The 136223-nt window shown below is 34.3% G+C and overlaps 5 protein-coding genes across 9 annotated transcripts in view; all 5 read left to right on the top strand.

Annotated features, from left to right (window-relative positions):
- The window catches only part of LOC120599679 (caspase-13-like), a 12642-nt gene extending 3574 nt beyond the window's left edge, over positions 1-9068 (top strand). Inside the window, 6 exon segments of the mRNA XM_039858773.1 lie at positions 955-1189; positions 2311-2394; positions 2771-2830; positions 4496-4549; positions 4552-4601; positions 8970-9068. Of these exon segments, the coding sequence (XP_039714707.1) occupies positions 955-1189; positions 2311-2394; positions 2771-2830; positions 4496-4549; positions 4552-4601; positions 8970-9068 (582 nt within the window).
- Positions 9069-17727: 8659 nt separating this feature from the next.
- Positions 17728-18615, top strand: LOC120599678 (caspase recruitment domain-containing protein 18-like). The gene is given in 2 exon segments (XM_039858772.1): positions 17728-17782; positions 18425-18615. Coding segments are annotated over 2 exon segments (246 nt in total).
- Positions 18616-31829: 13214 nt separating this feature from the next.
- Positions 31830-43875, top strand: LOC120599661 (caspase-1-like). Its single transcript, XM_039858746.1, has 10 exons — positions 31830-31873; positions 32494-32760; positions 35133-35198; positions 38146-38261; positions 38901-39074; positions 39480-39714; positions 40135-40278; positions 42673-42782; positions 43251-43354; positions 43774-43875. The coding sequence occupies exons 1-9, from the start codon at positions 31867-31869 to the stop codon at positions 43347-43349; spliced, it is 1218 nt and encodes a 405-aa protein (XP_039714680.1). The 5' UTR covers positions 31830-31866; the 3' UTR covers positions 43350-43354; positions 43774-43875.
- Positions 43876-45074: 1199 nt separating this feature from the next.
- LOC120599660 (caspase-13-like) lies at positions 45075-68700 on the top strand. Of its 5 annotated transcripts, XR_005651963.1 has the most exons (10): positions 45075-45233; positions 48844-49098; positions 52702-52811; positions 53645-53818; positions 55005-55239; positions 56082-56225; positions 57188-57297; positions 58858-58961; positions 61330-61492; positions 68685-68700. XR_005651963.1 is itself a non-coding variant. In XM_039858743.1 (9 exons), exons 1-8 carry the CDS (start codon positions 45128-45130, stop codon positions 58954-58956), a joined length of 1233 nt encoding a protein of 410 aa, XP_039714677.1. In that variant the 5' UTR covers positions 45075-45127; the 3' UTR covers positions 58957-58961; positions 61330-61610. The 5 variants fall into 5 exon arrangements, 4 of the variants coding, with proteins under 4 accessions (XP_039714677.1, XP_039714676.1, XP_039714678.1 ...); XM_039858743.1 differs by lacking the exon at positions 68685-68700 and having other exon boundaries at positions 61330-61610; XM_039858742.1 differs by lacking the exons at positions 61330-61492; positions 68685-68700 and adding an exon at positions 60719-61203.
- On the top strand, positions 64296-76057 carry LOC120599677 (caspase-12-like). The gene is given in 10 exon segments (XM_039858771.1): positions 64296-64350; positions 66751-66876; positions 68685-68933; positions 70201-70263; positions 70431-70511; positions 70713-70790; positions 73367-73461; positions 73859-74032; positions 74810-75044; positions 75455-76057. Coding segments are annotated over 10 exon segments (1311 nt in total). The 3' UTR covers positions 75610-76057.
- Positions 76058-136223: the final 60166 nt, after the last annotated feature.

The raw sequence follows: 136223 nt of genomic DNA, 5'->3' as shown, positions 1-136223 counted from the left end.
TCAGAATTCTAACAGCCATTTTTTTTTTCACAGAAATAGAAAAGCCAATTCTCAAATTCATATAGAATTGTGAGGGGCCCCAAATATGCAAAGCAATCTTGAAAAAGAATAAAGTTGGAGGACTCATACCTCTCTACTTTAAAGTGTACTACAAAGCTTATAGGAATTAATATAGTACTGATATAAGGACAGACATGTAGACCAATGGAATATAATAGAGCATCCAGAAATAAACCATCATATGATATGTATGGTTAATTGATTTTTAACAAAGGTGCCACAACTATTGGAAGGGGAAAGGACAGTCTTTCAACAAATGGCTCTGGGAAAACTGGATATACACATGCAAAAGAATAAGTTGAATCCTAACCTTACACCATATATAAAATTAACTCAAAATAGATAAAAAAATCTAAACTTAAGAGCTCAAACTATAAAACTCTTAGCAGAAAACATTGGAAAATATCTTCATGACATCAGATTTAAAAACAACTTCATGAAATGTCACCAAAATAGAAGAAAATAGAAGAAAAAGAAAATAGAAGAGAAGTTACCAGGGATTGGGAGATGGGGATAAGGGGGAGTTATTGTTTAATAGGTGCAGAGATATTGTTGCAAATGATGAAAGAGTTTTGTGTATAGATAGTGGTGATGCTTTTAGAACACTGTAATTATATTTAATACCACTGAATTGTATACTTATGAATGGTTAAAATTATAAATATTATAGTATGTATATTGTAAAATATTTGCCAGAATTATTCTAGGAACTGTGACATTAACAGTAACAACAACGAAATAACATAACAACGGCCACTTCTGAGTACCTTCTTCTATATATCAGTCACTGGAAAGTGCCAGGCAGTTGTCATTTATTCTTTCTATTCCTCAAAGCATGAGTGGTACAAAGGGTAGGCATTATGATCTGATATTTAAAAGTTTACTCTCTTTTAGGCCATGGAGTTAGTGCTAAAGACATTTGCTGCCTGCCCAGAGCACAGGTCCTCGGATAGCACATTCTTGGTGTTCATGTTTCATGGCATTCTGGATAGAATCTGTGGAACTATGCATAATGATGGAAAGTCAGATGTGCTATCTTATGACACCATATTCCAGATTTTCAACAATCGAAACTGCTGCCATCTTAGGGATAAACCCAAGGTCATCATCATCCAGGCCTGCAGAGGTGGTGAGTTCTGGTGGGGTCCAGAGGACAGGGAGGTGTGTGTCACGCAGGGTCATACTGGGTGTTTTATATCTAGTAAAAACCCTGTGCCTCACTTTACCGTAATTATACCAAATATATTTCTTCGGCAAGACTACTTAGTGGCAACAATAAAGAAATTGGTATATAAATAAATATAAATGCCATCCACTCTTTGTGAACCATAGCAAGTGATGATGATATTGATGTTAACTCTAAATTATCTTTATGTAAAATTATTAATATCTGGCTTGAAATGGCTTTAATTTCAATATTTGCTAATCAAAATTTTATGATCTCTGACCTGAGAATTATCTCACATGATAGTAAGAGATCAAAATTTAATACAATGCTAAATAAGTGAAAGAAGCCAGCCTCCAAAGTCTATATAGTATATAATTCTATTTATATGGCATAAGAAAAAGGCAAAATCAGGTCAGTGACTGTCAGAGGCAGAGTACGAAAGGGTTATTCTATATCTTGATTGCAGTGGTAGTTACATGACTGTATATGTTTATCAAAAATAGTTAAATGCACACTTAGAGTGAATTTTACTATAATTTATATCTTTATAAACCCAACCAATTAATTATGACATTGCTTTCTATCATAAATATTTTATTTCAAGCTTTAATATAACTATATCACTTGAGGAATGGCTTAGAAGAAAAAAAACAGCAATGGGGAAGGAAAGGGAAGAATTGTTTTAGAATCTTATATTTGTTGTTGAATAAAGCAGATATTCCTTTTCTTGACTTTGCACTGTTATTTATTATTATTAAATCAAAAACTGGTTACTTTACTTAAGAATAGTCAATAATAGTTTTTGGCACGATTACTATCCCTGAACAACAGGCATGTCGAGGTCTAGATGGTGGTCGCTATTCATTGACAGCCTGTTAAATGTGAATAGAGATAATGTTGTGTTAGGCTTATACTATGTGTGTGAGTCTGTGTGTGTGTGCATGTGCCTGTGTGTGTGTGTGTGTGTGTGTGTGTGTATAGCATTAGAACACCTTAACTGAGGGCTTCCTATTTATTTAGTCATTAAAAGATTACTAAAATGGGTTTAGAGTGAATAACATAACAGGATGGTGTCCCCTCAGCAAACAGTGGAGAGGTCTGGGTCAGCGACTCTCCAGTGCCCTCAGCAGACAGCTCTGAAGGACCAGAGGACCTGAAGGATGATGGTGTTCATAAGATGTCGGAAGCCAGCCGACCAAGTCAAACCGGATACCTGAATGGGGGAGCGGGGACTGAGAAAAAAGAGAAGACAGACAGGGTGCAGGAGGGAGAACAGATCTCACAACTGTCTCTCCGAGTTTATTTCTTATCCTTCTTTTTATACATAATCTGTTCCTTTTGGTCTCCCAAGATAACATAATTAAAGTAACATCCTGAAGATCAAGGTACAATCGACACTTCCTTTGACACTCCCTTTGACACTCCCTTTATCTATACTTAAGCTTCTTCTTCCTGGAATTCCACAGAACCAGCCTTTTCCTTTTTATGCAAGCAGGCCTCCCGAGATAAACCATGCACTCTTTTGAATTTGGGGAGCTTTAGCTCCCTACAATAAGACCCATGTAGAGAAAGATTTTGTTGCTTTCTGCTCCTCAACCCCACGTATGTGTCTTTCATTTGTATGCAAGGATTTGTGGGGATAAGACCCGCCTGTCTACATGATTTGGCCCAATATCCCAGAAAAGAAGATAGGCTAAAAATCTTCACAGGCACTTATAAATAAATGAAGAGCCTATCCAAGTTACTGCAGCCTTCTTTTATAGCTTCGTTCATGATTGTCCAGTCTCCTTCTGGTTCTACGACCACCCAGATACCAGTCTTATATATCCTCTAAGTGATCAGTCAGTAGGCACACAGGAGTATTGGTTTAGTGAGTCTATTATGTGTAATAGCATTGCTTTCACTGCTGAGAAAATTTTTCAGAGAAAAAGAGAATGTGAGCTCTCTTGTGGAAAGTATACTTTCTAGTTTTTAAAATGAGAAATCTAAGTATAAAATATATTGTTAAAAGATCATCGAATAACTTGTAGCATCTGATAAAGTGAGATTACAACCTAAAGGTAGGAAAGAGTTTTAGAGATTCAATTCCCAAAACTATCATATTTAAGGTGATATAAATTGAAGAAGATAGTATAGTAGAGAACAGAATTCCCAGCACTGGACAGAGGCAGATAGAATTTCTAAAATGCTCAAGCAAAAGTTTATTCTCACTTAATATATATTATTAATATATGTTATTTGTTATATGTAATAAATTATTATATTATATTATTTACAATTATAATCATATTTATTACAATAATCATATATATAACAATTACAATATAAATATGCAATATAATTATGTAATTATATATAATATGATAATTTATTATATATAACAAATTAAATAATATATTACTATGTAATGAATATATATGAAATATAATCTCTTTCCACAGATAAGCAATAGATATCATATAATATATCATATAACATATACATATAGTATATAATATATATGAGAAAAAATATATACATAATCTCATTCCACAGATAAGGAAACTAAAGCTTACAAAAATCATATAAATTGACTGGATAAACACTGGTAGTATTCAGATATGAATTCAAGTCAGTTTGACTATGAAGTTCAGGCTATTTTAGCTAAACCAATAAAGCAATAGAGAAGTTATACTATTGAGGTCTTCAGAAGATTCCAAAGTCAGAAACATGTACACTTTTGTGCTCAGGAATGGGCTACTGAAAAACCAGAACACAGCGGTCTTAGCAAAAGCAGTCTCTGTTCATGACTGATCTAGGAATTGGACCAACTATTGTTATCTAGGAGGGAGCAATCCCAGCGTTACCTGATGGCCAGCCTCTTTTCTGAAGAGGGCATCAATGATGTAGTATTGAAGCATATTCTGAGCCACATGTTGGTTCAATAACTGCTCCATCAATTTTTAGCCATTTGCCCTTGAAAAATTTTCAAAATTAAGTGAGAAAATATTTACTAGAAAATATGACTTACAGTATCAATTTAAACATGTCGCTTATATTTTGAACCCTAGAACTATGGTTCTAGAACTCTATTTCCTCATCTGAGGTTCTATAACTTTTATCTTTCATGGTTCAATCTAAGTCCACCATGTTGGTATATAAAGCCAAGTACAGAAATCAATCTTTATTTTTCCTACATGCTTAAATCTGTCTAGAGATATTTTCAATCTATGACTTTTCTTTAAAGGCTGAAGACTGCAACTTAAAATTTATTTCCTTTATGCACAGATAATGTTTCTCGGAGAAGAACGAGTGGTTCTCTCTTCATCGCACTACTCATAAGTCATGTTCAAAATATTCTTGGTGTTTTCACCTGACAGAAATATTTATGATGGTAAGTACCATGTTACCTGTTACACTATTTATTTATTCATCTAAGCCAAAACCAATGTATATGATAATCCATCTACATAAATTATACATAAATTATAGGATATCATTCAAACTATGGCTCATCTTCCATTTTGATCATTTCCAAAGTACTAAGATTTAATAGGCAAAGAGCGTTAATACATGCTAAACTTCTGCATTCAAAAGATTAAAAATTTGAGAGACAAAGGAGAGAAATATTAAATACAAAATATTATAGAGAAAATTATGGCCTATAAAGATAACATATGATATGGAATAATATTTACTTAAATATTCAGATTATGGAAAAATTTTGCTATAAAATGTATTTTTGATAAATATTTATTGGTTTTCTTTATAAATAGGACCTAGGCCAGCCCGATGCTGATAAAACAATAAAACAATAAAAACAAACAAACAAACAAACAAAGACACCGTCCCTACTTTCATAGCTAATATTCTAATAGAGGAGTCCTCAAAGGCCCGGGCACACACTGGTACCAGTTTGTGGCCTGTTAGGAACCAGGCTGCACAGCAGGAGGTGAGTGGTGGATGAATGAGGTGTTATTTGCAGTTGCTCCCCAGCACTAGCATCATCACCTCAGCTCTACTTCAAATCATCAGGCATTAGATTCTCATTGGTAAATCTACTCTTGGTGCCCAAAAGATTGCAGATCACTGTTTTAATAGGAGATATAATAGTAAAATAACATATTATTCAAATACATAACTTCAAATTTCTAGGGAAAAGGGTAACAGGGTTCTGTGAGAGAGAATAGGAGAAAAGTTCTAGGTTAGATATAGTCATCTTATCTGTAAAGTGAAAGTTTGGTGTCATAGGGCAATTTGTGGTGTTTTTGACTGGCATAAAAAGTATTTACTGGTCAATGGAAGAGAGATGGCAGGGAGTGGAATATAAGTAAAAAAGAATCTGAGTTAAGAATCTGAGTAATTCTTGTCATAAGGGACAAGAATTTGGGATGGTTGCTTACATATCTTGGCTGTTATAAATAATGCTAGGTATCCATTGAAAGATAAATGGATAAAGTAGATGTGGTACAGCCATAAAAAATAATGAAATTTTGTCATTTGAGACAACACAGATAAACCTGTGTTGATGGTACTATACTGAGCGAAATAAGTGAAATAAGTCAAACAGAGAAAGACAAATATGTATAATTTCATTTATATGTGGAATCTAAAAATCAAAATAAACAAACAAAACAAAAAGAACAAACTCATAGATGCAGAGAACAAACTAATGGTTGCCAGATGGGAGGGAGGTGGAGTATGGGCAAAAAAGGTGAACGGAATAAAGAAGTACAAACTGCTAGTTATAAAATTAGCCAGAGGGATATAAAGTACAACAACTGTAATACCAGGAAGGTCTCTAGAAAATTCCCAAATATTTAAAATTAAATAATTCACTTCAAAACAACATATGGATCAAAGGAGAAATTGAAATAGAATGACTATTTCAATAGACACAGAACAACCATTTGACAAAATCCAACATCCCTTCCTTATAAAAGATTATTGGCAACTTAAGAGGAGAACATTCTTACAGTAATGAAGAATATCTATGAAAATTCTACAACAAATACCATATTTAATGGCAATAGATTGAATGTTTATACCCTAAGATCAGGAATGACACATCTCTATGCCTGTCTCTTCAGTAAAAATGGGAAATATAGTAACACCTGTCTGGGAGGGTTGAAGTATGGATTTAATGAGATGTTCCACACAAATCCCCTGGCATAGGTCCTAGCACATAGAAAATCTTCAAGAAATGAAGGCTATACAACTATTGGGGGTGGGAATAAAGGGTGAGGCACACAGAAAAAACTTGGAGAAAGAAATAAAGAAAATATAGAAAAATGTAAACGATCAAAGGTGAACATACTGTTGTTCACTGTAATATTCCCCCCTCCCCAACTTTTCTGTACCATTGACAAAAAAAAATAAAAAATAATTAAAAATTTTGGAAAAAAATTTTGAGTACAGAAATAGACTCAAACATACATGGAAAACTGATTTTTGGCAAAATTATTAAAGCAATTCAGTAGAAAATAGAATATTTTCAACAATTGGCACAAGGACAATAGGATATCCATATGTAAAAATAGTGAACTATTCACACTAGAACCATATAAAATATCAACCCCAAAAGCACTTGAGACCTAAATATAAAACCTATAATTATAAATCCTCTAGAAAAAAATTAGAAGAGAATTTTCTGTGATATTGATTATGCAATTATTAGACATGACATCAAAAGCACAATCCACTAAAATAATATATTTGACAATAATAAAGTTATGTTCTTTTCTATAGACATATTTAGGAGATTGAAGAGACAATTATAGATTGGAAAAAATATCTAATTTTTTCATAATATAAAAGAACTTTTATCCATAAGATATAAAGTTTTATGACATGTAAAGCTCTTATTCATAATATACAATAAAAAGAACTCTCAATACTCAAATATGAAAAAAATAAAACTGAAACGACTAAAAAAATTTTTTTACAACTAAAATATTGAGCAGACACTTTACGCACAAAAAAATTCATAGCAAATTAGTGTGCATAAAGGTGTTCATAAGTCATTAGAAAAAAGCAAATTAAAACTAAAATGATTAGTAATGAATACCTTTTTAATGGATAAAATTAAAAAGACTGAGCTCACTGAATGTTGTAGTGTTTGTGTGGGAACTGAAACTTGCATGCACTGCTGGTGACAATGTAAAATGGCACATTCACTTTGGAAAATATTTGAAAAGGCTTTTAAATGGCTAATCATACACCTTCCACATGACCCAACCATTTCTGTTCTATGTATTTACCCAAGAGAAATGAAAGTATATGGTCTTACAAATACTTGAACATGAATATTCTTAACAGCTATATTTGCGATAGCTCAAAACTGAAAACAAATATTCATTAACAGTTTAAAGGACAAATAATGAATGTTGTATTCATACAGTTGAATACTACTCAGCAATAAAATGAATAAATTATTAATGCATATAACTTCATTGATGAAACTAAAAATAATTATGCTGAGTAAAAACAGTAAAATATAAAAATTATACCTCTTGTATAATTTTATTTATGTAAAATTCTAAAAAATACAAGCTAATCTATATTAACAGAAAGCATATTATTACTTGCTGGGAAATGGAGGTGAAGCAGTTCGGAGAAGACGCTATTACAAAAGGTCATGAGATTTCACTTATATGTAGAATCTAAGAAACAAAAAGAACAAACTAATCAAGAACAGACTCAAAAATATAGTGGACAATTTAGTGACGGACAGAGGGGAGGGGTTTTGGAGACTGGGAGAATGGGGTGAAGGGTCAAAGGAGTACAAATTAGTAGTTGATTGTTGGTCACAGGGATGGGGAGCACGGCAGAGGGAATGCAGTTAGCATTAATATATTGGCTAGGTGGAGGGCCAGGGGAGGGAAGGTGCAATTGGGGGGATCATTCTATAAACTATATAGATGTCTAATCAATGTACTGTATACTCGAAACTAATTAAAATAAATAAATACTTTTTTAAAAAAAGGTCATGAGAAAACTTTTGAAGGTTTTAGATATGTTTATTATATTAATCGTGGTGATGATTTACCAGTATACAAATTGTTCAGTTTAATATGTGCAGTTTATTGTACATCAATTCTCCTTCAATAATGCTCTTTTATTTATTTATTTTCCAATTCTGGGAATGGGCAAGAAAGTTAATTGGATAATTGAGGCTGATGAATATATTAATTTACTAGGGCTGCCATAACAAACTGCCACAAATTGGGTGGCTTAAACAACAGAAATATATTTCTTGCAGTTCTGGAGGCTAGAAGTCCAAGATCAAGGTGTTGAGAGGGTTGGTTTCTTCTGAAGCCTCTCTCCTTGGCTCACAGATTGCCTCCGTTTTTCTGTATCCTTATATGACTTTTTCTCTGTTCGCCCACATTCCTGATGTCTCTTCTTGTGTCCACATTTCCTCTTCACATATTCTGAGTTACTAGGGATTAAGGCTTAACCATATGGACTTTGGGAAAACACAATGCAGCCCCATAACACTGGGGCCTTGGATTTAGTGGGAATTTATTCAAAGGTAAAGATTAAGCTCTGACTTAGAGTATCAAGTCAGGGGTGTCAATGAGGAATTGTCAGCATTATTAAGGGCTTGATTCCTTTTGGGGATTGTGATAGATTTTCTTCCCTGACATCTCTATAAATATCCTCAATCATAACCATCATCGTATTGGCCCATGGTACAGTGGGTTCTCTGTTTCCACACAAGATGCAGGACCCAAAGCTTGCTTTTTTTTTTAATTTTCAGGTTCAACAATCATTTGAAGAACCAGGTGTTAAAACCCAGATGCCCTCACTTGAAAGACAAACTATGACCAGACATTTTTACTTCTTTCCAGGCAATTAAAATTAGTAAGTACCCATAGCTGATGTTAACGAATCAGGAACTTGACTAAAGTAGGAAACAGAGTGGTGACAGGTTATGCAAAATAAGCTATACAGTATTTTGTAATTATTTTTTTATTCTTGCATTTTAATATCTATAAAAAATAAAATATTGTCCTTCGATCATGGACCAGTAACTGGTATTAGTGTTGTCTTTCTGCCATAAATAATTAAAAAACTAGGAAAAATATTTGAAATAGCTGTTTTCAGATATTGGACAATGGGAAGTACAGAACTGCTTTTGCTAAGAGAAAGGAAACAAATAAGGTAAATCATAAAATTTTGCTTACACCAAGCACAGTTTTGGGCTAGGATAAAATTTCAGTTATACAGTAAAAGAAGAAATAACAAGTGAAATATGATAGTATCAATGAGCTGAGAAGGCCTCAATCAGATTTCAAGTATGTTGAGGCAGCTGAAATGTGAAAAATTCCAGAAGTGAGCTCCCTTAACAGCTATATTTATAAAGACCTCCAAATAGCTACAGAGTAGTCCTCTTGAGCCTGTGAATGAATATCAACATCCATTTTTATAGGATGACTAGGAGCCCAGGAATAGGACCACTATTTGGGACGTCAATACTTGACACAGTTTACACAGCATTGGTAGATGTTTGAATTTTAACCATGCCAAATGGGCAGAGTAAATGAACATGAGTAGAGACACCAGAGGGGTTATGACTTTGTAGTTGGACTAAAAAAAATCCTGGACTAAAACTACTCTACATCTTCCCTAGCAACACTTTAAAAACAAATCTTGAAATAATAAAAATGATCCATGAATAAACTTAAGATCTCTCCAAAACAAAAGTCAATACTCTTTAAATAAAATTATTTAAAATGAAACATATGAATATGTAATATTTCAATGTCTACCTGGCAGCATATAAAAAATTACTGCAAGTTCAAAGAATTGTCAAAATGTTACTTAACACTAGAAAAAAAGTTATTAAATATAAATTGACCAAAAAAAATAATGAAATTAGCAGACAAAGACTTTAAAAGAATATTAAAAATCAGCTTAGTAATATTAAAAAAACCATGACCTTAAAGAGAGAAAGTGAAATATGGCAAAAAATCCCAAACTGAATTTGAGGAGCTTAAAAGGATAATATATGAAGCGAAACATTCATTGAATGTAGTTAACTGCATATTAAAAACTGTAGGAAAAAAATTGAACTTGAAGTCTTACCAATTGAAACTATTCAAATCAAAGCATAGAGAAAAAAATAAATAAACACAGAGCCTCAGTAATCTGTGGGATAATAACAAATATTCATGTAATTGGGTCCCTAGAAGTAGAAGTAAGGGGTACAACAAATATTCTCAGAAATAATGACCAGCATATTTCCAAAATCAATGAAAATTATGAACTCACAGAACCAAGAAACTCAATGAGTTCTAATACAAATAGCCAATAATTTTTTTTTTTTAAGCCACAGGAAAAGGACAAATTACGTATAGGGGAACAAAAATAAAAATAATTGCAAACTTATTGTCAGAAATATTACAACGTAGAATATAATGAAATGACAATTTTTAAAATGCTGAAAGAAAAACGAAATTACAGCCTAGACTACTATTTCCAGCTAAGATACCATTTAAAAATAAATAAGAAGTAAACTTACAAAGCCAAGCAAAAGAAGAGAGCTAATAAACCACAACTACAGTGAATAATTAAATTAAATTAAAATGAAATCAAAGGAGATTCTTCAAGACAAAAAAAAAAAAAAAGAATGGCACCAGAAAATGTAAATCCGAAGAATCAAAAGTCCCATACTTTTTAAAGGCTCTTTAGTTTCATTTAAAAAATGTATTTGAAGATAATTGTTTAAAGTAAAAATATAATGTATTGCAAGATTTATAATTTATTAAGAATTTAAATATATGACAGCAATAACACAAGATTTGGGGAAGTATATTATTACAGCTAATCACATCATATGTAAGTAAGAATACTATTTGAAGGTAGAATGTAGTAAAGTAAAGGTATAGTAAAATCTATAACAACGTCTAAAAAATAATGGTATAGCTAATAACAGATAAAATAAATACTAAAAAGTAATACTCAACTAGCCAAAAGAAAACAGGAAAAAAGAATAGATGAGACATAGGAAAAAAAAAACAGCAAGATGTCAGGTTTAATCTGAACTGTATTATTAAATATCATTTAAATTTATAATTTAAATATAATTACTTATAATTTATCTATGGACTCTGAATAAAAGACACAGACTGTTAGAACAAATTAAAAAAGTAAAACACAATTCTATGCTGTCTAAAATGAATGTACTTTAAATGTAAAGTATATGTCTGATAAATTCAAAAGACAGAAAAAGAGACAAAATTCAAACCCATAGTAAAGAACCTAAAAATCACAGACCACATAAGGAAAAAAAGATAAATCGGGCTTTGTAAAATTAAAAATTTTTAGTCCTCAAGATACCATTCATAAAATTAAAAAGCAAACAATAGGTTGGAAGAAAATATTCATTATACATATATCTGACAAAATCTTGTATCTGAATATTTAAATACAGCTCAATAAGAAAACAAACTGCTCAATAAAAAAGTCGACAAAGCTTTGAACACTATAAGAAAAAAGATACACAAATGGTCAAGAAGTACATGAAGTAATGTTCAACCACTTTAATCATCAGGAAAATGTAAATCGAAGCCAAAGCAATATATTACTATGGTAATAACCTACAAGTCACCCAAATATCTGCCGTGTGAATGGGTAAATAAATTGTTATATATATATATATATATATATATGTATATATATGTGTGTGTGTATATATATATATGTATATATATGTATATGTATATATGTATATGTATATATGTATATGTATATATATATGTATATATATATATATATATATGAACTGGCAAACTAATTCATGGTAATAGAAATCAGATCAGTGGTTGCCTTGAGCTTGGAGCTGGTGCAACTGACTGAAATTTGACTTGGTAAGACAATGGAAATTTCTGTAAGTAGACTTTTCAAATCACACTGAACTTTACACCTAAAATGGGTAAATGTTATTCTGTGCAAATTACACCAAAATAACAGTAATTAAAAATAAACAAAGGCAAGCAAGTCAAAGGATATTTTCTATAACACAAGAGGCAAGGTTTAAATACGGATTACATACCAACTTATTCATGCACACTAACTCAAGAAAACACATGAATAAGGTATCCATCACAGGGATGACCCTAATTTAGAAGATAGAATTAGCCATAGTGAAACCAGTTGTTTGATTGACTGAGTATATAGATATTAATAAGTAGGATCGATCTGCTACTAGCATGAAGCACAATAGCATATAATCTTTACTTATGTTGATAGTGCTTTCACATTCAAACATTTATCACAGAATGCAGCTCATAGGCAATTAAATTTCATGCACAGAATTTTGGATGAGTCATTCTTTCAAGTATGTAAGCTAATACGCTAAATTTTCTCTAGTCAAAACCCTTCCAAATATGTGCCATAAGTGTAGACACTTTTTTTTACATCAATAAGTAATTTTGTTATATTGAGTAATAGAGATATTTTAGTTTGTTTAAATGTAACAATGCACTTCAAATTTTTAGTCTAAAGAAGTTTCAATGATTACATCTATTAATTACCCACCCAAATTATTTCCCCTTATACTTATTTAATTAGTTATCTTAACATAAATTTGATCAGTCAAGCAGAATGAAACTTCACTCTTCCTATCGAGATGTGTAGACCTCCCGAGTTCAGAGTCATGTAAGTGCAAGCTTGGGGTCGGAAACCACTACAAACACCTCCTTGCATTCTTTATTTTCTTGGACTGATATATATGTATTAAGGACTAATACAGACATATTTGAGACATAATAATGTTGAAACTACTCATTATTGCAAGAATTATCCCTGAGCAGCTACTGCCATACCTACTCACTCTCATTTCTCTCTCTCTTTTACAGGAAATCACAGGAGTCCAGTCCTTGTAAATCTGCTTCCTAAAGGAAATTTGTCAGTTCAATACAATTTTTAAAATCATTTTGTATTTCAATAAAAAGAGAAAAAATAATGGGGTACCTATTGTGTTCCTTATTGTGAAAATCAGTTTCCCATTAGAAGCAAGATAGAGTAGTCTGGAGAGTAGAGAGGAGGAGTTGCTGAATGAATTGAATTGAATAAACTGTATTTCCACTAATACCACTATAGTGTTTCATACGGTCCAAAGTTAGTGTTTCTGGAGTTCTTTTAAGACATATTAGCATAGAAATCATTCCTTTCCTTCCCCAAACTTTAAACTTCCATTGGTTGCTTTCTTATTGTTTTAATCTCATGGTGCCTTGGAGAGAAATCATGGCAAGAATCTTCTACTGGGAATCCTAATCTAGCAACCACACCACATTCCCAACACTGATAACCTAGAACAGCTCCAGTTTTTAAGAATAAATTGAAGATTATCATAATCCAGATCAGATGATGGAATAAAAAGTTTAGTCTGAGTCCTATCTTACCTGCTCCTGTTCTCCACATTTCCTATCACAGTGCAAGGATGGGGAGCAAGCAACACATCGCACAGAGCTCAGGACTGAGTTAGGCGGCCTTATGCGAGGCAAGTCTCTGTACCACTGATACTTAATATCTTCTTTATGAAACAGAGATCTATTTTGTGTTAACATAGAGAGATATTTTAAAAAGAGAATAAAATAAGGATATGAAGAACTGAGAAGTACTTTATGAAGAAATGTAAGGTATGAGGATACCTTCAATATTGTTGCTAATATAACTATCACTTTCATTTATGACTGGTCAACAACTTTATACAAAATATACTAAATTTCCAAAACAAATCTAGATAATGAAAATAACAAAGATGAGATAATTGTACAGATAAGAAACTGAGGTTTAAGTTAACTGACTCATTCACCATTATACAACGAAAAAGTATACTTGAATCAAGGATTATTTGACTCCAAAGATGAGAATAGGAACAAATTTCTGGAAAAGGAAAAAAACCTTATATTTGATTACTGTTCTCATTAAGATATATTCATTAGATCTATTCTAATATAAGAATATATAGAGGAATTATAGATGAAAGATTGGATTTCTTAAGTTATAAATGACACAAGTGGAGTTTGCCATTAGGGACCTTCTTCCTCCTATGTTACAGCTACTCTCTACACTCACACCATTACCATCAACACAAATCTAAATTGTCAGTGGCAAACAAAGTTCCAGAAATCGAACATGGGTCTGATTTAAATTTTCAATTCCTTACTTGCCATTTAAAACATTACTTATCAGTCAATCATTCGTTTATTTTATAACCATTATATCTTAATCAAAATTATATTCTGAATCCAAGACTCTATCCAGATAGAGTGGTGAATAGATCCAATTTTAGTTATTATAGGAGCCTCATCCTCTTCTTGGAGTCTTACCAGATTTATGTATTCTTGAGTGGTCTTTAGTAAAATGAGGAAAAAAATCCTATCTTTTCCATTCAAATGATATTTTCATTTATAAAGCCAGCAATGGACTCTCATATCTAATAGCTCTCTCCTGGGCTTCCAGAATACTTAGGATAAAGGGTGAGTTTGGGAATCTTGGTATCTAGAGTTTTGCTTCTTAGAGGTATGATTTGGCTGTTGATTGTGGTCAGGACACTACCTCAGGGAGGTACCACAAAGTAGCATGCTATTCTGGCTGACTGGGAAACTCAAACTCCTCTACCTCTTCTCCCAGTCCATGAGAAGAAAACTCCCTTATTTTGAGGACAGTTTTCTCTGTTTTCCATGGCAACATTCCCATTCTTTTTGTGCCTTGTCTTTCTCTTTCTCCAGATCCCGGTGTCTTTCTGGTCATTTCTAATTTCTGCCTTGCCAAAATTATTCCCTATGGCAATAGGAAATAGGGTCTACTACAAGCTTGATTGGAGAAATAGGAAGAGAAAGTAAAAAATATTTTAAGAAAACCATAAATTAAAATATACAAAATTTTGTACTACACATTGCAAAGACTAAGTGTTCTATTCCCAAGAAAATAAATGCAATGCTTTACCAAGAACACAGAAGACAAATATGTGGCCTGCAGATCAAATGTGAACCACAGGTAAGCTTTCTTTAATCTGCACAGTGTTATAAAGCAATAGTAAATCAGCAGAATAAAAAATTTTAATGAGAGGTATAGTACAAACAAATGTAAATTAGAGTAAACTGCATCTTTGTTCTCTTGGGTAAAATCAGTTGGGTCTGAGGAGCCCTAGTCCTTCAAAGAAGACTAGCTTCATTAGGTGGGCAGACCTTTCTCCACTCCAACCTGCCTCACTCATTTGGGACATTTCTTGGCTCGTGGTCACTTAAACAGTGGCAACTAGCCCAGATTCTAATATACTCAAATTATGTCAAACATATAAGTTATTAGCAAAAAATGTGATACCTCAAGTCTTCTGAGAACTTTTCTCTTTTAATCACTGAAACATTGATAAGTATTGAGGACTAATATCTGCATTTTATGTCTAGATTTTACTCGAGTTTTAGACAAATGTGTTGGTTAACCAGTTAGCCACGTGGAGTTTACTTCTGAGATATATAAATATGTGTTAAAAGAACAGTAAATTTCTCATTGCAGTCTTCTATGAACCCTCAATCTATAATTCAATGCCCCCAAAGATTTTGTCACCCATTTTTATTTTCTTCTCTTTGCATGTATTACTCTTGAAACAAAGTATTTTGTATGCATTTAATGAGTATTTGTGTCTCTTTCATTATAAAATAAATTCTATTAGGGCAGGGATTTTTGTCTGTTTTGGTCATTATTATATCCTCAGCATCTATAATGGTGTCTGGTATGTAGAATTGGTCCTTAGTAAATATTTATGTTGAATATTTGTGTTGAATTAATTATTAAGATGAAGAGGATTTGTTGTACGGAAACACACAATGATATTTATTGAGTGCTTTCTCTATGCCAGATACTATTTTAATAACTTGGTAAATATTCATTAAAGAGATAGAATAATACTACAATGCAAGATAACCATGGAACCCATTTGGCAGGTGGGGAAACAAAGGCATAGTTAAATTCCTTGCCTAAGATCAGCAATTAAAATGTTAGTTCGACCATTCTTGATTCAGAATCTGCATTCTCTGTCTCTACCATGCAGCATTCCTTAAAAGAAAGCCATCTGAAGAAGAAGAGCCTTAGATTAAAACAAAACAAAACAAAAGTTTCATTCTAAAAGAAAAACTGCTTCACAGGGACACAAACCATTCCTGTAGCTGGAGATGGCCCAGATTGGGTAAAGCGTAATGGAAAAGAGTCAAGATGTTTCAGTCCACCTTACACACATTAGGATGGGTACCATCGAAATGAACAACAACAACAACAAAAAAAAAACACAGAAAATAACAGTCATTGATGGAATGTGAAGAAATTGGAACCATTGTGCACTGTTGGTGGGAATGTAAAATCGTGCAGCAGCTATAGAAAACAGTGTAACCAGTTCCTCAAAAAATTAAAAGCAGAATTACCCTATAATCTGGCAATTCCACTTCAGGGTACATACATCCACAAAATTAAAACAGAGTCTTGAAGAGATATTTGTATATCCACGTTCACGCAGCATTTTTCACAGTAGCCGAAAGGTAGAACAATCCAAGTGCCCATTAATAAATGAATAAATAAACAAAATGGGTGTGTATGTGTACTTACAGCAATACCATTCAGCCTTAAAAAGGAAAAGAATTGTGACACATTCTACAACATGGACAGACCTTGAAGACATCATATTGAGTGAAATGTTAGTCACAAAGAGACAAATACTGTATGATTTCATTTTATAAACTAGCTAACATAGTCAATTCATAGAGACAGAAAGCAAAATGGTGGATGCAAGGGGCTGGTAGAAGAGGAAATGAGGAGTTATTATCTAATGGGTATAATTTCAGTTTCAGATGAAAAGGGTCTGGAGATGTATGGTGGTGATGTAAATATACATAATACCATTGAACTGGCCACTTAAAAATTGTTAAGATGGTAAATTTTGTGTTATGTGCATTTCACCACAATTGAAAAAAAAAGTCTTAGTATTTGATTTAGGCAGCAAACATCCTATACTGTGGTTTACCTTTCTTTTTAAACCTCAGTAAATTGAAGGTCATTTATTGCATTTATTTATTTACTTACTTACCTATCTACTTATTTTTTTATTTACTTGCTATTAACTTTATTGGGGGTACATTGTTTAATAAAATTATATAGGTTTTTAGTGTATAATGCAACAATAAATTATATGTATATTGCATCGTGTGTTCACTACCCAAAGTCAATTCTCCTTCTGTCACTATAGATTTGGCCCCCTTTATCTACCTCCTCCAGCCCTCCTTTTCTTTATTTCACATATTTAACTCTGTATGTGCTTTCTAATTTCTTTTACACTCCCACTTCTCACTCCCCAAAGAATAGTGAAGCAAATATTTTATGGGAACAATTCCTTCTACAACCGAAGGTTCAATGTCTTGAAAACATCTTGGGAAATAGAAATAATTAAAAGCTTATTAGGAAGTAATAATTATAAACACACATAGGTAGCTGTAATTATTATTTTGCAATCTCTGCACATGCCCTACATAAAAAGACAGCCAATTTACTTGCTTTTTCAACTGCCCATCAAAGGTGAGTGTGAGGAGCTATGGCTGCTGAGTCTTTCCCAGCCTAAGAGGAGAGATAGTTTGAGAAAGGGCTGTCTTTCTTATTAAGCTTGGTGAAGTTTAAGTGAACAGCCTTGAGGTAGAGGGGGAATGGGAGGAGAAAGGCAAGAGCTCAGCCATCTTACTACAGCATTTTTGGAATAAAAAGTAAAGGCCAGGAAGAATCTGGGACTCTATTGGTATCCTGCTATTATTTTGCTAGTCTTATCTGAATTTCAAGCCATGAATCACCCAAGGATGAGAATGGGAACAGGATGGATATTAGAAGCTGTTTCTCCCAAAGGAAACAGCTTGTCAAACCTCTTCAGAGTTTAAGAAAAATTGGAGTGTGTCATAGCAGAATGACCTTTGCTTTTCAGGAAAAAAATCATGAAATCAAGTCTCCAAGTTCACTCAGTGACTATATGAGGATAATATTAGAATCAAAAAGAATTATATGGAGTAGATGTCTCAAGGTTCAAAGGTATTAGATCATTCCTCAAACTACTTAACCTCATGTAAAGAAAAGTTTGGTTGAGAAAGATCAAAATGATAGCTTTCTTGTTGATGAATTGAGAGGAAAATTGGGCTGTGTCCATTACTTAAGAAATCATTGTGCTTCCAATAGACAAAGTCTTGATTCAGAAGAGAAGGCTGTTTATCCATTCGGTGAGTGAAGGTACAATGAATGGCTTGCTGGATGACCTATTAGAGAACAGAGTGATTACCCAGTAGATGAACAAAGTGACAGATTAAAATGACACAGTCATGGATAAGGCTCGAATCTTGATTGACCTTGTTATTAGGAATGGATGCTAGGCCTGCCAGAAATGTATTATGCATCTCCATGGAAAAGACCTCAAACACGCATGGAAATTGAGGTTGCTCTAAGGTAAGATCCAATAATTCAACCTAAAGTCCAAGTAGTCCCCGTATCTTGAGCCCAGTATCTGTTATCTTCATTTGTTTAGTCAGTTTAGAATAAGCTTCCTATCATTCAGCCTCAGACCCCATTCTAATACGTGAGGCCTTAGTGCATGTTCTCTTGTTTCTATGCCTGTGTGTTTTTTCTTAGTTCCCTCTGCTGATTATAGCTCATCTCCAGTCCTATGTAGGTAACAGTTCATTTGTTGGAGTTCATTCAAACAGTCTAGATGTCTTCAATCTGAATCCTTTGAGCACATGTACAATTCATTCCTCCTGGAGCCCTAGAAACCCATGTACGTATTGAAAAACAAGACATAAGCTCTTTTTCTACCTACCTCCCAGCTAGTCCCTCATCTTTCTATGAATGTTCTTTCCAGGATATACAGTGATGGTGGAATTGTCAGGGAGCAAACTGAGTAAAAAATTAAGTGTGCATGAATTAATTGCATTTGCATCAAATTACACATTCTGAATTCTTTTTTTATAATCAATTCCTTTGCTTCTTATCTTGTGTAACATTGTTCACTTAAATGCGCTAGTCTGTGACTGCTCTCTAAGGGCTATCCTCTCAATCACCAGTCCTCTTAAGGACACAGATCTAGGTTCTAGTATCTGAACTGGTCCTTTCTTATTACCCTTTGCTCCTTCCACAGAGTGAAGATGGCTTTCTGGTAGATTACAATTATTAGAATACCAGCACTTCCCAAAGCCACTTCAGTAAGGCAAGTTGTTAATTATTGCGGGAGAAAAAGAGACTGCTTCTGTCAAAGCCAATCAATGTCTCCAGTGGTCATCTATTTTTAACAAATCTCTCATTCTGTTACAATGTTTATTTCTTATTCTCCCCCTCCCCATTCCAACCAATGATAATCCATCAATAACATCAAAGGCCATGGATGAATGTAATTTAATCAGATATGTCTCTCCTTCTCCCTTTGCTTTTTCTTCAGTTCCCTTGCAATCCTGTAACAGCCCACTTTGGTGCTTTCAATCCCTATGTTCTGCTATGTTGGGAAACAAATGAGGCTCTCAGTCAGAGTCTTAAATAGTATTGCCTCTTTGTAATGAACTCCTCTTTTTGCTAGTTTTTGAGAGCCAGATCTATAATAATTACCCGAGGTAATAAACAAACATTCCTTGCTGGGAGAACACTAGAGAAAATCCATGGTCAGATATTCCATTGCCAGAAACCAAGCTTCCTCAAAAAATGTTCATGAAAGTCCTGATAGTAAATATAGTCTTTCAAGTCCAAATGCGAAGGGTGGGACAAGATGTGGCTTGCTGCCTAAGGAATGATGGTTTGTGAAGTAACCATAGCATGATGGTACATCATGGCTCTGCAACCTTCAGAGCAGGGAAATAGCCATTCATTTTGCCTAGGCTGTGTTTTCCTAGTGTATATAGTAATAAATAACAAAGTATTACCTTTGAGAAGTCTTGAGAGTGTTTATAATTTGCCATTTCATGCTAATTTCTAAAATTTTTAGCATAGGTTGTAGCAAGGGCTTGGGTGCCAGGAACTAAAACCAAAATATTTACTGGATTTTTCAGGTTTGGGCATTTTTGATGAGCTTTTCATAAAGTTAAAATAAAACTTAATGTGGTTCTTTTCCTATTGAATTTGTCAATCATAAGTTGTTGTAAAAAAATCATTGTGGATTGATACCAAATACAGTAAGTAACAGTTTTTAATGCTTTTCTCCATTGAAGAGGTATATGCCACTGACAGAGTTTGTATTTATCTATAAGATACAGGAGATTGGGATCAGGGCTCCATTTCCATATGTAAACAGTTTCTTTGAAAAAACACAATGTCTTAGAAAAACCACATTTTGAGGATGATCTAGCAGTGTGCTCAGTAATCAAGAGCACAAGTATAAGGTCAAGACAGGTCTGTTATAAGCTCTAGGGTCATTTTGAAAAATCCTTAACCTTTCTCCAGCTCAGTTTCCTCATTTATAAAATGAGATTAATAGCACCATCCACACGGAGAACCTGAGAGAACTCAGTGAACTTGGAAAGGACTAAGCCCAGTGCTTGCCACTGAGTAAATAAATAATAAATTTTGCATGTAAACATAATAATTTTATTACTTTTGTTCACAGAGACACAGAATCATGATATTGAGTAAAAAATAGACTGTACAGGTAATAAGAATTATAAACCACATTGTAGATACCACAAATAATTTTTCTTAACTCTATGTACAATATAAACTTATAAATAACCAAATCAAGATGCTAAAAACCTGTCCAGTCATGTAATTTATGAGAAGATTACCATAGCTTGAATATCCCACTTTGGTGAAAACTTTAGAGCCATCTAGGGGCTGTAGGGCTTTGCAATTCCTGTTGGACAGCAACAGCCATTATTTCTTCAAATAAACTCTTTGCCCTTTCTTTCTCTTCTCTTGGGACTCCCATAATGTGCATATTGATATGTTTGATGTTTTCCCATCAGTTTCTTAGGCTTTCTTCATTTTTCTTCATTCTTTTTTCTATTTGCTCCTGTGACTCGATGATTTGAAAAAAACTTAACTTTGAATTTTCTGATTTTGTCTTGTTTCATCAAAACTAATGTCGAACCCTTCTAGTATTTTTTTTTCAATTCAGTTATTATATTCTTCAATTGCAGAATTTCTGTTTCATTCTTTTCTGCAAGTTAGGTGTTTTCTTTCAATCATTACAAGCTGTGGCAGCTTGGGGGAAAGACTATCACAGATGAAATGCAACGGCTTTCCTTAACCGTTTCAGTGCAGCTATTCTCGGTTTTGCATTTCCCTAGGGTATTATGGCTTCTTAACTGGTTTCTGGAGATATCGTAAAGACTTTATGGTATCATAATAGATGTTGTTGACAACTTACATAAATGACTATAGTAGAAGATGCAATTCATGGTAAGTTGGGTCTTAATGGACCACCAATATGGTGATGAGCGCATTTAATGCTGATTTTTTCTCTTATGTTCTCTTGATAGTAGTTCAAAAAAAAACTAAAGCAAGGATATTTTCTGTAATGAAAAGGGCAATATTTGCAAATAGTTATTTATTCATACATACTCATGTGACAAAATCACACAACACTGTTTATCAGATGCTGACTGAGAGAGAGAGAAAAAGAGAGAGAGAGAAAGTAGTAGAAACAGTAGAAAGATAATAATGGGAAAAAAGAATACTATGATCAATTAAGAAAATAGAAAATTGATTACATCATAATTTTCTTGGTTCTTTTCAGTGGCCAGGCAGCAATAAAAACAATCTGCTCCGTGAAAAAGCATGTGTGAATGAAGAAATCACTAGAATATCTGATATTATTTCTTTATGGGGCCCAGATGATTCAATTAGCAAAACCCAAGGTGAAAATTGTTATTGTTGTTGCTCTCTTTCCTTTAATCTCAGTGAAGTAGTTTTCTAGACAGGTTTTATGAATTGATATCACCAATATCAAGACTTCAGTAAATTCCCAAATGAAAGGAACAAGGGGCCATGCAATATGCAGACCTCTAAGAAGCTTATATAGCTGAAATGAGTGTCATAGTTTCTACAGTGATTTTTGCATATTATTTTATGTATTTCTCTCTGTGTTATTTTAGATTCTGATTATTCATAGAAAATAAGCCTACATATCCCTGCCATAGGCAGTTTACTTGTCATTTAATGATCTATTCCAGGAGTAATAGAAGAATCGCAGAGAAATATGGAGAGATCCCTCAGACAAAAACAAAACTCAAAAAAACAAAAAGCTTATATTCTGACTATTCAGACAAGACAACTACTTTAGGGATTATTTAGCAGCTTGTTTTGCCTCAAGTTAGTTAATGAATATTGTGAAGAACAGTGGGGGAATAAGTCTGATAAGACATATTAGGAACATAGATTTAGACTTTAAAAAGTAAGGTAGGAAGGTTGTACTAAAATGCATGTTATTAAAAATAAAGGAATCTAGTATTCTGTTTAAAAATGGACTTTGGGAATTAAACTAACCTAGATATGTTTTCAGATCTACCTTTGCCTTATCCTTGTTATTATGTGTGTAATTATATGTGTAATTAATCTTAGCTATAGATTTTAATCTGTGAAGAGAGTTAATACTACTTATAGCGTAGTAAGCATTACATGAGGTAATATATATAGGAAATTAATAGCACTTTCCACAAAGAAAGTGCTCAATAAAGATGATAATGATTTTGACAATGATGGTGATGATGATCTCAATTGTCTCAATTTAGACGCTCCTGAAAACAGAGACAGTTAGGGGACTTGATGCAGGTAGCTTATTTGGAAGAGGTTCCCAGGAAGCCGTAGTAAGGGAGTGGGAAAGGAAGATGAAAGGGAGAAAATCACACCCAAAAATTGCTTTAATAAATTCATTACTGTTCTTAGCAACCAAATTTTAATCTTCCTGGAAGATCCTCTGAAATCATGTAGAATCTACCTTACTAGAAGATGAGTAATTGGCAGGGAGGGGAGGGTATTTATCAACTGACTACTTACTGCCTTCCATTGGTTGAAGCTTGCTCCCGGAGGAGGACCCCTACCTGCATCCAAATTCCTGGTTATACATGCTCACAACTGAGCAGCCCTCAGTAATTTGGTGAACATCTCAAGGCAGTAAAGCAGAAAGAACCCAAGGGACAGTGGCTTGGTGTGGGACATTGGCCACATGCAAGAAACTACCACCATAGTATTACTTAAATCAGGTGGGCTATAGGACCGTGGCATGTGATAATAACGATTCCTCAGATTCATAGTACAAATTAACATCACACACTACATTGCTTATTAAACTTATTTATGCCTTAAATTTCATTTCTTTTTTAATCAATATAATCTGCATGTCACTCCACTCTCCCTCTACTCTTGAAATGGATGTAATTTTTACTATTAGACTCCTTGAAAAAATATGCTGTTTTTCTCTTATAAAAATGATTCTTTTATGGTACTTCTCATATTCTACTAGTGTCACAGTAACTTGATGAATTATATTAAGGTAATTAACATTACTGGATGTCCACTTTTCAATAGGTTATATTGGTTTTCAAGTATTAAATTAAATCTAAAAACTTCTCCAATACAGGTGGTTTAAAGGTAGGGAAATTGACTTTTGAGTTGGATACCTATCACATCAATAATTATACCAGTGTAAAGTGTTGATATTATTAAGAATGTTTGAGTCCAAAGGCTGGCCTTTAATCTCCCCAGCGGAGGTGACAATGTAAACACACTCTATAGACTTGGCAAGAAAAATAAGTTAATCAGGTTATGTGGGGACAGGGAAAATGGGAGAACAAGTGAATGCAGGAATGTAGCATTATGGACTGTTTCAGATAACTGTTATATGGAAATTCAGGCAAAAGATTATAACCCATAATTTCATTTGAAATCTCATAATTTTTACTTCTGATAAACAATCAATGCCAAAAGAAAATTATAGCTGAGGGTCAAAGAAAACACATCTTTACTAATGTTGGAGACTGCAGGTCACCAATTTTTGACTTCTGCTCTAATCCATATGGTTTCTGTCCTACTATAAGATTATAAATCTGTGAGGCTGAGATTGCTCTTCACTCACTTGACCAAGTAGTTCATTTCTCTGAGACTGTTTTCTAATCTGAAAATAAAACCAACAACGCCTACATTCCTTTTCCAAGGTTGCTGTAATAAAATATCACAAACTGGGAGGCTTAAAACAGAAATGTATTCTATTGTAGTTCTGGAGTTTAGAAGTTTGAAATCCAGATGTCAGCAGAGCCATACTCTTTCTGCCAGCTTCTGGCTGCTCCTGGCAATCTATGACATTCTTGGGTTTACAGTTGTGTAACTCCATTCTCCACTTTCATCATCATATTGCTGCCTTCCTTCTGTGTGGCTTTCATCTCTCCTCAAGGATTTGGCCCCAATGTTTTCATGTTATTCTCTGTCTCTATTCCACAGTCTCTTTTATTTTTATAAGAACAGTGGTTATAATGGAAAAGAGACCACTCTACTCCAATACAACCTCATCTTAACTAATTGCATTTGCAAGGGCCTTTTTTTCTAAATAAGGGTACATATTGAGTTACGGTGGGTTAGGACTTAAACGTGTATTTTTTGTGTGTGTGGATCACAATTCATTTCATAACAATGCCTCACTCACAGGGCTGCTATAAAGCAGTTATTCTTTGGATTTATCTTCTTTGAGTTTCATTGTGTTTCCTAATTCAGTGAACTCATATTTTTCCCAGCTCTGGAAAATTTTCTGTAATATTGTTCTCTCTTTCATTTTCTCAATTATGTCTTTCTAGAATTTTAGTCAGGTATATCTTATAACTTCTCATTCCATTCTTCATATCTCTGAATCCCTCTTTCAAATTTACCAGCTAATCATCTCTATTTATTGCATTCTAGATAAATTGTTTGAAAATATTCTCCAGATCACTTATGCTATCACAAACTTTACGTTTTCCTTTTAACCTAGCCACTATTAATTGCAACTGACATACTCCCTTTATTAAATTGCTCTGATTATTCCTTATTATAAAATAATTGCCTTTTGCTTCCTTTATTCGAACTCTTCACACACTGCCATTCTATATTCTATATTTGTTTAGTCCAACATTTGCTTATCCTTGAGAACATCTAGTTGTAGTTTCTTGTTTCTGCTGATATATTCTTATGTTTTTAGTGTGTTTATAAACTTCCTCTGTGGTATAGTTCCTATTTTGAGTAGAAGACGTTGGGGGCTATACTTGGAGAATTCCTTCTACTTCCGCTGGTAGATGACACACTGGATTCAAGAGCTTTTCATCCCTCTTCAAAGATTTGGTCCCAATATGATCAGTTTTCCACCTTGTATAGATTCCATAGGTCAGTATTTTCATAATTCCGTTGGTATATAAATCTGATGCATGAAGACTACACACTTCCTGGCTGCCTGCTAGTCTAGACAAGCTCTTTGCTACTCCTCTCCAGCTTACAACCACTGCAGCTTCTTTTCCCAGCCAACCTTAACTCCTAGGTCCTCCTATCTTATCTCTTGGTCTCGATACCTAGGCCACTCATGGCCTAGGTTCTGGTTCATATGGGACCAAAAATACCTCAAGGAGCACGTCCTAATAAATTGACAATATTATGGTACGTGGAGATCTCAGAGAGATAATAGATTAGGACGTTCAACAGTGATATTCAATATAAGACATACATCAAAAATACCTAGGTTTATTTTTATGTGTGCATTCCCCCTTGGACATTCTGATTCAATAATCTGGAGTAAGCCTGAATATCAATATTTTCAAAAGTTTTCACTTATAGAACCAATGTAGATCAAGTACTTATCCCAGGGTCTAGTTATCGATAAACTCTCAATACAAAATAGCTACTTTAGGGGCATATTCAGATGACTCTCTTACTCAAGAAGCTACACTGGCACCCTATTGCCTGCCTCATCAGTTTAAATTCCTTACTGAGCTGACTGTTGTAAATTATCATATGCTTAACCCAATCTATCACTCAAAACTTACTTCCTGCTGATCCCAACCAAACACCCTTTGATATGAGCAAAAAAATATTTTTTGAAAATTTTTTTTTTTTCTAATTACACTGTATATTCATGGGCTCTGCTACTGAGAAAGATACCCACTCTGTGCTTCAATTTCTGATCTTTAAAATTGGGCCACTAGTAACAATTTTCCAAGATTGTTAAGTGGGTGAAAGGACCTATCTCAGTACCTAGAACACAAAAATGTCTCAACAAGTTAGCTACCTTCTCTCCTTTAGTACCAACCCCAAAAAGATTTCTCTTGCAGCTACAAAGTGTGTCTTGCCAGCCTATACCGCCTTCCATGATTGCTCCAGGTTATATTAGACTGTCTTCTGTTATCATACAGCACTTTTATCTATGCCCTCATTTATTCTCACTATAATTCTCTTCAATGTTTGTATTTTACCTCCCTAAATTACCTTCAGTTCCATAAAAATGAGTGCATAGTCCTCTTCTCTGCTTTTATACTACATATTTCCCAAAGCAGTACCAGGGTGGGGAGTAGAACATCATATGGAACAGGTATAGTCATGCTTCACTGAAGGATGAGATATGTTCTGAGAAATGCATTGTTGGGTGATTTTGTCATTGTTTGAACATCATAGAGTGTACTTACATGAATCTACATGGTACAGCCTACTACAGACCTAAGCTACATGGTAGAGCCTATTACTCTTGGTCTACAAACCTGTGTATCATGTTACTGTACTGAGTACTTTAGGGAAATGTAACACAATGGTAAGTATGTGTATTTAATCATATCTAAAGATAGAAAAGGTATTAAAAATATTTTAAAAATGGTACACCTGTATAGAGCACTTACCATGAATGAAATTTGCTGGACTGGACGTTACTCTGGTTGAGTCAGTGAGTGAGTGGAGAGCGAATGTGAAGTCCTGGAACAACTGTACATTGCTATAGACTTTATAAACACTATCTCACAAGGCTTCCCCCTCCTTCTTTCCAGAAGAGTCAGGAATAGAACAATGCTGCTCCATGCACATTGAAAATATTGAGAGAAATCGGCTGAGTGAGGCATAGAAAACCATAATAGTAACTGTCAGGAGAGAGTGAAAGCTGGCCTGAGGATCAGTAGGAATAAGAAGTCAAGATGAAGAGATAAACATATGGGGGATTGTCATGGCAATGTGCTTTTGGCTATTGCATGTTAGAGCAGTGGTCAGATTGAGGAACTTTGTGGCATTCATAAAAAAAAAAAAGAGAGAACATTTAATATGGTCAGGGTGTAGAACTGAGGACTCAATATTTTGACTTTATAAATTAGTTTTTGTTTTATTGACCCTATCTGGCACAAAGGGCTCTCTCTGACACTGACCTGATGGAAGAAATAAAACATATAATGCTTTACATCATTACCAGCTGAAAATACTTCCAAAGTTCAGGGATGGGCTGGCTCCACACTAACACAGAAATATTTTACTGAAGTGGCAGTGGCACTTCACGTTTGTTAAGGTTGCTCTTGTAGACCTGTGTCTGTGTGCGGGACCTTAGATCGTCGACAAATAATTTATGGCAATTGTACACTGAAAACCATAATGTTAGATCTGGGAGGCCTGTAGCACTCTCTGAATATGTAGTGCTGAAGGAACAGGCCCCTCTGTGTTGAAACAGGTCAGTGACTAACTGATTGAGATGTAATCTGTGCACCCAAAATTCAGGTGCTGTGTGTAAAAGCAAATCCATTGACAAGCCCCTCAGATGTGGCTACTGTCAGAGAAAAAAAAAAAATTCCCCCTGAATCACATAGCCTTCCATTTCTTACAGGAAATTCAGCTCCATTATAATTTTAAGAGACCACTGCCATCTATGTGATCTATCGTTCACCAAAACATCATTATGTGGCACATGACTGTATTGAATGAGGGTGGAAGCTGGCTTCTCACCCAAGATATGCAACATGTATTTGCCAAGTCTCTGAACCAACTGTTTATCCTGTCTTCTTACTCATAAAATGGAATCAATGTTTATTTAACCTGTTTAACTTGTACACTTGTCATGACAGGCCATAAAATAAAGCATAAGAAAATTTCAGAAGCACTTTATGAAGAAGTATATTTTGGCATTACCTTGCTTATGGTATACAGCTTATGGTGGAAAGCACTGTGGCATGGTCTTTACCCATATCCTTCCATCCTAGAAAGTAAGACCGATTATAAGTGCCCCCCACTCCTGCACACAAACATGTAGATTGAGAAAAGAGAAGCAGAGACACGTTAAATAAATTGTCCAAGACCTACAGATAATGAATGGAATTTGATCTCAGGGCTATTGGACCTCAAAGTCCATGCTGATAAGCTGTACAAAAGAGAAGATTTTAGACAAAGGAAAAATAAAATAACATGCTATAGTCAGTTAGTGCTGTCACTAAGATGTATTAATCACCATGTCCTAACAGCCCTAACATTATAAAGAATAATAGATAAATAAACTGAGAAAGAAAGTGGCTTTCTCATGATTGAAAATGGCACAACCAGAACATAAGCACAGGAATCTTCTGCCTTCTATGTAAGAGCTTTTCATATTACCCACTGTTGTTTTAAATGATATTGTTGCACAGACAAGCTATCACAGTTAGTTCTTATGTGAAGGTTTTTAAATCAATATGCCTCCTTTGAAACACTACTTTGGACGGCTCCATTAATTTATTTTATGATGATTTTATCTTTGTAATAGACTATTTACATAATTCTATTTTCTAGGTATATATCTTAGTTGGCAAACTGATCATTTCTATAATTTATTTCCATTCTACTTATAAGTCCCCACCCAACTGTAGGTAATTCCATTTCATCACTGTGGGAAGCTCTTTCTCAATTGATTTGTTGAGGCTTGAGTATGTCAGAAAAACAAAAGAAGAAAATCCTTTCCATTCCAGTCTATCATTGCAACCGCTGATTTTAGTTTTTGAAATTTAATGCTATTGTGGTATAGTTTACATAACATAAAATGCATACATTTTAAGGATTCAATTGGATTATTCTTGACAAACGAATGATGTAGAATAACACGATCAAAATGCGAAACACTACCGTCACCCCAGAAAGTCCGTTCATGCCCTTTTCTCTCCACCTCCTCCTCAAGCAATTAGTAATCTGATTTCTATCACAATACATTAGTTTTTCCTATTCTAGAACTTCATACAATTGGAATCATAGGATATGTGTTCTATTGTATATGGCTTCTTTCACTCATAATACAAGTGTATGTTTTCATCAAGGTTATTACATATATCAGTAATTGCTCCTGAGTGCAATTATATGCATATAGTATGCATATAGTATAATTTGTTTACTCATGCATGTGTCTATAATGGACATTTCGAATGTTTCCGGTTTTTAGCATCTTCATTTTTAAGGACAGCAGGCCCTTACTATTTAGTGGTTCTCTGCTTAGCTTTCCAGAACCAATACTTATAGTTCTACGTCCCCAGGCATACTGCCTCGCCATCCTTCTGTGGCTTAAATGCCACCTCAGCATGCTTCTACTCAGTGGTGTGCAGCCCTAGCTGGTGGAGAAACCCTCACATAAAATCATAAAAGCACTTCAGAAATAAATGAATGTAAATATATAAGGGAAGTGATGTACATGCAATTTTTGCTTTCTTCCCTGCAACAAGTCTCCCTATGGCAGGGAGCACAAGATTGTGGTGCAAATTGGATTGGTTAAGTAGCAAAGTAAAGGTAAAAGCACCCTGAGAAAACTCTTAGATTAAAATCTACACATGATTTTATTCTAATTAAAAAATAAATTTAACATTTAGCCTGGAGCACAAGGAGCAAACTAATGGCCTGTATGTCAAAATACAAGTTTTTTTTTTAATTATATAGAGTTTCAAAACAATAGTGACACAGCTATCAATATGTAATTTAGATATTTCATGTATGTATACATACACACACACTCAGAATGTTTTAGTAACTCTAGGTCCTTATTCTCTTAAGAAACTAAGGTAATAAGCCCAAGAACAGTTTCAGTAAATAAACTGATAACTTTGAAGGACTAATAGGAATTTTGGTATTAGTCCATCTCCTATTAACTGTATCTATAAAATAAATTGGTTATGTTGAGTTTATTTCTGAGACAAGCAATTGAACATGTGCCTATAAAACACAATGAACTCTTTAGCCCTCCTGGGTTCCTCTGTCTTCAGTTTTAATGTTTCCCAATATTTCGTAACCCACTTCCCTAATTAATTTTTTCTTAGCTCTTATCACTCTCTAACATTCGTGTTTGTCTTCTCTTTTTGAATGTGAGGTTATGAGGACAAGGGACCGTTGTCTGTTTTGACTGAAACTCTGACTGACATCTAGAAAAGTCTCTGACCTGGAGCAAGTCATCCATAAATATTTGCTGAGTGAATAAATGAATGAGATACATGAGGACTTACACACACAAAAAATAAATTTAACTAGATAATCTTCAAATAATTAGCCTTGGCTATTTTTCTAGTGTGAAATATTTGTATTAAAATAATAATAATAACAAATAATAACATCGTGTGCTTATGATGTGCCAGGCAATGTTTTATGCAGTTTCTATATTTCCACTCACTTAATGCTCAAAGATGTGTAGGTGTGTACTATTAGTGAAATTATTTTACAAATAAAGTAACCAATGCATGGGAAAGTTCAATACCTTGCCCAAGAATGAAAAGTTAAAATGTTAAGTCAGACATTCTGAATCTAGTGCCTGAGCTATTAATCTCTATAGTGTCCCTCATAACAAAGTCATCTGAAGAGAAAGAGTATTAGATTAGGAAATATTTGATTCTGGTGAAAATGTTTCCATTCCTAATAGCAGAACTGCTTCACAGGGATACATAGTTCCTAGGACACAGCCCAGAGCTGTGGGATGTGGGCATGGATTTCAGTGGTTCAACTTCTCCAAATGCTATAGATTGAATGTTTGTCCCTCCAAAATTCATATGATTAAAGCCTAATGCCCAAAATGACAGTATTAGGAGGTGGGGCCTTTGGGAGTTGAATTGATCATGAGGGTAGAACCCTCATGAATGAGACTGGTGCCCTTAAAACAGAAACCCCAGAGAGATATCTCACTCTTTCCACCATGAGAGGACATGGTAAGAAGCTGGCAGTCTGCAATCCTGAAAACAACCTTCACGGCAACCCAACCACACCGGCATCCTAACCACACCGGCATCCTATCTTGGACTTCCAGCCTGCAGAACTGTGAGAAATAAATTCTTCTTGTTTATAAGCCACCCAGTCTGAGGTATTTTGTTACATCACCCTGAACGGACTAAGACAACAAAGGATGGGTTACTTTTCCGGATCACATTTCCTAATGAATGGGAGATTCATTATTGTGTGAGTTTAATTGTGAATATACTTTCTTATTCCTTTCTTATTCTCTAAGGCCTACTCCTTCCTACCTTGACCTGATCCAAGTGTTGCTGAAGGAAATTAACAACTCCTTTATGTACTCCAAAGTTAAGCAATCTGATTATTTCTTTGGGAAAAAAAAATAAAGGCATGCAAATTCATGAGCAGTAGGTATTTCTCAATATATGTACACACCCTGTTAACAGGAAGGTAGAACACGCTTTCAGTTTCATATCACATATCAAGGCTAAGAGAGAAAAGCCATGGCTGGTGAGTTTTGATTGTTTGTGTTTGTTTGTCCAAAAGAACATATCTTGGGGAAGAAATTTTGGAAGGGGCTGCCTTTTTCAGAAGCTGTAATTAGGTTCTGTGAATGTTTAGGTGAACAGAACTGAAGGAGTGGGAAGAAGAGGAGGTGGGAGGGCAAAAGGAAGGAGGGAAGGGGCCCAGAAGACTTTCACAGGGGGCTTTACTGGTGTTCTGCAGTCATTTTGCAATTGTAACTGAATTCTTAAATGTCATTGTCAGACAGAGGGTTCAGAATTAGCACAAGATGAGTATTAGCAGCTGTTGTCCCCAAAGGAAATAGGCTATCACTGTTTCATTATTTTATTATGCAGAGTTGAATAAGCATATGGGTCAATGTCAGGATGATTCCTGGTTTTCAGGAACTCATTCACAGATAGTAAATCTCAGACTTCAGGCCACTCAGTGAGCATACGAGGGTAATATGAGAGAAGCATAAGAGATGTGGACATCCTCAGGATGACTGAACTGTAAGTAGAGGGACATTTTATGGATTAAATCTAAAGGAGGCTATTCCCTGTTGCTGACATGAGAGGAAAATGAGATTGTTTTCATGGCTTGAGGAATCCTTGTGCTTCAAACAGACATGGTGCTGAAGCAGAAGAGGAAGCTGTTTATCCGTTCAGTGGGCACAGGCACAATAAATGGCTTACTGGATGAACTATTAGAGAAAAGAGTGCTGAACCAGGAGGAGATGGAGAAAGTAAGACATGAAAATGCTACAGTTATGGATAAGGCTCGAGCTTTGATTGACTCTGTCATTCGGAAAGGGCCCCAGGCGAGCCAAATATGTATCGGTTATATTTGTGAAGATGACTGCCACCTTGCAGAGGTGCTGGAGCTCTCCTCAGGTAAGGCCAATGACTCAGACTAAAGTTCACGTATGCCCTGTGTCTTTGGGCCCATATCTGATTTCTTCGTTGGCCACGTTAGTTTGCGACAACTTCCTCACAGCTTCAGGGCCCCATTTGTGTGGTAGTGCCGTTATTGCATGTCTTCTGTATCTTTTCCTCTTTGTTCCTGTTTCTTTGGTCTCAGGAGCCTTCTTTTGATTAAAACTCATTTCCCATCCCAAGTACATGATAGCTCATTTGTTGAAATTCATGAGAACTTTCTGAAAAGTTTCATACTGTATTCTCCAGTCCTCCTGCCAAGGCACATTAGTTAGTTAGTTAGTTAGTTAGTTAGTTAGTTAGTTAGTTAAAGTCTAGAGCTTTCTAGGAATTTATGTAGTTATCTGACATGAAAACTTAAGATCTGTAACTAGATACTTCTTATAACTCCTCTCCAAAATTTTGTTCTCCAGAAGGAATAGAATGTATTTCAGTGATGGTGAAGCATTCAGAGAATAAATTCAATGTTTACCGAAAAGCAAAGCTTTTTAAAGCAGATTCTTCTAATTGCCCCCTTGCATTTTCTTTTGTGCAGCCTTGTTCACTAGCATGAAACTAGGCTGTGGACCATTCATAAGTCCCCAAACTCGCTATTCTTGTCCTCCTGAGGGCTTGATCCAGGATTTGGGTGTCTGACCTGCCCCTTCTATGGTCTTTTAGTTCCTCCACACAGCAAAGATGGGGGCTCTGGTAGACTCCCACTCACTGGTCTCTTTTAGGCTTCCTAAAACCATTAAAAAGGAGTTGTTCTTTGAAAGCAGGAAGACTTTTTTCCTAGGGATTGGAAGAAGCCTATGCCTGTTTGAGTGACAAAACACATGCTCATTTACTATTTTTCTTACAATACCTCTTTTTCATTTAACACCTCCTCCCACAAAAAAAAATTAAAGACAATCAATAAATAACAATAAGGATCCAGAATAATTGTATAATAGCCAACATTTCTTCTTTCTTGTCTCATTCCTTTCACTCCATAGTCCGTGAACCTTAGAGATACTTGTATAACCTACTATGAGAACTCTAACACCTGGAGTCTACCTCTTTACTTCTCAGATGATGCCTGCTCAGTCGGGGTTGTCATGACTTTGTCTTCCCCTCATCAACTTGCCAATTTTTTTCGAAGCCACAGATTATGAAAATTAGATATAATATTTGAATGACTCTAATGGGAAAGTTTTTTCTAAAAGTAAGTTCTTGGCACGTGCACTACTGCTGTAACAAGGCCTCTTCCAGAAAATGATCTTGAATTTATCAATGGTTAATTTAGTCCAGCAGTCTAGATAGGAAGGAGAGGATAAGCTGCAGCATGTTGCCTTGGGCTTGAAATTTTGTGGGACGGCCTATGGCTTTCCTTCATTCAAAGCAAGGAAATGGACATATTTTGTCTATGGAAATCTTGTCTTTAATAGGTACTATAGAATGAAGACTCAAAGTATTTTACTTTTGTTAGCTCATGCCAATTTTTAAAGTCTCCGGAATAAGCTTCTCAGGTGGGTATTACTATGTTGAGATCCTTATAAAATCTTAAATTTAAATTCATTTTTTGTCCTTGAAATCAATAATCATAATGAATAGTGATCTCAGAGGATATATTAATAAATTTGAGAAATTTTGTGCAATTAAACAGTATAACTGAGGCTTTTTTTTTTCCCCCTCAGAGTGTGCCAAATGGGTAGCACATGTGCAGAGACTGTGGTCAGGGCTTCTGTTACATGCATAATTGTACAGGGTCTTTTGTGAGCTGACAGAGTAGCTTAGTGAGTAAGAGCCCAGGATTAATAGTCAAGACAGATTTGTGTTCATATATAGATCCACCACCTTCCTATTCTATGGCCCTTAGAAAATATATTTAACAGTGATCAAGGGTAGACCAGTGAGTCACCTCATCATCATTTTCTGCTGTGATAAATCCAAGCTTAGATGCTGTTTCTTTTTCTCTGAAGTTAAGGTCAGCTCTGAGTTAAACAACTTCACTCTGTACACATCTTTTATGCAGTAGTAGTCACCTCAGGAACTACCTTGAAACATGCATATTAAAAGAATTCTTGATTCTATAGCCGATGGTGTCTCAATTCCACTTTTATCATAGATAGCAGAAATCAAGGAAGTCATGTCCAAATACGCTTTTTTTCTGCCTCAAATGTTAAAGTCCAGTAATTCATGTGCAGAGGTTTTTGTTTCCCAATGATGAGTATGGTTCCAGGAAAATCACATTTTGACCAAGATCAAGGCCTACCGAAGTTATTTTCAATAGGAAATGTCCAACACATTGGGGCAAGATTCTTCAGAGGTGATAAGTGACTATTTTATTGTTCTTTATCTTTCCTCAGGTCCACAATCTGGAAATTATAATACACAAGACTCCTCAGCAGTGATTCTTCCCTTCTTGGGTAATGGTATGTTAAAAGCAAAAATATTGTTGAACCCCTTGTTCTTTGACATTAACTATAGATTCATGGGATAATCCTGGGGGGAGGAAGCTATGGGTCATTCTCATGGATTGATCCCATGCCCTTCCCTCTTCTCAATCTATTTTGCTTTAGCAGAAGCCACTCCTGCAGCTTCACTACCATGTTTACACTAACAAATTCTGAACCTGTGTCTCAAATCCTGACTACCAACTTGAATGCAACACTTCACTATTCTAGTACTTTCTGAATACACGCACTTACTTCTCCACAGACTCCTTGATCCATATGTGTCCTAGCTGAACTTGCCATCCATTCTTTCCCCCACCTTGCTTCTCTCCAGTTTTCCCTATCTTGGTTAATGGTGCCACCATTGCCCAGTTATTCAAAGCAGAAACCTGAAATTAACTCTTTCTTCTCCGTCACTTCTGACATTTAAGCAGCGGCAAGTTTTATTGATTCCTCTCTCAAATCCAGATCTGTCTCTTCTCTTCCATTTCTATTACTGTATTTCAAAGCCCCTATTTCTACAATGTCCTATGATTCTCCAGATATAACTCTCACTATATTTTTCTTGTATTTTTTAAAAATAAATTCATCATTTTCCCCCAGTAGATTTTAAGCTTTATGAGGAAATAGGACATGTGTGACTTAATCAAAGGCATGAACTCATTTAACAATAGTTGACTTATAGTATGCATGCAATAAATATTTGTTAAATATTATTTTACTAATTTCATCAAGATTTCTATTATATACTAGGCCATTAGAAAAATATTTAGCTCATGCCCACTGTGTTATAGATCTTGTTCTACAAACCATTTAGAGAGTAATAAACAAGACAAACAAGCTTCCTGATTTTATTGAGAATGTATGAACACACAAATTATGAATGACTAGGTATTTAAGAATCTTCACCATCAAATTAAGGCTACCCTAAAATTTAGGCATGGGTATGACAGTACACACACTCATATCAGTTAAAATTATATGGAATGGGGCGAAAAAATCAAGTATTTTTAATAGCTTAGATATGATAGAAACTTATGTTTCATTCATAAATGAGCATTCTCCATAGCAGACAGCTCTCTTCCAACTGCTAACTCAGATACCTATGCCTCTTCCATTCTATGGCTTTGATATCTGCAATATACACTGCCAAAGTAACTGTGGTCATAACCATCCAGTTAATGATATTGCAAGAAATATGGGGGATCCTTTGTGAGAGATTTTGCCAGGCTTGGCTTGGATGTGCCACGCCATAATTCTGCTTACATTCCATTGTCTAGAACTCAGTTACATGGCCACCTCGACTGCTAGAGCGGCTGTCACCACAGACTAGCTGTGTGCCCAGGAAAAGGCGGTGTCTTGTTGAATAGCTAGCCACTCTCTGCCATAAAAATTTAAAATTTTCATTCCACATAGTATTGGAGGTAGCACAGGAAAATCCTAGGACCCAGATAAAAAGGAAGATCTTAAAACTATTTCAGTCCTCTACTCTGAAAAAATAATCTCAGCTTTATTGAGTCTTGACAATGTTAATATGTATAAGGTCAACATTCCTTATTAGTAAACCTTATTTTTGTATGAATCTAGTCTCTTGCTAACTAAATAATCAGTGTTTTATTTGTCTTAGAACAGTATTTCACCCACAATTCTGGAATTATTTCACCCGAAAATGACTTTTTTCTCTTAAAATAAAAGACCTTACATTTAAAAGAAATTTAGAAGCAAAAATTTTACCATGTTCAGAAATTACTGCAGTGAATCTATTAAGGGTGGTTATCCCATGCATGTTTTCTTAGATATTTCATGAGATGAAACATTCACTATACAACCAATTCCCTATTCCTTTACTAAGAAAAATCATCTCTAATATAATCCAAATCTTTCTCTTTAATTTATTTTATTATTCTCCGGACTTATGTATGAAGAAATAGAACATTTTTCCACCTAATAATAATTACTATAGTTTTCTCCAATATATTAATTCTAAATATCTCTTACTTTACCCACACTAAGCATACTTCATGCTGCCTTGGTTTACCTAACTGAATATTATAGTAATTTCTTCAAATTCTTCTTCAAAACTGAATATAACTTTCTAGTTTGAATAGTTTAGTTTCTGAAAGATCTTCCAAATATTGAGAAAACATTTCTATTTTGAAACAAAGATTATGTTATTTTTCTAGCAAGTGTATCACCCTGTTGAATGGTGTTGAACTTTTTATGAAACAAACTCTAAAGGTTTTACTCACATAAACCACTATGAAAACTCTTCCTCGTGTATTTGAGCAATGTTTAGTGTTATGAATCCATTCAGTGTGCATCTTGATTTTAGCATTTATCATTTTATTTCATGTTCATTTTAGTTAATATATTCAATAATCTTCATCCTCTTTGCCACATGTTCGCACAGTAGAGAGATCCTACATCTCCTTCCTTCCTTCCTTCCTTCCTTCCTTCCTTCCTTCCTTTTTATATGCTTATCATGCCTATTAAGTAAATAAATAAATAAGCATATATGTATATAAACATTGAAATAAGAGTAATTAAGACTTACTTCCATTAAATTTTATCCTCAGATTTAAATCATCAAATTTATACCAACTATTTTATCTAATATACTAATTGTTTTATGAAGTTCCATCATGCATGGCCCTGAAAAATTCTTTTTTAAATCTAAAATATTTGTAAAAATGCTGATCCTAGGAGATAAAGGTAGAACCTTGTATCACACCACTGGAAATCTCCTCTGGTTTGGGATGTGTTCCAGCAGCAGTGACTCACTCAACAGTGTTGACAACTAGCCCAGAGTTTTTCTCCTAAGGATTCATTTCTTCCTCCATGGCTTTATAAACAGATGATGTTGTGAGTAACGTCAAGTGGGACACTCAGGAATATCATCATTCATAATGTTTCTTGTCTATTGCAGCTCTTCATGCAAAGCAAGACAACCTGACTAAGCTCACATTCCCAGGACCAAGAGGGAGCCTCAAGCTCTGCCCCCTAGAAACAGCTCAAAGGATATGGAAAGAAAAGTCAGCAGAGGTGCTATGCTCTGAACGCAAGGACCTGGGTGAAAGATACACTGGAGACCATTCTAAAGAGCAGTGGCACATTTTTAGAGCCAATTTCTTTGAGAGGTTTTAGAAAATCATCCTGCTGCTTCCCTTAAAATATTCCTATTTCTTAGAATTCCAGCTTATGAATAAAGGTTCAAGTTTGGTATAATTCTTTGAGTAAATAATTACAGTAATAACAACAATGGCATTCATTGAATGCTTAATATGAATCAGATACTGTTGTAAACTTGTTGCATATAACCACTTGAGCCCTAAAATAACCCATTTTAGAAATCAGGAAACAACATGAATTGTTAAATATTTTGCCAAAATCAGTAACTTGGAGTCGGTTTTAAGATTCTGTCATTCTGGCTTCAAAACCTGTTCACCTCTCACAATCCTATCTCTCAAAAATAATTAAATCAAGTTCTCAGCTATCATCTGGGCTTTTACAAACTCATTCTAACTCCTCTAGTAAGATTCATTTGCTCTCCCTGTTTTTATCTATGATTCATGAGATTTGGTTTCTGGATAGAACTAAGGGAGGAGAAATGGTCTTAAACCCTCAAGATGAATATTTAATTAAAAAGAACAAGACTGTTTATCCAATCTGCATTTTCTACAGATTTACCCAATAATGGAAAAATCAATTCGCACACGTCTTGCTCTCATTATCTGCAACACAGAGTTTAACAATCTTCCCAGGAGAACTGGAGCCGATGTTGATATCAGAGATATGAAGACGCTACTAGAAGATCTGGGCTACACTGTGGATGTAAAAGAAAATCTCACTGCTTCGGTAAGGCTTTTCATAATGTAGAGACAATGGTCATGTCCTCCACATTTCTAAAGAATGTTTGACTATAACACCAGAAACTTAGTCTCTTGATAGTTTAAAATTACATAGATGGTGCATAATGCTACAATAACCCCTTCAAATGTAGTCTTTTAGCAGGAATCTGGTGGAACTTTTGGCGGGGATAAATGTTCTATTAACTCAGTAATACCCATTTCTCTCTACTAGAAATCCCTGAATGGCATCCTATAACCCTATACTGCTTTTCTTTGAATTGAAACTTAAATTTTCATTTCTATCTCAATTATATTCATATTACCCAGGGATTCCTTAGTGTCTTTATTGAAATCTCAAGATGCCATAATAATGAATTTCGCAGTCCAATATCAGTGGTGTGGTCTCTTCCAGGATATGACTATAGAGCTGAAGGCATTTGCTGCCCGCAAGGAGCACAAGACCTCTGACAGTACTTTTCTCGTGTTCATGTCTCATGGTATTCGAGATGGCATTTGTGGGAAAAACTACTCTGAAGAAGTCTCAGATGTATTGGAAATCAACACCATCTTTCAAAATTTGAATACTCGGAGCTGTCCAAATTTGAAAGACAAACCCAAGGTGATCATTATCCAGGCCTGCCGTGGTGGTGAGTGCTGATGCCTGCTAGAACACATGATATACGAGTATTGACCTCATCATTTATATACATCCAGTATTTTTCACTTTTTGTGTGCCTGCTCCTTAATGTCAAAGAACACTTACTTTCACCAAACAAGATTGTAGTTTCTGAGGGTTGTGCGAATGGATGGTAAATATTTTTTCATTTTTAACTAAAGAGATACCATTTTTAGCCTTAAGACTTTGATGTTTTGATGTTGTTAGAGTTTGTTTAAGAGTTTGTAAAGATGAGTTATTAAAAATATAGTTCCTGAGATGTATGTGTGTATATGCATGTGAATGAATGATAGATAGCGACAAATAAATCAGTAAATATGGTTAAGCCGAGGTTTAGGGGAGAAAGTAGTTCTCTTGGCTAGTAACAAGAAATCAAATCTTGCCTTTTCAGAGAATCAAGGGGTGGTGTGGTTAAAAGATTCAGCAAAAGCTTCTGAGAACAGTTCTTCACTGCCTCCAGAAGATTTCGAGTATGATGCCATTAAGAAAGCCCATATAGAGAAGGATTTTATTGCTTTCTGCTCTTCAACACCAGGTACCTGTATAGTACACCTTTGTGGGCATCACCAATGCAGAAATTCGCCCCCACCCACTAGAGAATAGATATCTGCTGATCTTTCCATGAGACTTCTGAAGAACAACTCAAGCATCCCTCCCAGTTATACCTTCAATTTCCCTTATCTACAGAGAGCAAATGTGCATATATTTTTGCTAAATTAGTAATTAGTAAACTCCCACAGTGCAAAATATTTTCTTGGAACCATGAGGGATAAATAGAAGAGTATCTACACTGAAGTAAATTAGAATCTGACTCCACGTGGTAAAGGTCTGCAATGTTGGGATCATTCAGCAGTTCCATTTGCCTAGACATCATGTGTTTACTGAAAAGTAGTGTTTATAGAAGGAGTAGAGAGAGGCAGAAGAGCAGACAAGGCGTATTGAGTCTCTAAGTTAAATTGGTTTCAACTAAAAGCATGAGATGGATGAAAAGACAGGAATTAATGATTTCTAAATCTAGGCTATGGATTAAGAATACTGCTGATTATATTCTGACTTCGCCATTTAGCACTTTGTAAACTAGTTCCACTTATTTAGCCTCTCTGGGCTTTCTTTGAATTCCTTACTAACATATGTAATACAAATATCATTGTTCTTAGGATTAAATGAGATAATATATGAGAAATATTGAACATGACAAAGAGTAAAGCACACGTAAAATAGCTGCTATTATTAAAGATTTTTCTACTTATAACTTTAATCAAGCGTTTTACCTTGAGTTACTTTCTGTCTCAAGGTTTAAATAAAAGTCATTTGAATTATTTTATCCACTATCTTTTGAAATTTCTTGGGCACTCACATTCTTTTGATTTGCTAGGGCCTTAAGGCCTCGCCTCTGCTCAAATAATTTACAGATTAGACTATTTTCTGTAATGAGGTACCATCTCTCAGGAGGGAGCCTGGTTCTGCATTGTGTTGGTCAAGTCTTAATGTAGAAATGAGTGATTTTTTTCATCAAAAATAATGACACTAGGCAAAACCAAAACATAACAAAACAAAAAATAACAAAACAAACAAAATAAAACCTCACACAATTACAGCTTGAGCATATTTAGCAGATGTTAGTATGAGACAAAACTATTCTTTAAAATCCTTTGATTCTGGCTTCCACAAAAGATTTACCTCTGGCTACATAGTCTTTTATAGACTCCTGGCTTCTCAACATTCATCTTACTGATTTATTTCTCCTTTTCTTTTATTTTTCTCGCCCCTCCTTTCCAGATGACTTCAAAACTCCAATTCAGTTATCCTCAGCTAGTTACCTTCCACTAGCAAATCTAGCTCCATATTCTCTGGTGTTGATCCCAACCACTTTATAGTGCTGTCCTGAAGAAACATGACCATTCGCTCCCTAATTTTGCAAAGAATTTGAAGAGATACCTTCCTCCACTCTCTCTCTCAATCCCTTCTTTACTGGAATGAGCCTCATTAAACAGCTATGGTTTTAAATAGAATTTCAATATAATATTGTTATATATTTTATTACCATTATTATTGGCTAAAATGTTTGGTTAAAGTGTGTGTCCATAATTATATACTTAGCTATTTATACCACTCTTCTCTTATTTATTTCTTTGCATAATTTTAAAATGGCTTTATGATTTCTATGTCTCTACTATTTTATATAATTAATACCATTCTTCAATATTTCTCTTTCATAAGACTGTTTTGTCCTCCAGTGGAATATGATCTTTTTCTTTTAAACCTTTTCTAGGTTTGTACTTTCTTTATATTATTACCATTTTCATATTTCATTAATATTTTCTTTGTCTAAATATCTTATGATCAATATTATTTGATTTTAATTAAATTATTTATAAAGTAGATATTAAAAAGCTATTAATATTACTACACTGAATAGACTGGATATTACATAGCTTATATTCTCCTAGACACTTATAATTCATTGGATTTAATCTTCAGATATCCTTTTTTGTGGCAGAAATTATTACCCTACTCTTTGTAGCCGAGACCATTGCATTTCAGAGTGTATAATTAACTTAAATCAGGGCGGTATATAACACTCTTAGAATTCACACTCAGGTATTCCTTCCCCAAGGCCCAATCACTTCCCCTTACCCCATACTGCCTTTCCCTCCCTCTCTACTAGGTTTGCAGCTCCTTGAACTCAGAGACTACGTATCTTAACATCTGTACCATATATGGAATCTTTCTTATGACATTAACAATTGTCAAGTATCAGTAAAAATATACTCACTGAATGTTGAATATATTCACTAAATAATGGCATGCAGTGTATACAAAACAGCATGAACTCAGCACACTCCCTCAGCTGAAGTGGAAATCCTTGCACTCAATCTCTGGTCAGGCAAAAGTTTTGCATGAGATTTGGAATGTGTTCTATTCACAGATAACGTTTCTTGGAGACATCCCACACAGGGCTCTCTTTTTATCATGAAACTCATCAAACATCTCCAAGAACATGCCTGGTCCTGTAATCTGGAGGAAATTTTCCAAAAGGTAGGGGTCTAGATGTTTCTCACACGCTCCTTCCCTGGATATTTGACTATTTCAGTTGGAAACCTAGGGAGCAACTCGGGTCATGCTAATCTTGCAGAAATGCCCTTCTTTCCAAACTAACTTTGGAGGTTCTTTGGTGAGTCGGCAAAACTGAAAGACAGATCCAACCTGCTATGACCTAAAAAACAAACAATCCCTAGAAAATAATAATTTATTTTAACTTCTCTCTAGCCCTGAGTAGACAAACAAGTGGATTTGCCTGTGTCTATAGCTATTAGATCCAGCAGCAGATTTTAAAAGTCTGGTCATGCTGTGCTTTGATTATACATGCTGCTATTATTCTTATGAATACACAAACTTTTTGTGTTTATGATTTATTTTGCTATACGTTTTGTAATTTTTCCAGCTTAAGTGAAAATTCTTCCACTCAGGAAAAAAAAAAAAATACGGACTTTCTTTTCCTTTCAGGTTCGATTTTCATTTGAGCTACCAGATGGTAGGGCACAGATGCCCACCACTGAAAGAGTGACTTTGACAAGATATTTCTACCTCTTTCCAGGATATTAAAATAAGTAAGTTGTATCAGTGTCTACGGACAGAAGTGTGTGTGTGTGGTGGAAGGGAGTGAGGTTGGGGAAAGAGTGTTGAAACTTCATCCTGGTCAAGTTCTCAATGTCTAGTATAATAAATGGGGTACTGAAAGGAAGACTTTCTGCTGGTTTAAGGCAGAGCACATTGCTTTTCTCTTAAAGTTCAGTAGAGTTAGATGGCCCTTCCTCAAGGTCAACTGATATAGATTGAGATATAGTCATAGATGATGAAAGTTTCATTTTATATGTTCCTCCCTTTCACTCACCAAGGCAATACTTAGACATAGCATGACCTCTTCCTTTTTATGAGTGTGTATATCCCCATAAATGGAGTGATTTTTTTAACTTTTTTTTTTAGCAGAACTCTTTTTTTATGTTTGTTTTATTTCTTTTTCCTGTAGGAAACCAGGAGTTCTGTCATTTTGTACATGTTTTTTTGAATCACGTCTTCAGGAAGCAGGTGTTTCCTTAAACATTCCAATAAATCTGAAATAAAAATGAAAGGTTGTTGTGTGTGTTTTCTACTTTGAGAAGACAGGGAGTGGAATTTGGAGTTAGTAATGGGTTTAGCCTGAAGACTTGATCCATGAGAGCTGAACTGCCTAATGTAAACATTGTTTGTTTCTAGAGACCATTTGCCGGGCTTTCTGCTTTAGAGCTATAGATGCAAATCACAGTAGGTACCTGTCTTCAAAGAATTTGAAGCTCAGCAGGAGAGATAAAGAGAAGGCAAACAGTGTGATAAGTGATTTATCTAAAATCCCAGAGTTTACTTCTAACAAAACTTTGGCTAGAAATTACATATTACTAAACTTCCTTAAGGTATTTGAGGAATACAAAGTAATTTTGATTCAACTCCAGGCAACTAGCGGTTTATAGTTTTATTAAGAAAACAAGATAGTCAACCGACACGAAACAATTAGCTGACAATACATGACACCCCATGAATAAGCGCTCAAATGTGTTGTATACAAAATAATGTCTCTGCGTGGTACAGTGGTAATGAGTTTGGGGTGAAATTCTCCACTCAGCTATGTTAGAATTAAAAAAAAAAATGAAAGTACTCCCCTTTCACTTGTAAGTATGAACCCTTTCTAATCCTAAACCATTAGAAGTGAAGGCAAATTTCTGACCTTTTGAAGACCTTCAAAGTTGAACATATCAGTCTTTTTTTTTTTTCCTGTTAACTGTTCTTCTGGACATATCTCTTTTGTACTATCTTACATTTGTTCTATTATACCCTGAGACTGTTTCTGTGATCACTCATTATTCAGAGAATATCGAAAAGGAAAGCGAGAAGTTGCCCTCCAAAAAAATGCAATGTGAAGGCAGGGTTAGGCAGTTAAAAAAGCATGAGAGGAGTGAAGATGAGGATTTTTTCAGAACTTCCATAAAAGATTAAAATGACAGGGAAACAGGTAGAGGATTGATAGCAGTACAGAAATAAAAGGACACCTGTTACTTTTAACTCCTTCATGATTTTTAGGTGAGCAGAGGAGAAATATTGAGAAATCAGAAGGAGAAGGACAGAGAGAAGGAGGCATGGAGGCAGTGAAGTGAGAGAAGGAAAATGAGGGAAAAAACAGTCAGAAGTGTCAACCAAAAGGACAATATTTAGAGCATTTCCATGTTTTTTCCCCCCAAAGGACGACAAATCTCTTCTCAAAAAACTGAGAACTTCATTTGTCGACTTCTGGGGATTTCACGACAGTCGACTCAGAAGTTCTAAGCAGCAGTTTCCTAATCTGTGACTAAATGTCCCCGCCTCCTACAAAAAGGAAATGGCCAGTAACTTTCATTTTCAGGACTGTGGCTCTCTTCAAGGCAGCAGGAAGGGACAAAGGCTGTTTCCAAATGGCTGGTGAGTAAGGGTCCTTTTCTGACTAGGGGTCAGGGGCTTGGGTTTTAGGAAACATTTTATTCATTGCTCTGTGACAAGCAGAAATCATAAAAGGGAAACAGGCCAATAGTGTGCAAGCTGAATTCTTCCCCTTATTAGCTCTGTAACTTGAATCAAAGGATACTGCCTAAGAGGGGCTGAAGGAAAGGATGGTTTCTAGATACCTTAGACCCAGGAAAAGTTCATTCCTTTCTGTCAGCTTCTGGTAAAGAAAGAAGGGTAAAGACAAATAGAGTATGTTATTTGTGTGTGAGACAACTCTCGAAGTTTCTAAATGCACTCTGAAATCTTCTCAGCTTCCTCTTAGTTTCAAATTAGTCATCTGGATCATGAACCTTGTTCCCAGAATCATATGTGAGCCTTTTAATTCCTCCTGCCCGCTTTGCCATCCCCTCTATTGAAGTACACTCTTGGTCTTTTTAAGGTGACTCTATTTTTTTTCCCTCTTTCTCTCCAGTCCTGGTGTTAACTACTGCAGCAGTTTTTTCTTAGATTACTATTACAGTTTTTTTTTGTTTTGTTTTTGCTGAATTTTTGGTAGTTTTATTTTTACTTTCTTAAGGAAACTCTGTACTGTTTTCCACAATTCTTTAACTGGTCTCCCGCTCTCCAGGATTTAACCCTCCAATTCACCCTGCATACTACTTTCAGGTCATGTTTCTTACACACAGAAACTAAAAAAGCTTAAGAGATGGAGTCATTAGCTATTTATACAGCTAGTACGCACATGTCATATCACTATTTGGACTTTATTTTCCTCATTTGAAAGAGAAGAGGTTTAAGATCAGTGGTTTCTAAACTTTACAACAGATCTGAATAATCTGAAGTCATTTTTCAAAATTCAGATCATTCAGATTATCCTGACCCTGAATTGTTCTTTTTTTCTTTTTACAGATTTCTTTATATAAGGACTTCTTCAAAATCTATTACACACTCCATTCTTTAAACATCCACCTTTCTTTTTTAAAAATTCTATTTAGCTTAAATTTATTACTTTTATTTTTAAATATATTTCTAATTAATTAATTAATTTTATGGCAGCATTAGTTAACGAAATCCAACAAGTTTCAGCTGTACACTTTAACCAATGAGCTGCTCTGGGGTAGCTGGGGGAGAGGAAAGAGGCGGGCTCAGGGTGCCAGAACCCAGCTACCTTGAGGCTTTCAGCCAATAGTGCTGCGTTGAGCTTGAGTCTTTCATGACTATCACCGCTTTCACCAGTAGCTGGCACAGCGCATTCACTTGATCCATCGCCTTGCCTCCTGCTACGCTCCACGAGAGAGCACCATGCCTGTTCTGGGAGCATAAAGCACTGATGGCTCCCTTGCTCAGATAACAGACACGCTGATACCCGACCTCGGAGGGCTGGGGGATGGGGAACGCGAAGGGGAACAGGAGTGGTTGAAGCTCCAGCCCAGAAGGAATCAGCCTGAATTGCTCAAGCTTAAATAGCCTGTAGGCATTTGCAATCTTTTAAAAATCTACGGATAATTCTTATAGAGTTGGCCTGTCATAAGTTTGTTTGCAAATTAGAATCATTAGGAGAAAAGTATCAGTTCTCACATTCTAGCTATTTATTAATGTAATTTTCTTATTCAGGAACATGCAGTGGCTCCCTGTTGCCTTCTAAAAAATGTCTGAACTTACTCATTCCCACCTTTCAAAATAGTTTCTATAAATCCCTCTAAAACATGACCTCAGCCTCACAAAAAAATTGTATTTACTGTATTTACCCCACTCATACTTCCTTGCTTTCATGTTTCTTTACTTCTTTGATTCTCTCTGTGATATAATTCTTTCCAGGGTTTATGTCTCACATAACATTTAATTTAAGTTCCTAAAATGCAAGGATTGATTATTTTCTTGTCTTCTTCATGACACTAATAGAGCATTTGGCTGGGGAGTAGTAGATTAATCGACACTCATGGCCACCACTTTGGCCAGGCAGGATGGCCTCACTGGTTATTGGATTGAAATCAGGGCATCATTAAATAACAGATTTGAGAAACTGAAAGGCACTAGACAAAAATAAAGTGGCCCAATAAATATAAATAACTGAGTTTGGTTGGCTATTGTTAACTAATTAACAACTACAAGAAAAAAATTTGCTAGCCTAAAGAGAAACAAGGTGTCCTGGGAGCATATACCTCCGACTCAATATCTAGTCTGCAAGCATCAGGGGAAGATTCCCGGAAGAAAGCGACATCTAATCTGAGATTTAAAAGCTAAAAGGAGCAGTGGGGAAACAGGGAGAAATGTAGGGGTGGGAGACTAACTACATAGAGATCATTATGTAAGGGCTTTCTAGAAATGAAAGAAGGGCAGAGTGCTTAAAATGTAAGAGTAGGTGGCTAAAATAGCAGAGGATGAGGATAAATGAGAAGACCTAGAGTAGATTAAGCTTAGAGGTTTCATTATCAAATCTAGATTTTGGAACCCTCATTGTGCTTCATTGTGAAGAACATATTAGACGGGGAAAAGAGTAGATTTATAAGGTTTTTGAACTAATTAAAAAAGAAAGGATGTCGGCCTGAAATGGACTAATAAGCGATTAGAAATGAAAGAAGTAGTCAAATTCCGCAAATATTTAGCAGATAAAAATCAATATACTGTTTGACGTGAGATGGAAAATAAGTTTTTTAAGAAGGCAGGAGAGATTCACTATCACCGTATTTTACTGGCTTGATGTACTTGGTGGTTAGATATCACTTACTAGTACAGGAAACAAAGCAGGTGAATAAAAAATGAGCAGATCAGCTTTATAAAGATGAGTACAATGAGTATGTAGAATGTAGAGAAGAGATGGATATATGAGTCTCAATTTTGGTATGCACATCAAGGCTAAATCTACAAATTTGGGGGTAATTTATTATTTAAAGTTAATCATGAAGTCATGAAAATGTGTAGATGAGACAATAATAAATTAACCTGGTATCAAATTAATCTACCATATTCAAAGACTAGTCACTAGAGAATATTCATCTCTGAATCTTGATTGAGACAAAACTTTGGGTGCATTCATTCATTTATTCATTAATGCATGTATTCAGCAAGCATATACATATATTTAAGTTCTTAAGCACAAAGATGGTACAAAAATGTGGATTCAAAAGCATAGTGCTTTCACCAGGGAAACTAACTGCAGAAAAGGAAAAAAGATCCTATGGTTCTAGAAGGAGGAATTTACAGTGTAGACAAAAGCATGGACTTTCCTTGGGGCATACATTCCAGGTGGATTATCAACATCGCTATGAGAAGGAGAAAAATAGACAGAGCAATATGAGAACAGTGGATGACATTAGGCCCAGCGCCATAGAAGGGGGATGAGGAGCTATCAAAAACAAACAAACAAAAAACTTAAGTGTCAATGAATCATTAAACACAGCCTAGTATGAATTTAATGGGCTGAAAGAACTCCATAGGTATAATGAAAGAGGTATGTACTTTATTGGGGAAATGGTGAAATAGACAGTATTTAAGGAGTATTCCACATCACGGAGAGCGCTCTAAAGACAGGACCAAACTCTTTAGGTTGTGCCCACAGTTGAAGGAATCTTTGTATTTCTGACAGAAGAAAACCACGACAAAAAACCACTTAAGGTTTTGGAAACTTTCGGTAAAGAAATCTTAACTGGATTTTTGGATGGCTTGGTGGAAAAAAATGTTCTGAAACTGGAGGAAACTGAAAAGAAAAAATTTCAAGATGCCAAACCTGCAGACAAGGCCTGGGTCTTGGTGGACTCTGTGCGACAGAAACGCCACGAGGCAGGTCAAGTCCTTGTCCAAACCTTCCTTAACACGGATAAAAATTCCACCAGTACAGAAGGTAAGAATGGAATAATTTACAATGAATATCTCAAATTTTTCAAAACCAATTTAGCTCTGGTGTCCTCTATAATGCCCTCCATCCTTAAATTACTAAAATATAATTTTCACTAAATCTATCATTGCCCTTTTAAGGGCCCCGTTATCTTTCCTGAGACATAATTCGATTTCCAGTTAGCTAAGAAGCTGAGTCTTTGGTTGGTTGCTCATGGAAATAGCTAGTTATAGACACTTTGTAGTTAGGGATATCTGAAGCTAGGTTCTTTCACTTTGGACACTATCTGACTTCATTCAATTTTCTTAACCTGCTTAGGCATCAGTCTCAGCATCTGTGAAATGAGGACAATTTCAGTAATTTCATAGGCTTTATAAGGCTAGAAACACAATGGCAAGGATATGCTGACAACTCCTAAGATTTTAGCTCTCATCTAGCACTCTTCTCTGAGCTCTAGATATATTTAGCTCTAGCTGCATATTCAACATTTCCACTGAAATATTCCCCTGGCTTCACAAAACTAAGATATCTAAAATTAAATATTCGATTTCCCCTATCAAATCTATTCCACTTCTATCCCCTTTCTATCTCATTAGATGGGACTATAATCCACCAAATTACTTAATCCAGAGTACAGCAGTTTTCTTCATCAATCAATAACAGTTTTAAGCATAGTGCTAGGCACAAAGCAGACAAATAAATATAGGATGAACAGACAAATGGAGAACACACATGCAAATATATATTAGTTATCATAATTACTTGGCTTATCATATTTAGGGCTTTCCAGTGCTTACTCATTTCTGCAAGTTACAAAATTTGATTAGGAGAATACCTATAAAGTATCTAATATATTAAAACCTTTCAAAACTTTTGACCTACATTGAATTACGAATATTTCTAGAGCCTAAATATCCACAGGCCCAAGTTCACCAGTGACAGACTCTATTTGCTGTGTTTAACCTGAAATTCCAGCCCTGAATACTAGAGTTTATCAAAAATAAGAAATTATAAACAAAAGACAACATAAATTTTACAGCCCTCACTATAACAAATACACTTTTTCAATAAGCCCTTTTCTGGGGTCAACAGTGGGAAGCAAAAGCTCATGTGACAGATGTCCAAGACTGTGGCCTAGGCTGTGTTCTCATTAATATTTATACTGGTCCTTGTGCAGGTTCATTATGTTATCTAAAATCTGGGATGAGACAGGAAAAAAAACAAGGATTTTTTTTTTTCAAATATCAGAGATAATTCAACAAATGGGAACCGGAATTGAAGTAATAGGAGCTTCAAAATAATTTTAGCAACCCTAGGAATCACAATGAGCATTCAATTAAACTGAGATAACCTGTTGTATCAGGAGAGATTGTGGCAGGCAGGAGACAGGTAAAGATCCTGTGAAGTGATGTGTTCAGTGGTTCCCTGGGCTCTATCTACACATGGAGCCTCGAAAGTGATCCCGGACACCTATAGCACACTCACTCAGCAGGCCAGAAAGCTGGATGAGCTGGGCTATCAGAATACATAAAAGCCCTGGCCAGGCCTTTTGGACATTGATATAATTCTGAGGGTTCCTAGCATAGTATTAAGAAAATGAAGTGGAGGATAGAAAGAATCCAAGCTATTTGTTTATCTTATTTAAAAAACTCAATTAGCAAACTCATATATATACATGCTATATGCCAAACACTATTACTTAGAGAGATAAGTACTCAAATTCCTACCCATCAAGGGAGATGGTTTTGACTTATCTCATACCAGCCCCTTGCTTTTTTTTTACCAGTTGAAGGGGTGTCCTGAGTATTACATTAGTTAACAGATAAAACTTAGATATTAAAAGTTTCATCGAAACCCCTATTTCTCTCATTTCTTTCTGCTACACTGCCAGGCTAATGGAAAGAAACTCTTTTTGGGCAGCGGGCTGCACAATAATATTCATTATGTTGTAATGAAAGGATTTGTTTTTTATGCTAATTTTACTACTAGATTTCAGATAGAAATACTGCCTAATTCCCAATTTTATCTGCAAACGCTGTCTATATGTAGACATTAGATAGCATTTCTTAAGTTCGAGAGTTTAGCAAACATGTAAATAAACTGGAACCAGAGGAGACTTTTGATGAGAAATACACGCTTTGACCAGGGAATATCCCAGGGCCCTGGGTGTCTTTATATTGCTAAGATCTTCTGGAATGCAACGGGAGAACACGCGTCACTGTTTAATCTTTAAAAATAAATGTTCAGAAAGTTTGGTTTCCTTAAAGACTTATAATTTGCTGCATCTTCAGAACTTAGGTTTTTAGAAAACTTTTTAGAAAGACATTTATCAAAAAAAATATTATGTAAAAACTAATGGAAATAAATTAGTAAAATAGAAAAAAAACTATAAAAAATAAAAACTGAAAATTTCATACAGGATAATATTGTTTTTTTATTTAAATAAAATCAGAGAGTATCTTGGTTCATAATAGCCTTATTACATTAGATCTTTATAAACCTCTCTTCTAATTTCCATTTATGAATTCTTCTTCCTTCCTCCTTCAGGGGTGGTCTCTGGACTTTCCCAGTCTCTTGCACAATCTCAGTCAAAAGATGCCAGTTGGACTGGTTTCCGATCATATTACATTTCTCTAGGGATCAGGCTGAATGAGTCAGAAACAAACATCTCTGACGAAGGGGAGTTATCGCCTCATCTTTTAAAACATGGGCTAAAAATTTAGCGCTGGTTGTTCAGCACTTTGGAGGCCAGGGCCCCCAGAGTATGTTAAAATCTCTGACCAAAAAATTGTCCCTTTGGCCCTGGATACAGCATTCTGGTTACCAGGTAGCATTTCTCCTTTGAATGGCTGACTTTCCAACTCGGTAAGGAATCACTGAAGCCCATCTCCTCTGAAGAAGTTAAGAATTCAGGCTGAGGTTGTTGAAAAATTACTACTTGGATAGCACAGGGTTCAGGATTCTATTAAGTGTGTGTTATGTGTTGTGTGAAGTAGGAGGAGATTAGGAATGTTATACCATCCAATATGACAGCTACCAGCCACACGTGACTGTTAAGTGCTTGAATTATGGCTAGTAACAGTTGTGAAATAATATTTTGTATTTATTATGTTAAATAAAATATTAAAATTAATTTTGTCCACTTATTTTTACTTTTCTAATGTGCACATCAGAAAATTTTAAATTGTACATGGGATTCAATTATATTTCTCATATACTCTTGCTTAGAGACAGGAGAAAGCACACATGGATGAGTGACTACTCTAGAGTAAAAACATTGCAAAACTCAAACTGTTTTTGCTAAACATAAAAAAAAAAGGCTAAATTTGACCCCAAATCATCAAAGTGTTTCTTCAGAATAATCAGAATATACTATTACATTTTTAGGTGGATCTGCTTTTTCTTACCAAGGATTTCTCTCTTCTTTCCCAGTCACAATACATCTCTTCATACCAGAAGTTAGATATAACTATGATTCCTACATTAAAAGATGTTTTAAAAAATCTTCTCAGAATTTCCCTTCTCTGTCGATATTCTCAGGTGAAAATTGGGTCACAGAGGCAGATATCAAAATTTATATCATGTGATGTCATGTGATGTATCCTGCAGCTCTTTCGAAAATAGTGGCGGGACCTGTTGAGTCAGCAGAATCTACAGATACCCTCAAGCTTTGTCCTCATGAAGAGTTCCTGAAACTGTGTAAAGAAAGGGCTGGAGAGGTACTGTGCTCTGTACATGAAATGAGGAAAGAGAGAGAAACAATTGCTTTCACTAAATGCACAATTTTTTAAAGCACTAAACATAGAGTGGTTGGGTGGGGAGGTAATTGATTTCATAGATTACAGGAGGAAATGAGTAAGGAGAAAATCATGTAACCTCATACAGATTCCAATTTTCTTTCAACCCCATGATAAAAATCTCACTTTGTTCATTTATTTGTTCTCATATCTTTTTGGAATTTCTTACATTTTTAGCCAAGGTTATAGAATCAAAATATTTATAAGAGAACAAGGCTGAGTAGTATCTGTTTGCATGCTAGTTGAAAAGCCTAGATGCGAAGCATATTTAAAAATATAATTAAAGCCTGAAATGCATTATAAATTGACATGTTAAAATAGTACCAAAGTAATAATGTTACCAAAGGCAAAGAATTTTCAAGTATTTATGTTTAGCTGGAGCCAATAGCAAATGTCTCCTGATTTTTATAAAATTTGATCTGAACCTTGAATACTAAGAAAGCTTTATCTAGGTGGAGAAGAGAGAGGAGATGGATAAGGTAGGAATTGGTCTAGTTTCCTCAAGATTCTTGTATAACTATCCCAAATATGTTCTGGGTCCCACTCTGGGCTCTTGAACACTGAATCACTTTCATTCCTCAGTTCTTCCTATTGTCAATTCAATCTACTACAAAGAAAAAGGAAGCAGTGTCTTCTGGTACGGAAGAGGGAAGAGGGCTGCTATATGAGATCTTAACAAAGCAACAGTGATTAGTATAGAAAGGTTTAAAGGAGATTTGGATAATTCAAACTCACTGTGTATTTATTTCCTGCAGATCTATCCAATAAAGGAGCGAAAGGACCGCACTCGTCTGGCTCTCATCATATGCAATACAGAGTTTGATCATCTTCCTCTCAGGAAGGGGTCTGAGCTTGACGTTACAGGGATGAAGTTGCTGCTTGAGGGCCTTGGCTATAGTGTGGATGTGAAAGAGAAACTCACAGCCACGGTAAGGGCCCCTCACCCACTAAAAACATGTATGCATTCAACACATATCCTCCTATTAATATGTTAGCCAAATACTTTAACAACTTTAGGCCACATGTTTGTGTGTTTGTGTGTTTATAAAATGAGAGTATTAAACATATCATTAAATTTACTTCTGTTTCTTTTGCTATCCAAATATCGATTCCATAAAACTAGACAAAAAGTGATTGGCACATGTACCCACCCAATTTTAGTTCCAAAGTGGGATGATTGGGATTTAGATCCAATAATCCTAGAAAATTCTAAAGTAATGGATGTTTAGCGGGTGTCTACTCATCATGCAAATACTGAGTCCCAACTTTGTCCCAGGGGCTATTCCTGGCACTGGGAATAGGTCTGTGAATGAGACAGGAAGTTCCCAGCTTGACTTGATTTCAGTAGTTAACCTAAATGTGAACTTGGTGGAGGGCAATCAAACTAAAAGCGAAACAGAAAATTTCTGAGATTTGATGTGTCCGTGTGTCTCCGTAAGAGTGAAAATAAAGTTAAAAGTAAGTGAAAAAGGACAAAGAAAACCTAAGAGCAGAGTAGTAAGTGGGGAGTAATAGCTTTGATGGAATGGTCGAAAAGCATCTGTTAGGAGACAATATAGGAGCTGACAGAGCACTACCAGGAACAAGACAGCTCTAGAAAGATGTGAATAAAATACATTCCAAGAAAGATGACTACTAATGAAAAGTCTGAACTGAATATGAAACTGGCACGTGAGAAACACAGGAAGACCAGTGGGACTAGAGTCTAGAAGAGAAAAAAGGATGGTAGGAGGGGGTATATATATGTCAGAAGTTTTATTTTATTCTAAGTACAGTGAGAAGGGTTTTAGAAGGGAAGTTGTATGATATCTTTATGATACAAGGTTCTCCTTAAGTAATGAGGGAAAAGACAGAAATAGAAAAAAGCATAAAAAGTGACAATAAGCAAATATAAAAAGTGTCAAGAGGACAATTTATATAATGTTGGTGGGAGTAGAAAGTTGAACCAACTGTTCCAATATAGAAAGAAAAATAAAACTACCATTGAGTAATCATGATGTGAAGCCACCGTGATTGGAACACTACCGATGTTTCCTATACTACTCATGATAAATGGGAGTTCAGATTAAGTTTAATGCCTGTCCTATTAAAGTAAGACTTTATGGTCTTTTTCAGGAAATGGAGTCAGCGCTGTGGGAATTTGCTGCCCGCCCAGAGCACAAGTCTTCAGACAGCACATTCTTAGTATTCATGTCTCATGGCATCCTGGATGGAATCTGTGGGACTTTGCATAGTGATGAAAAACCAGATGTGCTCCCATATGACACCATCTTCAGGTTATTCAACAACCGCAACTGCCTCAGTCTAAAGGACAAACCAAAGGTCATCATCGTCCAGGCCTGCAGAGGTGGTGAGTTCTGAGTTGGAAAATCCGAAGGTCCTCAGGTGTTTGCTGAGGATTGTGATGTATGTTTTATTTTTAGGGGAAACAATCTTTGCTCCCATTAGGCGCAAACAAACTGAATTGAATTATTAGGAAACTTCAGTTGGCGGGGGTGTGCGGGGGGTGCATCATGAGAATTCAGCTGAGAAATACCTATTCAGTTTAATCCAAGGTAAGTGATGAAGGAGATTGGCAGAATCTCTAAATCAATGTTAAACAGAAATATTTCAACTTTGGAATGAAATCATTTCAATGACAGCTTTATTTGTAAATGTTTTACAGACATTCTGACATTCTCTGGCTTTTGAAGAATTTCATTTGAAAGTGAGGCTACTCTGTAATAGCAGCACCTTTTTTATTTTCATACATTATCGAAGATGAAATTAGTAGGGAGATGAGGTTACATGGGATCACAATCAAATTTTTCTTTTTTTTAATGACTTCCAATTGCTTCTCAGCTTTTTGGAGCAGTGTTTGGGGGAAAAAGCAGAAATAACAGCTAAAAACTGGTAACTCTACTCTAACATAATGCAAATAAGGTTTTAACTCCTTTGCTCTTCTTAGCAAATGAGTTCTTCCAGTTTTATGATACTGTCACTATTTACTGACAAGATACTGTCACTATTAATTAGCACATTGCTTGAAGACACTAGAAAGAGGCAAAGTGCTGTCTGTGCGGGGTGCGGGGAGGAGTTGTGCACGGGTGTATGAAACTGGTGAGAATAAACATTGAAAAAGGATGAAGCTGGCAACGAAGATAGTCATACGGAGGGAGGCACACAGTGTGTGAGAAGTCGATGTCTCTGCAGCAAATCGTGGGGAATTGTGGGTCAGTGACTCTCCAGCAGCCTTGGCAGACAGCCATTCGCAGTCACTTGAGAACCTGGAGGAGGATGCCGTTTACAAGACACATGTGGAGAAGGACTTCATTGCTTTCTGCTCCTCCACCCCACGTATGTATCTTTCAGTTGCAGACAAGAATTTGTGGGCCTGAGGCCAATTCTGAATGACTGGGACTGGCTGACCTTTCTCAAATGATCAATTTCAAGCCCTTTTCTCCATATTTCCCATGTGATGCTAGAGTAGTGCCATTGTATACCTCAGTAGGAAGGAATGTGGATTCCCTTTTACGACAGGTAGAAAATGATTCTATGGGGCTTCTTAGGCCTAATAGCAGAGAGACAGTGTTTAGTCTTTGACCTCTAGGTAATCATCTTAAGAAGCCTTATATTTGAATGTTTCTAATTTGCAAATTTTTGTTTAAAGTCTCTTTTTAACCACTTCATGCAGGTATAATTGACATATAAAAAGCTTTATATATTTAATGTATCTAACATAATGAGTTTGGATATGAGTATACATCTGTGAAACTATCACCACAATTTATGCCATAAATATGTTCCTCTTCCATTCAAAAAATTTCCTTTGGATCTGTTCAACTATTTTGTTTACTATATTGTGAAAGACGATATGCTATAGAATCTGTAAGCAACCTTGGACCAGGTGGCCATTTCTAGTTGCTTACTGTATGAACATGGGACAGTTCTTTAATCCTTCTAAGTTTCTATTCTTTCCTTTGTAAAATGGGATAATACCAGTTATCTTTCAAGCTTCTTTTCAAAACCAAGTGAATAAACATAAGGCACATAATAGAAGGTCAGCCCCAGGAATACAATGCAATCATTATGCAAACTTTAGCAATTCTGATAAGTTGCCCCTTTAGCTCAACCTCTGATAGTTTTTTATATGTTTGTTTCCTCTATGTGGAAAATGATTTTGTGTAGAAATATAAGTGCTTCCTCTTTACATGTCAATTCCCAAGCTCTGCTTAAAAACAAACAAAACAAAAGTATAAACAACAACAACAAAATAGCTAAGGCCACAGCCCAAGACTTACCACTCCCTATCTTCATAGATAATGTGTCCTGGAGAGATATCACAAAGGGTTCTCTCTTCATTGCACAACTCATCTCATGCTTTCAAAACTATTCTTGGTGCTGTCACCTAGAAGAAGTATTTCGAAAGGTAAGCTTCTTTTTCCCTTTTAAATCACTTATTTGTTTAGTAAGACTTTATTATTATTATCCTTTGAAGTGACAATGACAGATTTTGTCAGGCAAACAAAAGTAGAGCCCTACCTGGTTTCTGTTATCCAGGGGTTTAAAATTTGTTTTAGAAAGAAATGTCAATGCGCCATAGCAGGAGATAAAAACAGAACAAAATAATATAAAATATAAGCTTGTATTTTTATAGGCTATAAGTTCTTAAAATTCTAAGAATGGAAAGTATTTTAAATTAATTTTTTATGCTTAATTTATTAAATAAAAATATATCAAGTGGTCTACTTGCTAATGGTTTCTATCCTGTTGACATAGGGGTAAATGAGACATGTGACATAAGGCTACTTAGGACCTACATTTTTGTGAATGATGGATACTAAACAAGTGGGCCAACAAACAAATGTCTGATTACAGATAGTGATAAGGTCAATAAAGAAAAAGATCTCAGAACAATGAAAGAAATACAGAAGACATTCTTTGAGTAGAGTGGTCCAAAAGAGAAGACATGATATTCCTTCCCCAATTCAGGATATTCCATATTTCCCACTCCTTCCTAATTTGTTTTCCTCCATAGTTCTTACCACATTATCTCATTATATATTTTATTTTATCATTTTATTTTATTTTATTTTATTTTATTTTATTTATTTTATTTTATTTTATTTATCTGTATTTACTCACTTGAATGAAAATTTTGTGAAGGCAGGAATTTGCTCAACATACTTGCACATAGGAATTAATATTTATTTCAATAAGTAAATGCATGAATGAATGATAGATGCTCCTCTTTCCCTCCTTTTTTTAGTGAGAAAGGGATTATTATTAAGAACACAGGAAAATATGATTACTTTTAAATTCAAAACTATAGATAACAGTAGCATTCCTGTGGGAAAGAGGAATATACCTTTAGTAAGTTGGAGAAGATTGTAATGTAAGGTGAGTCAGGATCTCTCTGAATGGGAACTTATAAAGTTAAGTCCTGTCGAATTAATAAGAATTAAACATTATACTTTCAAGGGCATTGCCAAGAAGACTAGAAATAGAATCTCATTGATCAGTCTGTGGCAAAAAACTTCAGAGGTCAGCTTGGCGGCTGCGATGTGAAAGTTGTTCGGTGTTCAGGCCTTAAAGACAGAATCCTGGGTTTTGGGCCATATTGACTCGAGCAGTTAGCCTCGGTGGAGTTTGAAGGTAGAGGATCTTCCAGATCTAGCTCACGTGAACAGACCCCAAGGGATAACTGATCATCAGATCTGTAGATCAGAAATGGAAAATAGAGGAAAGGCAGTTTAAAAGGACTTGGATTAGGCATGAGGTGTTTATTTTAAGATAAAGAGTATATTCTGACATGGGGTGTTACTTCTAAGAGGTAGGGTAACAGTGGCAGGGCCTTAGAATAGCCATGGGCTTGGTCCCATCAACTTTGGGTGCACCCTTCATTCTTAGAATTTTCTGGCTCATGGTACAAAATGTTTTCTGAGAGTGCATAAGAGATGTCTCGTCTAGAGCCTCTTTTTGTTTTCAGGTACAACGATCATTTGATAAACCAGATGTTAAAGCCCAGATGCCCACTATTGAGCGACAGTCCATGACAAGATATTTCTACCTCTTTCCTGGCAATTGAAAAGGGTATGTATCAAGAATTATTGGCAGGTGAAATAAATGGGAGAGTAATATTAGTGGTGAGGTCCAATGACCAATGATAGCCGATTGCTTGTGTGGTCAAATTAGTGTTCCTTGTTGATGTAGTTTGGTATTATTTTTTATTCTACTTATATGAATCTATGTTCCCCCTCCATCTCCACAGTCAATTAATCAGTCAGTCAGTTAATCAAGGAGATAAGCCGACCAAGAAAAGAAGTAATAAACAATGAAAGATACAGGGTAGCAATTAATAAAATAAAAATGTACTCATGCTTCTATTATTATATTTCTTTCTCTTTCTTTCTCTCTCTCTTTCCCTCCACCTCCATCTCTCTATCTCTATCTCACACACACACACACACACACACACACACACACACACACACACACACATTGGAGTCACCAAACATTGCCTCAGATCTTAGAAAACAAAACAAAACAAAACAAAACAGAAGAGCTGACTGTGGGAAAAGCAGGGCATTGGTCTTTTGAATGCAAGTATCGCATTACTGACATCGAATTCTCATTACCAGACAGTATAAAATATATTCTGAACTGTAATGTTTGTGTTGATGCAAACTCTGGTTCTCTGACTGTTCTCACAGTAAACCACAAAACAATCAGTCTGCTGTCAGATTCTTAATTCTTGCTCAGAAATCCATTTAAGCACCCATGCTAACACACACTTTTTTTGGTCAAAATGTTTTAGAATGAGCCCATCGAGTTTAGACCCAACAATTACTTTACTCACTCACAACAGCTTTATATCATACTGTATTATTATTCATCATTAATCATTAACCTCTCTCTCAGAAACATAATTAAAATTATATTTTATAGTAAAGCTTATGTCAATACTTTATTTATCCACCATCTCCTATCTCTGGTTTCTGACTCCCTGGTTGCATAATTGCAGATACTTCATCAGCTTTAATCACCTAATTAGTCTACTAGAACCACATTTGGGGATTGAGCTATTTATTTGACTAATACTTATCAAGCATTTACTATGTTCCAGGTTCTGTTCTAGAATCTTGGAATATACCAGTGAACAAATAAATGGAGTCTTTGCTCTCAGAAAGCTCATGCTCTACTGAATGGAGACAGACTCTAAATATATGAACAAGTAAATATATCATATGTCAGAGAATAATTAGAACTAAGAAGAAAAATAAAGGAGACTAAAAAGACGTGAAGAGATGAGTATTGTATCATTATAGGTAGATTATTCAGTAAAGGCTTCTTTGAAGTGGTGAAATGATGAAATCAGAGTGGAGTAATGAACCTTGTGATTCTATGCAGAAAAAGTGACCCAGTACAGGGACTGGCAAGTACAAATGCCCAGAGATAGCAATGTGCTTAACATATTTAAAGAATTGCAAGAAGGCAGTGGACTGGAGGAGTATGAGAGTAGGGAATATGATAGAGACAAATTCAGAAAAATGGTGAGAAGCCTGATCACATGGGCTTTGGTGATCATACGGTAAATGTTTTTAAATTTTTATCCTGAGGAAAATAGGAACCCTTTACAGTGCTTTTGAACAGAGAAATGAGATACTCTAATTAGATTTCACAAAGATCATCCTGAGTACTTCTTTGATGAATGAACTACAGGGCTCACAGAAGTCAAGGGAATTAGCAAAAGCACATGGAAGAGGATAAAAAAAGAATCATGATAAAGAATGGACTAAAGGCTTCTAGGAATTATTATCTTGACTTTCTGTTCTTTTGCTCTTCTTCAGGAAATCACAGGCAGTCCAGCTCTTCTTTATCAACTTCCAGAAGCACCCTTACCAGTACTGCACACATTATTTAAACTTTAATATTTGAATAAAAATGAAAACAAACTGTCTTTTGGGTCCTCTAATAGAGAATAGAACTTCAATTAAAATTGTGGGTGAATGAAAATGAAGTGGAGGAAGCTAACTGAATTTTCTAGCTTTATGACTCACAATGTCTGTTCACTGAGTGAAGACAACTAGCCATGACTTGCCCTCAGCAATTGGATGAAAGGAGATATGCCTATCTGGAAGCCAAGAACTGTAAATTGGCCAGCTCCTCACTTGTATACTCATCAAACACGGGGTCTAGAATGGTCTAGAGAAGTTTTCTCATTTATTACCTAACCTATCACTTCTCAGCTTTTTGGCCAAATGTAATTTGTTACCTAACTAACATCATAGGTTAAAATAATTCTTTTTCTTCAGTAAACTATTATTTTAGTAAATTATTTCCATGTATCTTTCTTTCTTCTTGCTATAAGTTAATTCACTTTCTTGTTGATTATTTTAAGATTTTATTCTTTAACAAGCACTTGGTTATTGTCTAAAATAAATTGAGCTTTTGGTTTTAGATGGTGTAACATTGGTGGATTTGTACAGGAATACAAACGTCATCGGATAAAGGACAGCAGAGAAAAAGAAGGCTGTTAGCAATGGAAGAGAAAAATGTTAACTTTTCTGGAAGGGTGAATATTCATAGAGGAATTTTGGCAACATGGTCATCTGAGATACTAAGTAAGGAGATGTATCACTTCTGTTACATACACAACACATAGAATGCTGAATAAATATTTTAGCACATAGCTGCTCTGGATTAAATAAAATAAAAGGATGTTCTCGGTGTCAAATACAACTATGTTATCAGTATTTGTGTATATTAATTGTATGTCAGGATTATTGTAGGGATTTTGATTATGGTAAGGGGTTTTTATATATAAGTAACTAATTTAACCTTCACGGCAGCCCTATAATGTAATAACCATCAACATCCCCACTTTACAGTTAATAAAACAAAAGAATGTAGAGCTTAAATGACTTGCTCAAAGTCATACAGTTAGTAGTAGGTGGCCACACCAAGATTTGAATGCAATTTGACTTACTCTAGAATCTGAGTTATTAATTACTTTATGGCAATGAGAGACTGAAACTGTAAGGGTTCCGAATTATAAGGTTTAACTGAATTTTAAATTGTAAGGGTTAACTAACAGTACAAAGATTCATGATGTTTATGTTTCTGGACTTAGCTTGTCCATGAGGAAATATGAGACACATCACAAAGATCCAAAATTATGTGTTATAGATGCCTTATTCTACTATGCATGATATTAGAAAACCAATAACATAAACACTGTCACACATCGACACATAGCTGAAAAATATATATATACACATATACATATTGCACATACACATACAAACATGTACCTAAGTATACACATACACACATATAAAAACAAAAAATAACAAGTACGAACTAAGCACTCAACTTGAGAAGTTAGAAAAATACTAAATCAGTAAGAAAATAGAAGAAAGCAAATAATAAGTCATAAGCAAAAATCAATCAGATGGTAATGAAACAAAACATTAAGCAGATCATTGAAAGCAAAAGCTAGTCCTTTAAAAAGACTAATCAAATAGCAGACATTCAGTAAGATTGAGTGTGAGAAATTAGAATTAGCACAAAGAAAATGTTGGAGATAAAAAGGTACCATAAATACAAATAAACATAAATACAGAAAAAAACAAGAGACTATCATACATAATGTAGATGGAATTCTAGAAAAAGTGAATTAACAAAATTAATACATAAAGAAATAAAAAGCCAAATATGTAAATAAACATTAAACAAATTAATTTTTAATTGTTATATCTACTTGCAAAAAAAAGTTAATTGACACAAATGATTGCAAAGAAATGTGTTATAAAACTTCCAAGAAATTGAAGAGCTCAATTTTATAGAAACACTTCCACAGAAATAAACTCCTTAAATTTTTTACAAGGCTAGTACAAAACTGATACAAAACTGGAGAAGTGGAGGCAAAGTTAGAAAAATACAAACTGATTTCTCAGGAACATTGATATAAACATTCTAAACAAGGTACTAGCAAAGCAAATTCAGCCACAGATGATATAATGTTAATATTTTTCAGCCAGCTAGTATTTACTATGAGAATGTTGTCAGAGTTTAATATTAGAAACATTTATGGTAGTATTCTCAAAATAAGATATTAAAGAAGAAATTGTGATATTTTTAAGAGATTTAGAAAGGCATTCAATTACAGTCAGAAATCATTCATGATTAAGAAAAACAATCTTAGAAAAATAGGAAAAAAAGCAATTCCTTAATCTAACAGCATGTATCTATTAAAAGCCTGACAGGAAATTAGAAATAGAGTAAAAACACTTAATAATAGAGAAAATCTATTGCTTTCATGTACAGAAATATTAAAGTGTTATCTTTAAATAAGATACAAATAAAAACATCTCTGTTAAATTTTGCACTGGAATTCTAAGAAAACAAAACCAAAAGTAAAAAAGTTTGAAGTACAAGAAACAAAATCATCTCTTATCCTGGAAAATTTGATTTTATTTGTCGAAAATCTCTTAGAATTAATAATAAAATCCCCACATTTGCAAGAATTCAGATAAATATACAACATTTAATAGCATTTTCTATTCAAAAGACAACCAAGTAGGAAATGCTTTTGCTTTTTTTAAGCCTCCCTTTGCAATAGCAGCAAACATTATAAGATACTTTTAAAAAATTCTAAACAAATAGTTGCAAGGTATACATGGAAAACTATTTTTAGAAATTATTGATTGATAAAAAAGGTTTACTTAGTGTGTGGGAAATGCCATTATCATTGATGAAAAGACTAATAAGTGTAAAAGTTTTAATTTTCTACCCAAATTAATCTATAAACACAAATACCAAAAAAAACAGGGTTTTTTTCTTGAACTTGACAGGTTGTTCATATATTCTTTGTTTAGAAGGTAAAGTAGTAAGAATAAATAGCTAAGAAAAAATTAAAAAGGAGTTGGAATATTGGCTAAATGAAAATCATGAAATCATGCCGTAATATAAAGCTGTCAGTTGGCACAAATAGACATAAAAGCATACGAAGGCTAAAAATGAACGATACAGAATATAGCATGTTGCAGAGGTAAAATAATAGGTGATTCAAGAAATTATTTTGTAAACACACACGCACACACATACACATACTTTTTTTTTACCTCAAGCCATACACAAAAAAATACACCGGATGAAGATCCAAATTTGAAAAACAAACCTCTTAAGTTATTCAGAGGAAAAATATATAGAAAAATATCTTTATGAGAGTCAGGTGAGGAAATTTTTCAACATGATTTAGAGAGCACATTGCATAAAAAATAATAATTAAACAGAATTTATTAAATATTAAATTTTTTAAATATTAAAACTATTAATTTAACAAAAATTAATTTAATATAATTTCAGAGCACTATATACAATGTTAGACCTTGATTGTAGTGACGGTATCATGACTGTACGCATATGTCAAAACTTATCAAAGTGAGTCTGGAGAAAAAACACAAGTTGCAGAAACCAGGTAAAGGATTTTTACAATGCACATAATCAACAAAAGTCCATTCACTCATTCAGTCTCAAATATTAAAAACTGACTGTACATCAAGCATTGGCCATCAAACAGAAAACCAAGTGGATAAAGTCCCTGTCCTCAAGAAAACATGTAGTCTAATGGGAAAGAGAGAGATAATAAACAGAAACAACATAAACACATAATTTATCAGCAGAAGCAGCCTGAAGAAAGAGAGAAAGCCAGCCATAAAATATGTTAAGGCAGAACATTCCAGAGGGAAAGCAAATAGAAATGCCCTGAGACAGGAATGTGCTTGGTATGTTTGAGGGGTAGCAAGGAAGTTAGTGTGGCTGGAATCTGGGGTGAAAGGCATAGGGAAAAGTTAGGACGTAAGATCAGAAAGAGGTGACCAAGATTCAGATGATACAAAGTACCATTTCCATAAAAGATCTTTCACTTTTATTCTAAGGTAGAAAGCTATTGGAAAATTTTGAGCAGAAGACTAAGTTATCAGAGTTACATTTTATCAGGATTACTCTGGCTACAGATTAAGATGAGAATGACAATAATAAGGCCAAAGTGAAAGCCAAAAGGGCACTTGGAAGACTACTGCAAATATTCAGAGTCAATGGTAATCTAGATCTAGATGATAGAAATGAGGGTGGTGAGCAACATTCATGATTTGAAGGTAAAGCCAATGGAATTGAATAAAGTTTTGAGAAAGAAAAAAGAAGTGTTTTCTGAATAACTGGAAAGATAAAAATGACTTTGGTAAATGGAAGAATAAAATAGAACAGACTCTCAGAGATGGTAGGGCAGGGGGCATGGAAATGTCAAAATTTAGCTGTTTACCAGTCAGTCAAATAGATATCCAGTATGACATTCATGGAGTAGGCGTAAACTGGAGGTTAAGATTTTGAATAATCTTCCTATATATAGAGACAAAAGAGTGATTGGACCTGGTTCAAGAGAGAATAAAGAACATTTGGGAGCAGTAAGAATAAACAATGCTTTTGAGGAGTGTTGGGGAAGTGGGATCGAGAGAGTTTTGTTTCAATAAGGGGGAATTATACTGTATTTTTATAGTTATAGTAATGAGATGAGTAAGTGGGAAAATAACAATGTAGGAGAGCAATGCGACTATTGTTGAACAATGTCCTTGGCTTGGTGAGAATGAATGAATAAAATAAAAAAAGAATTGATGACGTAGCCTTAGAATTACAAGAGCGAAGTCCAAATATATGAGATCGGGTAATGGTGAATTGGTAGATCTTGAAACTAGAAAAATTCTTTTCTAAATGGAAAGTTATTTGAAAGATTGGACCCAAAGAGAAGGAAATGTAGTTCCAACATATCACTTTGCCAGACAGATTAATATATATCCAATACTAATATAAATGCTCTTCACCATTTTTTTTTTTAACATTTAGTTATTGTATAAACAAAGGACAGAAGACTTGGTAGTGGATACAGGAGTAAATAAAAATCTTAATAACTTTGGCAATATAAAAGAAAAATATAGGTTAAAAAATGATGGTATAATTGGAGGTGAGAAAAGATGGAGGAAATTGTCTGAAGGCTACTATCAACTTACATAGAAGAGAATTAAGTTATTGAGCAATACTGATGGAAGAAAATATGAGGGTTAAATTTAATATTTAAAAATTAATCGTGAAAATCATGGTATCATCAAATATGAGGTAGACAAGGTAGAAGTGAGGCAGTGTGAGTGAACTACAAATAGTAGCATTTCTTGTATTTGCTATATCAGGAAATAGAGGTTAAAATAGGCATGTTATTTAGAGTTCTAAAGATTACCACGAGAAAACCAAAACAGAAATAATTTAGAGAAATATGTAGGATGTAGGATTGAAGATGGAGAAAGTCGTACTGAAGAATATGCTTTTCATTACATACTTTTCAGTACTGCTGGCTTAGTTGCCTTATGTATGTATTAATTTGACAGAATTTTTTAAAATTATAATTTCTTAAAACTCTTAATGTAATACAGTCATCAAAAATTGAGAGTTCTTACTGTGTTTTTTATAAATATTTGTCATACATTGTCAATTTTTTAAAAAATATTGATAATATGGTAAAAAATCTATAGGTAAATATGTATTTGTCAGTTATTGATTGCTTAGTGACATACTACTCCAAAACTCAGTGGCTTAAAGCAATAGCATTTATTATTGTTCACAAGTCAGCCAGTCAACTGAGTGGTTCTTCTTGTCTCTGGGATTAAACCATGTGTCTGAGATCGCATGTGAGGTTGGCCTTTCTACTGACATTTCAAGATCTTTCATATATTTGGAAAGTATCTGGCTTAAAACTTGGTCTAGGATGACTGTGGCTGAGGAAACTGGGCTCTCTCCTCCATGTGATGTCTCTTACCCTCTAACAATCTAGCCCAGGCTTATTCGCTTGGGGGTTCAGGTGTCCAAGAGGTAGAGGTGCACAACGCTTCTGAAGACCTGGGCTCAGAACTGCATACATCCCTCTACCGCATCATGTTGGCTAAAACCAAGTCTCAAGGCCAGTCGGTAGTCAAGACAAAGGGCATGGATACAAGAGGACAATGATCAGGGGGCCATCAATAAAATCAGTATTATATTGTGTTTTTAAAAAACCGAAAAAAAATCACAAATATGCAAACTAAACATATAATTGTGGTTACTTTGTAGTTTGAAATTAAAGAAGCTGAATGATCTGACTCCTTTTTATAAAATTATTATTGTTTAATTTTAATGGCAATCTATTATTTATATATATATATATGTATATATATATATATATTAAGTAAACGAATCCCTTGCACAATCAGCAAATAAATAGGGATATGGATAAATCACATCTAAAATTGACAACTAAGCAGATCAGGAAAAAGAGAGAGAAAAGAGATTACTTATTTGGATTATTAAAACAGTGATACTCCTATCTCTGTTAAGCAGTTCTCAGTCTGTGTCTCACTCCCCTCAAGGCTTCCACAGTAACACTTCACGTCCAAGTTTGAGCAGGCATCTGTCAAGTAAGGCCTCCCTGACATTTAGTGGCTAAAGGTGGTAGAGAGACAAGTAAAGGTCAATTTGATTTATTAATAGTGTTAAAAATAGACTGAAAACAGAACAGACACTGTGTGTGTGTGTGTATGTGTGTGTGTGTGTGTGTGTTTCATTCTGCTGACTATTTTACCAAAGAAAAAAGACAAGTTTTGCTCTCTGTTTTCAAGAGGAAAGAAGCTACATAACGGAATAACGGACGAGAAGTCAAATTCTATCCCGACAAAGGACAAGAACATTTGAGAGGCTGCAGTTTCCTATTTAGGCAATATTAACATGCACGTCCACTGAGAACAAAGAAAGAAGGCTGCTTTCATTTTCACTGATTTTTCTGCCCAGGGAGCCGGAGCAGCATCGGCTAGTGATTGGCTCCAGTTTTTCCATTGTTTGTGACTGTGTTTTGGGGATTTACAGCTCAGGAGGAGTGGGTAGGGGAGAGGAGAACTCATGAAAGGGACACTCACCAGACACAACTATTTTACTCCCCAAAGTAGTAGGGGGAATAAGGCATTGGGGCACAGTAATGAGTATGCTGACGCGCAAAGTACTTTAGTTAATGTGCTACAGCTTCTTGGGAAAAAAAGAAAATGTAAAATATCTGGACCTATATTCTTAAAACTTTCCTATGATTTTAGGCTTTTCTTTGGATTCATACCGACCCAGAATTCTCACCCGTTTTATGAATATTCTCGTTTGGGCAAGAGGACATGCAGTTGAGCAGAGTGACTCGTTTCCTCCATATTTCTGTTCTCTGTAAGACCTTTCCTCTGCAGTAGCAAGCAAAACAGCTGTAGTTTGTGCTCTCAGTCTCTGCATACAGAGCTGCCCTGCCAGCTCTGCCCATGGAAACAAAGTGCATTCTTTTACAAGTGTAATATGTTTATGTTTGACTGCTATACATATTGAACATAATGTGTTTTTAAATTAGGTATTGATAAAAGTGACAGGAAGTGAAGGGATGGTGGGCGATAAAAAGACTGAACTGATTTAAGCTATCATTAATTTCCTTAGTGAAGTTGCTTTGTCTCAGAACCTCAGTTTCTCCATCTATAAAAAGGCACAGGCTTGAATGAGATTGGTGTTATTCTAAGTATGGTCTTTGGCCTCACCTCAGGAGTTGTTAGAAATGAAAATTCACGAACTTTATCACAATCTATCAAACCAGAACTTTTGGGAATGGGGTTCAGGAATCTCTGCTTGTCAAACCTTTCAGGAGATTATTTGGCATGTTAAAATTTGAGACCCACTGACCTGTCCATATCTAAAATCCTATTGTTTTCACAGATAAGAGACTGAAAGAAGATCCCATCAACACGCTGAAGCTGATTACCAAGAACATGCTTGATGGAATTTTTGATGATTTGATGGAAAAGAATGTGTTAAATAAGGATTAGTTACAAAAATTAGGGAAAGGAGTGAACCTCATCATGAATGAGATTGAAATCCTGATTGAGGATGTTGCTGAGAAAAGTCAAATGGTTGGCAAAATATTTATGAACCATGTCTTCAACACCAAGAAACAGCTGTGTTCAAGTGAGTGTCTTGGGCCAAAGGGCTAGTAACTTGTGTAACCTTACGCAGCTTTTGCTGTCTTCTTCCAGCTCACAAGTGGAGAACTGTCCACATCTCTAGTATCTTCTTTGCCTGACTTTATTATTTAATACTGCAAAATGCCCTGACAGCCCAGAACCTGTTCCAGCATCCCCAATTTCTTTTAAAGTAAGCAACTGTCACCTTCAATCATTCCATAACATTTCATTTACTTATTCATTATATCTCTCCCTGCTAAAATGTAAGGTCCACGTGGCATCTATCTCTGTCTGCTTGGTTCATGATTACATCCAAAACTCATAGAAATGGAACATGGTACGCAATAGGTGCTGAGTAAATATTTGTTAAATGAATAAATGTGATAGAGCCATATTAAATTCAGTGATAGTTTTTAGCTAATCTGTGCTACTGTGGCCATACACCGTGGACTCTACAGTCATCCCAGATATAGAACATTCAGTAGAAAAACCCACCATCTTCCACTTTGCTGTGGCTTACCCAAGGGTAAATCTCTGGGAACACATATTTCTCATTGTTAAAAGAGAACATAGGGAATTTGAAAGTTAGTGGAACATAACTGTGTCTTTCTCTCTAGAGCATGGGTTGGCATGCTTTTTCTTTGAAGGGAAGACTATTTTAAGCTTTGTGGTCTCTGTCACAACTCAAATCTACTGTTGTAGCATGAAATCGGCAATATATAATGTGCACAAAATGAGTGTGGATGAATTCCAATAAACTTTATTTACAAAATTTGATTTACAAAAGTAAGTGTTGGGCTGGGTAGGGTCTGCAGGCCATAGTTTGCTGACCCCTACTCTAGAGTAAAATATATACATGAGTATATGTCAAATCCTTGCACCAACCCTTGGGGATTATTTTTTGTTGTTGAAAGACTACCCAACTTTTGTACAGAGATGTAGTTTCTCACCTCAGAATGAAAAATGCTGTTGCAAAAAAAGTCTCGATTAAAAAATTTGATTAGTCCTTGAATTATGGAAGCAGGAAGATAATGAGCTCTTCTTTGTCTCATGGAAACTCTGCCTCCTCCTTCATTTGGCAGAAAGTTACAGCACTCTAAAACAAACCCGGATCTTGGAGAATGAGCCAGCTCTCCAGGCTCCATATGGCAGCCCCATGCTAAACACAGGCATTTCCTTGTCAGTGCAAGGGAAAGCATTTGAAGTGTGTGGGTTCAAGAAACTTAGTTCTGCTAACAAGTCTTTTCTTTTTTTTTTTCATTTTATTTCAGAATCTCATTCTGACAATGAGACTGATGAATCTAAGAACAATGAGTCATTTTCTTCTTCGACAGGTAACGGTCTCCAAATCTCACATCACAAGTGAAAACTCTTAGACCTCTAGTGTTGTCAGAGTATATTCTGGTAAAGACTGAGGAAATCTGTGTCTTCCATTTTCATCTTTGGAAATGACTGTCAGAGTAGAGCATTGATCCTTATCTTTTTGTTCAACCCACCTCAGAATCATCTGAAGATGAAAGTGAAGAAAATAGAGATGAGGAAAAAGCTGAATCAACCCAGGCATTGGCTCTCCCTCAGACAGGTAACTGCCACAAAACCCAGTGGCCTATGGGAGCCCTCATACATCACTTGGGGTAAGGAAGCTGTACCGGGGCCCTGTGTTATAGTAGAAAGACCATTGAATTTAGGTTCCAGAAATCTGGGCTTTTCTCCTTTCTGCCCCTAACAAAGTCCCTCAAAAGTAAGATTAGCACATACATCCCTGCTCTTCAATTCTCCTAAGGGTCAGGAAGTGACAGTGAAGATGATGAAACTAAGAAGCATGCTGGATTGTTCCAGGCATCACTTCTACCTTTGACAGGTAATATCATGAACACATAATGACTTTATTTGAGCTAAGGCATATAAAAAAGGCCCTATGGTGTAACAGAAAGAGAAATGGAAACCCAGGAAACCTATACATTGAGCCCATCTGCCACTGACTAAACATGTTTTGCATAATTTCAAGGAACATGCAAGAGAAAAGAAAATTAGGCTGTAGAAAAAGATGTTGTTCTTGGAGTGTGGGGGGAGGCACAAGAGCCAGGGTGGACAGCTATGAGAACTTTTTCCAGGTGATATTTCAGTACCTACCTGAACAATAGGGAGAGAGTTGTACCAAACTCTCAAGCAAAGCATTCCATGGAAAGTGGAAACAAGAGCAAGGCTCTGAGTCTGGAATAACCTTGTTATGTATCAGGGGCAGAGAAAAGGCTAATCTGGCTGGGGAGTAGAAAGTAAGGGAAATGTGGTAGGAAGAACTGCGAAAGTGTCAGACTGTCACTGCCAAACCATTTTGGGCCTTTTAGAAAGTGGGAAAGAATTTGAATTTTATTTGCAATAGGAAAAACTTTAAGAAGTTCTTTAGCGGAGGAATTATAAACATAGAGTCAGAAAGGATAATTGAAAGTTGTTTACATGTTTTACTTAAGAGATAATATCTTTTAGACTGGACCTGCAGTAATAGAGGTGATGATGAGTAGTAAAATTTGAGATCTATTGTGGAAGTAGAGTCAACAGGAACTACGGATGGATTAGATGTGAGCCAGTAAAAGAAATGAAGGAATCAAGCAAGGATAATTTTAGGCTTTTGGCTTGGCAACTGGGTGAAAAGTACCCGTTACAGAGATAGAGAAAACATGATTTAGAGAAAACTCAGGAGAAAGAAATATGTAGGAGTGGACAAATATCCAGAGTTCATCTTTGTACTTGTTTTGTTTGAAAGATATGCTACATCCAAGGGTAGATGTTGAATAACGAGGTAAATGTTCATCTGAGGAATTCACAGAGGAATAACGGATGGGAATAAATCTTGGGATTCATCAACATGTAGATAGTATATAAGATGATGGGACTGGAAGAGGCCATCTGGGAGAGATGCTGATAGAGAATAACAAAGGGTCTAATATAGAACAACCTAACTTTGGGGAGTCTGGCAGAAGAGGAAGAACCATCATTGAAGACAGATTTAGAAAGAGCAACTGGAAAATGCAGCATCACAGAAGCCCACAGAGCAAGATGTGTTCAACCACATTAAATGCTAAGAAAGCCAAAAATGGTCAGTGGTAACTTTGATAAGCAGTATTTCATTCAAGTGATGAGAACAATAGCCAGTTTATATTGCATACAAGAAAAAAAAAAAATGAGTTGAAAAAATGAAAATAGTGAAAATAAACAAAGCCCTTAAGGAATTGTGCTGAGAAGTGAAGCAGAGAATTGGGACAATAGCTGGAGGGGAAACGGGGTCAAGGGAAGTTGTTTTTAAAAGATAAATTGATATTAAGGCATGCTGATTTTCCGATGAGTGTAACACAGCATTAAAAGTGGGAGAAATCAATGATGTAGAATACAGGGCTGGATAAATGCCTGAGTAAAGTCCTTGCGGGTGAGAGAGAATGGAATTCAGAGCCTATGTAGGAATATCACCCTTCAACAGGAGGAAGAATATGTCTTTCTTTGTAGTGGAGGGAAAAATTGAGTAGATGAGGACAGAAGTAGGTAAACTGATGGATTTGTTGGTTAAAAAAATGAAATCATTCTTAAACAACAGAGGCTTATTGCCCTAAGGGAACCACAACCAAGGGATACTTCCTAGCTATTTTCAAGTTGAAGATAACTGTTCATTAGCAGCAATTGTAAACATTTAATCTGTGCGATATATCATTTTAGATAATGGAAATACAGAGGTTAAAGACATTTTCCCTGTCTTAATTAAGCTTACAGTATAATAAACATGATTAAGATAAAATACAATAATTGTTTATATGGGGACATTTACATAAAATAATGGAAAGATTCATTGAAGTCACAGGAGAATTCATGGGCTTTCACAGGGAAAGGAATTAGACATTTTTCTGTATAGTCTCAATGCAGTAAATGCATATGAATGCTTAGAAGGTTCACACTTTATGATACTCAGAACTGTTCAAAAATGCTTTAGAATAAGTTCTCTATTAGTGGATATATTTCAGACAATGGTAATAATAAGTAAGAAGTGTTTTAAGTGGAGTCCAAATATCTGAATAATGACTTGACTAGGCCAGATGAACATTGGGCTTCCTTCCAAATCTTAGATACTGTGTTTATGTGAGTCTCGTGTGTTGAGTTTGAAAGATTAGTCAATGCACAACCACTAACTAAAACAGAAATCTATGGTGGGATCAGTAAGAAGCAGAAAGAAAAGAAGGAATACTCAAGTTTTTGTTTTAGTCATTTTAAATATGAAATGGTTCTCTTATTATATTAAGCTTTTTGGCGGGATGGCAGTAAGCATTTCCAAAGAATGAGATCCCAGTCAAAAGAGCTGCATGATTGTAAGGCAGTGCATGTTATTGGTTTATATATATATGCTATATATATATATATATATATATATATTTTTTTTTTTTTCTCTTTTAGCTCCTCAGAAAACTCAGGCTTCCCAAGCGAATCATGAGTTGAAGCTTTGTCCTCATGATCATTTCCATAGACTGATGACAACAAAAGCAGATGAGGTGATATGCTTTGGAATAGAAAGACACACAATTCGCCCATTCAAACAAAATACTGGGGACTCACTGGAAATTTTAGTTGTTATTATAAATGCTTTAAGATGAGGCCAAAGGCATAGGATGTTATCTAATCATGTTATCTAATTAAGTGGTCTTTATGTTAGATTTCCTGACTCTTCCATTCCATCCTAGCACAAACTCTAAACTATCTACTATACAACCAAAGCCAAGTTCCTAGTACGTTTTCAGTCTTTGATCCTGTCTCTTTCTTCATGAGGACATATTTCCATTCTCAAGCTCTCTAGCCATCCACTTATAATCATAAAGGCCTGTTTTGTATGGACTTTGAAGTCAAAAGGGAGGAGGCCTGGGGAACTCACTCTGTGTCTGTTAATTACAGATATATCCAGTGTTGGAGAAGGAGGGCAGAACACGCTTGGCCCTCATCATCTGGAACAAAGAATGTAATTGTCTTGCTAATCGACATGGTTCTGAAGTTGACCTTTTGGGGATGCAAGACCTGCTTGAAAGCCTTGGATACTCAGTGGTTGTAAAAGTGAATCTCACAGCTCTGGTAATGACTCAGGGAAGTGGGACAAGCTTCCTTTCCTCTTAAACAATTTTGAATTTCTTCCTTAGCAGCTATAAAAACAAAATGCATGTTTCAGGAATTACATTTGCTCCAGAATAGGATCTCCTAGATTTCAGCCTTCTCCAAGGCACAATCTCATATCAGAAATTTAGAGCAGCTCTATATAACAGTATTTCACTAGAAATGTTGGATCTTTCTAAAGGTCTCAATGTTGGAGACCTCTATTACTTGATAGTCTGGGTGAGATGAAAGATATAGGCCCTGAAATTTCCTGATACCTACAGAATGAGCTCATGAGGTTTTTATAATTTCAGTGTCTATAATATCATGTGTCTAAATGTAAAAAAAGATATATAGAAAAAAGTTTATATACACACAATTATGATTCTAGCTCTGCCAAAAATAACCTGAATGACCTTTGACAAACCATTTTAAATTTAAGTTTCTACTGTTCCATGATGAAGGGATTTGTTGTGTTTATAATTTTTGTCAGTAGAAAACTCTTTATCTCTGTCTCTTATTATTATTATTTTTTTTAATGAAAACTTATGGTAACGTCAACATATAAAACAGATGAAATCAGCGCCTTCTTATTAGTGTCATCTCACTTGCTCCTTATTTTGCTTCATCTCCCAACACCTTCTTAGGTCTAAATCACCTGATTCCTTGGTGCCTACTCCTTTTTGTAAACTCCATCTACATTTGAGTGCAAACTGCACATGGAGGGTTCCTTTAAAGTAACTCTGCAGTCCCTTTCAGGAAATGGAAATAGTGCTAAGGCTGTTTGCTGCCCGCCAAGAGCACCGATCCTCAGACAGCACAATCCTGGTGTTTATGTCACATGGCATCCTGGATGGGATCTGTGGGGTAAAGCACAGAGATCAAGAGCCCGATATTCTTCACGATGATACCATCTTAAAAATTTTCAACAATCGCAACTGCCAGAGTCTAAGAGAAAAACCCAAGGTCATCATCATGCAGGCCTGCAGAGGCAGTGAGTCTGAGTTGGGGGAACCCAAGGAGTAGCCATGCACTTTTTTCTATTAGCCTAATATCTCGACTTATTTTCTTAGTGGTGGTGAAAAAAAAAAAAAAAATTAGTACCACTGTTAGACCCATTCCAGAAATTGTATTAAGTCTTTATTATTTATAAATAAATAAGTAGCCTAGAATAATTAGGATTGCCTAATTATTTGGGACCAAGCTGTCAAGTTTATCTTAAACTTAAGTGGGCTCTGTATGGTTTCCAGTCAGTGAGGTAGTTTTTCTAGTAGTAAGATACTTGGATTTTTAATAAATTCCATTTTGAAATGTACTGAAGTAAAGGTACAATGGCAAAAAAGATTTTGTGTATGTATGTGTTTGAATATAACATCTTTCATACAACATGGGTGTCTCTCTCAGGAGGTGCTGGGACTGTTTGGATGACTGACATAGGAGGAGACTCTGCATATACATATGACCATACTTATCAGTGTTACTTCTGGAGTGATGCTGTCACAAAGACCCATATGGAGAAGGACTTCATTGCTTTCAAATCTTCAACTCCACATAAGTGACTTCAAAGAAGATAACTTCTTAATCTACTAGTTCCTATATTATACACTTGGATCTGATCATATCTTATTACTAATATAAGAACATTTCCTCTCTAATGAGGTATTTTAGGTAGAAAAGACATAAAATACTAAAATTTTCATAGCTAGAAATCTATAAGTCTTGATTTGGGAGGAAATTTTCAAACTACACAGGAGTTTGGTGAGAATCCAGACTTAAAATAGTCTAACTATAAATAAAATAAGAGGTTTTATTTTTTTAAATATACTCATGTTAAAGAAATGTATCATCTTCTCATGGTTTGGTCCACCTGATCATCTACTAGCAATTAAATGAGCCTATCAGGAAAACTGTAATACTTGCTCCACAAATCCTAGAACCTCTTGGGCCTGTTATTTGAATGCAGTCTTAGGAAATTAGTTAACATTCAAATGCCTACCTTCAAGATAATGCAACCAATGACTGAAAATCCTTCTTTGGTAGGAAAATTTTAGTAGGGGATAGAAACAGCAAATATCCCCAGTTGATTATGGTCTAACCTGTAGGAAACTATTTAACAGTCATCCACAATACTGTTTTAGCACAAGCTTTAATGTGCATAGAAACCACCTGGGAATCTCTTTAAAATGTAGATTTCTGATTCAGTACATCTGGAGAAGGGGCTGAGATTCTGCCTTTCTGAAAATCTCCGTGGTGATGCCAGTGCTGTTGGTCCATGACTGTATGTGAGTAGCAAGGGACTAGTGGATCCTCTGAGTCCCGCCTGGAGAAACAGGAAAAAGGCCATGCAGGCAGCTCCCACTGCACAGCTGGAACAGGTGGACCTCACTTTATTTTACATATTGGAGAATACATATTTAAAAGAAAAGCTCTACACTTTCTGCTATTAAAGGTATTTAAAAAGTCATATACAGCTGGATGCATATTTTAAGAGATTGTTTAATTTAGTTCAGAAAATAAAGTCTACTATGAAATTCTTGCATTCATTTTTTTGGATACATACCGTGTACTAGGATTGGGCTAGGTGCAGTGCATATAATATACAACTGAAACAGATAAGGTTACTGAACCTTACGGAGTGCATATTCAGGCCAGTGAAGCAGAAATTAATTGGGGGAAAATATATACTCTACATAACAGAAAAAAAATAATGATTGTCAACTGCGATAAGTGATTTAAAGAAAAATTTGTGCTCATATTTGAAAGATGAAAGAGTTAACCATGTTAAGGCTAAGAGAGGAACATTACAGATAGAAAAAACAGTATACACAGAGGACCTGAGGAAGAAAAGAACTTGGAAACAGGGCCAATGAGGCTGGAGCATGGAGCCAGCAGAGAGTTACCAAGAGGGAGACTGAAGAGGTAGGCAGGAGCCACATAATTGAGGCCTCATATATTAGGGAAGGATTTGGTGCTTTATACTATTACATTTTATTACTAATATTACTTTATACTAATATTAATAGAAAATTTTGGTAAAATTTAAGCAAGGAAATGATAACATTTTTATTTTTAAATGATCGCTCTGGGGATTTCATGGGAAACAGATTACACTACAGTAAGTGTAGATATAAAGAGACAGGTTAATATGTCATTGCTGTATTATAAGCCATATGTGATGATAGTCTTGGAATGAGGTAAGTTGTTGCATACAAGAAATAATTAGTATATAGAAATTAATTTTGATCTTGTGGTTTAGTGGATAGGGCAGGTGAAGAAGAAGGGATGATTGAAGTGACTCAATTTTGAGAGTGGATAACTGGTGCATTCACTAAAATGGGAACCCTGCAAGAAGTCTGAGATGCTTTTGGCATATTTCAAGCTGAAATGAAAAGTAAAGAGTTACATAGCTGTGTTTTTCAGAGGAGAGATCTATGTTAGAGTTTTGGGAGATTCTTGCCTAAGGATGATATTTAATATTCTAAAAATTGATAAAACTATATAGGAACAGAGAATAGAGTAAGAAGAGACCCTACAGCTAAGACTGGAAGAACTGTAGAGTTCAAGATCAGAGATAGAAGTATTAGTCATCAAATTAGACTAAGAAGGTATGGTCAGAGAATCAGAAAAAAAATTGGGAGAATGTGTTGTCAGAGCTACCATGAAAGTTGTAATTACCGGTAGTTTCTGATGTGAATGAAAGATCAGGTAAAGGTGAGGCCCAATCAATTACCATAGATTTAATGACTTAGAGGACATGGGTGGCTTTGGGAAAAGTTATTTGGCAAAATACAGTGTGGTAGGGAAAATCTACACAAGAGTGAGGAGGCTAGGAGAAAATAAAGATGGTGAATAGAGACACATTTGAGAACTTTAAGTATAAAAAGGAAGAAGAAATAACAAGATAGCTGTGGATAAACTGACAATAGAATATTAGCTTTGTTATGATGAAAGGTATTTGATCACATCGCAGTGATAAAGAGAAGTATTAATTCAAAAGATGTTGACACGACAAAACTATAAGTGCAAAAATTATACTAGAAAACTGTCAGGATAGAGAGAAGGCCCAGAATTAAGAAACATCAAGAGTTGGATCCTTCTTTTTTTTTTTCCTATTATGTAGTAAATGCTGAAAGGACTTACATTCTTTCCCACTACTTGCAACCCTAAGGGCCATAACTTAGGTCCTGCTATTAAGAAAGTCAAGGGTATGTATGATTGAGAGTCCATGATGGTTTTCTCTGGGCTGCTATAAAAGTCTGAGGTCCCAGCTATATCTAGATTTGGTCTCCCTTTTCCTTCCAAAGCAGCAAAATCAAACTTTTTCCAAATCTATGGTTCTATGAGTTGTATACATTTAAAGGCTACATCCTCCAACATATTTTAATACTTTTTATTTGCAGATAATATTTCTTGGAGAATGAACACAAATGGCTCTCTCTTCATTTCTCAACTTATCTACTATTTCAAAGACTATTCTTGGTGTCATCATTTGGAGGAGATTTTTCGAAAGGTAGAAATCTTCTTGTCCTTTTAATTTTATGCCCCCCGAAAACTTTGTAGAACCATTTACAAAAGTTTTTTGGGAATCCTGAAACTCTTAAGTCCTCTCGATGCTCTGTACCCAAGGAAAATGTAAAGGTTTCTTCTGTTGATACTGTCTGGTCACAGCCTTAATACATACCATAAATTTTCTCACTCTTGAGAGAGAAGTTCAAATTTCCTTTTTAGAAATTCTCTAAAGGTTTTCTTTACTACTTTAGGTTCAACATTCTTTTGAGACATCAAATGTGCTGACTCAGATGCCCACAATTGAGAGTATCTATGACACGATATTTCTACTTCTTCCCTGGAATTTAAAACTCATATGAAGCATCTCAGGTAGATGAATCCAAGTGGATTTGTGGTCTCCCAGCTCAGAGTCTGTACATAAAGTCTAGGTAAAGTGGAGAACAATAATAGAGTGCCATGCCGCTGCCCAGTGATCACTAAGGCTCACTTTATCTGCCTTTTCTTAATGGCCCTTGGTGAAACCCTGCTTTGATTTGACTTCGATCATAGTATAAGATGATTCCATAAAAAATGATAAGAAAGCTAGAAAAACACTTCATTTCTTATTTCTCTCAAGAACCTACTCAGTGAGTAGGAAATATTTAGTTCTGATGCATGTACAAAACAAAATAATTGGGCACGTTATGTACAGCTGGAGGTGTTTGGCTTCCTCCCCAAGAAGTCAGTTTTGCTGAGTCACATCCCTACTCTGTTTGTGATGAGGCCTGTCCATACCACCATGTCAAATGGCTACTACCGGCTCTATGCTGAGGCAATTAGGCCCTAGAACAGACCTTTGCGCATACAGGTCCATAGCCCTTTTGTGAAGATATATCTCACAGTAGAGATTAATTCTATTTATATCTTACTTCCAATAGTCCACTTACTCATGTTCCCTTCTCTCTACTTTTTCCAGGAAAATAGCATTATGATCTCTATGAATCTACTATTTTGCAAGGTCAATTTTAGACCAAGAACATTTTTGTACCAAACTTCCCAACTGCCCACTCTCCACAAATACCAGGCTAAAATCTCTACCCTAATGTTATGTAAATGAATGCTAAATAAAAGTTCTTTAAAAGTAGGCTTGTTTTCTCATTTTCTCATAAAGGTAAGTCACCCTCATCACAAAACAAATTTTAAGTGTAGAGAAACATAAAAACATTTTTTAATGAAGGAATAATATTTCTTAATCTCTTGTAACTCTCTTTGTAATAAGCCCAATTTGTTTTTATAAAGTTCATTAACTTCGTATGATCAATTCTGTTTCTGTTTTCTTTATTTTGTCTTCGCCATCAATTAATAGCAATAAAAAATGCCCGAAATATGATTTTTTGTTTTATAATATTCCACCAGGCATTATAGCATATATCATATATTTTATAGTACATATTATTTAAGCTTTTATATTTTGTTTTCAATATTTATTTCCTACACACTGTGTAATGATGAATATTTTTATGCTTTTACTTTGTCTAGGTATAAGTTTATTTTCTTAGAAAGCATTCCTAAAAGTGGAATTTCTAGATGCAAGTATAAATACTTTTACACTTTTTATTGTCAAAATTATATGCCAAATTTTATCAATGCAACAAATCTAAGGTAATGAATGACAAAGAAATCAAATGTCTCTTTTTAATCAAGGTACTAACTTAATATAGGAAAATCAAATTCATTGATACATTTTTTTTCCATTGGCATTTTTTTGTTATTATTGGACTTTTAACATTTTTATTAGCTAGTTTTTATGTGAATTATTAATTCATATTATTTTCCCATTTTGTTACAAGTCTTGTGTGTTTTTCTTATCAACTTATGTAAATCCTTTCTGTATAACAGATTAGCTCATGGTCATATTTTAGCAAGCATTTTTTTAGTTAGTCGTTTGATAATAAATTTTGTATATATTATGTGACATATAAGCCACTCGAATTTTTAGTAATAGAATTCAAGTACATTTCTTTCCATTTGCTTCTGTTTTTCAAGCTTAAATACTGTACAATCCCAATTATAATTAAAATAATAATTTCTTATAATTTTTTTAAGATTTTTTTTTCTTCTCTAAAACATATATTATTTATTTGCTATGAACTATGGGGTTTTATTACTGAGTATATTATTGATGTTTTTCAGTGAATGTGAAAGATAAACTACTTGAAGCATGCTTCATTTTCTTACAAAGTGTAACATTGTCTTTAACATTAGTTTAGAATGTATTCTGGGCTATTTGTTTTTGGAGGATATAAAATAAAGATGCTAAATTTGATATGTATGTTAGGGAATCTTTCACTATCAGAGATTGAAATCCACTCAAACTAGCTTCAAAACAAAACAAAACAAAATAAAACAAAACAAAACCAATGGCATTAATGTCAGCATACAGCAGGTAATTCGATATTCCTTCAGACAGAAAACAAATAGGTGTCTGAAAATATGGTCTAGAAAATTGTAAGTAAGGAAATCATTCTCTCCGATTAGCATCTCCAATATAGAATGAGTCCTTCATTTATATCTTGCATTTATAAAATACTAATTGTGATATTTTTAAATAAATTGATTAAGTTATCTGACACCAGTTTCTAGGTACAAAGTGGGTACACTAACACTTGACTCATGTAGAGCAGGTGCAATGTTCTGTGTATGTTTTGCCTCCCTGTTGCACTACCTGTCACATAGTGGGCAACTGATTATGGTAGAAGTCATACTGTTACATGCACTGATTTATCTTTCAGGACTATGCCACATCACATAATCTAGTCACTGTGGTTTTATAATCTTCACTAGTCCTCCATTATTCACACTCTCCTTAGTTATTCTTGTATTGTATGTGCTCCTAGGTGAATTTTAGAATGATGTCATAAGTTTTCTGACAATTAAAATGGGATTTCAGTGGGAATTAAATATGTATGTTTGGTTACTTAGGGTAATATTGTATGTATTAAGTAAGCCACATAGTCTTTTTTATCTTTAAGCAGAGATTTATATTTTTTTACATATAACCTCAAATTTTGAGATGAGGATATTCCTGGACAAACTGTATTTTCTTACAATTTTAAGTAAGAATTTTTTCCTCCATAGTTTCCAATTGATTGTTGCTGTGAATGTTAAGAAAAGAAAATGGCAGGCACTATTAATTCTTAAATATAAATTTAATTCAAGATCTGTACTGAACATTCACTGATCCACAGAATTTTTCACATAATTTTCCTTTCGAAAATTCTACATATAAAATTTTATCATCTGCAAACCATAGTTTTGTCTCTTTCTTGCCAATATTCACAGCTTTTATTTCATATTCATGAAGTGCTATATTTATCATATACCTCTAGATAAAACAGGACAATTAAGTTAGTGACAGTGGGCATTCTTAACTTACTTTAATGGAAATGACTCCAGTATTTCATCATTAAGCATATTTCCTGTTGATTTAAGCTAGATTTTTGGATAATAAAATGTATATTTACATTGTTATTTTTCATACCATTTGTCTCTCTCTCAGGAATGAATGTTATTTTGGGCCTTTATGTAGAAGAGAGTAAATAGAAAGAAAGTATGATCTTTTTATTTGAACTACTGTTATTATATTAATAAGTATGCTGATATAAGCAATGATTATATTCTTAGGATGAAATCCTCTTTGACATAGAGAATTATTCATTTATTCTCCCCCTAAAATAATAATATTACTAATATTTTATTTAGAATGCCCATATTTATAATTATTGATTGGATTCTCATTTATTTTAATTTTGATTTATATCGATTCGATTTATTTTTTTATTTCTAACTTGGTCATAGGTTATTTTAAATAATATTTTTCAGTGAACTGACTCATATTTTTAATGAACCCTCGAATATCTGAAAATGTCTTATCCATGAACTCACTTATAAGTTCACCTAAAGACACATACAAGGGCCAGCCTGTATTTATTCCTTAGTAATAGCTTTTAAAAATTATCAAAACATAAAATTAAAAAAATTACCAATATATATCTATATATGTGTATTCATTATTTTACTTTTCAATCTGTAGACAAAAGCCAATTTATATAAGCACTAAAAAATGCTTTATTGTTTTAATACTGAGAACATTAAGACTATTTAAAAATATCCCATTACATTTGAAAGTTATAAAGAGGGAAATGAAGATCACCTGTGTTCTACAAGATGATTTGTATTCTCTCTTCCATCTTGCTGTCTTTATCTCCCTGTCTCCACATGTACAGACTCCCAGATGTATTTAGAAACATACTGTACAAGTTAATCTATGACTTGCTTTAAAAAAAAAAATTGCCTAGGATTAAAGTAACAGAGATGTAAAGCATCAGTAATATAAAACAGCATATGCTTAAAAATTGGGGGGAAGACAATCTAGTGCCGATTTGGTGGTAGTGGTGGGGTATCTCCCTCGTGTCCTCACCCCTTTCTGACATCCTTCAATGAGAGCCTTATATTTCAAAGGTCATTTCTTCGTTCAATGTGTCTTTTGGAGCTACAGCCTTTCCTAGCATTGAAGTATAGCACTCCAGCCAACAAGAAAGAGGAAAAGACGAAAAAGTGCATGAACCCTTCCTTTTGGAGAACCGTTTCTTCCTATAAGCCATTAACCATAACTTCATCACAAAGCAACTCGTAGCTGAACGGAAGCTGAGAAATCAAGTGTTTATTGCATTGTTGCCACATGCCTAACTAAAAAATTGGGGTTTTTATTAGGACAGGGAAAAGATATTGAGTCTCAAGTGGCTCTCTCTGACATAGATTATTTCAATAATTAATGACTGCCTAATATTCTATTTAATGGATACATTAGAATGTATTTTACTTGTTTAGGTAATTCCCAAATTTGTTATCATCTTAAAACAATTTTATAATAAAAATTTCCTTGTGAATAAACCTTTAACTTTCTCTCTGATAACATTATTGGAATAAATTCTCAGAACTAAAATGACAGGATCAAATGCATTAAAATTTAAATTCTCTATGTAGGGTATTGCTCAAAAAATTGTCCAAATATGCACTTCCTATGAGCCAAATGTGATATGGTCCATTTTCCCCTATTTCACCAACATGATGCATAATCTGTTTTATTAATTTGTTAAACCCCAAACAAAATTACTTTAACTTTTGTTTCTTAGCTTTATAAATTAGTTAAGCATCCTTTCCTGTGCTTATTGGTCACTGTATAAATGTTAGATGTCAACTTGTGTTAGGGCCCCCTCGTGCCCACAAATTTTACACAGGGCTGCCTTCAGCTCACAGGAATTTGCTCCTGGGCTCCATTTCTGGCTTTAAGCCCTGCCTGGGCTGTTCCTCTTACTTGACAAGCATATTCTCTTGTCGAGAATTTTCTAAACCCTCCGCCTAAAACAATCCCTTCTCTTATCCCCATATCTATGTGACTTGGTACTGCCCTTCTTTGGGTCTCACTTATAACTGAAGCTTTCCCTCACCACTCTAAATAAAAATAGCATGCCCTTTCTGTCTCTGATACTCCCTAAATCCTTATCCTCCTTCATTATCTTTCCACAATACTGGTTATCATATGGCACACTATATAACTTTCTGTTTCTATTTATATGCCCATTTCATCCCATAAGAATATAACTTCCATGAGTGCAACGACTTTGTTTTATTTGTTATGGTACTTACAGAGCTTAAAACAATACCAGGCACAGAGCAGACACTAATTTTTTTTTTTTTTTTTTAGCTAGATGAATAAATCCATCTAGAAAAAAATTATTCCTTAGAGCTATAGAGATAGAATATGTAATATATTTTGCAAATGGCTTTGAAATACAAACTTTTTATTTTTTACAACATAAAACAGGTTTTGTTTTAGCTGAGGATTTTCCCGCCCAATTTTATCAAACCTACTCCATTTTTTTCTAGATTCTTATTTGAGAACATCTATTATTTGTTAGAAATTCATAAGACATTTTTTCCTTCACAACCAAACATCTTTCATTCCATAAATAGTGTTTGTATATTTGTTCTCTGCCTGATTCAATAGCACTTGTTTGGGATATAACAATAAAAAATGCTACTTATATAGAGCTTATTATTTATTTTTTATTATTATTATTATTATTTTTGCTACTCTTATAGAGCTTATTTCACATAAATATCTAAAACACATAGCTGTCTTCTGATTGTTTGTGTCCCCCCACAAAATTCATATGTTGAAATCCTAATGCTCAATATAATGGTATTAGAAGGTGAGGTCTTTGAGGGAGGTGAGTAGGTCAGGGGGTGGAGCCCTCATGAATGGGATTAGTGCCTTATTAAAGAGGCTCCAGAGATCTCCCTAGCCTCTTCACCTATGTGATGATGCAAGGAAAAGTCTGAACCAGAAGAGGGCCTTCACTTGACCATGCTGGCACCATGATCTCAGACTTCTAGCCTCCAGAACTGTGAGCAAAATTTTCTGCTCTTTATAAGCCACTCATTGTGTGGTATTTTGTTTTAGCAACTCAAATGGACTAAAACGCATAGCATGTTCTAAACTTAACTAACAATCTTAGTTCAGCTCTGTTTCTCTTTCCAGAAACATTGTGCTGATTACTGACATTTCCATCCACACATTTGCCTTTGCCAGAAATCTAGCTTTGCAGATAACTTCTTCTTTTTTTCCCTTCTACATCAAATCAATCACCAAACATGCCAACTCTACTTCTTAAATTCCAAATCCATTTCGTTCTCCCAATACTCATTCTCACCAGTTCAGGTCGAACCACCTTTGTCTCTCATCTGAAATAGTGCATAGACTTACCTCTGGTCAACCTGAATTCACATTTGTCTCCCTTTAATATACAACTAGACTACCATTGAAGAGATTGCTCTGAAATGAATGTCATTCATCAGTTTATTAGTTCCCTATTCTTCTCAGAACAAAATATAAACATATTCTCATAATTCACAAATGCTATTTTGTTCTTACTTCCTTCAACTTTTCCTGTTCTATTTTGAAGTCCAGCTATACTGAACTACTTGCAATTTTCTGTTATTCTATAGGCCTTTATATGTTCTATATGCCTTTCTGTCCACTAATCTTGCTTCTCTGGAATGACCACATTCTCTATTCCCAGAACGCTTAGCTGTCTAATCCCTCATTAATCATCATAATAGTAATAAAAGTAATAACAAAAATAGTTACAACAGAAGCAACAAGAGCAAACATGAGAAAAAAATATTCATTTCGAATGTTTTTATTTATGCTAGGAGCTTCACAAAACATCCTATAATTTTTTTTCATTGAAGATTCATCTCAGATACCAGCTCCTTAAGGAAATTTTCTTTGATAATTTCTCCCAACTCTTGGGTACTCCAACAATGTTTTCACATGTTCTTGAGAGACAGTATTTATCAGACAGGGTCCACATGAGACAAAAAGTGGGGGAAAAGGAATCTGGATGTGACTACAAAAGTATAACAACTTGTTATTATAATAGTGATGGTAGTTACTAAAATCCACACATATATTAAAATTAGCTAGAATGACACACACAATGAGTGTATGTTAAACTAGTGAAATCTGAATAAGATCCTTGGATTTCATCAGTATCAATTTCCTCATTTTAATATTGTACTATAATTACATGAGGTGTTACCACTGTGGGAAATTGGATGAAGGTTATACAGGGTATCTTTGTAGATTTTCCCTCAGATTTTACATTCTTTTATTCATTGCGTACTTGTTGAGAACCTGATGTAGAAACTCAGTGTCAAATAGCTTGGATGAGACTAGAATAACCACATTAAACAACACAAAATTGCACACTGCAATAAGTAAGGAAATGTTGTGGAGAAGGGACTGTCTATATTGGCACAGACTTAGAGGAAGATTTAGGGCATCCAAGTGTCTTTGCAACCCTGGAATGTAGCGGGAAGTCATAGCCTGAACAGCCTGTACTTCCACCCGTGGCTCTGAGTCCTTCAGGTGTGTGTGTAGATGCATGTATATATGATTAAGTTCACATAACACAAAATGCATCCTCTTAAATGTTTAAAATGTGCAGTTCAGTGGCTTTAGTATATTCAAAGTGTTGGGAAACCATCTCTTCCAATTTCAGAATATTTTCATCACCCAAAAAGTAAACTCCATGCCTGCTAGGCAGTCCCTCCCCATTTTCCCCTTCCCTAGCTTCTGGTGACCAGTCATTCTGTCTCTATGGAGTTGCCTATTCTAGACATTTCATATATATAAAATTATACCACAAACTACATGTGGACTTTCATGTTTGGTTTCTTTCATTTAGCATAAGATTTTAAAGGTTCATCCATGTTATAGCATATATCAATATTTCATTCTTTTTTATGACCACAGAATATTTCATTAAATACATTTACCACTTTTGTTTATTCATTTTCCAAATGAAGGACATTAGGCTGTTTTCACTTTTAGGGTCTTATTACTAATGCTGCTATAAATATTTATATACAAGTGTTTGTTTTACTTAACATATGTTTTCAAATCTTTGGGAACACCTAGGAGTGGAAATGGTGGGCAATTCTACGTCTAATTTTTTTGATTAGTCTCTTGCTTCTTCCAACTGTATCTCTTGGCCCAAGCAACAGCACTATTACATTTGCCTTTAAATAATTTTGACAAATGCTACCGGGTAATCTCCTCGGCCCTAGCCGAGCACTGAGTTAGGCAAAATAGAGACAAGCCCTTTGGGCCAGGGCCTCAGCCAACAGAAAGGGCAAATAAACAACTATAATCTTTTGAGAGAAAAAGTCCACTTTGCTCCTTTTGGTATTAGACACTTGTACAAGGAATTACGACCAATGTCTTTAAGATCACTACCAAGTTGGGAATCAGGGGGTGAGATCAAGGTAAGTCAAATGCTACAAAGCGCTCTTACTGAGATTTAGCTGTTTTTTGTTTTTATTTATTCTTGATTAAGCATTCCCATTTGGTGTAGGCTTTTGAGTAGTATCTTGAGTTCCAAAAGAATTGATTCTGACAGTTTTTACCAGCTTATTCATTGCTTTTATTGGTGAGACAGACTTTTGGTGTCCCCTACTATGCCATTTTCACTGATGTCTACTCTGTGTACATATTATTATAACTTCCTATAAATCTATAATTACTTAAAAATAAAAAATTTAATAAAAAACCCTGGATCTCCCATATATATATTTGATGAAGTATTGAATAAACAAAGAGTAATAAGAAATAAAAAACTAATAACTAAGAAATGAAGTACTGTTTAAAATGTATTTTTGCATTCTTCCACCAGCAAAAATGTTAAGGTACAAATATTTTTGTCCTTTTCTTAAAAATTTTGGTATAAAACATGGTAACGAAAATACATGAATTACGTTAAAAATTATTGTTAATTTAATGTGGATTTATTTTATTCTATCACCAAAATTATGAGATATTAATTGTTACTATCTTCAGAGATTTTTTTTCATCTCTGGAGATGGGAATAAAAAAGTAGAGAATATGTTTTTTTAATGTAAAAATAGACAAGATAACTTGAATACAGCAAATTACCTCAACTGCCTATCAGTATGTTTTTTATTTTATTTCCTTTTGAGACAGTGTTGATTTCTTTATTTATATAAGGAATATTTAAATTGTAGTTTCTTTAAAGAGGCATTTATTTCAAGTGTAGAGTAAGTGCTGATTCTGCAATTATTGTTAATTGGAGAATTTCCAACTTGCTTGTTGTGTTGAGAGCCTCATGATTTTGTCATTATTCCTTTCTCTTTTGTACCTCAAATTTGTGCAATGAAAAATATACTAAACTAAAATTATACTTACAAGTACATAATACTATAACTAAACTACTTTTTATGCTTTACAGATGGTGCAAACTCCACAGTGACGGATCTTGCATATCAATGACTCTTCTTTGCCGGTTAGTCAGAATCATGTAAAAGTTATTTGTGGTACTTGAATTTCACTTTACGAAAATAATTTTAAAGAATAGTTTTTACTTTTAGTATGAATTTTTAACATACATTTGAAAATAAAATTATAATATATTTTATTCATTTTAAATTTTTAATAAAAATTATATATATTTAAGGTGTACAGCATGATATTTTGAAAATATATAGTGAAATAATTGTTGTATTGAAGCTAATTAACATATCCATTTCATCACATAGTTATCATTATTTGACTGGGTGGTGAGAGCACCTGAAATCTACTCTCGGCAAATTTTCAGTATATAATATAGTATCATTAGCTATAATTAACTCTACATTAGGTCTCTAGACTTATCCTACATAACTGCAGCTACAAATACCTTTTTTAAAAATAAATTTATTTATTTAAATTAGTTTCAAGTATACACTACATTAGTTAGACATCTATAATATTCATAAAATGATTCCCCCAATTGCTCCCTCCCTCCCCTGGCACTTGACTTAGTCATCATATTAATACTAACTACATTCCCTCTTCCACGCTTCCCATGCCCAACTATCAACTACTAATTTGTATTCCTTTAACCCTTCACCCCATTCTCCCAGCCTCCCAACTTCCCTCCCCTCTGTCCATCACCAAATTGTCCACTATATTTGTGAGTGGTTTTTGATTAGTTTGTTCTTTTTGTTTCTTAGATACCGCATATAAGTGAAATCATATGGTATCTATCTTTCTATGTCTGACTTATTTCACTCAGCATAATAACCTCTAGGTCCATCCATGTCATTGCAAATGGTAGGATTTCATTTATTTTTAATGGCTGAGCAATATTCTGTTGTATATATGAATCATAATTTCTTTATCCAATCATCTGTTGATGGGCATTTAGGTTGTTTCTATATCATGGCTATTGTAAATTGTGCTGCCATGAATATTGGAGTGCATAGAGCTTTATGAATTATTGTTTTGGTTTTCTTTGGATAAATACCCAGAAATGCAGTTGCTGGGTCAAAAGGTACATCCATTTTTAATTTTTTGAGGAACCTCCATACTGTTTTCCATAGCGGCTGTCCAATTTGCAATCCCACCAACAATGTATGAGGGTTCCCTTTTCTCCACATCCTCGCCAACACTTGCTGTTTTTTGATTTATTGATGATAGCCATTCTGACATGTATTAGGTGATATCTCATTGTGATTCTAATTTGCATTTCTCTGATAATTAGTGACCTTGAGCATCTTTTCATATGTCTGTTAGCCATCTGTATTTCCTCTTTGGAGAAGTATCTGTTCAGGTCTTCTGCCCATTTTTTAACTGGACTGTTTATTTTGTTGTTGTTGAGTTGTATAAGTTCTTTATAAATTTTAGATATTAACCCCTTATCAGATGTATCATTAGCAAATATCTTTTCCCAAACAGTCAGTTGTCTTTTTGTTTTGTTGATGGTTCCTTTGCTGTACAAAAACTTTTTAATTTGATGTAGTCCTATTTGTTTATTTTTTCTTCTGTTTCCCTTGCCCAAGGAGATATATCTGAAAAGAAATTCCTGTTAGTAATATCAGAGAGTTTACTGTCTATGTTTTCTTCTAAAAGTTTTATGGTTTCAGGTCTTACAACAAATACCTTTTGACAAATATCTTCCCATTTCTCCTTGCCTCCCTCCCTACCTTGGTGACTACTGTTTTACTCTATGCTTCTATGTATTCAACTTTTTTAGATTCCACGTAGAAGTGACATCAAGCAGTACTTTTCTTTCTGTGTCTGGCTTATTTTGTTTAATATAATGTCTTCCAATTCCATCCATGTTGTCACAAACATAAGGATATCTTTCATTTTTATATATAACAAATTCTTTATGCATTCATCTATTGACAGGCACTTAGGTTGTTTCCATGTAGTGGCTATTTGGAATAAACCACTATTTGCAATGAACATGGGAGCACAGTTATCTCTTCCAGGTACTGATTTCATTTCCTTTGGTTATATCATCAGAAGAAGGATTGCTAGTTCATTTATTTATAAATTTTTGAGGAACCCATATATTGTTTTCTACAATGGCTGTACCTATTTGCATTCCTACGAAGAGTGTACAAAGGTCCTCTTTTCTCCACACCCTCAAAAACAGGTTATCATTTATCTATATGATGATAGCTATCTTAATAAGTAGGAGGTGATATTTCCGGTGGTTGTGATTTGCATTTCCCTGATGATTAGTGACACTGAGCACCTTTTCATACATCTGTTGGCCATTCATCTTTAGAAAAGCATCTATTAAGATCACGGCCCATTTTTAAATCAAAATTTTTTTTGCAATTGAGTTGTATGAGAACAATACATATTTTTATTAGTGAGAAGACATTTACTTTAGGTAGCATTTTCATTTTTATTTTCACAAATCCAATTATCTTTCCAATATTGTTTTATGTTAAAGTAGCATTGAAAAGGAAGTGGTAAATATTATTATTTTTCTTTCTCTAACTTCAGGGGAAATCAAATGAAATGATTCTGATGAGGTTCAACTTATCAATATGTTACATGGTAAAGTGTTCCCCTTGAAATTTCCAAGAATAGTATAGATTTTTTAAGTCCAAAATAATTGAAGCACTGATAATGATTGTGTTCTGCCTTAGAAAATTCTGAGTTTCACCCCCTTATTATATCAAATTGGGCCAGCCTCATGTATATAACATACAGACAGACAGACAATAAGGCTACCACAAATTCAAGAGCAATTTTATATCTCATATTAGTAAACATCTTTAATCATTTAGTAAGCAATCTTTCTGCAGAAGGAAACGTGGTAGCAATTAAATGGGCCATTTTAATATTAATTCTATTAATTCAGCAAACTATTAGACATCCTTTTGACATTGAAGGAAGGGGAAAAGCACAAGATATAATATATCTCATCACTTACAATTTAATGGAAGATGTATACATAAGAGTACATGAAAATTTAACTTTAAGATAAAAATGATATTTCATAAATGAGACTTCATGTCAGCATTATGAGGCAGGGTTTTGTTTTTTATTTTGTTTTATTTGTTCATACAATTCAGGTTGTTTGAAGTATAACTGACAAAGGAAATCATAGGATATTTAAAATGTACATTGTGATCTGATACACACATACATTGTGAAAGGATTTTCACCATCTAGTTAATTAACACTATCATCTCATATATTTATCTTTTATTGTGATAATATTTAAGTTCTACTCTCTTGGCAAGTTTTAATTATACAACACAGTGTTATCAACTATAGTCACTGTGCTTTATTTAGTTCCTCAGACCCTATTCCTCTTATAGCTGAAAGGTTGTACCTTTACTATTTTCTCCCTATTTCTCTCACACCTCAGCCTCCACTACTACTTTTCTACATTCTGTTTCTAAAGGTGTAACATTTGTTTTAGATTCCACATGAAAGTCATACCATGCAGTATTTGTCCTTCTCTGTCTTAACTTATTTCTCTAAGCATTATGAACTTGAGGTTTATAGATGTCATAAATGGAAGGATTTCCTTCTTTTTATGGCTGAATAATATTCCGTTGTATATATAGGCCACATTTTCCTTACCCATTCATCTGTCATGGACACTTAGGTTGTTTTATCTGGCTATTGTAAACAATGCTGCAAGGAATATGGGGGTACAATATACTTCACATAGTGATTTCATTTCCTTCAGATACATTCCCAGAAATGGGATTTCTGGCTCACACAGTAGTTCTATTTTTAATTTTTCCATAGTGGCTCTACCGGTTTACACTCCTACCAACAGTGCACAAGGGTTGCCTTTCCTCTGCATGCTCATCAGCACTTGTTATCCCTTGTCATTTTGATAATAGCCACTTCTAACAAATGTGAGGTGATAGCTCATTGTGGTTTCGATTTGCATTTTCCTGATGATTAGTGATGTTGAACACCTTTTTCATATACCTAATGGCCATTTTTCTTCTTTAAAAGAAGTCTATTCAGTTTCTCTGCCCAATTTTTAATCTTTTTTTTTTTTTTTTGCTATTGAGTTGAATGAATACTTTATATTGTGGATACTAACACTTTTAATTCATATGGAACTACAGAAAACCCCAAATAGTCAAATATTTCTTGAGAAATAAGAACAAAGCTGGGGCATCACACTTCCTGAGAAAGGTGTGCATCCTGCTACTGTTGTATAAAATATTTGATAAATGTCTGTTAAGTCTCTCTGGCTGAATGTATAGTTTAAGTCTAATGTTCCCTAATTGATTTTCTGTCTGGGTGATCCGATTGTTGAAAGTGGTATAATGAAGTCCCCTACTATTCTATTTCTCCATTCAGGTCTGTTAATATTTGCATTATATTTTCAGGTGCTCCCACGTTGGGTGCATGAATATTTACAAATGTTATATTCTTCTGATAGACTGATCCCTGTATCATTATATAAAGACCTCTGTGTCCCTTATTACAGTCTTTGCTTAAACTGTCTCTCTCTTTTTCTCGCTAGCCCCTTCAACTTTCTTTTGGTTTCCACTTGCATGCAATATTTTTTTGCATCCCTTAACTTTTAGTCTGTATGTACCCTCAAGGTAAAGTGAATCTCTTGTAGGCAGTATATAATTGGGTCTTGTTGTTTTTTTTTTTTTATCCGTTCATCTACTCTACGCTTTTTGATTGGAGAATTTAGTCCATTTAAATTTTAAGTAATTATTGCTAGATATGGCCTTATTATTGAGATTCTTTTAATTGTTTACTGGCTATTTTGTAATTCCTTTGTTCTTTTCTTCTTCTCTTGGCATCTTCCTTTATGATTTGATAATTTTCTATAGTAGCATGCCTCAAATTCTATTTTTTGTGAATCTACAAAAAATCTGCTTTGTAGTTACCATGAAGTTTACATAAAATACCTTACATTTATAATAGTTTATTTTAAACTTATAACAACTTGATTTCAACATTTTATGCTTTTGATGTCACAATTTCTATCTTTTTACCTTGTGGATACACTGACAAATTATTATAGCTATAGTTATGTTTAATACTTTTGTTTTTTAAATTCTTTGTCAGGTAAATCACTCACTGACATTTCCTTAAGATCTGCTTCTGGAGTCTTAACTTTTGTTTGGGACACATTCCCTTTGGGACAGGATAGTTAGTTTAGAAAAGATACCTCAAGGCTCAGGATGTGGCTCTGGAATTTTTCCTCAGTCCCTTACTCAGTCTTCTCCCTGCAGCTCTGGAATTTCTCCATTGTCCCTTACTCAAATCTCTTCTTGTTTTGATTTCAAGCAGAAACTCCAGCAAGAGTAACTAGCCAAGGGCAGGAGACAAGATAAATGGCTTTGAGCTGCCTCTTTCCCTCCAGGTGGTATAGGAAACAAGCCAGGACCAGGAGGCAAGCTGGGTAGCCTTGGGACACCCACCAGCACCCAAAACAACAAAAGTCCTTAATTCAGAGAGTTGGGGCAGACTCTCTCTCTGAGCTGCTCACACTTTTCTTTTAAGTGTGTACTTTCGTTTTAATAAAACTTGTGCTTTCCAGCTCACTGTCCTGTCCTTAAATTCTTTCTCGTGGCAAAAGAAAAGAACCTGGTCACCAGAACTCTAGAGCCCAGGTCCCTCTTTGGAGCACACTGTTGAGCTTCCTGGTATGACTTTGCTTCTTTTTTTCTTTTTTTTCTCTTTTCTTTTTTTGACTCCATGCTCGTTTCTACAAATAAACAACCACCTCTCTCAGTCTTGACAGAGTCATCTCACATAGGAGATGAACCTTTTCATTCAACCTGGCCCAGGTTGTTGATTCTTTCTCATTTGTAATTATCCCACTATCTTCTGTGTTCTTCGCTGTTTTCAGTATTTGAGGTTGTGCCAAAACCTTTTAGTGTCCCAGGAGAGAGGATCTCAGTCACCACCCAGATACAGGCTGATTGAAAGCTAGATGCTCATCCAGTAGCTTTTAAAGTATGCAAATAGGCCTCTTTCAGGAAAAGACTGAGAGATGGAAGTTCTGTCTGAGCCCTGGGATAGCTGGTTAAGAACTGCTTCTTTGTTTGCTACAGTTCTGTAGGGCTATGGATAGAAGCTCCACTGGCCACCAGAGCCAGTTGATCAACGGGTGCATTCCCTGGGTGGCAGCCACAAAAGCTGGAGAACAAGACATGGGCACAAGGTCCTTTCTGGGAGACTCTAGCAACCTAGAGGGGGCCCGAGGGAGAACAAGAAAACCACTCATAGGCCACCTAAGTCCTCAGGGAGGAACACAGTCATTCTCTAGATGCCTGCTAAATTAGAAGCCTGACCCTCAGGAAGCAGCTTTTCCTCTTTTTGAGAAAGACTGGGAGATTAGTGTTTCTATCAACACTCTCTGTGCAGAGCCTGGGAGTGATAGTCTGAGAACTTTTTCTTTGTCTGCTATAGTATTGTAGATCTCATGGATGTAAGCCCCATTGGTTTCCAGAGCTAGGTGTTCTGGGAGCTGTCCCTTAGGTGGAAGTCTTGAAAGTTGGGGTGCTAGATATTAGGTCCAACCCTTCTCCTCATGGAGAAGCTGGGAGTTGTAAAGTCTCCTACCGTTGTATGTCACCATCCCTGGGTTGCGATTCATGGCAAGAATGTGTCTCAGTCTTTCCTACCCATTTAAACTAGGTGATGTGGGTATTTTCTCATTCGCTTAATGTGTAGGAGTTGCTTGGTTAGTTTCTGGATTTCTTTCAGAAAGAATTGTTCTACTTGTAGCTATAGATTCGTTATGTCAGTGGGAGAGTGAATTCACGATCCTCCTATGTCACCATCTTGGACTGGAACCTCTTGTGTTTGTTTTTAAAAGTACTATATTCATTTCTGTATATCCAGCATTTCGCACTTAGTAGACAATCAGTACATGTTTGTTTAATGAATAAAGTGCCATGATGAGAACAGTTAATTGTATGCATTTTGATTTCTAAAAGACTTTTAGGTAAACATTTAATTTCTACGTTGTTTTATGTGAGATTTTACTCCCCCACAAAATGTAAAGGCTGGTCAATAATAACGAAAAGCAGTTGTAACTGCAAAACCAGCTCACAACGAGATATTGTGTTGCTTTTCAGAAATAACAGACCAAAACCACAAGCTATGCAGTTGAAGCATGCATAGAGAAGAGAACTTTGACCTCCAGAGTGCCCAGAACCAAAGTCTTGCCCTGCCACCCCACCCCACCAAACACACACATGGAACCAAAGGATGAGAACGTAACCAGAACTTTAACACCCGAACCTTTTCAGAAGCAAAGGGTTCATGGTGTCCAGGAAGTTGTTGACACTGCTGTTGATACCATTTTACCATAAATAGCCAACTTACAAGGTCCTCCAATTAAAACTTGCCCCACCAGCACTTCCACGTACCAGTTTTCCCTAACCTCTTACAAATCCTTAACCTAGTTCAGTGAGTAAGATAGATTTGAGGCACTACTAAGTCTCCCATTTTCTCAGTTGACAACTTCTCGATCAATAAACCTGTCCTTACTCCAAACTCTGGCATTTTGAGTTTTGGCCTTTTGAAACATGAGACACACAAACTTGGGTTCAGTATCAGCTGTGCTGTCACAATCATAAGTAAGGACACAAAGAATTAGTGAGGATGATTACAATGTGACATGTTTTGGAGATGGTGGAAAAAGGAGTTTTGAACACAGAATGCTGTCTTTCCACATTTCCTATCTTCTGCTTAGAGCCACATGGCACTTGTATAACTCTTGTGTAGGTGTCTTGTATAACCACAGCTTCTCTTCTTTTGCTGACATCTTCTGAAATAATCACATTTCTTCCAACTAAAAAATTACAAACTCCTTCGCAATTGCACCATTCAATAACTTGTTGCAATTTATATTCTCCATTTTCTAATGTCTCCTCATTTCTAAAGTGCACTATAATCTGATTCCTTTCACAATCACTTCATAGAAAATGCTCTTGTCGGAGTCACCAACTATTCCTAAACCCAAAGTAAAAATTTTTAATTATTTGACTTCTCTCCAGCAAATGTTGTGGCTGATTTTTAACCTTGTATACTCTGGATTCTGTAGTGCTTCTTTCATGATTTCCCCAAAAGCATACTCTGTTCTTCTTCTACAAATCATTTTATATTTAACATTGCCAATCTCTTACTTCTATGCTTGCTCGTCCTGTTTTACATGTTTTACTTAGACTATCTTATTAACTTATAAGGATTCGATGGCCAATAGACATGGCTTCAAATCTATATTTCCTGAGCTCGAAACCCATAAATCCAAGTCTTTGTCCAACCTCCAGCGAATGTGTTACAAAAACAAATTTAACTGTGATGTCATCATATCCCTGAACAACCAACCTGCTGTACATTTTACTTTCTCCATTGAAGTTAACATTACCAGCATTAAAGCCAGAAACAAGGTCCCCTCCCTGTCTTTTCCCTCTTTTTTTCCATCCACATTGAATAAATCTCTAAATCTTGTTTCTCAAAGCTGTCCATTGACTTCCATCTCCATTGCCAGAATTTTCATTAAGGTCAATATTATCTCTCACAAAGAAAAAAATTCATAGCTGTTTACTGGATTCCTTGTCTCTATATTTTTCCTGCTTTAAATTCTCCAATATTTGTCCACAGTCCTTAGGACAAGACTACCAAACTTGATGATAAAACCTACCATAACCAAGCCCTGGCTTACATAGTCCCTAGACACTCTCTGCCTTGTACGCTAAGATCTCATCACAACCAGTCCCCCTTCAGAGCTTCACTGTTCTTGCTTTCCCACAGACACGCACCAAGCCTCTGCTTGTGATGGTCACTTGATGTGCATCTCTGCTCCCCATCATTTCAGTCTTAATAACAACCTGTTATTTCCTAGTAAAAGCTTTTTTCTGATTATCCTACTTCACTTATAAGACATTTGGGTACCGATAACTGTCTATCCCCTAACAGAGCATTTATCCTTCTGTATTTTAATTGTTGCTTCATGATATATCTCTGTTAGATGAAAAGTACAAGAAAGACATTGTCTAGTCCTGGTTACTAGTATAATGCCTAAAACAGAATATATGTTCAATAAATATTTGTTGAACAGATGGATGCATTAGTAACAACTACATGAATGAAGTATACTTTATTTTCTCTAACTCATGCAGAATGAAATAAAATATACATATGCATACATCTGCAACTAAACAGTGCAAAAAGTAAAAATATATTGATTGATTCATTAAAATTTAGTAGAACACATATATTTGAAGTATTCTGCTATGTGCTACAAATAAAACAACAAAGAAGATATAGTACCACCCTTACCATGATATAAAGTCCAGTTATTAAATGCTGATCAAAAATGTGCTTAAGTGTAAGTAAGAAGGAGAAAATAAAAGAACATGAGACAAAAGTAGTGGAGGATCTTGATAGGCCAATATAAGAACTTACAGTGACATATGAAAAACCATTGAAGAGTTTAACCAGAGAGTGATGTGACAGCTTTTAAAATGATCAATCTGGCTGCTGTGTTGAGATTTCATGTATATAAGAGTAAGATTCAAAAGAAAAAAAACACAGGAAAAAGATTGTCTCCTTTTACTACTTTTCTTTCTCACATTTTATCCATTCCTCAAAATTCTGCTTTGTACTTGATAACCTCACCTCTTCAGAAAATACTCTTGAAGAGATACTAATGGTTATTAGGCTAGCAAATGCAACAGACTCTTTTAAAAAAAGAAAAAAGAAAAAAGAAAAAAACTCTTTTAACTTACCAGACACCCCTGAGCTATGTGACAACTTTCTCCCAAAACTTTTCCCTCCCCTATCTCACGAACATATCTTACTCCTTAGGTCTTTTTGCTTTTTTGCATTCAGTTGTCCTCTCTTTTGATGATTTTTCTTCCTTAGTCTTTCTAAAAGATAGTTTTCAGTAAAGAATAAAATTATGACTCATATAGATATAAAAATGAACATATTTTAAAGATTTACTCACTTAGCGAGGGAATCAGACATGTTATGACAGGTTCAAAAGAGAATTTAGAAACAGGCCCATTTACAGATCAGGATATGGAAATGAATATGTAAATTGTGGCAAGACTGGTTTTTCCACAGGGTAGATAATTGAACAGTTACCTGAAAACGTTCTGAAAAGACAGAATTTGCATGTCTGTCAGTGACCTAAAATTTACAAAAAGTTGTAAAATAGCTCTAACTCAATGAAAAGTTAAAATTAAGTTATTCTTGGAAGGCTGTTCTTCATGTAGACAGTGTATGATTTTCTGTTGAAATTTACTTGTTTTCAATAGTTTGCCCTTAAATATCATTGTTCTTTTAAATTCTGTTTTTTTCTTTTTTCGTTCTGCACATTCTCTCTGCTTATCCATACTAAATTTTGATACACTGATAAATAGCTCAGAAATTTTTTTAGAAGCACAAAAACATAATCTGACAGGGGGAGTGGTCATTCAACTTTTTATGTTAATTTTATTTACAGTAAATCCCACTTGATCATGATGTATGATCATTTAATGATGTATTATTGTTGAATTTGCTTTGCTAATTTGTTAAGGCTTTTTGCATCTATGTTCATTAGGGATATTGGCCTGTAATTTTTTTTCTTGTACTGTATTGCCTGGCTTTGGTATCAGGGTAATGTTGGCCTCATCATGTTACCGGAGAGTGGGGATTCTCTCCTGGCACGCTGTCCAGGTTCTTGATGTCTCGAACAAAGAATGGAGCAGGAAAATGAAATACAGCAGAAAAGAAAAGCTTTATTAGAAGGGAAAGTACACCTCCAGATGTGGAAGCAGGCCTAAGCAAAAGAAACATGGCTCAAAGGGCCTGGTAACAAAGCCTTTGGGGTTTTTATCCATATTTGCTGTGGGCGGTTACTTTTCTTAGAGGGGTGGGCTTCCTTGATTGACAACTAAGATCGACAGGACTCAGTGATTCATCATTTACTTTCTGCACATGTTCGTTCCCAGAATTCAGTCTCTTATAATGATAGTAATGAACTCCTGGGCATATGCATCATATTATAATGATGGTATAATGAGGCTCAGGTGAGTTGAAGATTGTTGAGGGTCTTTATTGCACAGGTGTGAGTGACTGGCTTAAACTGATACCTAATTCTCTGCTTACTTGTTTCTTTGTGGAAGTTACTTTTAGCCTAAAAATGCCTTCTTTGCTTAATTGTGGGAGGATTAGGGCGGATTCTTTCTAGGATAGGATGAACTCAGTGTCTTTGCAGGCAGACCTGAAACCCCCTAACTTTCCCACCTAACTCTTTCTTAAGAGCCACGAACCCCTTTATTATTAGTCTGGATATTGAAGGACCAGCGGTCTCTTCTTCTGTATCCGCTTCCTGCTGAGAAGGGTCGTAGTCCCTGCCTACTGGGGTTTCATGGAGCTCTTTCCCTTTCTGCCTTAATCAGGGCAGGATCTTGGGTTTCCTACTGAAGTGCCTCCTCAGTCCCTAAACAAGGAAAATATGAACTTGTTATTTAAATCATATATCTACTAATTTCTATTATTGATCTGCCTATTAAGTGAGTAATGGGAAACAGGCTTGGTTAATATATTTGTTAAATATATTTGTTAAAGAATAAAAAAGACATTTGGCCTAAAGTACCCTCCCCTCTCAGACTCTAAGGGCCCTGTCTGATCTAACACCATTTCTACTAACAATGGGAAGATGACTCTTATCAATAGTCAGAGGATCTGAGTCACCAGTTTCTGGGCAACTATCAGGATTTGAGGGAGAGTGCTTTTTTCTTAAAGAAAGGAGGGAATAAAACTTAACTAGGTTTACTAAAAATATTAAGAACTCTGCAAGAGATGTCCCTTATCTTTTCCTGCTAAAAGGTTAAGAATTTTACAAGTGATGTCCTGTATCAATAAAATAAGTTCGGAAGTAGTCTGTCCTCTCCTATTGTTCAATAGAGTTTGAGAAGGATTGGTATCTTTTCTTTAAATGTTTAGTAGAATTCACCATTGAAGCCATTTGGTCTTGGACTTTGTTGTTGTTGTTGTTGTTGGGAGGCTTTTGATTACTGAGTCAATCTCTTTACTAGCAATTGATTTGTTCAGATTTTCTATTTCTTCTGGATTCAGTCTGAGTAAACTGTACGTTTCTAGAAATTTATTAATTTCTCCTAGGTTTTCCAAGTTGTTAGCATAAAATTGTTCATAGTAGCCTCTCATGATCCTTTGTATTTCTATGCTATCAGTTGAAATGACTCCTCTTTCATTTATAATTTTATTGGAGACCATTCTTTATTTTCTTGTTGAGCCTGGCTAAAAATTTGTCTATTTTGTTTATCCTTCTCAAAAACTAGCTCTTAGATTCATTGATCATTTCTATTGTCCTTTTAGTTTCTATTTCATTTATTTCTACTCTGATTTTTATTTCCTTCTTTCTACTAACTTCAGGCTTAGTTCATTCTTCTTTTTCTTATTTATTGGGGTGTAATGTTAGATTGCTTCTTTGAGATTTTTTTTTGTTTCTTAATGTAGGCATTTATGGCTACGAACTTTCCTCTTAGAGCTGCTTTTATTGCATTCCATAAGTTTTGATATGTTAGTCTCCATTTTCATTTGTATCAAGATATTTTTTAATTGATCTTTTGATTCTTTTTCAACCCATTGGTTGTTCGGCAGCATGTTTTTTTAATCTCCACATATTTGTGATTTTTTAAGTTTTCTTCTTGTAATTGATTTCTAATTTCATACTAGTGTGGTCGGAAAAGATATGATTTCAATTTTCTTAAATTTATAAGACTTATTTTGTGGTCTAACATATGGTCTATCCTGGAGAATATTCCATGTATGCTTGAGAAGAATATGTATCCTGTTGCTGTTGATTAGAATATTCTATATATGTTTGTTAGGTGCATCTGGTCTAATGTACAGTTTAAATCCAATGTTTCCCTTTTGATTTTCTGTCTGCACGATCTATCTATTGTTGAAAGTGGGATACTGAAGTCCCCTACTATTAATGTATTATTGTTTATATTTCTTTTCAGATCTGTTAATTTTGCTTTGTGTACTTAGGTGCTCTTATAGGGTGCATAAATATTTACAAATATTGTATCCTATTGATAGGTTGACATTTTGTAATTATATAATGACCTTTCTTCTTATTATACTCTTTGATTTAAAGTCTATTTTGTCAGGTAGGATTTATTGCAGACATTCAATGATGATTCGATAGCCACAAATCAATTAATGTGATATATTGCATTAATAAAATGAAGAGTAAAAATCCTATGATCATCTCAATAGATACAGAAAGAGCTTTTGACAAAATTAAACATTCCTACATGTTAAAAACTTTCAGCAAACTGGGTGTAAAGGGAATGTACATCAACATAATAAAGCCACATATGATAAGCCCATGGCTAATATCATACCCAATGGCAAAAAGCTGAAAAGTTTTCATTTAAGATTAGGAGCAAGACAAGGATGTTCACTCTTACCACTCTGATTCAAAACAGTATTGGAAGTCCTAGCCAGAGCAATTGGGCAAGGAAAAGAAAGAAAAGGCATCCAGATTGGAAAAGAAGAAGCAAAATTGCCTTTCTTTGAAGATGACATTATTAGATAAAGAAAACCCTAAAGATGCCACCAAAAGACTGTAAGCACTAATAACAAACTATCGGGAAAATTTTTTTAAAAAAATAATCCAATTTACAATTGCATCAAAAAGAATAAAATACATAGAAATAAACTTAACCAAAGGGGGTAAAAATCTGTATACTAAAATCTGTAAGACATTGATAAATGAAATGGAAGAATACACAAATAAATGGAAAGACATTTCATGCTCATGGAATAGAATAGTTAATATTGTTAAAATGTCCATATTGCCCAAAGTGATCTGCAGATTCAATCTAGTCCATATCAAAATTTCAAAGGTATTTTCCACAGAAATAGAAAAGCAATCTTAAAATTTGTATGAGACCACAAAAGATCCCAAATAGCCAAAATAATCTTGAGAAAGAAGAATAAAGCTGGAGGGATCACATATCCTCATTTCAAACTATCTTACAAAGCTATAGTAATCAAAACAGTATGGTTTGGCATAAAAACACACATAGATCTACAGAACAGAGAATGTAAAAATAAATTCATGCATATATGTCAATTATTTTACATGAAAGAAACCAAGAATATACAACAAAGAAAAAATAGTCTCTTCAATAAATATTGTTAGGGAAAACTGGATGGCCATATGCAGAAAAATAAAATTGGACTTCAGTCTTTCCCCATACACAAAAATCAACCAAAATGGATTAAAGACTTGAATGCACAATCTGAATCTATAACTCCTAGAAGAAAACATATGTTTTCCTGGCATAGGTCCTTGGCATTGGTCTTGCAATGATTTTTAGATTTGCCACCAAAACAAATGCAATAAAAGCAAAAATAAATAAGTAGAATTACATCAAAATGAAAAGGTTCTGCACAGCAAAGGAAACCATCGACAAAATGAAAAGGTAACCTGTAGAATGGGATAAAATATTTGCAAATCACATATCTGATAAAAGATTAATATTCAACATATATATGAAACTCATACAACTTAATAGCAAAAAACAACAACAACAACAAATAATCTGATTTTTAAAATAGTCGAAAGATCTAAATAAATATTTTATCAAGGACACACAAATGGCCAATGATACATGAAAAGGTGCTCAGCATTACTAATCATCAAAATGAAATACAAATTAAAACCACAATGAGATATAATCCCACACACCTGTTAGGATGACTAATGTCCAAATACAATAGATTACTAATGCTGATGAAGATGTAGAAAAAAGGGAACACTTGTGGACTGTTGGTGGAAATGTAAATTGTTACAGCCACTACGAAAAATAGTATGGAGGGTCCTCAAAAAATAGAAAATATAACTACCATATAATTCAGCAATCCCACTCTTGGGTATATAGCCAAAGCAAACAAAACCACATTTTCAAAGAGATACTTGTACTCTCATGATCATTATAGCATTATTAACAATAGCCAAAGTCTAAAAACAACCCAAGTAGCTGTCTACAGATGAATGTATAAAGAATATATAGCATATATAATATGGACTATTATCCAGCCTTAAATAGAAGAAAGAGGAAGAGGAGGAAGAGGAGGAAAAGATAATCCTGCCCTTTACAATAACCTCTAGGAATTACCTAGAGGGGCACTATAGTAGGTGACATAGCCAGACAGAGAACAGCAAATACTGCATTGTATCACTTATATGTGAAATCTAAAAAAGTTGAACTAAGACATAGAAAGTAAGAAAAGTATGGAAGAAATAGGGAGAGGTTGGTAAAAGGGCATAAACTTCCACTTGTAGGATTAATGAGAGCTAAATAATGTAAGTCATGGTAACTATAGTTAGTAAAACTGTACTATATAATTAAAATTTGCTAAGAGAATAGAATTTAAATGTTCTCACATAAAAAAAGGTAAATATATGAGGTTATGGATATGGTAATGTGTTAAATGGATGGGAAAATACTTTCACAATGTGTATGCACATAAAATAATCATGTTGTCTGCTTTAAATATTTTTTAATTTTGTTCATTATAGCTCAGTAATTTTTTTAAAAAAAAACCTAATGGCAATAACACTACTAAATTAGACTACTCTTCAAAATTATTAAGAAAATAAAAATTAAATTACAAAATCCACAGTTTGAAACATTCTTAAAATTTTAAATTATTATAATAAGACCTAACACTTGGGTATTTTCTGCATTTTGAAATCCTACCATGTCCCTCACCTTATTTGATGCTCACATCAACCCACTACCCTATAAGAATTTAGCATTTTGCAAATGAGGAAACCCACTTCACAGATTAATATGTTTGCTAAAAACATTAAGTGATTTACCAAAAGTATTAGTGATATACTGAGGTCTAGAATCAGTTCTTCTCGCTTTTTGTATATTTTATTTTCTAATATTTCAGGAAATGAAATTAATTAGAGTTTGGCTGCAGATATTTTAAAAAATATTTCCATATTATTCTAATATGGTTGGCAGCTATGATCGAGAGCTACGTCTTATAAATCTTGAGAACTGAGAGGTCACTATGTTCCTGTTGAGTGAACTATTTCTTAATAACCTATTTATTCATAATAGTATTACATGCAGAAACCTAGAAAGATACACTGTAATTCAAGAGACAACTTTTCAGCTAATTTCATTGGGAAGTTGGAGCAGCTTATGTCATAGCCAAGACTGCTCTACCATTTTATTTAAATAACTACAAGGACATCAGTATTCTCTTTATTCAAAAGTACACGGCCTTAGCATTTGAGTAAATAAAAGCACTATTTTACATCTGTGATTTATAGTAATGTAATTCAGTTTTGTTTGTTTTTTTAATTTGTGTGTGCATATGTCTGGTCTGCTTGTCTGTATTAAACAAGGTAGTACAAAGCTATACACATATCAAATGGATACTGAATTCTTTTGGATCATATATTTTCTTAATAACTTCTGTTAATACAGTAGTCTACAGATGGTAGCCATTAGCCTTATAAATTAATTTATATAAACAGTATATAAACAAGAACAATCAATGCCATAAATACAAACATTTCACATATGTAGTAAAAAAATAAAAGTAATTTTCATTTGGTTTCCTGTCTCTCTGAATAACAACCATAAATAGGATACATGTGCCTGCATTTCCATTGTTTAGTTTATTAATCTTGAAATTCCATTACCATCTATTATTGTAGATTAGAGGAAGTTTTTAAATAATATCTGAATATGCACGAATAAGGGGCACGACTAGTGTCCAGTTGCTATTAGTATGTTGTGTGCACACATACATGAATACTGTTTTATTTTTCAGCAATGTAAAAATTCACTATGTTCCATATTTAAAACAATAACATTTCCTTTACCCATTTCTTAGGCATGTAAAGCTGTAATCTCTCTTTTCTAAGATGGCATCAGACTGATATCCTCCTTCTGAGAAATCATAGTATACTAAAATTGTATTAGCAAAGGTTAGAAAAATGCCACAGCCCTGGATAGCCTCCTGTCCCATGACCTGAAATGGAACAGCATGCTGCCTGTTTACCTTAGGCTAAAGTTGTCATTTGCACTATCTGGGCCACCACATTTCCTCTGGCTAGCAGTCTGCCTCATGTGTACAAGAGGCTTCTGTTAACGCTTGGAGTGCACATTCTCTCTATGCTGAACTGGATTTTTGTCATCTATTTGGGGATTAAATGCACTAAATTTAATCTAGTTACTTTTATCTTTGGTATCATGTTATTCTAATTCTAAAATGCAAAACCTCAGCATTGTCAGTGAGATGGAATTATTCAAAAACCGCTGCAATTTAGATACAGATAGATGATAGATAGAGATATTGACATTGATATAAATATTGTAAATTTCAGAAAAACTTTAAGTCCAGGTCACAAATTAATAAATTCAAGAGAATTCGTGGTCAATAAAAGATCCACATCTATATTAATTATATTATTCTTTGGAACTAAAGAAGCTTCACATTGATTCATGTTGCTAAAATTGCACTTGTGGGCTTAATGATTACACAAAGGCTGGGGTGAGTTACATGAAGCTCCACGCATTTGGCAAGGCACATTTATCAGGGCCCTTGTCCCAAATTGCCTTTAGCATACTCACTCTCAGAGCAAGTAAATGGGAGCACATACAGCAGGCAAGCAATGACTAAGGACCAGGACTCCTATTCCAACAATCCTCCTCGAAGTTAGAGGGAAAGAAGGAGTTTGAGTAAGGATTCCATAGGAAGGCACATTTCAAGAGTAAAATGTGAACTTTCAACTGGATGACCATAAAGCCCCGTTCAGCTTTTGAATCTATGTTTCTTTTATTTCAAGAATTATTAAAAGTAAATTGTGGTGGAGTATAATTAATCCATAGCCATCTGCAACACTAAATCCACCTCTTTCATAGGGCTGGGTGAGTTATGCAATGGAATTTATTTTGGGGGAGTAGGAAGATGTGGAAGAAATTAAAAACTCCTCTATCTGTTCTTCAGGCACAGTTTCTTAAACTTAACTAGCAAATTGAGATACAGAACTAGATTTTACTTGGTGCTAAATTAGGCCTTTGGAATAATATCTACCAACTAGTATTCCTGAGGTCTGATTAAGTAAGAGACCTTCATAATTGACTGTCTTGTTGATATTTAGTAACCAAATGACTAGGAGGTGATTTTTCCAGAGAAGAGTGAAAGCTATTTTTATTTGCTGTTATTTAATGGATGCTGATATAGAGCAGCCACTGTTTTAAATATTTTATAGGGATTAACTCATTCAGTTTTCATACCAACTGAGTGAGATGGATGTTATTATTATTTCCATTTTACATATTAAAAAATTGTGGCCCACTAAGCTAACTTTCTCAAGATTATAAAGGTAGAAATGGCGGAGCCAGGAATTACCCGCAGGTTCATTGCTTAAGTTTCAACCCCTAACTTCTGACCTCTCTCTGGACCAGCATCTGGAGGTCAGTGCAGATCATTTCATTGAATGAAGTTTTTGCCTAGTTATTGCCTGTATCATAGAGCAGAAGATGCACTTGCCTGGAGGCTTTCTTCCAGAAATAGCAATTTCTTATCCACAAAGGAGAGGCACTTGTTTACTCCTAGCTATGGAGATGAGAAAATGTGCATCCTAGATTCTGCCACTGACAGTAAATGATAACCCAATGAGCAGAAAAACCTTGAGCATTCTCAGTCACGGACATTTCACTGACATTAATTTGTAGCTCTCCAAGATGCCTGTGTACTGTCCTCACCCTTCTGACACCACTTCCCTCACCCTTGATAGGAGCTCAACTGCCTATGCTCCTGGGAAAAAAAAAATAAAAACTTAACGGCAGGTATAACAGCAGACCAAAGACTTGCCCATCAACTTGCCAGAGTGCTGAATCATTAATGGCCCACTCCCAGGCACACATCATCTTCTGAATAATTTGGGATGTCTTAGGGGGCAATCGACAGGGATTTCTTTATTCCTGCATGCACCTAACATTTTAGCTTATTTGGACTCTTTCATATTATGACCGTTCGGTACTGGAAAACTTCTTGGAATTACTTTTATACTTTAGGTAATAAAATAAATCACTATTTATAGCAAATTGCCTCATGACATCCACTTTTCGATTTTATGATTTCCCCTGATTTTCTTTTCACCTCTGACTGGTTTGCTTACTTCAGGATACTATCATCTGGTTAGTTTTGAGTTCATTGGTTGGGCCCATAGTTATATCATGTAGCCCATTCTTGTACATTGCAAATATCTTCAGAAAAAATGTTCAGCTTTACTATGCAGTGTTGTTGTTTTTAGTGTGTTTATGTTCTTAGGCAAAAAACAAGTGAGTTTGCATTTGCCCTTAAAGTCAGAAAAAAACTTGTGGAAATCTGAGATAAATGACACCAGAGCTTTAATTTTCCCCACAGCAGCAACTGCCTACTGAACAACTGCCTAACCCATGTCTGCACCTCATTCCTTACTTTGTGGCTTCCTAATAAAAAAACAGATGCATTTCATAGAGGTTTCTTGTGCTCTTCTTCATAAAGTTTACATGGAAAATAATTGTTTGTTCACTCTTTAAGCAAATTATTAGTTTCGAGTTCATGGGATTAGGAAAGTAAAAGGTTAATCATGTGAAGATAGTCATGTGGTTTATTAATAAATCAATGAGTTATGTTGACTTACTGAATCATTTTTTAGGATATAGTATTGACATCTAATAAAAGTTGTTCCTATTCTTTCGCTGTTTTTAATACAGTAAAAACCTGATATCTCTTTAAAAACTTTTTTTTAAAAAAGGTGTACATATGTAACTACCATTTTATGTCACCTGTGACTCATAATTTCACAAATATCCCAATATTCACTGGAAACGTGACCAAAGAATCAGAGCAAATTTACTAGATGAAACATTTTATTACTTATAAATGTTTTCTAGAATCCAGGACAGATGTAATTTTAAGTTTGAAATCAGAATGATGCTGAAGACAGCATTCTTCTGCCTTGGACTTCTGAAAACAGATTGCTTTAGGGCTTTGAAAAAGGAAATGTGAAAAAAAAATGACATATCAATTTCCACAAGACAAGCACGGATATTAAATGTAGCCCGATTTGAGTGATAAATCATTCTTCTTCACTTATCAAAATGCATCTCGTTATTATAATTCTTAGAGTTTTCTTTTAGCCTCTTCCTAAATCTACTTCTTATAATGTATAAATTGAGAATGTTAAAATCTCCAAACAGATGGTTGAAAAACATACATTTAAAACAAATAACTCTAAAATATTTGGATTAAGGGGATAATAGGTGTTCAATAAATGGTATCTGTTATTACCTAGTGCCATGGGCTGCACTCTGATTGATAATACATCTTAATTCCAAGTCTGATTGCTTAGGAGGAAGAAGCTGCCAACTAGTTGTTACGTTTATGGAGACTGGCTCAGGGCTTGTGATGGGCTTGAGCCTGCAATGGGTACAGAAGGGCTGAGGGAAGACATGGATGAGACCCAAGGACATGAAGAGTCTGGGATTAGACAGATTTGAAGTCTTCATGATGTAGAGTAAGCCACTTTACTTTTCTGAGTCTTAGTTTACTCAGATGTAAAGTGGGGATAATAGTTATTGCTTAATATACCTACCAGGGTTTTGGGAACAATCAGATGGTATAGTGGGTGATAAAGTACTTTTGAAAATTATAACAAGGAAAATTTCCTTATGTTAGTTGTGTGTGTGTGTGTGTGTGTGTGTGTGAGTGCGCACGCACACGTTTGTTCTCTCACAAGGGCTATTTATGTTCTTGGATCCAGACTAATAATATGGCAAGAGGCAGTATTGGGGTGACAACCTTAGGATGTCACTTTCAGCAAGAGCTTCCTCAAATGAACAAACCAAAAGATTAGCCAGAATAAATAAATAAATGAATAATAAAATATTTGCATTAAAACGTAAACATCTTATGATAAATTAAACCATTCTTTTGATCTTCACATTGCTTTCAGTAAAAGAAGGTCCTATAATATGGTGCCAGACAGGCATTGGAACATTACTTAAAAAGTAGTGAGATCAAAAATTAATCTACCCATATTTGCATATCTGTAAAAATCAACTGTGAATTTGCTCAATCACAGAAATGAACTCAAACTAAGTCAGAGACAAATATGTCTCAAAAATAACACTATGATGCATAAGAACATATCATTAGAGACTGTCAAGAATAAACTTCTTAAATTTTGTTATTTACAATGTTTTCCGTGATCTAAAAGTCAAAGGTAGAGTGTTTGTAAATCCCTCCACCCCCTACTCACATATCAATCTTCAGAATTTGAGAACAAGAAATGAGAATTCTCAGGACTTCTTGGAAATTTCTGAAATCATGTTATTCTTAAAATGATCACAACATTCCTCCCACCCTTTACTAAGTATTATGAATGTCTTTTTAAAAAAATGTTCAACAAATGTGAAAATATAAGCTTAGCATTTTTTAAAAATAACTGTAGTGTAGAGTGAATATTTGAATACTAGAAATTACTTGATATTTGAATAAAGTGACATTAGGATCACTTAGCAAGGTTAACAGCACTACATAGACTCATGTGTTGAAGTCATTTTAAGGACTTGTTTCCTAAACTTGTTACTTCTTGGACACCATATTTAAAAAAATGACTCACTATTAGCCAAAGATAGGACTATAAACACCTGCTTATAACATGGCAATAGCTACAGGTGAGACTGATAAGTTAACAATCACTTCTCTTCTGCTTACTCCTGGAAATGGTAACCTGAACCTCAGACTCTGCACATCGGCTTTCTTCCTTTAAACCAGTAATGTCATTATGTTAATTTTTAAACTTCAATTTGTGCAGAATAATCACTTTCTTGATTTCTGAACTAATTTTTTCTTGAGATCCAAGATTCAGAAAAACATAAATTTCCTGTAAAATACCAGCAAGGAAATCTACATGGAAACACTAAAAGTTAATAATATATATTTTTTTTAAAAGTGTAACTTTAATGTAGTGAGATTATGGATCCCATAAAGCAGGGGTTCCCAACCCCTGGGCCACTGACCAATCCTGTTAGTAACCTGGCCACACAGCAAGAGGTTAGCGGTGGGAGAGCTAGCGAAGCTTCATCCGTATTTGCAACTGCTCCCCAGCGCTAGCATCACCACCTCAGTTCCACCTCAGATCATCAGATATTAGATTCTCATAGGAGCACCAGTCCCTGGTGCCAAAAAGGTTGGGGACCGCTGCCATAAAATATAACTCTGATGTAGTGGGATTATGGATCCCATAATTTTTATTTAATTTTTATTTGCTATCAAGTCATCTTTTCAATAGTAAGGTTACTATTATTGAGATATTCTTAAAGATTATAAAAAACTTACATTGCTATTTATTTAAATAGTAAATTGTAAATATCAACATACACTATATAAAATGAAATTCGGAGCAAAATTTTAGTGAATAATTACAGTGTTTCGAACATAACTTCATCTTTCTTACATTAAGTATCTAGCCAATCAATCCTTACAGCTCCTGTCCTTTTATACAATTACAAGCTATCCTATAAGAACTGGCTTAAAGTTTGTTTTTATGAAGATTTTATTTCCTGCCCCAACTTGTGATGACTATCTATCCTGAATCCTATATCCCTTTGGGATTCATATCTTTACACATTTAAAAAACTGTGTATTGTGCCCATAAAGATTTTACAAAAGGGCAGGGACCTAAATTAATTTATGGAATGTTTGCAGCATTCATCACAATCCCTAATGTAGAGTTAGAATAACAGCTCAATAGGATTAGTTGATACAAGTTAGAGCCTCTGATAGGTTTTTTATTTTCTTTATAATTTGCACGAAGATTTTAAATAATTTTACATAATTTTGACAAAAACTTGGGGAAAAATATAGTGTCTAGTTATTGAATTAGAATCTCAATTTAATTGGATGCCCATCAGATGACTTCCTTTTCCTATCTCATCTTTTTTCCCTCTTCTAATATGGATTTACCAATATTTCCTTAAATTGTTCTTTTCCCTGAAATCTGTATGCCTCAATCTTTAAATTGGATACTTTAAAAAGGTCTTCCATTCTTCATTCTTATAATTTCGTAAAAATTGCAAAGTACCTGGGCTGCCTCTATATTAAAGTAAAATATAAATTTTATGATATAAGGCCATTCAAATATGACAGCCATTTAGTTGTTTGTAAGCTGCCAGCTTAAAAGGAGTTGGCTATCACTGTATCTCAATAAGTTATATAGACTTCACTTTTATTATGTATGATTGACGGTGGAGCTTAATATTGAATAAAATAGCTGCCACTGCTGATCAAAATAGGAATAAATCAAGACTTTTCACTGTTGGTGGCATGTAGCAGTGCCAGAACCTAATTTACGCCGGAAGACAGTATGTCCTTGGAAAATTTGCCCCAGGTAAAAAGTGGGAAGCAACACAAATGGATCTATAACGCAGCTCTAGATATAAACATTCCTTTCCCTTTTTTGGCATTAAGGCCTATCAGGGATTAAAATTAAAGTGAGTTGGCAATTTATGTTCTCTAATGTATTACTCCTTTCCAAATACATATTCACTTAAAAAAAATTACCCAAGAACATAATGACCAGGTATTTGTTGGTTTTTTAAAACAGTTTTATTGGGGTATAATTGGCATATATAAAATTCTCTCATTTTAAGTGTATATCATCATTTTATAGGGAGTGTTGGAAGACTATTTTGGTGGAAGAAAGATCTTGGAGCAAAAACTCAAGACAATGTTTCTCAAATGGCACCACCAAATAGCTATCTATTCGATCTACTCACAGATGAAGCGTTTTAGTGCACTGATTGCTCAACCATATACCTTCACCTATATTTTTAAAAATTTCCTGTAACTGAATAGCTACTATGGTATTTATAATATTAACTTTAATTGGTGTTAGAATCAAATCTTTTAATAAATATGGAGGTGCTTTAAAAATAGTGCTATCCAAATGTATTATTATAGTAAAAAATGTTTTTTCAGTCTTTCTCCAAGAGAGCAGATACACTGAAAATCTTTGCAAACACAAGAAATTTAGCATCTGTATAAAACCTTCAGGACTAAACAAAGAAGAAATTAGATGCTTCTAAGAACGTAATAGCTAGTAGGACAAGTTTTAAAATATAGGCTCAGATGCACAAAATCTCTATGAAATCAACTCAAAACACTGCTATGTTTTCCATTTGTGATCTCAGATTACGCATCTCTTCATCTAGACACCAGAAGAGGATGGAGAAAAAATTTAAATTTCATTTATAATCCCATCATTCATGGAATTATTAATCCCCCAATTAACTTTGAGGGTACAGTCTTCCAGTTTGCACCATACATATTGTTTTGTGTGTGTATGGGTATATAACTGGGTTTACATTTGTAATTCCTTTTTTGCTTAAAAATACCGAACATTTTTCTGTGCTGTTATTTTCTAAAACAAAAACATGAATAGATTAACAGTATTTGTTGTATAAATATCCCATTATACCATACTTAATACATTTTCAATTATTGAATTTTATTTGGCTTTTAATTTTTTATTTAATAAACAATGCTTTAATGAATATAACTCTAGATTAATCTTTGACAATTTTGCTAGTATTAATCTTAGATTATAAATGTACAGGGTTATTTGATTAATGAAATCATCAATTAAAACTTTTGAAATATTTTCTTCAAATTGACCTTTAAAAAGTTTTCACCACTTTATAGTTTCACCTGAGTGTAAAAAATGTCTATTCTTATATATTTTTGCCAATTTTGAACCCTATCAATTCTTTATTTTTTGCTAATTTGTTGGACAAATTTTTAAAGGCATTTCATTGTTGTGCTAAGTTTTATTTCTGTAGCAGAGTGCTTAAGAACATTATATATTGAAGTTGGTCAGCCTTAGATTTGTGACCCAACTTTACCAATAAACAAATTTGGGTAATATGGTTGCACTATTCATGTCCCAGTTTTCTCATCTATAAAGCAGTGTTTACAATACTTACATCTGCTGTGATGTTTAAATGGTATAACTTAGCATGGTGCCTGGCACATATTAAGTACTTAAAAAAATGATAGATATTATTTTGTTGTTGCTGATAGAATTACTGCTACTCAAAAATTGATATGAACTTCTCTTTATAGTCACTGAATATGTTTATTTATTTGTGAATTATGTGTCTATTTTAAAGATATTTCAAAGTTATGAGACATTTCTCTTTTATTGATTTTTAAAGTTCTTCATTTTTAAGGTGTATCGACCTTTTTCAATATCATATCTGATACAACTATGTTATTCTTATTTGTCTTTATTTTTTAAATATGACTTACTTCTGAACTTCAGAATTTTCTAATTTTTTTAGCAAAATTAAGTGAATTTTTCTTTGTTGATTATGCCTTTGTATACCTATAAAGTCTTTTACTACACTAAGATCATTAATGGACATTAACATCAAACAAAGACATCTAATTAAAGGATATTATGTGCTAAGAAATCTAGAAGCCAGCAAGATAGCATGACTGACAATCTACATAGTTACCATCAGAATTTCTGAAAGAAGTCCCTATATATATTCAATTCTATAATACTGCTGTACATAAAAGCATTCAAAGTATTAATCAAAACAGACTCGAGTGTGTCTACTGAATGGTAAAATTCAAGAACACTGTAACAGAAAATCCTAACAGGAATTAGGCCAAATGTTAAAGGATATGCAGAAAGGTTCATAAATAGTGAGAAAAAATGCAAATTTAAATAAAGCTATATTTCAGTTTCATGCTTCTATCTTAAATTGTTCAAGAGATGTGTTCACCTTTAGTCTCCACAATTTAAATGATCACTATCTAGCATGTCTGTATGGGATTTGAATACCTAATAAATCTTTGAATTGGTTTGTTTTGTAGGTTAGTTCCTTTCTCTAAGAACATGTATTTAAAAGAGTTAATGTTTTATTTCTTTCTTTTAAATTAATTTTAACTTTGAAAAACAGGTTTCTAAAGTAAAGAATTCCTCATGGTACATTTTTTTGGTACATTTTTTTTTTCTTTTGTGTATACTAGACACACAGGAAATATGTTTCTTTCTAGTTACTGGTTATAGATGCAATAACTCTAGAGAGACATTTCAGAAAATACTGTAATAGACCTCAACAAACTAATGAATCATTGACCATCATCACATCTGATTTGCAGTGTATTACTCAGAGATTTAAAATTCGCATTTTAGTTTAGCCTTCAAGCAGTACATTGAAATAATTTTTCATATAATCCTAAGCAGGAGGACTCAAACACAAGCTTTTCGTTCTAATTTTAAATAAAGATACTATGCCGAATAAGATAATAAATAATAAAAAATAATTTTCCCCTTTTATTATGTCCTTAATAAAATGATTTGTTGTTTTTTTTTATGATTATTAGGTGACATCTTAGGTGAATAGTGTTCTATAGATACTATTGGCCAAGGTTATAAAGGACCAGATGACAGCATATATAGTATTTGGAAAGAATTTAGCCTCTTCTCTGTCAATCACAAAACCTTCTTAGGATTACTGTTATATAGTTATTAGGCAATAACATTTCTCTGTATAGATCTAAGGTAATTACAAAGTCAGCCAACTGTAATAAAACAATCATGGTAGTATTAAAGCATTAATAGGTTTATCTAGAAAAAATTAACTACTTTTCAGCTAACGAAATAATAATAGCCAGACATTTTTGCATATTTATTAAGTGCTTTTCTAAGCTCTTTGCATATATTTAATCATTTAATCATTATAATAATTCCATGAGTAGGTAGTAATGTTATCTCCAATTTATAGATAAGAAAATTAAACATGCAAGAATTAAGGAGCATGTCTGAGTTCACACAGTTAGTAAGATCAGATTTGAATTTATGCAGAATGACTCCAACATTCACACTTTTAGCCATTCACTATCCTGAGCTTAAAAAGAGAAATCTCTTCATATTCTTCATTTGAATCAGATCTTTAAATTACTGTTTAAAATTTATTTTCCAATCACAGTTGACATACAAAATTATGTTAGTTTCAGGTATACAATATTGTGATTAAACATTTATAAACCTTATGCAGTGATCACTCTGATGTCTAGTACCTGTCTGATACCATACATAGTTATTATAATATTATCGACTATATTTCCAATGCTGTAGTTTACATCCATGTGACCGTATTATAATTTGGCAAATTGTACTTTATGTCTTTCACCTTTTTTCCAGTCCCCCAATCACCTTCCCATCTGGCAACCATCAGTTTGTTCTCTGTACCTATGTGTCTATTTCTGTTTTGTTTGTTCATTTGTTTTGTGTTTAGATTCCACATATAGATAAAATCATATGACATGGCATTTGTCTTTCTCTGTCTGACTTATTTCCTTAGAATAACACTCATTAGGTACATCTATGTTATACATGGCAAGATTTCATTCATTTTTATGGCTGAGTAATATTCCATTGTCTATATGTATCACATCTCTTTTATCCATGTGTCTATCAATGGATACTTAGGTTTCTTCCATATGTTGGCTATTGTAAATAATGCTGCAATGAACATAAGGATGCGTATATCTTTCTGAATTAATGTTCTGGATTTCTTCAGATAAATACCCAGAAGTGGAATTGCTGGTTCATATGTAGTCATATTTTTAATTTTTTGAGAAACCTTCATACTATTTCCCATCGTGGCTGTACCATTTGCAATCACACCAGCAGGGCACAAGGGTTCCCTTTTCTGTACATCCTTCCAACACTTGTTCGTTGATTTACTGATAATAGCTAACAGGTGTGAGGTGATAGCTCATTGTGGTTTTGATTTGCATTTCCTTGGTGATTAGTGATATTGAGCATCTTTTCATATATCTGTTGGCCATCTGTTCATTCTCTTTAGAGAAATATCTACACAGGTCCTCCGCCCATTTTTTTAATTAGGTTGTTTGTTTTTTGGTGTTAAGTTGTATGAGTTCCTTATAGTAGTTAAGGAACTGCTTAATTAACTGCTATTGGATATGACATTAGTGAATATCTTCTCCCATTGAGTAGTTTTTCTTTATGTTTTGTTGATGATTTCTTTTCTACAAATACAATTCTCATTTTGAACATGAGACTTAAATATGCAACCTGGTATATTCTTCTAATACTCGTGAGATGTTCTGTGTTTCAAAATGAAGGAGATAATTAAGGCAATTGTTAAGAAACAGAATAAATAAGGAAATAAGATGAATGAATCACCTTCCATAAACCTCTCTCTATAACTCCTTCACTAAGGCTCTAGATTCAAGGAAACTCAAATGAAGATGATGCCAAGGTAATTTTGTGTAACTTTTAAAAAATCAGCTTCAAACTTTATTATTCTCACTCTTTCCAGTCCCACTTCCATTGAATTGCTTCAAAAGTATATTAACCTAGAATTTACAATAAAATGTAATTATGTAAATTATCAGTTTATGGCAAATCCCTAATTTGCCTCATAACTTCCGTCTCTCATTCTCAAATCCAGATTAGACAATGCCAAGTGACTTTTATTTCTAAAAAGAAGATACATCTGAGAATGCCTTGAAAGGTTTTTTAGTTGGTTCCTGATTTATTATAAGATAGATTCTACATCCATTGACATAGTATAGAAAGGCTTCCATCATATTATAATACTAAATATAAATATGACTTAAATTGATTTATTGAAACTGGCTCTGAAAAAACTACAAATGATAGAATTAACAGATAAAGACATCACAATAGTTAATATAACTTATTCCATATATTAAAGAAGCTAAATTAAGCATGATAAGCAGAGACGTAGAACATATCAGAAAGACCTAATTCAGACTTCTAGAGTTGAAGCTATGTCTGAGATGAACAATAAACTGGATGAGAATAACAGTATTTTAAACATTATTGAAGCAAGGATTGAAGACATAGCAAGAGAAACTATCCAAAATGAAACATGGAGAAAAATATAAAGATAAAAAAAATAAAAACCATTAACAGAGATTCATTGAGGTGTGGCACAAGTTCAAGAAACCTGATATAATGTGATCGCCTGGTGGGGAGGAAACAGAAACAAAAAGCACATTTGCAAAAAATTATGTCCAATTTTTTCTCCAAATATGATGAAAACTATAAACACAGAGATCCAAAAATCTCAATGAACCTCAAGCACAATGAAAATTAAGGAAACTATACCAAGACACATAATCAACACAGTTAAATCCAATGATGAGACACTCTTAATCACGGCCAAAGAAAAAACACATTGCGGTTAATGGAAAAAGATAAAAATGATAGCAGACATCTGGTCAGAAGAATGTAAGCCAGAAGACAGTGTACAAATGTCTTTAATGTACTACTGAAAAAAAAAAAATACTGTCAAACTAGAATTCTATATCAGGCAAAATATCTTTCAAAAATGCAGGTGAAATAATAGCTGCACATCCAGAAGCTGAAATAATTCATAACCAGCAGAGCTACACTATAAGAAATGTTAAAGGAAGAGAAATTAATGGCATACATGAATAAAGAACACCAGAAATGGTAACTACATTAATAAATATAATAGACATCTTTCTTATTTGGAAAAATAACACTATAATGATGAATATTATATAAAGTCTAAGAATTAAATGATATAATGTATTAATGTTCATTTTCTGATTTTGATGGTTGTACTGTGTGATAATGTCCCTTGTTTATATAGAAGTACTATAAACTGTTCAGTTGTGATGAGGCATCAGTTTAGCTAATTTATCTCAAATTCTTCAGTTCAAAAAAATTATATGTTTGTACAATGTATGCAACAATTTTGTATTTTTAAGAATGTTTTCAATAATAAAGAAGTTTTAATAAAAGAATGATGTGCTGTTTTTATATATGTATAATAAAACTTTCTTGAAATTATGAACTTAAGAAGGTAAAATTAAATAAGAATTATTTAAGGTAAATATTCATATGTATCAATAATATTTATATAGAAAAATAGAAACATAGGAATTAATGCAAGCAAGGTAGGATATAGTGTAAGAAATTCAAGGGACTAAGGAAGTGAAAGTCAGGACTGACAGTGTTTAGGAAATCAGGAAGTGCAGGGAGTACCAGATGTCAGCCTCTATGTTGCCTACAGAAACAAAGTGGGCAATTTGTAAAAGGATGTTCAGAAACCTTTGGTAATACTTTATGTGTGTATTCTGTTGGAGAGCACATGCCTGTTATGCTACTTTAGACAAAGCAACCATGGCTTCCCTATCTGTTCTATTTTCTAAATCTTGTGTGAATGTTTCACATTGCTAGGCTCTAACTCTATAACACACTTGTGAACATTCTGGGAAATATAAATTACACTTCCAAACCCTAACAGATAAAAGAGCACACAGAAAGGAGAAAATGACACTTACTTGGCAATAGATAATCCAGTATACGATAATAGTATTAATATATAAAGACTTCATTTAATTAATTAAATAAAACTCCAAGTTCGGTTGAAGATATAAACAGAAAAACCATAGGAAAATATAAATTATTAATAAAGATGACAAAGAGGTAGGAAGCACTTTTTCATATTTAAGTAAAAAATTTATATCCACCTTTTATAAGGAAGAATATAGTGAGTTGGGCAACCTCATACATAAATCACAGCATTATTGACCACCAGTAAATTTAGGGTAAAGAATTTGTCAAATGTATTAAGTGGCTTAAAATATGTATGATCTGGCTCAGTAATTGCAGTTATTGGAATATAGCCTTTAAAAATCTCCAAGTAAGAAAGCTACATATAGCTAATAAGTCTTCCTTATTAAAGAATTGGAACCAATATAAAAGACCAACAAGATGAGGATTCTTATACAAAATATGATAAATCCATAGGAGAGAATATTATGTAACCACTAAAACATGATTGTAAAAATACATAGAAAAATTCATAATATACACATACTTTCTAAAAGTATGATAAAATAAATCATCAATACAAAATATGCATATATAGAAAGAAAGACTGGTAAGTTTATTTAATAGTGTATTTTTTTCTACCTTATTCTTTTATTTTCTAGATACTCTACAATGAGTTTATTACAAATAAAAGCAGAAAAATAATATAAATATTTTTACAGAATAAATTATTATAGCCCTTTTGAGAATCTGAACAGAATAAAATGTAGATTGGGCAGAGCAAGAGATTCAGAAGTTAAGTTCATTGGCATCTACAGAAAAGGTAAAAGCTCTTTTCACTCCAGTATATGGAATGAAAAGAAAAAAGGGTGAATAAGAGACTGGAGAGAGTGACTACTTTATAGCCCTTGACTTTTCATAATTATTTTCTAGATATTCCAATTTGAAATCAGAGTTAAAATATATGTTCTGATATATGGTTCTGTTTACTGTTGAGTATCAACTCTGTAACTGTTAATGATCAATCTAATTGTAATTCAGAAATACAATTAGAGTTTCATTGCTTTATATATCTTTTCTAATTGCCTAAGAGGAGAGTTAATTTAAATTTCAGTGACAAGGGCCAGGGCAATGAGCTAGGTCATTTGTCTAAAACATCATAGTTAAATAAATGCACATACAGATTCAGTATTGACATTTGGAGCCTTGTCTTTGATTTATATAAACATCCGACATTCTTACTTGAGATTTGGCAATGAAAATTATTTCATTAAGTACACATGTGCACACACAGACACATCTATGTCAAAAGAGCTTTTATTACAAGCACGAGTAAATGTAAGATAATCAGTGACATTTAAATAAAGGCCATGCCTGTATAAGAATTAAGGGATACATGGTTATATCCTACAGGTGTAATGCTGTAGTTTCAGTTAGTGTGCACCTGAACAAATATTGATATTATTGACCACTGTAATAAAGAAAGTCTTCTCTTTATTTAACTTAGCCAGAATGATTGATCTAGGTCCATGCTTTCCCTCTATTACTTGGCTCTGCACATATCTGGTAGACCGGTTTACAGTTAATGTTTTCAGAAGTCTCTTAGTGGGGTCAAATGTATGTCATTTCTAATTATACCCCCAACTTCCCCTTCTGGCCCTTCTCTATCTTATTCCTTCCATATAAGGCTCATCCTTTCCTTCTGCACTTTTGAACTTTCACTACTTTTAGTTTGTCTGTTGTGGATTTTCTTATCTATTTTGCTCCAATAAAATGTTTTCAGAAGTAGAAGAGGTTGCAACAGTGCAATGGCCATATACACCAACCGGATGGACAGCTCTGCTATCTCAAACTAAGTATTTCAGGCAGCAGGTTTTTCGTTTGTTTGTTTTTTTTTTTAAAAAAAAAAAAAGCTGGGATAAAACTAATTGTGGTATAAATTAATCACAGAAACTCAGAATTGCAGTTTCTTCAAAACAGAATGTACCGTTGTACTTACTGTACTTATTGAATCATCTATGCAAACTATTCTAGGCCCTATATATAACAATAAATAAGATACAATTCCTATCTTTATGAAGTTTAAAGTCTAGCGACATGAATTTATTAGTAAACATGAACTTATTAGTAAACAGGCTACTCAGTCTTTTAAGCCCTGGGATGAAGTGTTTTGGTAGTACACAGAAAGATTTCCCAGTGGTTTCCATCACCTGGGGTGATTTCTAGATTTACACGAGAAAGGAATGAGTTTGAGTAGCACAAGAAAGGAGGTAGGCCGAGATTTTTATCAAGTAGAGAAAAAAATCATGCACAAAAATTGAGGGTGAGATTAAACAAGGTAAATTAAAAATATTTTTGTATGGTTGGAAAGTAAAACATGAAGTATGAGCTGAAAAGATTAGGCATGCTGGGGAAATGCACAGGAGTTATTTATCCTGGAGAAATGGAAAGCTATTTAAGGATATTAAACAGGGGAGTTATGTTGTCAGCTTTATGATTAAGAAAGATCATTTTAGAATGGACAGCAGATTGAATGTCACATATAAAACCCAAATTTTCCATGGTACTATGTGTTCGTCAAAACTTCTAAACCTAAGGTCGTATGCATTTGGAATTCTGAGGTAGTAATCAAAGTGCAAATCAACTGAATTCAAATATTAGTCCTTTCTCTTTTGTGCCCTTTCCTTTCGTATCAATTTTACTTTCCTCCATAATGACACTTACCTTTATGTGACTACCTTCCAATAGAGGGGAGAAAAATAAGTAAAGTGACCCAAGGATAAAGGAAGAATTAGATTTAAAAAAGAAAAATGAAACATAAAGAAGAAAAATACTTTCTTACCTACCCTAGAAGAGCAGATATTTCCTGGAACAAAGAAAATAATTTAGTGAAAATATTTTTCTTTTCTCAGAAGAAAGATCCACTCTGTTCCCTGTTTCTCTAATCATGCAGTTAAAGAAAAATAGTCTTGATATACAGTCACATCAACAAGTCTTAACAAATATTTTGTAGGGGAGGACGTGATTTCTGCAACTTGCCTCCATAATCTTATAATTTGGGGGGAGGCAGATAATATGTATAGCAACAGGAAAAAATATGAGGTACTTCTGAATATCATAGTCAGGATACAGATAGAATATAAGCTAAATATTTGAAAAGATTAAAAACTATTTCCCTTAATTTTTATACTCTAAACCCTCCTCATCTTAACTAGAAAATGCAGTAGGGAAGACAACATATCTGTCAGCATGCACTCTCCGCCAGAGAGCCTATTTCATATGAAATGGTAGTGAAATGCTATGATTTAAATCTTAGGTTCTCATTTCTTAGAAATATGGATTTAAATTACAAATTGGTTACTTTGTAACTGTGTGGCTTCAGAAGTTATTCTACAGCCATAAGTCTTATTTTCTTCTGTATAAAACAGGGGTAATAAAGGTTCTTATTTCATGGTGCTGCCACTGTATGTGTCACATACTATATGATAGGATTGTATTACTCTCTTCCTTTCTAGTTAAGGTGACCACATAATTTGCTTTCACTAATGAAATATAAGCAGAAATAATTGTCAGAGCTTCCAATTGAGAGAGTAAGTTAGGAGTCAGTGCACCATTTGCTATGCTCCTTTCATCTGCAGTGGTGAAACCATGTGTCAAAAAAGAGCTTCCATCATTCCAAGTACCTGAATAACGATGATGATCAGAGCCCCTTACTGACTTCATTGGATACAGAGTCGATAATAAATCTTAGTTGTGTTAAAGCACGCACACGTTGTCGACTATGTCTTGATTGCTACACTATTAATAAACAGAATTCACAACAAAACTGTCTGATTCCAAAAGTCATTACCATCTCATATAGTTTTCAACAACATTTATTTTACTTAAGATTTTGTACCAAACACGTGATAAAAACTGAGGAAAAAAATCACTAGTATATAGTTCCAAGGTGCTTTTAAACTTGAGATAAAATTATACATTAAAAAAATTTACCTCATAAAAATGGTTATGAAACAACTTTCGTAAAGTTGCTTAGACAATAATTGGTGCAAGAGATTGTCAGAGAAAGATCTCCGGGTTGGTCCATCAGAGAAATTTTCAAGAAGCAGGTGATAAGAAAAGTATCTTGGGTAACATACCTTCATTTTTTGTTGTTGAAAATGACCAACAGATTGATGCAAGGAAGGGCTTGAAATATGCTGGAGTGATTAGACCTGTCTTTCAGGTTCTGGCCCACTGGTCCTGGGGGAGGATAAAAAACAGCAAAAGGAAGCACTGAACTGACCTACATTAGGAAGCTGAGGTGTCCTCAGCTGACTTGGACACCCATGGGTGAGAAGTAAAATTACTGAAATATGCTACTGAAATTTTGAGACATGTAACGTTTGTTACATGGCGTTGTTGTTGTAATAGCTAACAGATGCATTCTTATCTGAGATTTCTTAATCTGTGAGAGAATCTGACTTAATCATGATGAAGAATTTAGAGATTACTGACAGAGTACATTAAATTTTTCCTTGGCACTGAACAAGGCTGGAAAATAGATTGTTCTGGAGTCTGACATGATATTTCTTCCAAAGGCTCTGATTAGCACAGCATGTTGGGAATATCATGTACCTTATATATATTTGTATTTTTTGCACTTTAAGGCAATACAGTTTATGTAAACAAAACCCTAAAGGGAAATGTGGAGCATGGCATAATTACAGTTTCATGGTGGAATTCGTGTTCATGAAAACATTTTACAAGTGTATCATTGACTATAATTAAAGATAAAATAATGCAAAAACTAAGATGAGTCAAGAGGAAAAAATATTTATTATTTTTTCTTTTCTGAATTGGTTCAGGACAGTTTCAATGAAAACTACAAACATTTTAGTTAAATTTTGCACGCTATAGAAGAGTATGAAAAACTGAAGTGTATTCATATTTAATGGTGACACATACTCCTTTAAAATTCAGTAAAATATTTACAATAAATATTTTAAATTGTAAACAATAAGTGTGAAAAATAAACCTCTGTAATGGTCAAGTGTTTGGGGACACATACAGAATACATTTTATATGTACCATTTGTCCACTAACAGATTTCTTAGGAAAATAAGTGTTTTTCTGTAGTTCATAGGATTTTTTGAATGGTATAATAAATAGAATTTATATCTTAGGTACTCACATATTTCAAGAGGTGAATGTCCTTTTTCCATGAGAAAAAGAAACCAAGAAATGTAGTATCTTTAGATATAGTTCAAAGAACATTTTTCCCTCTTCAGGACCATTCTAGTCAACTGTTAGAAATAATGATTTCTCAACTATTCCATTAATTTTAATAATGAAGACAATGTTTATCTAGCATTTTTCTAAGTATTTTGATCCCTCAAAAGACCAATGAGAATATACGGAACTGTATAAAAATTGAGTTCTTGTCTCATACATAAAAGTTTTTATTTCACATATCTGTTTACACATCTAACAGGCAGCTCAAACTCAAAATTTTCTAAAGAAAATTTCTAATTTTCCAATCTTTTTCTGTATCTGAGTCCCTCCAAAATAACCTCATCAATCCCAGTCTTTCCCAGCATGGTGACAGCATCACTATCTACCCAGATTCTTAGGTTACAAAAAATAACAAAACATATAAACAGCAAAATAAAATTAGAAAATTTGTATTTGTTGTTTATTCTGGCTAAAATATTTTTCTCCTAATTCCTTGATCAAGCAGCCTGCCCCAGTTGTGCTTAATCTTATTACCCCGTTCAGATTTTTCCTAGAATTTATCATTATATATACATATATATATATAATTATCTATCTATCATCTATCTATCTATCTATCTATCTATCTATCTATCTATCTATCTATCTATCTATCTATATTTGACTACCTGCTTTAGATACAAGACTTATAAAGACAGGGTTAGCCTTATTCTTGATCACTTTAATACTCTTACCGCGTAGGAAGACATGTTGCCTCACACACAGGGCACCAAATAAATGGTTGTCGAAAAACTAATCAATAAATTTATATAAATTATGGAATAGTTTTTTTTATCTCTCCAAAAGTAAATTTTATGTTTACACATAAAATATTTAATGTAGTTAATAAATATTTAATGAGTGACCATTATATGCTAGATACAAGGCTAGACATTGGAGGTAACATCAATGCATGAGGGAGAGAGGGAAAGGGAGAGAGAGGACCCCTTCTCTCCCAAAGCTTATAGTCCAGATGGTAGCAAATGGTTAATTAAATATCTGCAAGTTTGTTATAAAAGAGAAGTACAGGGTGACATAGTTGGATATAATGAGGCCCTAATCTAATTTTGGTACCTAGGGAGGGCATCCATGAGGAAAGATCCTGTAGGCTGACAAAAACGGATGAATAGGAATTAGCCAGGTGAATGGAAGAAATGAATTTTCTAGTGGGGAGAGAGTATGCTCAAAGTCTGGAAGTGAGAGATAAAGAGGGACTGGGAAGTGTAATGGCCTGCTAAAATGTGAAAGGGTTAAAGAATAATTAAAACCTGAAACTGGACAAAGGAAGTCTATAACTTAGGCCTAGTTTCTGGAACCCCTAACCACATTCTGTTAATCATGAAACTTGTAACAATGAGCTCATACGCTAACTGCCAATTTTAGCCTGTGTAACCCTGCTTGCTTTTGTGGCATGAAAAATAATCAATTGTATATAAGTTGAAAATTACTGTTTGGCCATCGCCCATGGGAACACTGGCTATTGTCCATGGGAACATAGGCAATCACCCATAGGAACATAACATTGTAACACAAGCTTTCTGCTTCTGTACTTCCCGCTTGCACACCTGACCAGTGGGTTGACAGGTAGTGAATAGGAGAAAGATGGACCTTTGTGTTTAAGACAGAATGAGGAATGGGATTTGGGGCTTAAAAACCTTGTATCTTGGCATTTCGAGGCTGCTCCTTTGCAAGGACAGCCGCCGGCTAATAAACTGTCTCCTGGTTAAGAGCACTCAAGTTGGGTCTGGTTATTCTGGACACAACAGGAAGAACTGAAAGAATTATGACTGCAGAAGAGAGAATAATGAGCAACACATGTAAAATGAGGCTAGGGAGGGCCGGAGTCCCGATTATACAAATCCTCATATGCTTTGTTAAAGAATTTAGACTTTGTTCTTAGAGTGATCAAAAACAATTGGACAGTTTCAATAAAAGAGTGACATGATCAGATTAGTGTTAAAAAAAACTATTCTAAGACTTCAAATTCAAAATGGCATATTGAACACTCACTGAAATTTCCTCTTTCCATGCCAAACACCAAGGCGGGACCAGTTACATAATTTGCAAGGTGTAATGAAAAAATGAAAATGTAGAAAAATGCAGAACCGATGTCAAAAGCAATTAAAGTACTGTTACAGATGTAATAGATAAGGTTTTTCTATAAAAATATTTTATCACGTATAACAAGTAGTAGTGGAGTTCTGCTTCCAGGAAGACAGAGTAGATATACTTTTCACTATGTCTCTTGCTATGCACAACTGAAAACCCTGGACAGCATACATAAAACAAATACAAACAGACTGTGAATGACAGAGAAGAAAACAGGTTGGCTAGTTACCTAGAAGCCTGAGGAAAGACACCTTGACTTCTTTGGGTTTTATACTAATGGGTGTAGACTAAAAAAATAAAAATAAATAAATAAAATAAAATAAAAAGCCTGTCCTCTCTAGCCATAGGATAAGGAAAGAGGTAGCCCAGCAAGACAGAAAACTTTTAGACAATAACGACTCAGTATCGGCTGAACACTGCAGAACTAACTTTGGCCTCAATACTACCCATGCCAGTACAGGCCCAGTAGGCAGCCTGGACTTTAATGTCATAACAAAGAGTCCTCCCACATAAACTTACACAAAGTGGTGTTAGAGAAGGTCAAGTGGGGAGCTAGGGCTTTCAGCCCTTTTAGTTTATAAATAACGCCTCCCATGATGTTAGTAGAGACTATGTTGAGAACCAGTACTCCCACATGCCCCCAAATGCACCCAGAAGTAATGAGGAACAACCCTCTACACTGAGATGTCTACAGAGGCCAGATATCGCTCAGTTAAAACAGGATTTAATAAGATCCAGAGTCTCGTAACATAATCCAAATTATCAAAATCAGGAATAAAACAAGGACTATAACTATAAACCCTGCAGACATCTAAAATGATAATAAGGGAATACCACAAACCACCTTATACTTATAAATATGACAACTTAGCTGAATTGGACCACTTTCCTGAAAAACACAAACTACCAGAACTCATTTAGTACAAAATGGAGTATTTGAATAGCCTTATAACTGTAAAAGAAATTGAATTTATAATTGAAGAACTCCCCAAAATTTTCTATATTTTGACTCTACCAATGTCAATATCCAGCTTATGATATTGCATTATAATTCTGTAGAATATCACCATTGGGGAAACTGAATAAAGTGTACACAGGATTTCTGTTTTATTTCTTACAAATGCATGTGAATAAAAAAATTATCTCAAAATAAAAAGTTTAATTAAAAATTATATCACAAATTAATTGTCATTCTAAGTAAAGAAAATTAAAATAACATAAATTTTACTGTTTATCATCACACTGTGCAATGCCAGTTTTAGATATAAATATGAAATCATTTTACTTGCATGCAGAATTGCCAGTCTTTTTTAGCTTGAATATATAAATGTATTTAATTCTATCAGACATCAGAAACACTGTACAAAATTCCTTTAATTGAACTCCTGATTCCCACACTTTCTAAACATTCTATATTCAGCTGAGGATTAAAAAAAAAGTTTGAATGGAAATGAAACTATAGATTTCCATATTTCCCCTTTTCTTTGTGTGCTTTCATTGTGATAAGAACACCCAACATCAGATCTATCCTCTTAACAAATTTTCAAGTGTATAATACGTTAATGTTGACTATAGGTACAATGTCACAGTAGATCTCTAGAGCCGATTCACTTTGCTCAATTGAAACTTTGTTCAAAATCTCAGCCTTTTGATTTGTAGCTTCCTATTTCCCCTCCCCTAGCCCTAGCAACCAACATTCCACTCTTTGATTCTATAAATTTGATTATTTTAGATATCTCATATAAGTGAGAAAATGCAGTATTTGTCTTTCTGTGACTATTTGTTTCCACATCTTGGTTATTGTGAATAGTACTTCAATGAAAATGTGAGTGCAGATATATCTTTGAGATTCTGATTTCAACTCTTTTGGATAAATAGCCAAAAGTGGGACTGCTGGAAATTTTTAATTTTTAAGGAACCTCCACACGGTGCTCGGAAAAAGGCTCAAATTAATCAACTAATCATCAGGAAAATGTAAATCAAAACCATAGTGAGTTATCACCTCATTACTGTTATTAAAAAACAGTACCACAACAATAAAAAGTAACAATATAAGGCAAGTGTAGGTGAAGATAGGTAGAAATTGGGATGCCATTGATGGGAATGCAAAGTGGTGCAGCTGTTATGGAAAAGTACGTGCTATCATTTTCAGCCTAAGTGTGTGGTTAATATAAGAAAGTAGTGTAAGTTAGAAAGGATATATACAAAAGGATTCCTTCATCCTTTGAGTTTGTTAGAACATTATTATCTTCTTTGTATGTCCAAAGCAAGATCTGGTCTGAATAGAAAGCACAGTGTCTTCCAACTCTCAGCCCCTTACTAAACAGTCATAGACATATAGTTTTGGAACATGAGCACACAACACCACACCAATGGACCCATTGTCCAAGACAGTTCAGAGACACTCAGAACAATGTGGAATACAATTGTTGGATACTGAGAACAAGCACCAGGAGGTCAAGTCTAACTCCTATGTTATTCTCTGGTGCAGATGTTCCAATTCACTAATATTACTTTACATTAAAATTCTACGAACAAATCTTTGAAATATTATGAGAAAGTGTTATTATTCATAGAAGATGGTTGAGCGAAACTATGAGGAGTATATGCTTGGAGTAAGAGATTGTATTATGTGGACACAATAGGAATAATGTGAGAATAAATAAAATATGAAAATATAAACATGTAGTGCCTGCTTGGGAACAGTGACACTTTTAGTATTACATTGATTGCCTATAGATGACAATAGTTGCTGTATTACTAGGCAGAGTAAGTGTGCACCTCATCTACTAGCAAGAGAAGATCATAAATAAATGAGAAAAGTTCATCATGAATAAAAGCATTGTTTTAATAGTAATCATAAAATCTAATGAAAAGCCACTAATTTTCTGCAAGCATATGCTGTGTCATGTTTTAAATGTAACATTGTATTTTAACTATGAAGAACTGATGGAAAGACACAAGAATCATTTTTTTGGTGTTCTCAAAAGTTTTAATACAGTTTAGAATCAAGAGAAAGAAAAAGGATCATCTGATGGAAGTTATAAGGAGATCATTTTTATTTATGGCAAGAAGAATTTATACTGATCAGAGCTGTATAGACAGTGCACGTGCTGCCTCAGGAATTTTGACGTTTTGACTTCGTAAGTCCAAAGGTAGTAAATATATGTGTGTATTTTATAATACATAATAAAATATATTATATAATACATTCTATATAATATATATTATATACACATGTATATTATAAAACAAAAAATTCAAGAAATGGATCTAAGTTTGTTTCTAAATTGTTCTTCATGGCCATTCTGATATTCCAAAGTCACCTAGGATGCATAATAAACACACATTTTAACCCTTTGAATACTCATTGAGTGTCTTGAGGTGTGGAATCTATGGTTCCACATTTTTTAGAACCCTAGAGATGATTCTGATGTATCCTGTCTATGGAGCTTCTGACTTAGATAACCTTTAATATCCTTCTAAATCTGACATTTAATTTATTCAGTTTCTATTCATTCTTGGAGTGCAGAAAATAAATCTCATAACTTTCTTTATATGCAGGATCGCAATCATAATTGCCATTAAGTAAATGTTTCATGAATAAAGAACAAATAACTGATTCAATAAAAGATAGAACATCTCATTTTCCCTCCTCAGCTCTCTGTATAATACTAAAATCCTTTAAAAATGGTCATAGAAGTTAATGAAATAAATAGTAAAGATAAAATAGAATGTAGTAGCAAGAGAAGAGAAAAATATGGATAAAACAAACTCAATTATTTAGTACTGTTGAGCACAGAAGAAGATTACAGAGAAACTACTTAAATTATGATAAGACAGTAAGTTTGAGAAACTAGAACACACTGAAAAAGTATGCATTATATAGAACTTGAAACCATAGATAAAGAAAGCAATACACTAATTTTGAGAGGTCGTAGAATAAAAAGGAAGAAGAAAGCTCTGTCACTGAGGCTGATATGATCATCATCCAGAAACTACAAGCTATGAAAAATATACAAACTTCCTTTTGTTCAAGGAAGTAGCTTAGTTTCAGGCACTGTGAATGTATTGAGCATTTTTCACTGTTCACCCTCAAGGCATGATACATGACCATTTTTTTCTTTTCTAGTCTGGTATGTTTTAGGGCATAAAATTATTTTGTTGCTATAGTTTTGACATCTAAAAATATTTCAATGATTAAATGTTTAATTAAATCAGTGGACCCTAAGGTCTCCTGGCAAAAGGCAGATTGTCTTTTTCTTTATTTTGCTATTACGGTATTTCGGATCAAATTCATTAATTCACACACACACACTTGATTTGGGAGAAGCATTGGCAGAATCTGTCAAAACAAAAGCTTTCTTTAAAATATTCACCAATGATTGCTTTTCAACTTAATCATTAGTAAGCAGCAATTTTGCATGGAATATTTAGGAGATGCTTTCCTGGAAAATGGTCTATTATACCAATAAATGATGGAGAAAATAGCAAATAACAGTTTAAAACAATATGTACATAGGTGCAAAGATTAAAACTGTAATATCAAGGAGTCATACAGCTTCTCCACGCATCCAGTCCCTTCTATCACTATTCTTACGCAAAATGTGGCTTAATCATGGCCTGACAAAAAAGGTCAGATTAATAGTGGAAACTTGTGCATATTCCACTGCAGTTTAATAATTCAAGTTTCTATTAAATTATTTTGGGATGAAGGCATTACATAATTAATTTGTTTATCACAAACTAATTACCTGATTCATTGAATCAGGGACATTTGCTAGTTAGTGAACTCTTCCATGTGCAGACATTGGTTGTTTCTTTCTTTTTTCTTTAACAAAACAGGACAAAGCTCCCTGCATATGATAATACAATGGGAAAAAAAGCATAGTGTCTGTAGCTATTGAATGAATTTCTGTGCATATTTGTCAAAATAATTTTCTGAAAGAGATTTCTATTTTTTCCTCATATCTTCTGTTTTCTTCCTCCATCAATCTGCCTTTCCTTCCCCTCCTTAAATAGGTAGCTACACTGCACTTTTTTTTCCTTAGATGAGGCTTGTGTATCAGCTTCACAGCTTTTGTTTTCAAGTGTCTAAACCCAATGAAATGAATAGGATGTGAAGAGACATGTTTTATCTTTACAGTAAAAAGAGATGCTTCCAGCTGGGAGAAGTGTGCATGCACACACATGCGGTGTATGTGTGAGGTGTGTCCTTTGAGGGAAGGATTTGGCAGTATCCCTAAGTATGTAGAAGAACCTCAGAATGAATGGCCACATGTTACACTGAGAAGACTGAAAGAGCTTAGAACTTCCAGCCACTATAATGGGTGACCCACACATCCAAGGAGGGCACAGAAGCAGAAGTTAATTGGATTTGTCGACTTAATGGGATCTCAAAGGAAACAGATGATCAGTGACAAATTAGTCCTCCTTGATGTTTATTATAGTTTAAGATTCCAGAAGTTTGAGTGAGGAGAACCGCAAGCATGATTGAAGTTAAAATTCTACCAACCAGCCTCTGGAAATTAGGAGATGAATTTATGAACTGAGATTTAAATGTAAGACATAAAAGTCACTGGTAAAAAAAAGTTTCTGTACATAGGCCAGAACAAGAACAATGACTGTAACCCTGAACATGTGTGCATACTGTGTGTGTGTGTATTCCAATAGGTGGGTGACTTATTGAAATTAGTAGTCAGATATGAGTGATATACAGACATGGAATTCTCTTAGATATAGAAATATCTGAACTTTGAAGACAACTTCTAGAGAAATATTCACCGATTGCTTCAGTGGCGATAATGGAATTTTAAAAGAAAAGAGAATGTAAAGATGCTTGGAATTCACTAGATCTGTTTCCAACCTCCAATGCAAGTACATGAAGATTATCTGTTAATTCTTATTCTGTGGTGACAGAGACACACTGGCTCCATCTTGTGATGAAACCAGAGAATAAAACTAAAGGTCAAAATAACAGTACATCTCAGAACATGAAGGAAAATAAAATAGGAGCTCCGTGGAATTGACTGTCTATTTCTAGGCATATAAAATGCTAACATCTGATTAAGTGTGAGTAGCTCTGGAATGCATTTCAATGATACAGTAATGGCCGTGCATGCTTTGTTGAAATCAACAGATTATTAAATAGGTATATGTTGATAAAACTTTTATTTTTACTTTCTACATTTCATCCTAAATAATATTCTCAAACTTAACATATTAAATACATTATTTAACTGAGAGTAATTTAACTAAATTATCTTTTCTGGTCTCTATTTCCCTGTAAAATGAGGGGTGTATTATATCAATTACTCTATTAGGTATCTTCTAGATTTACAAAATGCCACAGATTAGATGGTGATACTAGAGTAATGATTCAGCTTATAGATGCAATAAACTGCAGTTCATTATTTCATTTATTCATCGAATACTTATTTGTTGTCTCTGCTTTACTAGCTATTAAGTCCTGAAATCACAAATATGAATAAGATAAAGATTTTACCCTCGAAGAGGCTAGAGACTATAAGGAAAAAATGCTCAGGTAAATAATCACTCAAGATACAACCAAGAGTGAAATTCTTTTGAACCGACCTTCCTTTTCCTATAAAAAAGAGACATTTCTTATTCTAGATCAAGAGTCAAAATTTTAACATTATCCACCAGAATACTTCAGTTCACAAATATTTTTAAGGACTAGGAAGGGGATGGTAATTAGAAGCAAGGCATTAGAAAAATAACGAAATATTGTCTTCCCAACTCTTAAAGATCAGGAATTTTCTACATCATTAATTTCTTTTCCTTCCTCTTTCATTAGACTCTATTGCTGACTGAAGCTAAGAGTTTAACTAACTTAAAAAGCTTCCGGTGGAACCGGAAAGAGGTTATATCTTAAAATGTCACTTTTCCTATTATACACTCTTTTAAAATTTTTTTTATATATATATATCAGTTTATTGTGAACTGATTGAGTGCTTCTAAAATTAGATTTCTAGTTTTGTTGTTGTATTACTGATATAATCTTCAAGTTAGGCTTGCAGGTTTAAGACACATGGAGTAAAGCTAAAAATACCTATTATAGTTTTTAGCATCATGCTTCCTAGATTGAAGAGCAGAAAATTCTAAAGAAATACTTTACTACATCTCTTCTTTAATCCAATTATGCATGATATCTTTCCCAAAATACTAAATGGTTTCCTTACAGCCATTTTTGTTCCTGTCCAACATGTTTCCATTTCTTGCTCTTGTATCTTCTCAGCTTCATCTGATCCATAATCTTCTTACTTTCTGCTCGCCAGCCAAGTTGCCTTTCACTCAATTACTGCTGTTACCATGCTTCCTCTCACAACAGAACATCTGCTCGATATTTTCCCTCTGTATAGAATACTCAGGCCTCTCCTCTGCATCTTGCAAACTTAGATTCGCCATTCAGGATCTTGCTCTGACTACGCAGATTAGATCTAATAGTCTAGACTCTCCTGTTGCATGTTTCTTTCACCTACCACAGTTTAATTTTTTTCCATCTATTCCTGTGATTCTTTGATTAATAACTGATTTCCTAACTAGGTTACAATATCCAAAAGGGCAGGGCAATCACCCTTTACTCCCCCTCTCCATTGAATGTTACATCCCACAATGTTTAGAATAGAGTTGCAACTCAATATATTTTTAATAAGAATAGCTTAGACTGAAAGAATTAGAACATGAATTTAATTGGCAAGGAAGGTGAATAAATGGGATGGAATAAAGGAAAAGGCAATATTTGGCAAGTTTGTGTCAGGAACTGTGCTAAGAACAGTTTGGTCTCACTTAATTTTTACAAAATCTATGATGTAGTACCAAATTGTACATTTGTGTATGAGAAGGGTCACATCTCGAACTTGACAGCATTCTTCTTTAAGTCACTATTTATGAAATCAGAATATGGTCCAGTCCCTTAGTTATCAAACTTTTCCCAGCTAAAACTTAAGAATATTAGCAAATTTATCTGAAAGGTAATTTTTTTTTCCTACTTGTAATCAGTCTTAAATAATGAAATAGTGTCCTAAGAGAATGGTAGAGGTTCTACTGATAGAATATTTTAAATTAGACAAAATGACACTGCTCAACATAATTCTGTTGAAATATAGCTATATCACCATTCTTTACATAACTCTGAAATCATTTATTTAAATGGATCCCTGTTCTCATTGACAACTTCTTCCTTTTTTCTTTTCGTTCAAGTGGAAAGATTGATTTTTAAAAAAAATTATATTCCAGTTCATTCCATTAATAATGTACATTGTAAGGAACAATCTTTTGCTGGCAGGTGTATAGAACAGTTGACCCAACAGGTCATTTTAATCTCTTATCCTATAATTCTATGAACCTGCTCTGACAATTTAAGTACTAGAACACCCAATACTTTTCTGAGCCGAATGGCTGTGAATTAGGAATTTGATGTCTGGCTGGCAATATCAGTCAGCATAAAACTGCTGGAATGAGGAGGGGATCATTTAAACTCCCTAGCAAGATTGAGGTAAACCTGGCAGAGCTACTGGACTGTGCATTTGCTAATTAAACTACAGACTCTTGGAAAAGGAGAAAGAGCCAAATACAGTAAGCAAATGAATAATACATTTGTACATGTAAAAAAATGATGTAAGTATATGGATATTGGCTGCAGTATTATTTACAACATAAAAATTATAGAAATTCTATACCTCTAACAATAGGGCAGTGAGTGATTTAAAAATTAAGCTACCACATGCAATAGGATACCATGTGGCAATTTTAAAAGTCAACATATTATGATTCCTAGAAAAAAAAAATCAAATTTAGTCTAGATTAAAACAAGTAAGTTGAAAAACATAATGAATATGTCATATAAAAGTTACCAAATTATAAATTTGTGTGTTTGAATGTATTTGTATATAAATAATACAAACTCAAAATTATTAATATTGGTTTCTCAGAGGAGAAAGATGAGATATGATTGGGGATAATGAAGCCACCTTATATATATCTGAACTGCTTATACATATAATAATAAACATGAAATCGTATTACTGTTTAAAATATATATATGTGTGTGTGTGTGTATATATGTGTGTGTGTATATATACACATATATGTGTATATATATAATGTGTGTAAAAATATACATACATATGTGTGTATGTGTGTGTATATATATGTGTATATATATGTGTATATATATGTGTATACATACATATATATATATATATATATTACAGAACAATCTGTGCTTGATTTTCTAAATAAATTTGCAAAAGAGAAGAATATAAGAGAAAGAATTTGTGAATTTGGAGAACTGAAAAAACTTAGGCACAGGTCTTGGTTTTTCTCGGTATATATTTCTTAGTTTGTTAATTAAGAACAATGACATCTACATCACAAGGATGTTGAATGAGTTACTTTATAAATAATCTCAAATAGAGAGCCTGCTACAGAATAAAAAAGTCCCTCAATGGCTGCTCTTTACTTTTCCTTTCTCTCTTCCTAGTTCATATACTTAGAGCTTAAAAAAGACAATAGTCTCTCAGAGACTTCCACTATAGTTTTGAGAACTGAAAATTGGTCAAAAGATAATTGAAATGTAGGGAATGTACAAGAAAACAAGAACTGATCAAACTGTCTCATCATTTAAAAGGAGAGCAAAAAATTTGTTTCCAAACTGATCAAGAACAATTCCAAAAAGGAAGAAAAGTTGAATAGATGAACTTTAAAACATAAGCAGAGATGAGATCTGCATTTAGATGTGTGGCTATTTAAAATCATATATATGTCAAGAGAGAAGAGCCAGTAGTTGGGAGGAGTAGGTTAGTAAGTTAATGATATCTGTTTTAGCTTTGCCTTTGCCTTGCAAAGGATCTTGGCTGGAATAGTTATATGGGAAAATGAATAAATCGTATATATTCCCTACTCATTTATCTTCAGCCTGTGGTCCATCAAACTGGTGC

The sequence above is a fragment of the Pteropus medius genome, unplaced genomic scaffold (genome assembly GCF_902729225.1).
Source record: "Pteropus medius unplaced genomic scaffold, Ma_sr-lr_union100, whole genome shotgun sequence".
Taxonomy (NCBI): Eukaryota; Metazoa; Chordata; class Mammalia; order Chiroptera; family Pteropodidae; genus Pteropus; species Pteropus medius.
This window is presented reverse-complemented; position numbering and strand designations above follow the sequence as displayed.

What these genes read in the sequence shown, in the direction of transcription:
- LOC120599661 (XM_039858746.1), top strand. An exon ending in GGTGCTGGAGCTCTCCTCAG is followed by an intron (nt 32,761 to 35,132) that starts GTAAGGCCAATG and finishes ATCTTTCCTCAG; the next exon opens with GTCCACAATCTGGAAATTAT. An exon ending in TCTTCCCTTCTTGGGTAATG is followed by an intron (nt 35,199 to 38,145) that starts GTATGTTAAAAG and finishes TGTCTATTGCAG; the next exon opens with CTCTTCATGCAAAGCAAGAC.
- LOC120599660 (XM_039858743.1), top strand. Translation starts at nt 45,128, where the DNA reads ATGTCCCCGCCTCCTACAAAAAGGAAATGGCCAGTAACTTTCATTTTC. An exon ending in AAATTCCACCAGTACAGAAG is followed by an intron (nt 49,099 to 52,701) that starts GTAAGAATGGAA and finishes TGTATCCTGCAG; the next exon opens with CTCTTTCGAAAATAGTGGCG. An exon ending in CGTCCAGGCCTGCAGAGGTG is followed by an intron (nt 55,240 to 56,081) that starts GTGAGTTCTGAG and finishes ATGTCTCTGCAG; the next exon opens with CAAATCGTGGGGAATTGTGG.